Below are 144,179 nucleotides of genomic sequence, written 5' to 3' on the forward strand. Positions count from 1 at the left end.
TCTTGTACCAATAAATAGTTGTGTCCTTTACATATTTCACCATGTTATGACATTTGGAAGTCCCTAAATTGGTATATAGAGCTGATAGCTCTGCAAATTTATCCACACTTTTCAGAAGGTTGTCAGACTGCAGAAGGACTTCAATCTGTGAACTACAAAGAAAAAAACGTGTTCCAGATGTGTGCATGATATGTTCAATAGCACACATATTTATCACGTTTCAAGCATAATAGCTAATTCCTTTGATTTTCACTCTTTTTCAAACAAGTTAAGTTTATTACTAGTATTATAATTTACAACCTAGTTACCTTTTTTGGGGGTCTGTCTTCATGAACTAACTTATTTATTCTTTGTAAATAGAAATCAAAGATAGAAATATTCAGATACATTTTACCTTGTTGTGTCAACTTTTTTTACACACTGAAGGTATTTTGTTAACTGTTCAAGCTCAGATATTTCTGCCGACAAGGCACTGGTTTCCTTCACAACTGTACTCAAGTCTCTTGTCTGGTCTTGAATCTCATGGTACAGTCTGTCATTGCGGTCCCTCAGCTTTCTTACGTCACTTCGAGCTTTTTCTGCATTTTTAATGCCTTGCTCGAGCTCACTGGGTGCCTCACTGCTGGCCAAGGACAACTAAATAAACATGCATTTATTAGCAGAGATTTATCACCTTATATATAAGATACAGATTAAAAGCCTCTTTTCAGTAAAAGTTACTCTAAAATCATGTAGTTTTACCCTTAATCAAACTTACAACAGCTTTTTTTCATTTCTGAAATCAGCTATTCAAATTAATATTTTTTCCTTAAATTAATAGGCAATTGCATGCTCCCATTGAGAAATGAAAAAAAGCAGTGGTTGCAGGTAACGAGCTACAGAGCTTTTCTTTGGCTAATTGTATCATCACTATTCAGTGACGTCATAATCCCAATGGCAAAAAAACTTGTTTTCCTAAATCTGGTCCAAATAATTCCCAATTGCTCATTCGACTTATTGACGTTCAGTAATAGTCTAAGCAGTGCTCCAGATAACATGCATAAAGGCGTAAAAACGAATTAATTTTCTTAAATAACGATTTAGATTTAAAATCTTTGCGTAAAGTTATGCGTTGAAAAAAAACAACACGAATTTGAAATTTTCGAACATGCGTAAAAGTTCCAGTAGCAAATTATATACGGTAAACATTTCATCCCAATTCTGACTCGTTTAGGCGCTCAATAAAAACTTAAAGTCAACGTCACTCAAGCGTTTGCTGTGAGGAAAAGAGACACACCTAAGAACAGTCGAATGGCAAAACGGTCTGTTCTCCTAATATTGCAGGCGAGTCATTACTGCTATTGTACCTTTTTAATTACACTTATTGTAATTTTTATACACAAGTAATATACTGTATACCTATTCAAAATGTCATTAAAATTAAATGTTAAATATAGTCTTTGATATGACTTTAACGGCGACCAACAGGCCATTATGACCTAAGCCGAAGTGTCAGTAAGCGTTTTACATAAAAAATCAAAATGGCCGACCGAAGCGGTGTATCGAAGCGGGGAAGGCAAAAAAAGCCATTTCAGTGTCAAAAATCCACGCTACATGCATTCTTTCAATTAGATTCTCATGAACCAAATACCCAAAGCATGGTTTCGTCAATAATTGATCAATGTATAAGCTCTTGCATAAATGACTGAATCTAAAGCAGTTAAAAAACAAAAGGAAAGCCAGACTTTTCCAAGACTATAAACCAAAATTTTAAATTATTGATGTGTCAAAAACCATGAATACACAATTATTTGGTAATATATTTTTGAAGAATCATTACTTTTATAAATAGGGCGTAAAATAAGAATTCATTTTTAAAATAGGGAGTAAATAAGAATTTAACCAAATTTTTATCTGGAGCTCTGAGTCTAAGAGATGATAAGTGTAGAAATAAAGAATTTATAATTTGTGATTTCCATTTCACCCGGATATGTTAATGTTTTGAAATTACTTGTCTTTGTAAATCTTTTGCTGGAAGGTCAACTGAGTAGTTTTGGTCATGGTTAACAATCTATTTCCGAATAAGTTATCATCCGAATTTATATACAGTTAAAACATATAAATATCATTAACGAGCACCTGTTTTGTAAGGTTTGCTTGCTTTTCTTTGTGTGTTTGATAAACATTTACAACTAACTGCAACTTCTTAAGATCACTGCCAAATTGTTTATTCACAAAATCAATCGTGAACGTTTCAGACGAAGTTTTCGTGTCCATGGGCGCTGCCATGTTGGCAAATGAGTTTCTAAACACCGTACAAATATGTAGATAATCAAGAAATCGTTAACTGCTTCGGTTTCCAATTTTGATGCAGGCAATCAAACTAACAAAGTCAGATGTTTTACAAACGAAATACACATTGCATTGAGCAATCCTTACGGGAATAACATCTCCTATTGCATATTACAAATCTCTGCAATGCGCACGTTGCTGTTTCACGGCCCTTAATCACGGGCGCCACGTCTTTTTTTCAACTTAATTAATAAATGAGCCAGTGCTACTCCCGAGCTGGCGCTCAGGCCCGGATGTTTTGAAATTTAAAGGATAATTTTACAGGGTGGTTTAGGTTTTATATGGGTTTTTGGCAACATATTTCGCATTTGTTTAAAAAATCGGCCAATGTAGTGCGATTCAGCGAAGATAAATTCATCCAAAAATGTACAGACACATATAATCACAAACAATTTGGAAACGTGAGAACCTTTATAAGTTGTGGCATGGTAGAACTCGTAAAAGCAAATTGATGTTTTTTTGCCTTTGTGACGTGCACATTCCTAGCCAATTAAATCGCTCACTACATGAAACGATTACTTTAAACATGCACGATCGAGTTAATACATGCACTAATAATCGGCTTCTAGCCGATCTTATAGATACGTTTGCATTTTTCAAAACAAGAGGGCCTGAAAGGCCCAAAGTCGGTCACCTGAGATTCAAAGGAACTGACCTGTTCTGTGCAGCCCAAGATGTCATTAGAACAAAATGTTCTTACCAACTTTCATGACTAGTGAACACCCTGGCATCCACGTTTTTCAACAGACCAAAACCATTTTCATACACATCCAAGATATCATTTAAACAAATATACTGCCAAAGTTTCATGAAGATTCATAAGTCCGTATAAGGAAACATGCCGCGCCCACTAGTGGCCATGTTTTTCAAGCAACTGGAACCATTTTCAATCTTGTCCAAAATATCATTGGGACAAATCTTCTGACAAAGTTTCATGATGATCGTACTATAAATATGGCTTCTAAGTGTTAACAAGGTTTAACTAAAGCCATATAAGGAAAAATGCCCCGCCCCCTGGCAGCCAAGTTTTTCAATCAACCAGCATCATTTTTTTGAACTCGATATTATTGGGATGAATCTTCTGACCAAGTTTCATGACGATCGGACAATAAATGTGGGCTCTAGAGTGTTAACAAGATTTTACTATAGCCATATATAGCCATATTAGGAAAAATGCCCCGCCCCTTTCCAGCCATGTTTTTCAAGCAAACGTAACTATTTTCAAACTCATCCAAGATATCATTGAAACCAATCTTCCGACCAAATTTCATGAAGATTGGACAATAAATGTGGCTTCTAGAGTGTTAACAAAGTTTTACTATAGCCATATAAGGAAAACTGCCCCGCCCCCTGGCGGCCATGTTTTTTCACCGATCTGAACACTTTTCGAACTCATCCAAGATATCATTGAGACCAATCTTCCGACCAAATTTCATGAAGATTGGACAATAAATGTGGCTTCTAGAGTGTTCACAAGGTTTCTCTGTAGCCATATGAGAAGTACTGCCCCGCCCCCTGGCGGCCATGTAAACCAACATATCATTTAGACAAACATTTTGACAAAGTAACATGAAGATTTGGCATCAAATGTGACTTCTACAGTATTTACAAGGTTTTTCTTTTATTTGACCTAGTGACCTAGTTTTTGACCCAGCATGACCCAGTTTAGAACTCAGTTGAGGTATCAATAGGACAAATGTTCTGACCAAATTTCATGAAGATCAGACAATAAATGTGGCCTCTAGAGTGTTCACAAGGCAAAATGTTGACGACGGACGACGCACGACGGACAAAAGGCGATTACAAAAGCTCACCATGAGCACGTTGTGCTCAGGTGAGCTAAAAAGATGGAGCCAATGCCAAGAAGGTGGCGCTAAGAATAGGAGGTGGCGCAAATGCAAGTATTTTAAGTGACACATTTTATGAAATGGTTTCTATTATGTTTACAGGACATTTATTTTTGTAAGTTGACTACTTCAGCACAATTGAGTCGCGTGCGTTTTTAATTAGAAAAAAGTATTTTTCTAATAATGTCTTGATGGATTAAAACGTTCTTATTTGTAAGACAAGAACATTTAACATGTATAATACAAAAAAAAGTTAACAGAAAAAGACGGAGCTATCTTCATATTTTGGAGTCATAGTGGGGAAAAACAACATATATGAGGCTAATTAAGATTCGTTGACCATGGCCTTTTAGTAAATTAAGCAATTGGATTAAGGGACTCATATCATCGTTTCTAGATGAAGTATTATATTATATTATTTTGTAAATTATCATACTGTATACACAAATTGCTTTCGATGAACTATTTTGACAATGTTGAGAATTTAGTTATTGGTTATATTGAGTATTACAAATATTTGGTATATATCGTGCACTATGTTTAATTCATGTTGGCGACTTCTTAATTGAGTTGATAACTTATATATTGAAAAAAAAACTACATCTTATTTATTATAGAATTTGTGTATGTTCTGTAAAGACTCGGGCTTTCGTATACAAAAGGATATATAACAAATGTACAATATCTATCAAATGTACGTCATGTGATGATGCCATTGCAATACAACTGTTAATTGATACATCCTGCATTTGCACCACCTCCTACCATAAGCGCAATATCCTAAGCATTGGCTCCATCTCTTTTGGAAAAATGCAAAATTATCTATAACGTCGGCAAGAAGCCAATATTTGTTGTACGCAATCGTTTGATGTTGTTAGCGATTTAAATGGGTGGAAATTTGCTCCTCACACAGGAAAAACTCATCGACATGCTTTTTAAAACTCCACTATGCCGCAACTTATATAAGTTCTCACGTTTTTAAATGGGTTGAGAATGTATGTTTCTGTATATTATTGGATGAATTTATTTTCGCTGAATCGCACTAAATTGCCCGATTAAAAAAAAAAGAAATAATAATGCAATATATGCTGAAAGAACATATAAAACATAATGACCTTGTACAATTATCCTTGAAATTAAAAAATATCCGGACCTGTGCGCCACCTGGGAAATTGCATTGGTTCATTTATTAATACATCTCAAAATAGAGGTGGCGCCCATGATTAACGGCCGTGTATATCAGTCTGTCAATAATAACAGGGTGCAGGATCACGTGACTTTGTGAGGTTCCCCCTTTTAACTTTAATGGATGTTGATTAGAAGTTGAAGTTGTTGACTAAAGTTGTTGATAAGAAAAAACAAATCTTAATATAAAATGTACACATACAAAAGGGGCATTGTAATGTTGCTTATTTTAGGATAATCAATGTCTAGACCCTTAAAGGGATGGTTTAAAACACAAGACCCAAAGAGGGATAGATTTTACACACATTGATTTACTACAGCCATCAAAGCGCAACTAACTGAATGGACTCCGAGCATATAACATACCGCCAGCTTCTATTGGCTGAGGCGGGGTTGTCATGCATTGCTGACCATTACATCCCTCCGTTCTTTTTAGATTGAAGTTTAACAAAATGCACAAATATAGTGAAACATGATATACATTCTTAGTTTGCTTATGTTAAACATTATTTCAAATTTCAGATGATTTCATTATTTATCTACACGTGGAGTTATACGATTATTATGAGATGCGGGCCATGAATTGCTTTATTTTTGATAAATTAAATTGTAATTCGACGATCTTCAAATAACAAGAGTAAACATACAAACTATCATACAATCATGACAACAATAACAAACAAACTGTTCAAGCAAGCTAATTGTTCAAAATGTCATTTTCTCCCTAACTTCCTGGGAAAATGTTCATCTACCAGGTGTTCCTAATTCACAATTGTTTGTAAACGTGACAAATTTCTGATTGGAAATGCCGTGCAAATTCTCCCTCAATGAATGGGAAAATGTTATGCAAGTTTATGGGCGTGGTGTTACAACATGTCTGTGATGCAGACTGACTCATTGACCGGAGTGCGTGCGGTTGTTTTCTCTGGAAACGCGAGTCATTAAAGGGATCTTTTCACGCTTTGGTAAATTGACAAAATTGAAAAAAGTTGTTTCAGATTCGTAAGTTTTCGTTTTAGTTATGATATTTGTGAGGAAACAGTAATACTGAACATTAACCATGCTCTAATATAGCCATTATATGCATCTTTTTACGATTTTAAAACCTAAAAATTATAAAGCGTTGCAACGCGAAACGATTGAATAATTTGGAGAGTTCTGTTTTTGTCGTTAAATTTTGTGAAACTACGAAGATTGCTTATATAAGGTATAAAATACATCAATACTGTATACACGGCGGAATAGCTCAGTAGGCTAGAGCGTTTTTACTTCAGGACTCTGGCAGGACTCCAGGGGTCACTGGTTCGAAACCTGCTCCGGGCAATGTTCTTTCCCTTTTTTTAAATTTTTTCTTGATTTTTTACTGGAGCTTTTACGATCCAATGTTTACATTTATCAATATAAAGCATTTAATGAATAAGTTAAAAAAATGCCAAAATCTGTGAAAAGGCCCCTTTAATTTCAGGTTAACTTTGACATCATTACGGGGTTGATTTCCTCTGGAAACGCGATTAATTAATTTCATGTGAAATAACACTGTTTAACTTTGGCATTAATATGGCCTCAGTCAAACTGATTTTAAAGCACGTTTCACAAAATAATTATTTTAATCGTAACCAAATATAATGCATTCATTTATCACACACATGCACTGAAAGTTTTAGCAGTCACCCATCGTAACGTCGCGGCGGTCGCCGATTCTGCCGCTGAGACTGTCTTGGTCGGGAAGGTGTTGTACTGCGATAATTAACTGTTGCGGTCTGGACATCTGTTTGAACTGGCTTGAAATGTGATGCGTCCCGGCGAAACAGTTTTCCTTGATGTTCTACCGTTATTGTAGAACCGTTCTTTTTAATGACTTTGCCAGGCGTAGAATTAAATCGCGTATCCAGTTTATGGCAGGGTTTTTGCCTTACTAATACTTTATCGCCTATGTTGATTGGTGACGTTTTTGATTTGCGTTTGATATCTGCATTTCGTTTTTGATTGCTTTTTGCATCTGAGTCCCTTTTTTGGACATGTTCATCGTTTTCTGGTGCTCTGAATATCGGAATTTTAGTTTTAAGTTTCCTTCCGAACATGATTTCTGCTGGTGAGCGGCCTGTGCTAGGATGTGGTGTGCTACGGTAATTCATAAGGAAGTTGCTCAGACCTTGTCGCATCTGTATTCCTTTCGTACCGGCCGATTTCAAGGCTTTCACAAGAGGCTTCATGAACGCTTCAACTAGACCGTTGGCTTGTGGGTGCAACGGTGTTACTCTGCGATGTTGAAATCCGTATCTGTTCGCAAATTCTGTGAAATTTTGGCTGTTAAACGGTGCTCCGTTGTCCGACTTTACTATGCTTGGAATCCCCATCATAGCGAATATTGTCTCCAGTCGAGATATCACTGTATGCGCTGATACATTTCTGATAAGTTCGACGATTGGGAAACGGCAGTAATCACATATAACTACCATTGCGTAATCGCCATTCGGAAAAGGACCGCAAACATCAATTGATACTTCATCCCATGGTCCCTTGGGTAGCGGACTTGATTTTACTGGTTCAGACTTGTTATTGTGCGGAGACGCTAATTTCACATTTGCTTACTCAGAACTAGACATTGTGGTAACTGTTTTGAGTCCAAATACAACATCAAACCTGCGTCAGCGTCGGTATCACTTCCGGTATCGTTTTCGTGAAATTCGTGTACGCTGGATTTAGAGGTTTTTAGTTTTCTGCACACATCTTTGAAGTGATTAAGTTATGGCTATATTTGCACTCCTTTCCTTGAGCAGGGCATCGTGATTCATGAGGATAATTACCTCCGCAGTTTCTGCATACACTGTTGAATTTTGGTTTTCGATCCTGGCGTCCTGATTGTGACTTTGCTCTTGACATATGCCTGCTTTGAGTACTACGATTGCGAGGCGTAAATCTTAGTTTGTTGACGCCGTCGTGATTTGGCGATTCTTTGTTCCCCATTGCCTTTGACTGTCTCTCTGCAATTCCCATGGTTCGAGCCATTGTTAGGACATCACGCAACGGCTTGTCGGCTTCAAGACATTTTAGCCTTAATTTCTTTGATGTACAACCTTGTATTAGTTGACTTTTGATTTCCCCATCTTTTCTCCAAATTCACAATTTTCGGCTTTTTGCCTTAATCTTGTGACAAATTCATCGATGGATTCGTTTTGTGTCTGCCGAATGCTTCTAAATTCATATCGTTCAAATTCTTTGTTTTTCTTAGGATTAAAATAGTTTGTCAATTGCTGTTTGGTGTCATCGTTATTTGCTTCATCATCTGAAAGATCCAACGTTTTATAGATGTCATAAACGTCGTCGCCAGCGTAATGTAGAAGAAGAGCTTTTCTTCGCTTCTTGCTTTCGATGCTTAATCCGACGAATAAATTTTCAAGTTTAGATAAGTATTTTGTCCATCGTACACCGAGGGAACTTTCTTCCACGTACACGTCAAATTTTTGAAACGGAGTTAATCCAGTCATTTTTAAATTACACAAATGTATCCATATATCCTCGTCGCCAATGTAATGTTGCTTATTTAATGATAATCAATGTCTAGTACCTTAAAGGGATGGTTTAAAACACAAGACCCAAAGAGGGATAGATTTTACACACATTTATTTACTACAGCTATCAAAGCGCAACTAACTGAATCTGTAAAATTGCAGGTAAGAGTTACAATCCCTGATCAGTGACCTCACAAATTGATCCTGAAGAAACATGTGAAGTTTCCATTGAATAAGTTTATTAGTTACAGAGGTATGCACTTACTGCATGTAAACCTAATCAAGAACTAAATCTTGTACTCAAACCTTGACCTGATTGTATAAGAACCAAATGGGACATAAACCCGCTGAAAACTGGCAACAGTCATAGGTTTGGTCAGTTACGACAGATAAAAACCTGAAACATTCAATTTTAATATACACGTATGTTGTGGATAAGATGTATGGGGATGTTGCACGCAAAAATTTACTTGAATTTTTATGTACAAAAAGGTTGCAAAATTCTGATTAATCTCACGTCTGAGTTGAGGGCTTTCGTCTCTGACTACACATGATAATCACACAAAAACATAAGTGAAGTTTCAAGAGCATAATTTGATATGAACTTCTTGCACCTATTACCTACCTTTCATATTGCACACAAACCTCAACTTAACATGTTCAAAAAGGGCATAATCCTGCTACGAAGCTTATCACAGTTATGTATCTCGATCAGTTAATTTGCAGAGAGTCTCGGAACACATAAGCAATTTTTTATTTCAATATCGGTATTAGATATATAAATAGGGTGTAGTTTCACGTAATGCTTATGCTAAATAGCAGGTCAGAGTCAGTGTGAGGTACACAAGTACGGCCAACACATCTCGTTAAATTTTCAATTGAATATTTTTTATAGAAACAGTGCTATGGGGATTTTGCATGTTTACCTTAATCAATTTTCTTAGTCCAAAATAATAGAACTTGGTCAGTGACCTCACACAATAATTTCGAACAATTGCGTTTCCATTGAATACCTGTTGTAGTTTGAAACAGTAATATGGGGATTTTGCACGTTTACATGAAACTGAGCATTACGCAGGTCTACGCAAAGTTGCCAACAATGGCAGGGGTTTCACTGGCCCAAAAAAAGTTGTCGCCACCTTTTCGTGGCGTGAAAACTGTTGGTTATTCTAACCTTTTTAATAAGAACAATCATTTAAAGAAACCTTTCTACATTAATGTCATTGACTATATTATCACTTTAAAAAGTATGTTATTACATAAAAAACAATAAGTACCTTCATAAGTCATACCTTCATAAGTCTTAATAAGCTTTATTTGTATATAAATAACTTTTTTTTTCAACTTGATAAACAACACAGATAACCAAAATAATATACTAGTAATAATGTTAACATCAATGTATTAAACAGTATGCTGCATAAATTTTTAAAAATTAATTATTTAAACATAGAATCACACCAATGTACATCATTTGAAAGGGAAAACGAAATATAAAACATCAGAAAATAAAGCATCTCACTTCAAATTGTTAAACAGTTATATTTGGTCATTTGGACATGATATACATCAGCTTCTGTTGTTAAAACGTTTTCTATTAGTGGTGGATGATTTCCAGGTTCAATTAAATGAATGTTTTTCACGCCTATTTCCTGACAGAATGGCCCAGATACATGTAATTGCCACCATCCATTCTAGTTGCCTGAAATAACATAAAACATATTTTTACAAACTATCAACAACAAACCAAAACCTAAATGTCCCTATCTTTAAATGTCCGAGTTTTAACATATCCGAAATATAGTACATCGAGTGAATGATATACTGTCTATTTCAGAAATTGTTGGTATCTTAATCAAATTATATCCTTCCCAGAACATTATAATAATGAAACTATTAAACAGAAATGCTAACAAATACCTGTTGAAACAAATTTGTTTTTGTGGAGAAATTAAATGCTTTTGCCATCCCCATGGTTTTGATTAAAAAAATAGAGGCCCTAATAATCATTATAATTATTGATCGTCGTGACAGTTTGTCCCCGTATTACTTAATTTATTGCTCAATGTCATAAAGGAGCCGTTATGGCCCTATTCCACTGCGGAAACAAGCCCACGATTCGCTACGATTTCTCACATTTATTGAATCGGGAAGACTCGTGACAGTCTGCGATTCAGTTACGACAGTGATTCTTGTTATCAATGCACTCGTGCTCCGCATTCGTGATTTCATTCCTACGCATCTATACTCCTTACTGTGGGTTATTCGACAACAAAACATGATGGAAAAATATTATTTCTTTATCATTCTTTACAAAATCGTAACTGTTTCGTAACTAAATCGCGAGAATCTTAGCGGGCTCGCAACTAAATCGGGGTGAACTCTTGAGAGTCTTGACAAAGTCGTAAATGATTCGTAGACAGATCACGTGATCACCGATTCCCCGAGTGAGTCACGAATTACCTAAGATTCCATTACGACGCCCAAGAACGCACTACGACACTGTTACGAGTCAACTGCGATTAAATTCGGTCTTGGAGGTCTTGGTCAAATTTTAAACACGTTTCAAAACTGGCCGCGATTTTTTGGGAGCTCACGACTCGCCCGCGACTAGCTACGAATGAGTTAGAACCTTCGCCGATTGAGTTACGAATGTCCCCGACCTCAAAATATTGGAAATCGGGACAAATCGTGGGGAATCGGGTCGTAGTGGAATACTCCTAATAATCCGATAATAACCCCCATAAAACTTGACAATAGCAATAAAAACACCGTTTGTAACACACCACTGGCAGCAGTATCATAAATTTGCCCCCCCCCCCGAGCTTTCCCCAGGGGTTCCATATTGTTAAATGTACACCTATTGTGTATGGTTTTACTTTTCAACAACGAATATTGACAAAATACACAGTTTGAAAAAATAACCCTCGTATAGGTATTATATATATACAAGGTATGAAACGCACTATATGCCTATTGCTGAAAGATTGTGGAACACTGGACGCGACCTTTTTCATCGAAAACACACATGTTCCCATGCAGTTGCCGACAAAATGCAACTGGAATCGTTAAAAGACAGTAAAAGCAACGTGATAACACAACTAATCGATCTCCTGCTCGGCTAATAACTTTAATATTCAACTAAATTTGACTTTCTCGCTATGTGTCACTCGGTGTTTCATCTACACATGTACACCATTTTAATTTTATAACGCGTCATCTGGTTGGTTGTTCTCATTGTGTTTTCACCCACAATAATTCTAAATGTCAAAATCAGCCATTTGCCGGCCGCATCGCGCAGGTTTTGGAACGCCGTTATTTGGTTGGTTGAAATTTAAACAAGGGCTGTTTGTAAAACATGCATGCCCCCCTATATGGGCTATAAGTTGTAGTATCAGCCATTGTGTGAATACGTTTTTTGTCACTGTGAACAACGGTGGTGGTGGTGGTGGCGGCGGCGGCGGTGGTGGTGGTGGTTATTGATACAATGCATAACAAAAATGCAGTTAGCCTTACATTTGGTAAAATTTAAATATATTACAAGGGAGGCAAATGCTGTAACAAAAAGAACATGCATAAACGGTAGTTGTTTCCCTTGTTTGAATCATGCTAAATCCTTAAAATGCCTATTTCCAGTAACTGTGACCTTCACCTGTGACCTTGACCTTTGGGGTCATCTGCGAGTCATGATCAATGTACCTATGAAGTTTCATGATCCTAGGCCCAAGCGTTCTTGAGTTATCGTATGACAACCACCTGGTGGACGGACCGACCGACCGACAGACAGACCGACATGAGCAAAGCAATATACCCCCTCTTCTTCGAAGGGGGGCATAAAAAGTTCAAAGGTAAGGTAACAATTGACATTGACACCGGCAAATGGCTGCATTTGACGTTAAGAATTATTGTGTGTGAAAACGAGTTGATTTCTTGGCTAATATTTGGAGACCGAGCGAGTTATTGACGTGGATAGTGTTCCTTGGATGTGTTTTATATGGAGACATAGACAATTTATCGGGAAATCGCTTATTACGTGCCTAACAGGACTCCTCCAGTGTAAACACAAATGGACAGGCTTAGCTACATCGACCGAATTTTGGACCATTTCTCGTGTTTGAGGCCACGAGGACAGTTTAATACTGCATCGAATGGAATGACACAGGTACCGCTTGAAAGATAATTTATTTTGCTGTAAATCTGTGCAGCGTTTTTGGTGCTAAACATATGAATTGTGCAGCAGTGCCTTGGAATTCATGTCCGGTAGTAGGATTGCGTTGGTGCCCTTTTCATTTTTCTTGCATATACTTTTTTTTACTGGCCCCTGTGCATGTAGCGAAAAAGTCGAATTTAATTGAATATTAAAGTTATTAGCCGAGCAGGAGATAGGTTAGTAGTGTAATCGCGTTGCTTTTACTGTCTTTTAACGAATCCAGTTGCATTCTGTCGGCAACTGCATGGGAACATCACAGGTGGTTAGCGTGTGGCTATGATATTAATTAGTGAAAACATCATTTTGAATGATAAATAATCATATTATAACGAAAAATTAACTTTTCTGAAAAAAAAAAATTCACTATCAAATATATATATATTTGATAGTGAAATATTTTTTTTTTTCAGAAAAGTTAATTTTTCGTTATAATATGATTATTTATCATTCAAAATGATGTTTTCACTAATTAATATCATAGCCACACGCTAACCACCTGTGGGGAACATGCGTGTTTTCGATGAAAAAGGTCCAATTTGGATGAGAAGTATAGCTCAAAATATTGCACGAAAAGTTAAGCTAAAAATGACTTATCAGCTACAAGACAAAATGGTACATCGAATCTTGATGAATGACCTCACAGACAATGTAGACGTAGTTGGTCTCTTGGATTGGAATAGCAATCACAGGTCAGCGGAGCATCAATGCCGCATTGTTACATTCTTCCTTAAAAGCTCAATATTCAGTAGCATCGGTCAAAGGTAGGTATACTTAATCCCGTGCATATGATTGAAACAGACGGATGTTCGTTATTTTTTTTTTTCAAATTGCACAGGGGAGCTTGCCAGCAATTTTAAAACTACTGACAAAATCTCTCCTGTTTGTTAGAAGCACTGGACACAAGCTCATCTTCATTTTTTTCTTCCAGTCTACTAGTTTTTGAGGATGTATTCATTTTGCACCTGCCTACACATATACTTCTGACTTTCTTTTGACTTTTGTTTCATGTTATTCAGTTATTTTGTTTGATGATAAGAAATTAATAATTAAACATTTAATATTTAAGTTTTTGCGGTGAGGTCTAAGTTATCTTTTGTCCACAATGCAAAATCGACAAATATTGCAACGGTTGTGAGGTGATGCAGGAAAATGTTTATAAAGTTAAACTGGAAGAAATCAAAACACAGTTCAAAGATTTCATTTTTATGATAAAAAGTTTGTACATCTTTATTTACAAAAATGTCCACAAGATAAAACATGACAAAAATGACTGTGTAATGATATAAAGTCCAATGATCAGTGAGGATAATCAGCACATCGGGGTCGTTGCTGTGGTAACCATGAAATAAGGTCAACTGGTCGCGCTTGTGGCCTGATGAAGGAACCGCTCTCCCCAGAACTTGTCTAGATCAAAGGCCTTAAAATCTGTAGCAAATAGTAGCAATAATCAGATCCTTCATTTACATGCAACATTCATGTTCAGTGCTCGAGCTAGAATTTGTAAAGGGCAAGGTGATCTTTCGTCAAAAGGGCATTTAAGCGCATGCTGTTGTATAATACCCTGTGGCAAATTGTAAATATAACATGTGTCATATATTTCATACTATGTGTTTTTTTTCACTTTAATTTTTTTTCCATAATTAATAAAATAAGTTTGAATGGGTAAATTTAGATCACTAGAAAACTACTTTTAAAAGTTGTTGTGTAAAAATGTTATTTGTTCAAAAAGAGCATTGAGGGACGTCAAGAATGAAGGTCAAGACCTAAGAAAAACATGGTGCTGCGCCATTCCATTTAGGCCTCGCTGTAAATCAATAAGTCATCTCAGTGACTACTTTAAAGTACCCCGGTTAAGTATACTCCCAGGGTACAGAAAATGCGCTTTTAGGCACCGGGCTATATCACTATCAGGGGTACTTTTTAGTATCTTTTCCATACCCGGGTAGTTTCAAGTATACTTAAGAGTACCATGGGTATTTTTAAGTAGTACCTGAGCTGACAATGCCCAGTCAAGCCTAGCTGCAGCACTGCATGTATGTGAACATTTGTACAGTTTCATATTTCAACCTCATGTTCAAGTGCCACATCACTATTTAGGTAAAGGAATTATTTGTCCAATACATAAAACATGAGGGCCTGAAAGGCCCAAAGTCGCTCACCTGAGATAACAAGATATAATTGGAACAAATCTTTTGATCAAGTTTCATGAAGATCGGAATATAAATGTGGCCTCCAGAGTGTTAACAAAGTTTTACTATAGCCATATAAAAAAAAATGCCCCGCCCCGTTGGCCATGTTTTTCAAGCAAACATAATTATTTTCGAACTCATCCAAGATATCATTGAGACAAATCTTCTGACCAAATTTAATGAAGATGGACAATAAATGTGGCCTCTAGAGTGTTAACAATGTTTTACTATAGCCATATAAGGAAAAATGCCCCGCCCCTGGTGACCATGTTTTTAAAGCAAACAAAACCATTTTCGAACTCAGTGGTGTATGTTCCAGCTGGTAACAGTGGATTTATGAAGAAAGTAAGGACTTTGGTCGCCCAAGAAGAAAGTGGTTTTTAAAGTGAAAAAATGTGATTATTTAATCTTTTTGAAAGATTTCATTAGAACTGGTTCATGTATCACTGAAGTATATGCTATTTTAATTGTACATATTGTTCCAAACTTAATATAGAATGCTTATATAAGGAATTATTCTTTAACATTACCCCACCCACTTTTGACCATTTCAGAAAGTGATATGTCCCTAACAAGGCAAATGTTGACGACGCACGACGGACAAAAGGCGATCACAAAAGCTCACCATGAGCACGTTGTGCTTAGGTGAACTAACAATGTCCTAATATTTTGACTTTTTAAAAAACTTTTTTGGGTGGATTTTTTTTTCTACACTTGGGAATAGACACTTGACTTTGACTTCTGGAGTTATAAAGGTCATGCATTATTTTGTTATTCAGTTGTAATGTTTCATATACACAGTTTCATGACCATTTGCTGTTTCTGACAAGTATGTAACAAAACAGAGCTTAACACAAAGTATTCAAATCATTGTCAACATACCATTCAACTTAGGGTTGGGATTCTTTTCTCTGTATAAAGTCGGTCCTGATGAGGCTAAAATACATAGAATTATTCAAGCGAGATTATACGATTTTTATATGTGTTGAATTACAAATATGTTATAATAACACACAATATGCAAGAAAAATGATACATTTAAGATGAATTTCATAAAATGCAGCAAATACAAATTAGCGCCCCGAGCCGATTGTGACGAAGATAATTCATACATATTTTCCTACAATAACGATGCATTCGTCTTTTTAGTAAGTGGTCTTGTGTCGTATGAATCGATATCACTGCAAGAATTTTAAATGAACCATAAACTAAATTTAGATTCACATCGTACATGCATGATATACATGCTGGCGAATTTGGCTGTACAGCCGTTTTTGATTTCAGAATTAAAAATCTGGCTTATTTAGCATTTTTCGACACATGTTCTTCTAAACTTTTATTTTAGTTTATATTGAAATATATGTATAATAAGTGTTTTACACATTTTATATTAATGAATAAATATTTGACAAGATCTTTAATGGTAAAATAATACAATAAATATAACACATTTGAGAAATAGTAAGTTGAAGTCATATCATTGTACATACACATTAAGCTTTCTCAAAAAACAAATCTATTAAATACATTTAAATACCTTGACGATGCCTTAGAACATTATAATGGTATGCACCTACAACAAAGGCACTATATAGCATGACTATACTGATATATACATGTATAGTGTTAAATTCAATATTTGAAATGATATTGACAATGTTTATATACAAGTACAGAAAATAAATGTTATTTATTACCATCTCTGCCTGTGCGATTTTCTAGTTCCCTACTGACTCTGTTCCAGCCTGAAAAATCAGAGGCCCTATTACCACAGTACTTACGATGCATGCATTTACATAAAGATATTTTGGACTCAATCATTATATGGACTACCCAAAGCAATAGAAAATGAGTTATTTCTTTGTTCATGTTATAATTAAGTTATAAACAAAGTATACAGTTCTCAGGCCTTTCCCAATGGCAAGACAGCGTGGACAAGGATCGATGCTCAACGAGGCATGGACCATGATATGACCCTAAAGTGAAGCTATTTAATGCTTTTGTGTTATTTATATACACCACATGTTATACATCAAGTTAACAAGGGGTGTTTGTAAAACACGCATGCCCCCCAAATGGGCTGTCAGTTGTAGTGGCAGCCATTGTGTGAATACATTAGAAACCATTTTACTGCTTCCGGTCACTGTGACCTTGACCTTTGACATAGTGACCTGAAAATCAATAGGGGTCATCTGCCAGCCATGATCAATGTACCTATCCAGACACCATTTTGCTGTTTTGAGTCAGTGACCTTGACCTTTGACCTAGTGACCTAAAAATCAATAGGGGTCATCTGCCAGTCAAGATCAATGAACCTATGAAGTTTCATGATCCTAGGCCTAAGCATTTTTGAATAATCATATGGAAACTAGTTTACTATTTTGCGTCACTGTGACCTTGACCTTTGACCTAGTGACCTGAAAATCAACAGGGGTCATCTTCCAGTCATGATCAATATACCGTAATTACTCTATGTTTTCGGACACTTAAATATTTTTTTTTTTCGTGTCCGAAAACTTAGATACGAAAAATATTCACAAAATACAGATGTACGAAAACTTAGAGTCGAATATTGAAGTGTCCGAAAATACTTTAGATAGCGTAAATTGTATCAACGACTACCGGTAATAGCACGCGCTTGTAAAATACCATGCCGTATAGTATAAATAACAGTTATAAATGTTTGCACTGCATTTAAAGTAATTTTAAATGCTTAATTTATTTGACTGAAAGTTACTACAAGGCTGTACTTTGACCAACGAGTTCAAAGATGAGCATGTGATGTACTGATACTCGCTAGTATGAACCTGTAATTAACGCAATAAAAAAAAGCAAACTATGGATTCTTTGTTTGTTAATTTCCGATAGCTGTTGTCTAACACCTTCCATTGTTCGTAAAACATGCAATAGGGTGCATCACACTTTGAAGCGTTTGGTTTTTGTCACAGTTATTTAACTGAGAATGTGTAGTACCACTGCGGTAGATAATTGAATTGTTAATTGGCACTACCACTGGTAATTGTCATCACGCTTATTATATCGGGCGAAACCATTGTTTAATACCGGTTTACAAGGTTATTTACACCATAACGCAAATGTAATGGTCCGTTGCCCTCAGGCATGCACCTGCCATGTTTTATGATGTTAATCTGGTTGTAAAACACCATGATCGAAGTGTCATTAGATATCGAAAACAGGACCGAAATTTGGTAACATAGGGCTGTAAAATATATTGTCCGAAAACTTAGAGACATTAATTATGGACGAAAACTCGTGTGTCCGAAAATTAAGTCACGAAAAATAATTATTTTTGCTAAAAAATGGGGTTCCGAAAACTTAGAATGTCCAAAAACATAGAGTAATTACTAGGTATGGCATCTAATACCTATATCGGTATTCGAATATTCGCAAATCCATTCAATCGAATATTCGAATATTCGCGTGCAAACGGCTGGATTGATTTAACCTTTATTACTCAGTTCGTAACAACTAGGGATATTAAATATAAATTGACACAGAGATACATTTGAATATACAATTGTTGTGTTGAGAAATAGAAATAAACTGTATCTGAGTTTTATAAACAAACTTTGAAAAAGCCTATTTAGGCGATATATATTTTAGAAAAGAGTGAAACTTGTTCTGTGTTAACTTCCATTGTTGTGTAAGTTATATCCGTTTGCTAAATACAAGGCTGTTTATTAACGTTGCTATCGAATAATTGTATCGCTGACTGCTAATACTATGACAGATACTCTAATCGGGCCCAAATAGACAGAAAAATATCATGTAATAGAATTGTATTTTTATTTGAAATTTTAAAGTACCGATTGCATGTACGCTTATATAAAAACATATCAATAAGTACACCAAATATTTAAGAAAAAATATAAGGACAACCATCATGTCATAGAATTTTATTTTTATTTGAAATTTTTATAATAACGATATCCTGTATGTTTATTGAGTTTATATCAATTGTTAAATTTGAGTAATTCACATAGTTTTGTTTCTGTTCAAACTGTGATCACAGAAACTAAATTATTATTCGCCAGTCAATTGAAGCCCTTAATTGGCACCTAATTGACAAACAACAGTTCGGGCCCTTTCTGAGAGTGTTTATATTGCTTTGCGCATTTGGGTAATTCACACGTTTTAATGGCTGTTCATACTGTGATCACAAAAACTTAATTATTATTCGCCAGTCAATTGAAGCTGTTAAATGGCACCCCATTGACAAACAGTTCGGGGCCTTAGAGTGTGTATATTGCATTGCGCAATCAACGCTGACACGGGCCGCGTTATCAGTTTGACACGGAGAACGTCACATCACACATGTTAATCCCAAATGATTTCGGAAGCCAATTAGTAAGCGGATCGCAGGTCATTAAATATTATTGCAATTACGTTTGGAAAAAAATGCGAATATGCAAATATAAATTTTGTTATTCGAAATACTGACCATTCAATCGAATATTCGAATAATTTTGCCATCCCTAGTAATTACAGTACCTATGAAGTTTCATGATCCTAGGCGGCAATAAGGCCTAAGCGTTCTTGAGTTATCATTTGAAACCATTTTACTGTTTCGAGTCAGTATGACCTTTATCTTTGACCTAGGGAACTGAAAATCATAAGGGGTCATCTGCCAGTCATGATCAATGTACCTATGAAGTTTCATGATCCTAGGCCTAAGCTTATCATCCGGAAACCATTTGGTGGATGGATGGACCGACCGACGGACCGACATGAGCAAAACAATATACCCCCTCTTCTTTGAAGGAGGCATAATAAACAGTCAGCAAAGAAGATGTATTTATATACAAATTAAACATAATTGTTAATGAAATGCACACATACTGTCTGAGAGATATTTCACAAATTCTTCATGCTGCGGTGAAAACTGTGGCGGGGATGGGGTACTGTTTGACCTCACATTGTTGATATAGCGAGATCTCTGTCCATTTCCATTGAACACTGGCTTTGGAGAACTGAAAATATTAACATAAAGAAATAACTATTCTTTATACATTGTATTTTGTGAATTACAGTTATGGTGAATTACAATATTTACCTGTTTTTGTCGCCTTTTTGATTAGCAAAACAACGGTCACTGAGTCAATTTTTTTTGTAACATACGGGCTGGGTACGTAATCGTATCCCAACATTCTATCAAGTGATTTAACGCAATCTCTATACCAACGACTCAACAAGAACCTACCATATAGTATTATACTATATGCTATAAGCAAGTTGAGTCATGGCTAATTTTCATAAAGTTGTTACATCAATAACATTTTATAACAAGGGCTGTTTGTAAAACATGCATGCCCCCCTATATGGGCTATAAGTTGTAGTAGCAGCCATTGTGTGAATACGTTTTTTGTCACTGTGAATGGTGGTGGTGGTGGTGGTGGTGGAGGAGGAGGAGGGGAGTAGTAGTAGTAGTAGTAATAGTAGTATAGTAGTAGTAGTATCAGTAGTAGTAGTAAAGGGAAAAGGTAACCTAGCACTGGCAGTAAATATGGGGCTCATTTGCAGGTCAGATTTGGAATCTCTGCTGTAAAATGAGATTTTAAATGAATTAAAGGGAGGCAAATGCTGTAATAAAAAGGACATGCCTAAACAGTAGTTGTTTCCCTTGTTTGAACCATGCTAAAGGTGACCTTCACCTGTGACCTTGACCTTTGACCTAGTGACCTCAAAATCAATAGGGGTCATCTGCGAGTCATGATCAATGTACCTATGAAGTTTCATGATCCTAGCCCCAAGCGTTTTTGAGTTATCATCCGGAACCCACCTGGTGGACGGACCGACCGACCGACATGAGCAAAGCAATATACCCCCTCTTCTTCGAAGGGGGGCATACATATATGACTATGAATCATTCTAAACATAACTAAAGCTTTGTCACAGACGTGACGTATACCCCCACATGCTGCATTGACACAGACTATTTGGCATTTTGTCTTCACAAAACAAGAGAAGCTAATTTATGGCGATTTTTAAGAATTATTATGCCATTATCATTTATGGCCATTTTGACCTTCAAACTCTTGCCATCCAATGACTGTGAACAAAATAAATGTACAGGGTCATTTTAAAATCTCACAATGAATGACATAGTTATTGCTTAGACAAGATTCATTATGGCCATTTTTGACCTTGAACTCAAAGTGTGACCTTGACCTTATAGATATTGACATAATTCTTTCAAAATATCACAATGAACGACATAGTTATGGCCCAGACAAGCTCATTTATGACCATTGAACTCAGTGTGACCTTGACTTTGGAGATATCGACTTAATTTTTTCGCACGACACTCCGTCCAATGATGGTGAACAATTGCACAAAATGATTTAAAAATCTCACAATGAACGGCATAGTTATGGCCCGGACAAGCTCATTTATGGCCATATTTGACCTTTGAACTCAGTGTGACCTTGACCTTAGAGATATGGACATAATTCTTTCGCACGACAGACCGTCCAATTATGGTGAACAAATGTGCCAAATTATCTAAAAATCTCACAATGAACGACATAGTTATGGCCCGGACAAGCTTATTTATGGCCATTTTTGACCTTTGAACTCAAAGTGTGACCTTGACCTTGGAGATATCAATGTAATTCTTTCGCACAAAGCACCTTCCAATGATGGCGAACAAATGTACCAAATGATTTTTAAATCTCATAATGAACAACATAGTTTTTGCCCAGACAAGCTCATTTATGGCCATTTTTGATATTTGAACTTAAAGTGTGACCTTGACCTTGAAGATGTCGAAGTAAATCTTTCGCGCAAAACACCGTCCAATGATGGTGAACAAATGATTTTCAAATCTCACAATAAACGAATAAGTTATGGCCCGGACAAGTATTTTACCTTTGAACTCAAAGTGTGACCTTGACCTTTGAGATATTGACAAACTATTTTCACGCGACACACCGTCCCATGATGGTGAACAAATGTACCAAGTAATTTTAAAATCATTTTAACGATAAATGACATAGTTATGGTCCGGACAAACTTTTTGTTTAAAACGCACTGAGTGACCCCGTGACCTAGTTTTTGACACTGCATGACCCATATTAAAACTTGACCTAGACATCATCTAGATACATCTTCTGACCAAGTTTGGTGAAGATCGGATGACATTTTTTGGACAGACAAACGTGACCGACAGATAAAGTGACTCCTATATAGCCCCCATTACCAGTAATGGGGGTATAATTATTTACTATTAGTCTTTATATTTGTTTCTTTTTGGTCAAACATTTATTGTCTGTTAACTTATGATAATAAGTAATCGATTGTGTAGATAGTTTCAAACCACCATCTTGGAAAAAGTTTCTTCTTGAGTCGTGCATTCAGATTTCAATTTCAGGATTTGCCTACAACAAATAGCCTTAAAAATGACACAGCAGAGGACTATAAGAGGACTTACTGAGACTTGAAGGCTAGTAGCGGGACTGGGCTATGGAGTTCAACCCAGATAAGTGTGAGGTACTAAGGATCACACGCAAAAAGAACCCCCCTATCTTCAATTACACCCTACATGAGAAAATCCTAAAATCCGCCGATACTGCGAAGTACCTTGGAGTAACCATCTCAAAAGACCTAAACTGGACACATCACATAAACAACACAACCTCCAAGGAATAAAATTCCCTAAGATTTATTCAGAGAAACATCAAAACTCAAAATAAGAAAATCAAAACCACAGCCTACTTCACATATGTTAGACCCCAACTAGAATACTGCTCTGTAATTTGGCACCCTTGGCAGAAAAGTCTAACTTACAACATCGAAAGTGTCCAAAGAGCTGCGGCTAGATATGTTTGTAGCAACTATAGCTTCCAGAGTAGCGTAACTCATATGCAAATGAGCTTGGTTGGCCCACCCTAGAAAGCCACAGACTCCAAACCTCCCTCATCCTCCTCTATAAAATTCAGTACAACCTTGTTTACGTTGACCATGACCACCTCACCCCTACCCGTAACTTGAACTTCCTGATCCCCCATTCCCGTACACAGTACCACCTAAACTCCTTTTTCCCCGAGAACCCTAAGACTTTGGAATAGTCTCCCATACCAGGTCAAGTCCAGTCCCAGCCTAGATATCTTCAAAGATAGGCTGGTGACAGTTACAGTTTAGCCACCCTATTATGTTTTTAATCTTGCACACTTTTATATTTGAACTTTTATCTGTTAATCTGCACTAATATTTTATTCTTAACACAGTTTTCTTGACAGCGCCTCCCAATCATAGTCAGGATTGATTGTTCTGGAGTAACAAGTAGAAGTAGAAGTTAATTGCTTGTGAAGAAATTTCAACAGACTGCAGTAAGAAGAATACTCAAAAATGAATAATTTTGTGTTCCTTAGGAAAACTATATGAAAAATACATAAAAGAGGAAATATGACAAGTGCACCGCATAACAGGTGCCACGCTCTGCTATGGGGGCAGTTTAAAATAAATAAAAGCTTGTCATAAATTTTTTTTAGAGGTCAGAGTGACCTTGACCTTTGACCTAATGACCTAAATGGGTGTGGCGTGTAGAACTCATCAAGGTGCATCTACATATGAAGTTTCAAAGTTGTAGGTAGAAGCACTTCAGGGCTTCCCCTGGCTCAAAAATTTCTTTAGCCAAATTCACCTTGCTATTGCAAAATTCTTCTATTTTTGGCCATTTTAAGGTTTTAATGAAGAAAAAAGTTGTAGCCAAATAGAATTTTCTTTAGCCAAATAGGTCAATTTGTAGCCATTGGCTAATTTGGCGAATGGCAGAGTAAGCCCTGCACTTTGATTTTAGAGCAAATGTTATGCTTTTAGCACCACGGGGACGGTGGTCGTCAGACGAAAACGCCGTGCTAATAAGCACAAACTTAGAATATAATTATGAAAATAGTAATTATTTCTACAATCTTAAGGCTTGCCACAAGGCACAAATAATGAAATAGTTCAAATACAAAAACAAGAAAAGATCCATGTAGGATTTCAGTGCAAATCCTGAGACAACCTAACTTTTAATTATGTCGTCATATGTTTAAAACAGTTTTGAACACGCATCTAGTTTTAAATTGTTCCAGCGTACTTATGCATGCATGCTGCAGCAGTGATTTAACGACGTTGTTAATACCTCATAACCAAGGCTGGTTGTTGTTTGTCAGATTCCCTTGCAACTTCAAGGTTGTTCAATGTCTTTGAAGGCACTGAAATTAAAACAAACTAGATAATCTGATTCTAGAGTTTTTAAAGATTCAAACGGTACATGACACGTCCGAAACCGTGACAAATTAGTGCAAAAAAGTAAAAAATTACCCACCGATTCTCGCGTAAGCCGCAATTTTGCTGGGTTTACTCGGTAATGCGTACATTCCCCGACCCATTGGTGTTATTGCGCATGTGCGTTTCCGGTTGTAAACACAATTGGTACTCGGCGCATACGTTGAATATAGGTTGAACGCCGGGCACAATATGGAAACTAATTTTGATATTGTTTTGTGTTTGTTTTGTGTATATTCTTTTTTAGTTCTAAAATTTCAATAAACGGATGATGAATTATTACCCCATATAAAGAAAACTAATATTATTTGTATTATAAATCAAAAATATATTACATATATTTTGTTAATAATACGTTATTGCACAACTTTTGTAACTGCGCCGCTGGTGTAGTGGTATCATGCAAGATTCCCATTCTTGCGACCCGGGTTCGATTCCCGGGCGGCGCATGTGGTTTTGGTTTCGCTTAAGGTTCATGGGGGGGATGAAATTCATTAAAACTTCGCTTTGGTTTATCTTCATTCAAAGCGGTACAATATGGTCAAACAATATATCATTTTAAAGCTTAAGACTGAAGAATAACATAAACACATTTTTGACATTCAATATTTGTGTGCTTTATTCATATTTTGGTTTAAAACCAATACATTTTTACACTAATTTACAAAATCTCAATCTAAAGTTAGGACGGATATGCACTACCTAAAGTTGAATAAATACAAAGCTATATACATATACAAGGTCAAGTTAGCAACATTTCACAGAAAATTATTGTCATAAAACAACAAATGAGTTTTTATTCAACTGCCTTTTTTGGATAAATTTCCTAAACAAAGTTCTAAAAATAACTAAAACGTAACTACTTTTTAAAAATCCAGGTATGGTGGATAATAAGAGTCACACTTTTAATTCAAAGGCTTAAAGCGGGTATATACGATTTTAATATGTGCTGAATTGTTAAATATTGATACAAATATGTTATAATAACACACAATATGCAAGAAAAATGATACATTTAAGACGAATTTCATAAAATACAGCAAATACAAATTAGGGCCCTGAGCCGATTGTGACGAAGATAATTCGTAATTATTTTCCTACAATAACCGATGCATTCGTCTTTTTAGTAAGTGTTTGTGTGTCGTATGAATCGATATCGCTGCAGGAATTTCAAATGAACCGTTAAACTAAATTTAGATTCACATCGTACATGCATGATATACATGCTGGCGAATTCGGCTGTACAGCCTTTTTCGATTTCAGAATTAAATATCTGGCTTATTTAGCATTTTTCGACACATGTTCTTCTTAACTTTTATTTTAGTTCATATTGAAATATATGTATAATAAATTTTTACACATTTTATATTAATAAATAAATATTTGACAAGATCGTATATACCCGCTTTAACAATTTTGTTATTTACCTCTCAACCAAATTGCAAATTTTAAACCATCTCAAATTGAAATAGATTGCACTCATTGCAGACGACATATAAAATTGTAAAGGAATATAAAGAAATTGGCAAACCGATTGATTTTATATTTCGATTCCTTCTACCCATTTTTAAAGCGTGGCCATCGCTGTGCTCCGTAGAAAAGCATGCAAAACAAATCGGTCCAAACCACGTGCAGTGGTGAGAAAACCGGGTATGTGTATACACATACCTGAGGAAACATTCTTAATTTGACAGTTGGTTGGCAACTAGTAAAACAACTATTAACATTAATCAGCAAGAGATCGCACTAAATAACAGAAATGACCACGTAGAGATATCATCAGTTAGCCTATTTCAAATATTTTCCAGCTGAAAATTGTCCCCCACACGTCTTTTTTAGTTTATTTGTATTGTTTTTCTGGAGCCGAAGTGCATCTCACAGAATAGCCATCCAACTTCCGTTGTTTTCACTTTCGTTATCAAAAACTCCGTTTAAAAGAATTATTTCTACTTTTAGATTGTTAAAGCGATGTATTATTATATATTATCAATAGAACAGTATACCGTGATGAATTGTTCGGAGTTACGTATCGATCTTTCTGTCAGTCTGTAAGCGTACTATTTTATGCGCAATAATATTAGTACAGTGATTCGACAACGATTGTAAACATTGGTGAAATGCTTCTGACATAGTTTTTCTTTTGAGTGTTTATGAGGTCTGATCGTGCAGTTTGACAACATCAACTGAAAGATTACAATCCAGTGCATTTGTTATCGTCAACCGTTTGGAATGTCAATTAGGCGATGAGTGAGTTTTTAGCATGTTTCTTTCTATTTTATTTATTTAAAAATGGCTGCCCCCATGGTGATGAAATGACATGTGTTCGAGTTTTGATATTTCTAGATATGTAAACTTTTTTTTCTATTTAAGCGTAACTTGCCCTCGTCAATGTTGATATTAATCACTAGTTATATAATTTTCCGCCGAAATACATGGACTAAACATTATTCAGATTTTTGAAAATAATGTATATTTTATTGTTAAAATCGCTTTGTATTTTGATTGATTTTGTGGATGTTATGATACGTTGATGTACAAAATTGGTAGCAGTTTGAAGGAAAAACATCCTTTAAAGCATATATGTATACATTTTCAATGTGGCACTCTTCCTTTAGTCAAATTTGAGTTCAATGCTAGGGGTCCCACATTTTTCAAAATGAAGCCTCTACATGAACCTTAAAGAAATGTAAAGCAATCAAAAATGATTTAACAAAACAAAAAATAAGAAAAGAAACGGAAGGTCATTTGGGTTTGGACTTTACATCTCATCTGTTCGAAAATATTTACCGATGACTTAAACACCCAGTGCATTGTCCTTATATTGCGCTTTCAAGTTTTAAGGGATCAATTAATTATTCGGCTTAAAAATACATGCGCCGCCCGGGAATCGAACCCGGGTCGCAAGAATGGGAATCTTGCATGATACCACTACACCAGCGGCGCTGATGCCTCCATATACTTATAACTTAAAATTCGCAACATGTTTTATATAATAATTACAGTAATATGAACACGATTTGAACTCCGCCTAGAAAATGTAATTTTAAACATATAACCAAGTTTCATCCGTACTGAGTCATAAATATGGCCCCCATAGAGCAGTAAAAATGTTTATCTAAGATTCGGACAAGTGACAAACCTGTTAGTTTTGGTTGCATGTGACCCAAATTGAACTCTGCCTGGATATTGTCAAGATACACATTTCAACAAAGTTTCTAATATATGGAATAATACATGTGGCTTTAAGATGTGAAACAAGGTTAGTCTAAGATTAGTGACCTAGGTGTTGGATACAATTGACCCAGCTTCGAATTTGGCAATTATTTGTCAGGATAAATATTTTGACCAAGTTTCAACAAGATTGCATGAACAATGCGTTATCTAGAGTATTAACGAGCTAACAATTGGCAACAAACATAGCATTAATAGGATGACACAATAGCTGAGATAAAAACTTAATTGATATTAGAACATAATAAATCTTAATTCGTTAAGAAATTTTTAAGAACTAAAACAAAAGATATGGAACAATACAGAAGTAAGTTCTATATAAAGCCCGGCGGATTATTGTTGTTATTGCTATTCATATATTAGGATATAAAATAAAACACCAAGAGAAGTGCCCTTATATTGTTAGTTCAAGTTTTAAGATAACATATAATTATGCTGATGAAAAAGATATGCGCCGCCCGGGAATCGAACCCGGGTCGCAAGAATGGGAATCTTGCATGATACCACTACACCAGCGGCGCCGATATCACCAAATACTTCTAATTAAATAACAACAATATGTGTTGAAAAAATAATTTAAGTAATATTAACACGATTTGACTTCCGCATAGAAAATGTAATTTTAAACATATAGCGAAGTTTCATCCGGATTTAGTCATAAATGTGGCCTCTATAGAGTAGTTAAAATGTTTATCTAAGATTCGAACAAGTAACCAACCTGGTAGGTTTGGGTTGCATTTGACCCAAATTGAACTCTGCCTGGATATTGTCAAGATAGACATTTCAACCAAGTTTCTACTAGATGGATTAATAAATGTGGCTTTTAGATATGAAACAAGGTTTTGACCTGGTGACCCAGGTTTTTGGATACATATGGCCCAGCTTCGAATTTGGTCTTTATATGTCAAGATAGATATTTTGACCAAGTTTCAACAAGATTGCATGAAAAATGCGTTATCTAGAATATTAACGAGCTAACAATTGACAAAAACATAGCATTAATAGGATGACACAATCGCTAATATTGCGTTAGCTGAGATAAAAAACTTATCGATATTAGGACATAATAAATCTTAATTCGTTCAGAAAATTTTAAGAACTAAAACAAAAGATATGGAACAATACAGAAGTAAGTTTCTATATCAAGCCCGTTGGATTATTGTTGTTATTGCTATTGATATATTTGAATATAAAATTAAACACCAAGAGCATTGCCCTTATATTGCACGTTCAAGTTTTAAGATATCATTAAATTATGCTGACGAAAAAAATATGCGCCGCCCTGGAATCGAACCCGGGTCGCAAAAATGGGAATCTTGCATAATACCACTACACCAACGGCGCCGATGTCTCAAAATACTTATAATTAAAAAACAACAACATGTTTTTATAAAATAATTTTAGTAATATTAATAAGATTTGACCTTCGCATAAAAATGTAATTTGAAACATATAACCAAGTTTCATCCGGATTGAGTCATAAACGTGGCCTCTATAAAGTAGTTAAATGTTTATCTATGATTCGAACAATCGACCAACCTAGTAGGTTTTGGTTGCAAGTGACCCAAATTAAACTCTGCCTGGATATTGTCAAGATAGACATTTCAACCAAGTTTCTACTAGATGGAATAATACACGTGGCTTTCAGATGTGAGACAAGGTTAGTCTAAGATTTGATCTGGTGACCTAGGTTTTTGGATACATATGACCCAGCTTCGAATTTGGTCTTTATATGTCAGGATAGATATTTTGACAAAGTTTCAACAAGATTGCATGAAAAATGCGGTATCTAGAGTATTAACGAGCTAACAATTGACAACAAACATAGCATTAATAGGTTGACATAATAGCTGAGATAAAAAATATTGATATTGGGACATAATTAACCTTAATTCGTGCAGAAATGTTTAAGAAATTAACATAAGAAATGGAACAATATAGAAGTAAGTTTCTATATAAAGCCCTGCGGATTATTGTTGTTATTGCTTTTCATATATTTGAATATAAAATAAAACACCTAATGCATTTCCCTTATATTGCACGTTCAAATTTTATGGGATCATTTAATTATGCTGATGAAAAAGATATGCGCCGCCCGGGAATCGAACCCGGGTCGCAAGAATGGGAATCTTGCATGATACCACTACACCAGCGGCGCCGATAGTAGCGGATCCGTGGTCTAGTGGTAACACACTGGCTTCACAATCCAGAGATGGCTGGTTCGATGCCCCGCTGCACCTAACCTACTTACTCGTCTTTCGCATGAGACGTTAAACCGAGGTGCAGTGTACTAGGTGCTATACACCGGGCACTAAAAGACCCAGGGTCACCTCTGGAACGGGGTGTCTCCTGTATCTTGCACTATCCCCCGTAACCAACTAACACGTCTTTCTGGGGGCGATGGCCATATGGGAGACAATCCCGGTGCACTCGATAAAAATAATGAAGAAGAAGAAGAAGCGGCGCCGATATCTCCAAAAACTTATAATTAAAAAACAACAATATGTTTTTATAAAATAATTTAAGTAATATTAACACGATTTGACTTCCGCATAGATAATTGTAAATGACCTAGGTTTTTGGATACATATGGCCCAGCTTCGAATTTGGTCTTTATATGTCAAGATAGATATTTTGACCAAGTTTCAACAAGATTGCATGAAAATTCGTTATCTAGAGTGTTAACGAGCTAACAATTGACAACAAACATAGCATTAATAGGATGACACAATCGCTAATATTGCGTTAGCTGAGATAAAAAACTTATCGATATTAGGACATAATAAATCTTAATTCGTTCAGAAAATTTTAAGAACTAAAACAAAAGATATGGAACAATACAGAAGTAAGTTTCTATATCAAGCCCGTTGGATTATTGTTGTTATTGCTATTGATATATTTGAATATAAAATTAAACACCAAGAGCATTGCCCTTATATTGCACGTTCAAGTTTTAAGATATCATTTAATTATGCTGACGAAAAAAATATGCGCCGCCCTGGAATCGAACCCGGGTCGCAAGAATGGGAATCTTGCATAATACCACTACACCAGCGGCGGCGATGTCTCAAAATACTTATAATTAAAAAACAACATGTTTTTATAAAATAATTTTAGTAATATTAATACGATTTAACCTTCGCATAAAAATGTAATTTTAAACATATAACCAAGTTTCATCCGGATTGAGGCATAAATGTGGCCTCTATAAAGTAGTTAAATGTTTATCTATGATTCGAACAATCGACCAACCTGGTAGGTTTTGGTTGCAAGTGACCCAAATTAAACTCTGCCTGGATATTGTGAAGATAGACATTTCAACCAAGTTTCTACTAGATGGAATAATACACGTGGCTTTCAGATGTGAGACAAGGTTAGTCTAAGATTTGATCTGGTGACCTAGGTTTTTGGATACATATGACCCAGCTTCGAATTTGGTCTTTATATGTCAGGATAGATATTTTGACCAAGTTTCAACAAGATTGCATGAAAAATGCGGTATCTAGAGTATTAACGAGCTAACAATTGACAACAAACATAGCATTAATAGGTTGACATAATAGCTGAGATAAAAAATATTGATATTGGGACATAATAAACCTTAATTCGTGCAGAAATGTTTAAGAACTAAACAAAAGAAATGGAACAATATAGAAGTAAGTTTCTATATAAAGCCCTGCGGATTATTGTTGTTATTGCTTTTCATATATATTTGAATATAAAATAAAACACCTAGTGCATTTCCCTTATATTGCACGTTCAAATTGTATGGGATCATTTAATAATGCTGATGAAAAAGATATGCGCCGCCCGGGAATCGAACCCGGGTCGCAAGAATGGGCATCTTGCATGATACCACTACACCAGCGGCGCCGATGTCTTCAAATACTTGTAATTAAAGACACAACAACATGTTTTTATATAATTTTATTCGGCGTTAGCTGTATACGCCAGCTTTTCACCTTAGCCTGACCTTTGTTAGTGTCCAAAAGAATTCAAATAATACTTCCCGCGGCCAAGTACAGATGAATACACTTCATTGACTGCATTGGCTGATTTGAGAATACGACCAGAACATTGGAAACATGTCCGCTTCTTTGTAACACTGTTTTACTGCGTGTTCAGCATGAAACAATTATATATCTAATTAAAAGGCTTTTTTAATAGATAGAACAGTTTTACACTCAATCTCGACATCAATACAGTTTGTGCGCCCACCTTTTATTTTCAGAAGATTTTCAGAGCGAGAACTTTTGCACTTAAAGGCTATGTTCTCATATTTAGTACTAACTTCCATATTCCTGTCAACATGTTAACATGTTAAAGTATAGAGAGCAGTGGAAGCGAGGACTCACTTTAATGCATTGCATTTCAACTCGCGAGGTATATCGGGTCAATTTGCGGCCACTGTGTGTGAATGTCAGAGTTTACATACAGGTCATCGCTGCGTCTCTACCCTATGTGCTGATCGGAGTTCGCGGCCAGGAAAATAATCGTTACATAATAAAGACGCTATAGCGCGAACTAGGTGAACTGGAATTTTCTTTAGACCAGACAGATGTTAAATGAAGATATCCAGCGATATCATATGGTATGTCAATAATATATTCTTAATGTGTTTTACAACAATACCATGATAAATATTATTTTTAATTAATTTAACAAGAATTATGCCATCATATTGACTAATGAATTTGACTAATGAAGTAAGCATGAGCGCAATGATTCTCGATACTGTTAATAATCGAATCAAATAGCAACGCCAGACAAACCACTAAAACAAGTTTGTTCGAAGAACGCGCGTATAAATATTTAAAATATGTACGGATACTTCGCGTGTGGCCGATTGACTCATATGTTTTAATTTCACTTCCATTCTTCTTTTGGTTTTTTGTTTTGTTTCTATACGTTTATGACCAGCAATATGTAATAATGTAAAATAAGCCGCGAAAACTCCGCGTATCATTCCGTACTGCGTTTGCTGCAGCTAAGAACTGCACAGAAAAAGACATTCGCTATCTTTGATCTCATTCGTTGAAGTCTTTACCTTTCATTAACTGCAACCACAATCAACGCCGTATATCTTTTTTAAAGATATTTCTTGGTAATATTAACACGATTTGACCTCCGCATAGAAAATGTAATTTTTAACGTATAACAAAGTTTCATCCGGATTGATCCATAAATTTGGCCTCTATAGAGTAGTTAAAATGTTTATCTAAGATTCGAACAAGTAACCAACCTGGTAGGTTTTGGTTGCATGTGACCCAAATTAAACTCTGCCTGGATATTGTCAAGAAAGACATTTCAACCAAGTTTCTACTAGATGGATTAATAAATGTGGCTTTTAGATATGAAATAAGGTTAGTCTAAGATTTGACCTGGTGACCTAGGTTTTTGGATACATATGACCCAGCTTCGAATTTGGTCTTTATATGTCAAGATAGATATTTTGACCAAGTTTCAACAAGATTGCATGAAAAATGCGTTATCTAGAGTATTAACGAGCTAACAAGTGACACCAAACATAGCATTACTAGAATGACACAATAGCTAATATTGCGTTAGCTGAGATAAAAACTTATCGATATTGGGACATAATAAATCTTAATTCGTGCAGACATTTTTAAGAACTAAACAAAAGAAATGGAACAATATAGAAGTTAGTTTCTGTATAAAGCCCTGCGGATTATTGTTGTTATTGCTTTTCATATATTTGAATTTAAAATAAAACACCTAGTGCATTTCCCTTATATTGCACGTTCAAGTTTTAAGGGATCATTTAATTATGCGGATGAAAACGATATGCGTCGCCCGGGAATCGAACCCGGGTCGCAAGAATGGGAATCTTGCATGATACCACTACACCAGCGGCGCCGATGTCTCCAAATACTTATAATTAAAAAAACAACAACATGTTTTTATAAAATAATTTTAGTAATATTAACATGATTTGACCTCCGCATAGAAAATGTAATTTTAAACATATAACCAAGTTTCATCCGGATTGATCCATAAATGTGGCCCCTATAGAGTAGTTAAAATACTTATCTAAGATTCGAACAAGTGACCAACCTGGTAGGTTTTGGTTGCATGTGACCCAAATTAAACTCTGCCTGGATATTGTCAAGATAGACATTTCAACCAAGTTTCTACTAGATGGAATAATAAATGTGGCATTCAGATATGAAACAAGGTTAGTCTAAGATTAGACCTGGTGACTAGGTTTTTGGATACATATGATCCAGCTTCGAATAGGTCTTTACATGTTAGGATAGATATTTTGAACAAGTTTCAACAAGACTGCATGAAAAATGCGTTATCTAGAGTATTAACGAGCTAACAATTGACAACAAACATTGCATTCATAGGTTGACACAATAGCTGAGATAAAAACTTATTGATATTGGGACATAATAAATCTTAATTCGTGCAGAAATTTTTAAGAACTTAACAAAAGAAATGGAACAATATAGAAGTAAGTTTCTATATAAAGCACGGCGGATTATTGTTGTTATTGCATTTCATATATTTGAATATAAAATAAAGCACCTAATGCATTTCCCTTATATTGCACGTTCAAATTTTAAGAGATCATTTAATTATGCTGATGAAAACTATATGCGTCGCCCGGGAATCGAACCTGGGTCGCAAGACTGGGAATCTTGCATGATACCACTACACCAGCGGCGCCGATGTCGCCAGATGCCTATAATTAAAAAAAGAACAACATGTTTTTATAAAATAATTTTAGTAATATTAACACGATTTGACCTCCGCATAGAAAATGTTATTTTAAACATATAACCAAGTTTCATCCGGATTGAATCATAAATGTGGCCTCTATAGAGTACTTAAAATGTTTATCTTAGATTCGAACAAGTAACCAACCTGGTAGGTTTTGGTTGCATGTGACCCAAATTAAACTCTGCCTGGATATTGTCAAGATAGACATTTCAACCAAGTTTCCACTAGATGGAATAATAAATGTGGCTTTCAGATATGAAACAAGGTTAGTCAAAGATTTTAGGTTTTTGGATACATATGACCCAGCTTCGACTTTGGTCTTTATATGTCAGGATAGATATTTTGACCAAGTTTCAATAAGACTGCATGAAAAATCCGTTATCTAGAGTATTAAAGAGCTAACAATTGACAAAAACATAGCATTACTAGGATGACACAATAGCTAATATTGCGTTAGCTGAGATAAAAACTTATTGATATTAGGAAAAAATAAATCTTAATTCGTTCAGAAATGTTTTAGAAAGCAGGTGACGTCGTCGCGAATAGTCGAGTTAAGTAGACATCCATTGTTATTCATATATTTAAATATTAAATAAGTCAAACCTGAATTGCATATGTCTTCTTATTATCAAAATATTTACATATACAATACGATCACCGAGACCCTGACTGTCATATATAAATGTTTTCTGATTCAATTTTTTTGAATGTCGCTAGAAAAGAAAGGTATAGAGCACGGCGGATTAGTTTTGTTATTTCTATTCATATATTTGAATATAACATAAAACCCAGTGCATTACTCTTATATTGCGCGTTCAAGTTCATGCAATTATGCTGATGAAAAAGATATGCTCCGCACTGGAATCGAACCCGGGTCGCAACAATGTAGAAGTTAGTTTCTATATAGAGCACGACGGAATTGCAATTCAGTAACTCGAGTCTTATCTAGCGACGTTTCAAGATAGCAGGTGACGTCGCCGCGAATATTCACGTTCGATAGACGTCATTATAATTGTTGTTATTGTTATTCATATATTTTAATATGACATAAGTCAAACCTGCATTGCAAATCTCTTCCTATTATCAAAAGATTTACATCTACAATACGATCGCCGACACACTGACCGTCATTTTAAATGTTTTCTGATTCAATTTCTTTGAATGTCGCTAGAAAAGAAAGTAAGCGAGTTACTGAATCGCAATTCCGATGAACTCTATATGGATATCAACTTCGATATAGTTCAATATATTTTCTTGTTTGATCTAAAATTTTATGCACTAATTTAGAATTATTACTCAATCTAAGTATTACTCGTATTGTTTCAATTACTTGTTTTTGAAACGTGTATTTTTTTTAACTGTTAGGAGCCGATGCGTCAATAGCACCGCCGGGGTAATTTTATAATGCAAGATTCCCATTTTTGCGACCCGAGTTCGATACCCGGGCCGCGCATATGTTTTTCATGCGCACAATCAAAGATCGTACTTGTGTAGAACTAGCAAATTCGCCGAAATTATCATGGATAACACTTACGTTTTATCTTAAGCAATTGTTCCTCGGTTCAATTATTGGTTCCCGTTTGTGCCATTGAAATAGGCTTTTGTGGCGTATGTCATTAACATAGCGGAGTTTGGTGGCCTGAGACAATAAAGGTCAGATCAGATCCTGTGTTAATTACTAGGCTGAACAGTTTGTTTGTTCTGTTTAAGGCGATGTAAAACAAAGAAATTAAATCGAGGGATTTTAAGTGCCAAGTTTTTAATGCGTTTAGAGAGTGCGAAAGATTCGAGAGGTTGCCTTTACTAAAAGGAAGGTGCCTTCACAACATTTCACAACAAACCATTTTGTGGCGACATGTACATGATGGGTATGACCGTAGATACTATGAGTAATTTATTTATAACTGGTGGGCATGTCATAAAATCTGCTGTTTTACTGTTTATTGTGTCTTAACATCTAACCATGTAAATAATGTAGTGATACCTCTGACGTCCTGTTGGACATCGTGACCGCCAGACGTTCATTCTTTCCTGTAATCAGCCGCAGACTAGAGGATCATGCAGCTGACACTGCCTCTCATTATATTGCAGATGTCTCATTTGGTACATTCCTATACAATGCTATTAAAGGCTTTATGAATAAAATAATGGACCATGTACAAACCACATGCAATTACACAACTTACTTTTCTGCAGAAGTGCGTAATCCCGTGACCGTAATAATATATTTTTGTCTGATTCATGGTATTACTTAATGGTTCACCCGGAATCATCCAACGTCGCTTGAAAAGAAAAAGGCTCCGATATGAAACATCGGCAACACACGAACAATACGCGAATAAAAATCATCTGCACGACCTATACTGTTAAGTTAACACTTTAAATACGTCTTAACAAACGCATATTTTGCACATTTGTGTGCGTAACATGATCGACACGTCGGAAAGATATAAGAAGTATGTATGGTTTCATATGCGATACCGGTCCTATATACATTATTTGCCACCGATATGCATATACTACGCTGAGGAAATCATCCGAGATATAGAAATCATGTCGGATATCGAACGACTGTAAGCTTGCTTGTTATTTGACAGAATCGAAACGTTCTTGGTACACATGCTGAATACAAATAGACTCTTCATATAGTGTCTAAATAATTACACTAATTAAAGATTTATATGTACGTTAAACTACCAACAAACATTTGTTTCGTAAAATTTCAATTTCAAGAAATGGCACTCGACAGAATACATTAATTAATCATTTACATGATATAGAGGATTTTTGTTCATGTCAGTGTAAGATCGTTTGTTATTTCACGTGTGATCATAGAAAATATTATTTTTCTATGATCACGAGTTAAATCGATCTTTCACTTACACATTTTATGTTTCTTTTATTCCCTTTTTTCAAGAAAATAATTATCAGCTGTTTCCCTTTCGTTGAAAAGTTACCATTTCTCTCGTGGCGTGCCTCAATACATTTCAAAACACAAAATGACGTCATTAGTGTGATTAGCGAAATCCTCCAGTTAGGCCTAAACTCTTTTACAATGTATATAAACGGTGAAAAAGCATAAAATAAAAAGAAAATTCGTTGGATTCGGTGGAATGTCGATTTTAATTCACTCGTGATCATAAAAAAATATATATAATTATTTATGATAATCTAAAAATAGAAAAAGGTGTTTCGAAAATTTGTTATTTTCACCGCTGAAAATAACAATTTGTTTATTTTCACTGCTGTTATTTCACTGCAGAAATGTCATATTTTATAATTAGGTATGAGAACAACGACTTCTTTTTTAGGAACAAAAAGTAAATTGATTAAATGTCCGAAGGACAAGTATGTGCATTACATGTTTTTTAAATACAAGTGGCTGTCGTCAAAATTTAAATGTATGTTTAATATTTTCAGTGAAGCCATATAAGGTAAAATGTTCCGGCTCCTTGAATGCTACGTTTAACAACGAACCATTTACGTCTAAGCAAGTTGCCAGAGTATCACACAAGGAACGTTTCTATGCGATGATGCAATGTTGCCGAAATCCAAAAGTGGCTCTTGAGCAGTTTTCAAAATGTTCCGTATTTCCATAAAACGAAAACATGTTGTTGCTCACAAAGAACATTTGCTCGGTCGTATGAGTTGGAAACGCACTAACATTTCCGGTAGTATCCGTTTTGGTTAGGCGCCATGAAGTTGGTGAACGTGGACGATGCTGCAGTAGGTATGAAGTGTAATACATTTTATTTAATGCTTTCCGGTAGTTTATAGAGGAATATCAGTGAATTAAAACTGATAATTTCACTGTTTCAAACAGTGAAAATTATCAGTGAAAATTATCGATTATTTTCACTGTTTACTGTGAAATGGCGTCATTTTTTTGACGAAATGACGTCATTATCCCAGCGAAATTCTTTAGTTAAACTCTTTAAGAATGTATATAAACTGTGAAAAAGGCATAAAATAAAAAGAAAATTTGTTGGATTTGGTGGATTATCGATTTTAATTCACTCGTGATCATAGAAATAATATATTTTCACTCGTGGCTGCGCCACTCGTGAAAAGATTATTTTCTATGATCACTCGTGAATTAAAATCGATAATCCACCGAATCCAACAAATATCCTCTATATATTGGTCTTACTCTGCTTACTTAAGCTTTCATCGTAGAATTGACGGACGTGTACTAGTAATTAAACAAGAATATACTGAGAAGTCAGTTCCATTGTGGTATTTAATAAGCCTAACTCAATTATCGAGGTCTTCTTTAATGTTTTTAATTTGATCATTTTGCCAAGCTTAAATTTAACTCCATGTTAAATTATTGTATTTGAAACGCGGTAAAATGGACATGTTGAGCAAATGAAGCTCATAATACAATTCAATAAAAGGCATGTCAGGTTTCTATAGTTTGAGCTATTCCTAAAGATTCAGCCATCCCCATGTTTGCAAAAATAGTTATTATACTTGTTGAGGTAATACATTTATCTTTATATAGAAATTATATGACATATATGTTGTTTTTCTCAAAAACAATATTCGATTTTGCATTTAAACATAAAAATAATTTTGGTAGTTGTAATGCAAAAATTACATTATGGTTATGCAAAGAATTGTGTGAGGGGTTGATATGATGCCTTCCTATAGCCGACAAGTATTTTGTTATAAAGAAACATTTTCGCATTTGCTAAACCTATTTCTTAAGATATTCCTTTGTTAAAAGTTATATAGAGTTATTTTTTTTCATGTGTAATTCTCATGCTATATTTATATATATACGATCAGCCATAATCGGGCCAAAAATTAACAGAGATCTAAGAGAACACGTTAAAAAAATAACGTTTGGTCAAAAATAATTAAGAACATGTCATATTTTCATGTATATACCATAAAAACGATTGCTCGGTTGAGAGGTTCGTACCACCGTAATTCACTTCTTTCAAACACCTGATATATATTGATATTTTCCAAAATCAGTAGGGTGCTTATGTAAAGCGAACTATTACACTGTATTGTGTTAAATAAACAAATCAAGAATAATACATATTTTCTACTTAGGAAAATTGTATATTGATATAAAATTCCTCTTTGGCCACATCACAATATGTGTTATACGTAATGTTTTCATAAAAATATAAAACTAAAGGTGATGTAAGTAAATATTAAATTTGCAAACCAACGAGTTGACAATTACCATATCAACGTAATGGTCCAGGAATACCAATAATGATAAAACAACAATACAAAGCCACAAATTGTTTAATATATGGTTCGTATTGGCGTAGAAGTAATAGAAGTAGTAGCAGTACTAGTCGTGATAGTAGTAGTTCTAACAGTTGTTGTTGTTGTTGTTGATGTTGTAGTAGTAAAAGCAGTACTGTACATAATTGTTATAGTAGCCGTTGTTGGAGTGGTAACAGTAGTTAGGTTTAGCTTGCTAACGTGGTAGAACGTTGGACGACAAATCCGAGGAGAAATTGCTTCTGTTGCCATTTTCACTCTCATTCTGGGTCAAGTCATGCTTTGTCAGTTACTTAGTTTAGTAAATGCACTTAGAACTGGTAAATCAGCTTACCCTGGAAGATTCTAAGAACGTTTTCTGACCTCTGTGATTTGACTAAATTACTATTGAAAACTGCAAAAGATTAAAATATACAGGAAAGTAGTAGTTGCTGTTTTGGATGTAGACGTCGTAGTAAAAGTACTAAAACATTATAGGTAGCAGATGTGGTAGTAGTTGTTGTTATAGCAATAGAAGTAATTGTATCAGTAAGTAGTAGCTTAGTTGAAGTAATTATTTCCTTTGAAGTTTTAGATACACAAAATCACAATTTTTTTTAATAATGTACATAAGTAGATTTTTTTTTGTCGCAAACCCTTGCAAAGATTATATTTTTATTCGTTGGTCAAATAATATATTATTGAAAATATACTAAACATTTTATGAAAATGTTGTGGGTTTTCATAATAGTTCGTCAAATTGTCGTGAACAACATCTGGTCATCATAAAAAGGTATGAGCGGAAACATAATTGGAGTTTTTAAAGCTTATTATCAGGGCAGCATTTGAAAGCTGAAATCGCGCTTGGAAAGAAGTGCGTTTAAATACGCAAACGTTTCCTCTTCAAAAGGCTTACATGTAATTTAATAATATTTTGTTTAAGTTTGACATTAAGCATTTGGTCTTTGACAAAATCAGAGGGTTTCGGCGTATCAGAACGACGATCTGGGACTATGGCATGAATGATCGTAATTCGTCTGCAACCGTCTGGAGCCTTCCGCATCTTGATAATGAGCTTCTGATAAAAGCGCAAATAAAAAACGTCGGCATCTTAAATGTAAGCGTCTTTTATTTGGACATTGAATTTTAAACTCGTGACGATTTCGGGAACTTCAGCTAACCATTCCCAACCCTTATTAACGTTCTGGAACACTGAATCAGGAACTTTATGGTTTAGTCATTTTTAAAAATAGAAGCAGTACAAAATCTCCATAACTTCCTAGTATATCTGAGAAACAGTGCACTCGTCATCTTCTCGAAGCTTTCTGCTGTCATTCCGCATCATTCATGATCAGATAGGGTGGATTCAACAGTAAAAAGCATTGCTTCAAGTGTTTTAGAAGATTCCAAGTCAATAGCCAAAGGAGTTCATAACATTCCAAACGATTGCGAATATTTTTCCCGAACTCTCGAACCTGTCTCGACTAAACTATTCGGTATTTACATTTAATTATCTATAAAATGTTGATGCTGAATTGCTTTTAATGAGATTTTGCACAGTAGGTTGAAGAAGGTTGCGGAAGGTTGCAGAAGGTTGCAGAAGGCTTTTGTTAACCACTCGGGTTCCTAGCGGACTTCAGGTTTTAAAGGCCTTGTCTGTGTGGTAAAGATGGTTTCGATCCCCACTGTAGTAGCATTCTTTACATCTCCCTCAAAGACAAAACTGGTTCTGGGCCCAGGAAACGGACTCGAGAGCTTTAAAATACGCATGAGGGTTTCCATGTAATCGAGTTGAAATAGGTTTAAACTAAAGATGGGGGAGTTTTGTTCACTTTTTTGTCGCTAAAGCGGAACATTTTTCTTACCGAGTAGGTTTTTAAGTGTTCCATGGCCATTTTATTTCGTTGCATGATAACATCATTTTTGTTGACAGGTAAATAACGAACTTATACAAAAGTTACTGAAGGGGATAATCGCCGAAATATGGTTTGACCTTTAAACAAAGAAAAAGGTTACTTTCTGTGTACAAATATATTCAATATCGGACGCAGTATCCGAATGACTTTAATAGATTGGTGTTCTGTTATAGTACAACATACTTTATTTTGCGTAATCGTTAACAAAATGTTCACGCACATATTAATTTTAAGTCAAATTACTGTTTAATGAGGATTTCAGTAAACATTAATGAACACCAGTTAATCCAATTGTTTTGGTTTCACACACGTGTTTATTCAATGTTAATAACCCATACACAATTGATAATGTCCATGCATCAGTCTCTTCTACAGGTGGAGTCCTCCTCTATTAGATGTTTCGGCGCTATTTACGACATCTTCCGGAGGTGACCGGTCGAGGGTGACCAAACCTCGACCAGAGACTGATTAGCTGTCCACTGTTGTTCTCTCATCTGTCATAACCATTTTGAGGCTGATTCTGCTTGCCTAAAGACATCTGTTATCGCCCGTCTCCTTGCCATTCCAGTGATGCAAAGTACTCCGTAGGCCTTCCAGACTGACTGCCCGGCGAAGCCCCGACTGCCAACCTCGACAGGTAAGTCCCAGGTCCTCCATCCTTGTTGCCGGCACTCACCAAGTAGCGGCTGGTATTTGGCCTTCTTTCTCTCGTGTGCTTCCTCCATTCGCTCTTCCCATGACACTGTCAGTTCCAGAAGCAATAGCTTCTTCGTTGCTCTTGACAGCAACACCACATCAGGACGTAGAGTGGTTTCGGCGACGTCTGGTGGGAATTTCAGCTGCTTCTTCAGATCTACCATACGTTCCTGGTCACTCGTTGAAGCTAGGATGCCTGGATTTGTAGACCTGTTGTTGCTTGGTGCTGATCCACCGTTTTAACGACATTGATAAAGGTTGGCCTTCTCTGCATTGATGGCTTCTTTTTTTCGTGCAACATCAAGGCTTGCTGCAATCTGGCTGAGGATTTTGTCGTGCCGCCATCAGTGCCTCTCGTAAGTGCTGTTCTGCAAGAAGATAGGATGTGCTCTAGGTTTGCTGGCCTATTTGTTTCAACGGAACTCTGTATACAATAAATGTAGGCACATCATGGTTTATGTTCTATATTGTTGTCGGAGAGGGAATTAAAATAACAATATTTTATTTTGATATGAAATACTCATTTGAGTGAGTTTTAGTATTCGCAGTTGTTGTTGCAGTATTAGTAGTAGCAGTTGTCGTTAATGGTATAAGTGATAGTTGCCATGTCTTACACGCGCAAACACTTGTTTTATTTACTCTTCATTTCATTCAATCAAAACGTTTTAAAAAATGTTATTATTTCCGGTTTCGCTTAAACTTTCACAACATTTAATCATTTCCGTGTTTTTCTTTTTAAGAAGAACCTGTAATGTGAACTCATATCATCATACTTATTTACTTTAATTAAATGCTTGTTTTTTCACTCGTAAGATGTGCTCTATTATATTTTGTTCCTTTATATATGTTGCTTGTGCATTCACTTTCCCAACATATCATTACAAATGAACGCAAATTGAAAATAAACATCTCTCGCATAAATATATTACAAACGTACCACACAATTGAATAATTTTAAATTAAACATCTTATCAACTTTTGTTACACTTAATATGTACAAACATTGATATGGCAGACCGATATTTTGACAAATTTACTTAATACATAAAACATATTGTTATAGATGCACTAACATGTATCTGGTACTGACCTTTATGCATGAACAATTTTTAATACAATTACGCTGAATATATCAGATTACGTACTAGAAGCGATTTAAATCAATTGAAGCGTAAGTATACCGTTCTGATCTCATCTAACTCGTACAAAACTTTCACGAACGAAACCATATGCAAGTTTCGAAAAAGATCATGAATATTTTTAAGGTAATGGTTATTCAAGAGTGCCAGGTATGGTTCTCGGGCTAATATTGCATCTACAATTTGCAAACAACAACAACTACAACTCTTACCGTATGTGTTTTTTTTTCATCGTTAGAGCTGAATGAGTTCCACGTGGGGCGCAAATTGGGCATTCAATTTACGATTTAAATGGCTTACGATTTCAAGAGTTCTGTAAACTTTTTAAGATAAAGAAAACATTTGCTTTGAATCGAGTTTTCGCAATTTTTACAAATGCGCTGAATCACAAATACGCAAAATTCAAATTTTTTTTCCTAATGATGATACACATTGATTGGTACCCAGGTGCGCAGGTTTGATGTTAATCTTATTTCACTTAACATTCACTTCAATGTATTTTATTGGTTTACAGTCAACTCGTACCTAAGTCAACTCGCACGGTAGTCAACTCGCACGTTTTTGGTTAACTCGCACGGAAGTCAACGCGTACCAAAGTCAACTCGCACGGGTAGTCAAAATATTGATGTATTTGTGGATTCTAAATAAGTTATTTATGCATAAAACAAATGAGAAATACTTTCAGAGTTTAGTTCAATGCTTTTTAATGAAAAATATTCACAAAATAAAAAAATAAAAAAAATCACAAAATATTGTTTACACAATGGTAACGTTATCGGCACATAATAACAGACATTTTAAGTACTTTTATGTATTTTTTAACTATTATTTTAAGTTTTAGTTCATTATTAACACACATTATCAAAGCTTTATATATGTACACAAGTATAGACATACATCTATATACTTTTATTTTAATATTTATTTCAATATATTTACACACAGTATCATAGCTTTACAATATGTACACAAGTAGACATACATCAACATACTTTTCTTTTAATATTTATTTCAATATTGACATACATTTACAAAGCTTTACAATATGTACACAATGAGACATACATCTATATTTTTTTTTTAAATATTTACACACATAATCAAAGACCCCCTATCAGTAATAGCCTTATCTACTCCTCGATAATCAGTACCCTCATCAGCTCTGAATGACTGACAGATTATCTGTTTATTGTAATTTTAGTGGTGAGAAATAGGGTATTGTTACTGATTAGGTGACAGCTGTTTTCAATATCTTTCATAGCTCATTAAAAGAAAAAAATATAAGCTTATACAAAATTTATAACAATACAATAGAACTTAGAATACAAATAATTTAAAAACAAAAAACATGAACGCGGAAATAGAGCTCTACATAGACTTTCCACTATTATAAATCAACACGCGAACAATTAAACGTATTTGAATTAATAATTGCAAATTACATATATTCCGATATTGGTTAAAAATGCTTGGATCGAGTGATAACAGTATCACAAAAACAAACTTTCATCTACGATACAAATAAACAACGTTTATTAAATAACTTCAAGCAAAGCTGGTATATTGAGAAAAACTGGTATATTGAGATAACTACTTGACTTTAAGACAAATCAGAAATAAGAAATACAACACATCACAAACACGATTTCGATTATCGTCACATTAATTAGAAATCTAAAGAGATCGTTATAAAAATCATAATACGCGAAAATAGAAAATGTAAGTTTTGCAACGGACACGCTATAGAAAATGAGCATCACTTTCCACGTGTTTGACATTCTACTGCAGTCTGCAAATAGGCTTTTTCTTAAGTTATGAAATATTATAGTATACAATGATATGAATGGTACTTACCGGTTTCGCATGTGTTCGATGTTGTCATTTTGGCAACTATCGTATTCAATTGCTTGCTGCCTTGGACCCACATCCCTTGAACACAATAAACACGGATAATCCATCACAAAAACCGCATGAATTCACTATACGTATGTATTCCGTGGCACATATATGTTGATAATGAAAACCTATTCTTAATTTAGTCGAGTTATATACATAACTAAGATCTATTATGAAATAACCGCATGAAACAAACATCAACTTATTTTCGTTTTAATTTTCTTTAATTTAACTTACACCTGATTATAAAAGTAAAACTTTTTAATTACAAGCTAAATTAACTTTAATTGAATCGTGCGCGGTATACAACACCCTTTAAAACATTCTCCGTTTTGTGTCAAATATTTAAGTATCAATGATTAATTATCATACCAATTTAGTGTAATTGATTAATGCTTTGCCATTTTAATAATTGTTAGTTGTATATAAAACCTTTCACACCTATTACAAATATTCATATAACCCGTGAAAAACACCGACCACAATTTTAAAGAGCCATTAAATGTGACAACCTTATATTCAGATTATTGAAAAAGGACATAATTATTATTATTTTTACTTATAAACTTCTTATAAACTATTGATCATAGTACATCCTTCATCTATTTCTATAAATTTTTTCGAGGCGTGCGAGTTGACTTCGAAAAGTGCGAGTTGACCAGAATTGCCGTGCGAGTTGACCAAAAATCGTGCGAGTTGACTACCGTGCGAGTTGACTTAGGTACGAGTTGACCGGCACCCATTTTATTTCTTAACCATTGCGTGTTTATCGCAATAATATTGATAAACCATGTGATACAGACGAACACTGTCCCTTTTTGTTCCAAACCAAACATGTCATGGACCGTAAGAACTCAGAATGTGCAACATCGCTGCTACATTTAAAATGTCCGTTGGTGACCGATACAAAGAAGTAGTTTTTATAGGTAAGACATTTGTTTAAATACCTCTCATGGCATTTTCCGAGTGCTGCCTGTCTCGAAGATTTCCGACGTGGACGCTGATAAGGAAAGAGGCATGCTTCCAGAGTATTGTAAATAATAATTTTTAAATTACTAAGGTCCATTTTTAACGCGAGATTACCTTATGCAACTGTTGGCATGTGATGTTAACGAGATCATTGATACTTTGTAATTATAAGAATTTTGTATAGGTGAGTTGTTAAGTGTAAGGATTTGAAATCATAAACTGCGCATACATGTTTAAGTTACAAAACATCACATTAAAAAAGAGAACCTGGAACTATCCGTGCAGTGAACACAATTATGGTACCATTGTTAATATTGTGAACTAAAATAATGATAAAACAACAACAATATTTTCCTTTGTCACTTTGCCAAATAAATGTTAATGTTATTCAACTCATCAATTTTTAATACCGCAAGCGAAACAAAAATAAAGTAGTAAAAGCATTTATGAAACTCGATATAAGCGACGTTTATGCGAAACGTTATTTTGAACCAGTTTAAAGCGTTTTTCCTTAACACATTGTGTTGAATTGTTTGATAATATTATGATAAATGAAACCAAATAAACAAACGTGTATTTTATAATTTAAAGAAGCGCTAAGGTTCACACACTATTTGTTGAATTATTTAAGTATAATGTATTAGTATATTTTAGTATTATAAGTGTAAACACGGAAATAATAGGAATTATAAACAATATATATTAAAAAAGACCAATCCATATTTTTAGTTGCGTTTCTAATAGGGATAATACATTTTAATGAAATTACACGCAAATAAAGAAGTCAATAATATAGAGAAAAATGATCAAATGAATCCTTACACATGTGCCACTCACATTTTTTCCAATATCTAAGAGAGTGCATGTTTGTATTGTTTGAAGTGTTTAGAGTATAGATATAATATAAATGCATATTGGTCGTTTTACTTTTTCATGTTTCTTGTATGCAAATAATAATATGATAGATCACGTGATGTAATGTGACACACTTGTTCTGGTTTGTGTAAACGCTCGAAGAGATTGATGAAATCCGCTAAGAGACATCGATCAGAAGAGTGGAATTTCTGCTGTTGAATGGCTTTGCCTGTCATGATACAGTTATAATCGTCACAGTATGGTATTGGCTACAGATGCATGTTTGGATATACCATTTCAAGAACAGGAGGTGAGTTTTAATTAATACACTGTTGTAATTAAATGCTGTTGAATAATTTGGAATAATGGAACAATGCATGTTGACACACTGACATTTATGTTCAATTGGGATACAAAAGCCTTAAATGTACGTTCAGTTAAATGCAACTTAAAAACTTAAACCAACACTAATAATTGAAATAATAATATAATATAACAACAATTAAAATACATACAAATTGTGATAATAATATAGTTATTATAATAATAGTGCAGTTTTTGTCTATACATGAAATCGTAACATTTTTAGCGATTTATTGCCAAAACTTTGGGCACCTGTAGGCATAGGTTTTTCACGTATTTCAATTAACAAATCGACAATAAATTTGAATAAATTAAAAAGCAGTGACAATCACAAAGGAATTGAGCGGATAGCAGCATCATCATTAACAAACTCGTTGCTACAGCGTTTCTAAAGACACACATGTCATTAAAACATTTCTGCATATTACTGAACATGTCATCGCCTTCATATGTATACATGCACAGTATTTGGTCTGAAACGCCGGACGCGATTAATCAGTTGGCAATAACATTTAAAATCCCTCCAAAGGAAACAAGAGCTATCTATTGCAAGTGCCAACCATGGGAAAACAACAACATACACAATGCGATGGTATTGATGACAATATAATAGTTTACCCAAGTTGATTACCATTATGCTAAAATAAATAGTGTTCTCCAGAAATTTCATTTTTGAAACAAATGTCGATTTGTACACCTGTGTTGCAGTACCTGTGTATACCTTTTTATACATCAATGGCCAAAAGTTAGGAATTGATCAATTCTTAATTTTATTTTTTGACCGATTTTTTATTTGTGAAGTATATGTGTTAGACGAATTATCTTCAGCTGAATTCTTATACAATGGTGACAATATATAATATTCTGTACGTAAGGGCAAACATTGATTCAAAATGGCATTAACCAAACATGTAATACCATCTTCTTGACTCTGAACGAATCGTTATTACTTGTTTTTCGAAATACAGTGTACGAACAACCTCTCAGTCAGCATGACACATATCACACGTTGTACTTAACTAGTCATGTTGTTCATGATGCTGTAACGTTACAAAACATATGCAAATACAACTGCAAATAATATGTGATTACTATGATTTAAAATGAACTATATGTTAATATTTAACAAAAATGCAATATTTTGTCGCAGTAAATTAACCGAAGACGCTGCTGAATCTTATAAATCTAGTCGTTTATTTTTTTTAAATAAAATAATTTTGACAATTGTCTATTAGTAATAGAGGTTTGTCAGAACATCATTATAATTGACGTCTTTAAAAAAGAATGGTTATATTACAAAATCATCTCAAGTTACGAAATGCCTCATTTATTGAGAATAACCCGACCGACGGTCTTTTGTGATATAATCGTTCCATTCCGTGTCATTTGAATCACAGGACTAAAATAAACGGGTATAATTTCCGTTCTATGGAACAAAAATGCTTTCTGATGATTATAATTTCAGGATATGACGCGATCCACAATCGATTCCTTTAAAAAAAACTTTAGTAAGGTCTTTCTGCAATTGTCGCTGAAAAATAATATTTAAAGACAACGTAATTGCAAACGAATCGATATTCATCGATCCGAATTTCGCCACGAGAGAAATCTGAGCGTTCAACAGTCCTATGTAAAAGAAACGAAAACAAAATTTCCGACCTGAAAATGCTACGAAGCATGATGTGTTAGTGTCTTGTGTGCCTTGTCTCTATCAACTATTTCATGGACGTTTTGTTAAGTCTTTTATGAGTCCGGTTGCGAACGATTTGCCTTGTTGAGACGTGTTACTTCTTGATGTCCACGTCTGGCAGTCATGTTCAATCGATGTTTTGGTCAATACAAATCCTCGTAAAAAGCAAAACAGTTAAACCGATGCAAAATATAAGAGACCAACATGATTGTTCCGGATGTTTCTATGGTACTGGGCTAACAATTTGCATCCAAATATAAGAACAGGTATAATTTAGACTTTAATACATATAAATTTGTGCAGTTTTTGGGGCAAACGATAGCTAAACGTAAACGTATACATGTACACGTATAAGTCTCCACAGAATGTTAAATCTGTATCTTGGGAATTACGACTGTCGATAAATATTGTCAAGATAATTATTTCTAGTATTTGTTGTTTCCACGTGTATAGAACGACGAGTGTGAACGAGAAAAAAAGATAGGAAGAATGGTTGATTTCTAGTAAATGTTACCCTTTGAATCAATCACTGTTAACGTATTGGATAAATTAATTGAGCGGCGCTCTGTGAGAAAATGGGGTTTAATGCATGTGCTAAAGTGTCGTTCCAGATTAGCCTGTGATGTCCGCACATGCTAATCAGTGACGACACTTTCCGCCTAAACTGGATTTTTGCTAAGAAGATACTTTATTGAAACGAAAAATATCATAACAGCGAAAGTGTAGTCCCTGATTAACACAGCACAGGCTAATCTGGGACGTCATTTTACGCACATGCTTTGAACCCACTTTTCACAGAGCGCCTCTCAATTGCTTTCTTTCCGGCTTTCTTACCACGTGCAATGATGTTTGTGGCTCAGTATCCTTCACACATAATTGAGCCGGTCTTTTGTACACTTGGTCGAAATGCATGTAGGTTAAGTCCTGTCCCTGTTCAGTATGTGCAGTCCGCACAGACTAATCTAGGCTAACACGTTCCGTCTAAACTGCATGTTCGTTATGAGGGGGACCTTTTTTAACGAACATTCAATAAAAGCGGAAAGTGCACATATCTCGGACAATACATTACGCACATGCATAAAGCCCAGGTTTCTATGTGAACTCGGCTCAGTTATAATAGAAAACAAAACTGTAGTTTAATTGTATGTAATTACATGCATATTTCATACGTCAAACTGTATCAGAAAAAAGGGCATCAACTAATTGCTTTTATTAAATATCGCCAAAAACAAATACTTTATGCAGGGTATTTATTCAAGAAGACCGTCGCCGAACATATTACTTAGATCGCTTTGGGATGAACTTTCATTTTTGTTTCGATGGCCAGTTAATAATTTACCGAACCTCATTGCACATACATGTATTATGTTTTTATATTGCAATATCGTAAAAAGCCTGAAAATTTGCTTTAAATATCAGCTCTCGCAAATTGACCTTAATTTCAAAGAAAACACCAGCGCTAGATCTTAGAGAATTTATTGTTGCCACAATCGATATGCTACGGCATGTTGTTTTACTTTATTGGGAAGACGAACGAACCGTATTCTGAAAATGCGTTACCGGTACTTTTGTGCCATTTTATCATTGTCGGTGTAATTTATAACGGCATGAGCGAGAAACAACGCCTTACAAAATTAGAATTCTTTGATACAATTGACCGTATTAAGGAAGTATCTCGCGGAAGCATTGTTACAAATAACACGATACAATTGTGTAGAAAGATGTATAAACACCGTAAATAAACTACTAAAATCCATGTTGACATTTAATTAGACAATGTTACTTTTTAATTGGACTGTTGAATGTGTTTTACGTTACGGTGGTATTCATAATTTCTTTCAAAATTAAAGTATTTTATAAAATAACTGTTTTTAAATTTAAAAATGTGTACATTTGCAAGTGAAGTAAGTTTATTTTTGCACAATTTTTAAGATTTTGGAATCAATCAACTGAAGTTTTGAAGATACTCTGTAGCACTGGACTGACAAGAAGCAATGTTTAAATAAATTGTTTGATCTCTTCAAATATTACACAAACATCTTGACTTATATGATTGTTTTATTATAAATGTGAATATATATCTACATGGTTTGACAAATTTTATGCAATGATGCTGTTGATTTTGTTTAACCTGATGGGATTCAAGTTTCGACTTGCTGAATTAATTTTTAATGTAAACTATATCTGTATGACACTAACGCTTTTATTGAATCATAAACGTTGATTGTAGTAACATCATATGCAAGTTTGATGACATGGTGACATACCATTTTATCTACAGGAGAAGTTTTATGACGAAGCATGTTTTGTTCATACTATAGTCCGCTTCATATGATACGCGTCATGCAAAAATATGTCTTATGCCATATGCGGCTAGCGTGACTAAAGGCAAGCTCGCGCATCCGTGCAGTCTGGTTAGAAGTTACCTGAGCGTTCATTTGACCATCAAACCTAGCGTTATTTATTGGCGGAGGGCTTTGCTCCCGAACGCTCCTGATCGCGCAGTCTGAAAATTAAATTGCTCTATTGAAATGCGTCATTTGATTTCGCGGATTAGATACGAGTTTACTGATTAATTCATTATATATGTGTATATGTTTATTAACTATATAAGTAAAATGTGGACCCCGAATACTTAAATAACCTTGGAACACAACTGCAACATTCAAGGTAATCCGATTCAGAACGATTCAAACTCCGAATGTACACACTTCTGTGTCATATGTAAAGGATTTTGATGTTGACAAAATGGTGTGTAAACAAAGGAATGACATTAATTACCGGTACATGCAATTAGTCTTTGTTTTTCTTGCATCCATACATGTGTAGGAGGAAGATTTATATCTTCTTAAGATCTGGATAACTATCTGATCGATTTTGTTTGTCTGAGATATGGTCAAGATATTCATGTACGCATATACTCCATTAACGAAAGATACGAATGATCAATAATCACTTAACTACCGTAGCTCCAGACCCCGGCTTGGAGCAATTAAAATTTGTCATGGTTGTTTTGCCTAGAAACAAGACGATGGTTGGTTAAAGATATCGAAATCTACTTTTATTACCTAATCATAACAATTTTCAGTGATGCAGACATTTCAGATACGTACACCATGTAAGCAAGAAATAACAGCACGTTTGATAATAATTCTGAAACATAAAATTAACTTGTCAATTGTCATAAAACAGTATTCAGTGTGCATATGGTAAAATATGTGTACCAACAGCAAAGGCGTATGTTCTTTTTCTGACATATTTCTTCTTGAAAATCAATAATATTTACGAAGAAACAAAAACACAAAAACATCAACAATAAAAATATAAACATGTCATTATTGTTTGTTTCACCGATATATTAAGGCAACATACAACATAATGAACGATATCAAACGATATCAAAGCGATCTGAAAGGTAATCGATGTAACAAACATATCTCGTATCGAAACTGGGCGACCTGACTGACATTCCCGTCGCTACTGGTAACGAACGGTAGGCAGGTCGGAGATAACTTGGAGCGTTCTACCTGTTCAGATTATTTAGGACTCCATGGACAAAATAACCGATGTGTTTACATAGAACATAGGGCATCAGCTGTCATTAATGAATATTATTGACTCTGCTGTGTAAAAACAACAGCTGCAGCAACTTCATAAAAAAGTGCAATAGCATATATTCACAAACTGTCTTCTGAATTACGCATACAAGTCGAATGCTTTTGCAATATAAAGGTCTGATATCAGTGTTGAACATGCACTTTATTTGGCATTAATACCATATCAAGGTTCTTTAAGAATTTCATGATTTAAATGCTTTGAAGTAGATCATATTAATCACTATGTAACCAACATACATGTCTGTGCATATTACAATAATCGCGTGTGCAGTTACCTAAAGTAACTGTCCAGACATGTGTATGATGCCATGATTTGTGAATCGAACCCATTTCACTGATAAACAATACCTTAGCAATATAAATCAGCTTCTATTGTTTGCATTTGAGTGAATGAGAATAAAATAATTGACCAAGGATAAAGATTTGTCCATTTCGATCTTAATGTTACAACTAACGAAATTCTCATTGTGTTCGAGCTTTAAGTCATAAATATACTTGGTTTTAGCCATGTAATTTTACAAGTATTACCCGTCTAAAATAAATTTATTACTCGATTGAAAACATTTCCCTGCCTAGTGATAGATACCATAATTGGATTTATTATTTGATTACTAGCCCATTGCTACGTGTTGTATGGGTTTTGCATTACATTCGAACATTATTTATTTAATTATAAGCATATGCTGTTGACTTGTATTATAACCATAGTTATAGGGAAATTTATTCGAACAATATATTTGTTATGATAAGCATATTATATTTTTATCATCGTTATCCCTATGGAAATACTACGGATGTCAAATTTCCTGATAAATTGTGTAATTTGGTTCGTATTTTTTTTGCAAAGTTTAGTGAAACAATACTCGCGACGCTACCTCACAAAAATGTGTCAAAATTTTTCATAAATATGACATCGTCATTAATACGCTTATTTGGCGTGGCATCTATATATTTTGTAAGATAAACTGGCTTCTTCACAATATAAGATTCAATTGACATGATTCCAATTTAGTAGTTTGGTTCCTGATTCCGTCGTTATTAGCAACGTGCATGTCTGTCTGCATATTTATCAGAAAATCTAGTTCAATCTCGTCGAAAAAAAGAATGCATCGTTGACTTCGATAATTTCCTATACGTCATTTCTAATACAAATGTAAACACTTCCATATCACGATGAATGCAACGATGCTCAAAAGAAATTGGAAAATCGGTATGAGTAATATATCGTTAAAATATTAATATATATAAGCTGTACAAAACATCTGTATTTGAGCTACATATTTTGGACTAGTTTTTTTAAACAATACTATTTATGCGATTAAAAGATTATTATTATTATTATTATTATTATTATTATTATTATTAGTATTATTATTATTATTATTAGATGCGGTACATGTTTCATGGATGTAAACAAGTAAGCCATTTAAACATAGTAGCATATCATTTCTATGTCCCAGAGTGGTCATACGCCGTCTGAAAGATGAACATGTAAAATGCATGGTCTTACATTAAATTGCATATTTATATAAGGCATTATCGCATTTTCGTTCAAATCTTAAAATTCCTTTGTTTCGTGTTAGTATATTCGAATAATTGGTTTAACAGCCTAGTTCCACATCAGGAGCTACCCTGCCCCTTATGAGATCACGAACCTTTGCGTGACTTTATTGCTTCTGACCAGACAGGCTGGTCAAGAGCTATGCTTGTGGCATAAGGCAAATTTGCTCTCCCGGCACATATAACCAGATCAAAGTCCATAATGTGCATGTTTAACGCAATAAACATTCCTTCTTACTCATATTCAATGCGGTGGTTCTTTTCATGTACTCGAACTCCACTGCGATTATTATTATAAAACACATTTAAGGCATGAATTCGTGATATGCTATAAAATACTGCGTACGTTTGAAAGTACACAAATATTGACCTGTGTTTACATAATCATCGAGACTACATTATATGATCTATGTCATGCGAATACTGGTATTATCAGTCTAGTCAGCAGTTACCCTGTCGGTTTATGGGACCACTAATCATTTTGAACATTAAAACTATTTAAATCGATGTTTAGAAATCAAGATATGTTTTGTCTAAACTTATATGGCTTCGATGGATTCGGTAAATACACATTTATAAACAGGTAAATGATAAAAGTATTTAATTTTATGTTGTTTGCGGTTATGTAAAAACAACATTATCATATATAAAAATGAAAATAATATTTATGCATTAATTATATATAATTAGGTAACATTCATATGCACATATATAACTATTATTGGCATAAGATACGAGTGTATCACGCCAATTATGCATCTTATGAATTGCAAATTAATCTGATTTAACATGTTGAGTAGAAACTTTCTCGCCTTGGGAGGACGTGAGGGTCAACAATCCATCGGTTGTGTTATGCATATTTGGGCAAACAAATAAATGCTACGACCGATGGATGGCTCGTTTAATAACTAAATGAGAACGCCACACCAACGTGACATTCATCTAATTTTAATGATTACAAAGCATACGAAACGTAGAGACATAAGAGAAATTAGTACACAACGGCGGTAGTTACAAATCCAATTGCTGAATCGAAAATATATATGCATAGGTACCATTTATTCAAACCTAAGTTGCCAGTGGGACACAGAAACAACTTTGCAAATCCGTTTATTCGTTTTCCTAGGATACAGTGATGACAATAACAAACGTTTTGAACAATAACAGACATTTCGCGAAATAATATGTGTAAGTTGATTCCATAAGTGAAATGCTTTCATACACGATGGCGAATACAAGGCATGATGAACAATGACATTTACAATCAATTCAATTGCACCACATCATTTGTAGTAATCGTGCGTTACTTCTTAGTAACTATATTTTCTATAATATATACTGTGTATTATTAATTTCATCCACGGTATTACTGAAGCAGTAATATATATAATTTTTTATTTCGATGACGGGATCAGTAAACCTTTTACTACAATTATTGTTCTTATATTACTGTCTTATTTATCTGTAGGCTTTATGTCCTGTCTAAATTGAAGAACAAAGCTCACAGATAAATAAGACAGTAACACTAGATATTGTATTTTTTGCGGAAAATTGATCGATATATTGGTCAATATAAATCATCGTATGTTTTTTATATACAAATAAATTACAAAATAAAGGTAAGACATACGTTGTGTTTCAGGATGTTTCCAAGGTATTGTGCAAACAATTTATTGCACTTGATGCTGTTATGTTACCAAACTCCTGCATATAAGATATGAATACAATGACAACTATGAATACAAAATAATCGCCTGTTTACATTTAACAAGATTTAACACTTTGTCACAGTACATTGAACAAAGTAATTGCTCGACTTTTTAAAAATAGAATTCAACTTTGAAGTTCAAATTAACGGAAACTAATTTAAATATTTGTAGACATTATTTATTATTAAAAGAGGGTTGTCTTAACACCTTTATGCCTGACGTCTTTAATTTATTTGGTTATATCACAAAATTCTATTAGCCTTAGCTTTCTTTATGGATCGATCTTCCGGTATAACCCGAAGGTGTTTTGTTACTTAATCATTCCATGCATTTTCATTTGAATCACACGTCTACAATAAACGAGTATAATTTCCTCTCTAAAATATAAATGTAGTCTAATGATTATAATTTCAGGATATCACGCGATTCACAATCGTTTATAAAAAAACTTACGCCATGTCTCTCACCAAACGTCCCTTGAATATATTAGTTTAAGATAGCATAAGTACAAACGAATTGATATTTATCGATTGCCACGAGAGAAATCTGAACGTCCAACAGTCCTATATTAAAAATAGCAACGAACACAAAATTTCTGTTCTGTTAATGCTTCGAACCGTGATATGTCAGGGTCTTGGGTGGATTGTTTGTCAGGGTCTTGGGTGGATTGTTTCTTCTAATGTATGTCCTGTACGTGTGTTTAAGTATTGTATGATGCGCACGATTTGTTCCGTGTTATTGCTTGATGTCAACGTCTGCTGGTAGTCATGTCCAATCGATATAAATGTCAATATAAATCATCGTAAAAAACAAGATTGTTCAACAGTTGCAAACAAGAAGATAATACCTATAGGGTTGGTCAGGATGTTTCTGAGGTACCGGACAAACAATTTGTCTACACACATGGAACAATTTATAGTTTATACTATTATACATAGAAATTCGTTCAGTTGGTGAAGGCTTTGGTATGTAAACTGAGTATAACTTATAAAGGAACGACTTTGATTTATTGAATGCATTTTATTGAAAGATTTATGTTTGATTTGTTCGCATGATTCCTCTGTATAACAATTATCACAAGTGTATAATATAGCACACTATTGTAATCGTATAAATGTACACATATTAGTCTCTATATAATATTAAATCGGATCATTGAGAACTGGTGACTTGTCGATTAATATAATCGAGATTATTATTTCTAACAAAATGGTTTTGTGTTTCATATTTTCACGTTTACAGAAAGACGAAAGTACACCTGAATAAAACACATAACTGTTGTAAAGCAGGAAAAGTCGATTGTAAATAAAAGAAGCAAGACTTTTACCAATTAATTGCAAACTTGCTGTACTTTCCTTACCATGTGCAAGTATTTTGTGAAACAGAATGCTTCATACGTAATTGAGCAGGTTTCTGAGAAAACATAGATTAATGCAAGGGCCAAAAGTTTCGTTTCAGATTAGCCTGTGCCGTCCTAACAAGCTAATCTGGGCTGAAACTTTCCGCTTTGACTGCATTTGCGTAATGAAGAGACTTCTTTTTAAAACATAAAAATAAAAGGGCAGAGTTCACATGCGTATCAGGCCCGTTTTAGCCTTTTCTATGGGAACGTTAAACGGACCATTCCCCCTTCTTAATGGTTAACAAAATCCCACTTCAAACTCCCATTTTTTTAAAGAAGTGTCGAACGAGCATGTTATCAAAAAGTGAGTTTCAACATATTTTATTTCACGAACAAACATGGTATACATCTGCATAGCATATACCAGTACAACTGAGTCGCTTTGTTCCAAAAAGGATTAGAACGAAATTTCAAGATCTTATAGAGTTATTCTCCATACGCAGTAATTGTAAGCTAGAATGTAACATTTCTTTAGGTAGCAGGCATGTATTTTTACATTACAATATATTAACAATAGTTTAACAATTGGCGTTAATGTACGTTAAATATAAAGAAATAGTAGATTAATCAAGGTTTATGAGATAGATGTAAAGACAAATCAGACAGGAGAAAAAACAAAGCGAAACTTAAAAAAAAACACAATACAATGAAGTTGTATGCCTTGACAGACAGTTAGGTGTCAAATCGTTTACTGCATTTAATGTACAAATTATCTGCATCAAAGATAAGCGTGTTTTTCTCCAAATGAAGACTTTCATCGCCAAATAATACAGTTTGTATGGTTGGAGTTGTATAATAAGCAATTTTGCTGAAAATAACTTTTCTTTGGTGTGTAAATTGTTTACATTCTAAGAAATAATGAGAAACTGGCATTCAATTGCACCACAAGTGCATAAAGATGAAAGTGCAATATTGCACTTAAATAGATGTTGATTAAGTGAACTACAATCAATCCTGAGTCTTGAGTGAAGCATTTGTTGGCGCCTGTCACCATAATAATATAATACAATCGGTTTCGTAACATTTATATTTAGAAGATGCTTAACAGACGTAAGAGAATCAGCATTTCTAGAATCTAGAGGAAGTTTGTTCCATTCCGTAATGGTCGATGGTACAAATTAATTTAAGTATGTTGTGCGGGTCGTAACATTTCTGATATTGTCTCCATTTCATAATGGGTAGGGAATATTTGCTCCGACTGTTTCCAATACAATAGATTTTAGGTAAGCCAGCGTAAGATTTGTTGTTATTTTATACATGAGAACAAGTTTATGTTTTCGGCGCCGATTATCTTAATTTTCCCACCCAACCTCTTTGTAGAGCTCAGTAATCGAGACAAGTTTGGTACAACCCGATACAATTCGTACTGCTTCTATTTGAATTTGTCGAAGACGTCTTTTTTATAACTACAACAATTATAAAAAAAACTACGTCGGAATATTCCATAAATGGTCTTATAAGCGAACAATATATAATTTATATTGCTCTCCGATCGAGAGTATGTTTTAGGCATCGCATTGTATTTATTCGTTTCCAGACTTTGTCCTAAGTGTGTGTTATATGTTCGTGCCATCAACAGTTATTGGCTATGAATATTCCTAAATGTTTATGAACTATGATTTATGGAATGGGTGTGTTTTGCATACTCAAAGTTGGGTGGTTTGATTAATTTTGTTTTCGGGAAATTAATAACGATTCGAACTTTGCTGGATTAAATCGGACAAACCACTGTTCAGCCCAGAAATTTATTTGTTCAATATCAGCTTGCATAAGAGCCGCTGTGTCATCAGGAGAGTTTACAATCGAAAATACTGTACAAATTTGTATCAGAATTGACGGGCAAAAGTATAGAAGATAAAACGCCAAATGACATTCCAGAAAACAACCTTGCAGAAGCATTTGCTGATCACTTTATGAATAAAATTGATATAATTCGAAAATCTTTGAAAGATTTTGATGATAACAAAGCAGAAATTAAAGATGCACCGTTGTTTGAAACTTTTCAAGAACTGTCTGAAGACGAAGTTAAAACTCTTATTTCTCAATTGCAAACTAAATCTTGTGAACTTGATGTTTTACCAACAAATGTTCTTAAATCACATTAAAATGACATATTCCCTCTTTTGAACAGGTTAGTGACTCTTTCATTACAACAAGGAGTCTTTCCGCTGAAATGGAAGCAAGCGATAGTACGACCTTTGATCAAGAAAATTGGTCTCGAACTTGAACTCTCGAACTATAGACCAGTAAACAATCTCTCATTTTTATCCAAATTGATTGAAAATGCTGCTCTCTTCAGGCTTAATATCCACACCGATAGTTATAACCTTTTACCGAAAAACCAGTCGGCATATCGGCGACATCATTCATGTGAGTCAGCCCTGCTTCGACTTATCAATGACCTTCTGGATGGCATGGAGAAACAGGAAGTCACCGCCTTAATAGCCATCGATTTAAGCGCTGCATTCGACACAGTGGACCACAACATTCTACTGGACGTCCTTAACAGTCAATACGGCGTCTGTGTCACCGCATTAAACTGGTTAGACTCGTATATACGACCGCGAAGTTACCGTGTCAAAATCGAACCAACGATGTCAGCTCCACGCCAGCTACAGTGTTCTGTACCACAAGGAAGCTGTCTCGGGCCTTGGTTATAGTTAACATACGCAGGAACGCTCTTCGATGTCATTCCGCCGCATATTTCTGTGTATGGATTCGCTGATGACCACACTGCAAATATACGCTTTACTCCAACACCATCAATGGAACGCAAAGCAATACAAGACCTTCAAGATTGCGCAATAACCGTTAACACCTGGATGAATAGAAATAAGCTCAAAATGAATAACTCAAAAACGGTATTTATAATGTTTGGTAGTCGAAAACAACTTGACAAGTGTGTGACTGAATCGGTTGTCATTATAAATGATGCAATTCCAAAACAAAAGTTTATACGCTATCTTGGTGCCTTTTTAGATGAAACACTTAATTTTAAGTAGCATATAACTCGTAAATGTAGAACAGCCATGCTTAATTATTTTGGTTACCGGTAAAACCCCGAATTGAGTTCAAACTATTGACCTTTATGTACAATTGTTCCCGCGGAAACGCGCCGGCTTATCTAACGGATCTATTAACGCTCCAATTTCCGAAGCGGAACCTGAGATCTGCCGACAATAACGTGATGAGCTACACAGTCCCTGTAAACAAAAGACGAACATTCAGCGAAATGGCTTTCCGGACTGCTGGCCCAAGAATCTGGAACACTATTCCATTAGCGATCAGGCAGTCAGAGACATTGGATTTTTTTTAAAGAAACCTGAAGACATCTTATTTTAGGAAGTTTGACACACTGTTGTAAATTGTATAAACTTTATAATGTGCTTATTTAATGTGTGTTTTAAACCCCACAATCAATGCACTCACTCATTAATTCATTATTTATCTACTTATTTATGTTTTTTACTTAATTTAAGTAGTGTTTTGTTTTATTTATTTAGTTTGGTTATTTTAAAGTGTTTATCAGATTTTAGTTACTGCCTATATTTATATGGTGTCAGCTTTTTACCTGGTAACTTTTATGAATTTTATGTTATATTTACATGAACAACGCCATTGAATATGCTAGCATAAAAATAGGCGTTTAATCAAATAAATAAGTTTCAAGTTTCAATCATGTATAGGCTTCTATCATCTGCAAATAGGTTAACACGCGAACGTATGTTTGCGACAATGTCATTTATGTTAATTAGAATCATAAAGGGACCGAGAAAAGAACAATTGGGACTCCAGCCGATATATTAGACCAATTCGATTCGGTGTCTGGAAGTACATCATTCTGTTTTCTATTTGAAAGGTAGTTATTTATCCTATTCAGTAAGTTGCCTCTGATACCCGCAGAGTGGAGCGTATATATTAATCATTTATACCAGACTTTATCGATGGCCTTACTTATGTCAAAGAAAACGACTCTCACCTCGAGTCCGTTATTCAGGGCTTTGCACAATTTGACATATATATATATACGTTAGTTGATTGACGGCTAAATCACCTTGGATAAAGCCAGACTGATATTGTGTGAAAAACTAATTACTTCGAAGAAAATTAAACATACGTTTGTAAAGGATCCTTTCGAAAACCTTTTAAACAGTGTTTAGTAGAGATAATGGTCGGTAGTTAGATGCTAATGACAGGTCGCCCGTTTTAAATTCTGCATACATATAATTGCAATTATCCAAGCGTCTGGCATTTTACATTGAGTCAAACTTGCATTCAAGAGATTGCAAATTGGGATTTTTTACTGTTGCGCTGATTCACGTAACATTATCAATCGCATCAAGACCAGACGCTTTACCCAATTTTAGGTTTTTAAAGGAGTCAACTACTTTGTCGCGCGTTATGGAAATAGCTTGAATGATATTTTCACAAGATTTATTGCTTTCTGGCTCGTCTGCATTGGAGTCGTCAATATATGACTGCAAAGCGAAGTAAGCATTCAGTTTGTTTGCCTTGTCAGTATCATCTGTCACACGATCATCAGTTCTGTCGTCACGTAAGGGTTGTTTTGATCTACCGGTATGTTCTAAAGGTGAAATAAAATTACGCAAAGTTTTCCACCAGTCTTTTGAGTTAATATTTGACGATTTTAATTTATTTTAAGATTTGAAATGTGCTGCACTTTTGCATTGCGGATAAGTGAATCAACATGATTTCGAATAACGCGAAATTTGATCCAGTGAGATTTTGAACCTGACCATTTTGCTTTTTTTATTCATGCGTGTTTGCTTACGTATATTTATATCATCATGGATTAATTGGTTTCACTGTACATGTGAAAGAAGTGTTCGTAATTTTTCATAGTCACCTAATTCGTATTGCCATATGTGTCGGTAAAAACCTGTGCGAACAGGCTTGATATATTTTACTATGGCAAATACTGGGCAGTGATAGCGTATGTTTTGGGTTAAGGAATGGTTCGCCTGTTCCTGATATTAAAAATGCTTCTTGGTTACTAACAAAAATTTGGTCTATCACATATGTCGAGTGTTCCGTGTAATGCGTTGGCTCTTTAATGATTTGCGTTAAATTATTTTGTGTACATAGTCCGTCAACTTCCCTTGCGGAGGGTAGTGTTTGTGTATCACGATTGAATTTTCATAAATATCTGTGTCAGTAGCTAGTCCAAGTGAGGTTTCTATCAAATTCGTATGTGGTATCCGCATTTGGTGGGCGATACACTACTCCAAACAAAGTATTTTTTGCAAAACGTTTTATCTTAATTTTAATAGAATTACCTCTTGCACAGTATATAACTTATAGTTTATATTATGTGTTTCTATTATTTGAATCATTATGAAGAGTTATATAAAAAAATCCCCAAATCATTGTAAATTTCGTGCGTAGTAATTCCCAGTCCCGAAATAATTACTTTTTTCCCGAAATGGCATGAGAAAGCCTTTTTTATCCGGACAATACCTTACGCACATGCATCAAGGTTTTCCAGATTGCGGGTAATGTATAATAGGAATAAAATACTGTAGTTGAAACGCATTTCTTAATAAAAAACCGTTATGAAATGCGAATATATTCATAATTCATTTATCAAACCTTATTAGAAAATAATCGTCAGCAACTTTTTACCAATTTTTCGCCAGAAAAAAATTGTGAATGCATGGTATTCAATTCCAGAAAAGGGGCACCGAATGCTTAATAAAATTGCTTAGGAGTGAACTTTAAATGCTGTCTCGATGTACAGTTAATACATTTACTAACCTACTTGAACGTAGTATATAATTGTCATGCAATCTGTTTTAAGACTTGCTTCGAATGACAGCTTTGTCGCAAATTGTATTTGATTCGAAAGAAAAGACCAGCGATATGTCTAAGAGAATGTATCGCTGCCACAATCGATATGCTACGGCATGTTTTGTTTTCTTAATTGGCAAATCGAAGGTCATATTCTGGAAATTCATTAGTTGCATGGCATTTCATCAGTGTCGGTATAATTTATAACAAACGACATTAGCAAGAAACAATACCTTACGGAAGCAGACTTCTTTGCAATCATCGACCGTGTTGTAGAAGTATATGGAGTGTGTCATTTTTACAAATAATACAGTATATTATAGAAAATTATACTTACACGAACTCCGCAAACAACCTACTAAAACACACACTTTTATTAGACAATGTTTCTTTTCCATTCGAATTTGAACGTTTTTTTGTGTTATTGTGGTCTATATATTTACTTTCAAAATTAGAGTTTTTTTATGACAATAGCTGTTATTTAATCAAAACAAAATGTGTACATTTGAAATATCAAACTACAGTTGCTTAAATACAATAACGTATTATTTTACGATTGGATTTAACCATTTGATGAATTTAATTTTCAGTAGTTTTTACGGAATCATAAAATTAAAAGCATGTTCTTATTTGATGACACAAAATACTAACTATAGGAGACGTTTTTTAATCACAAAATAATGCAAGTCTTATGTTTATAGCATTGTATGTTTCATATAACTGTGTTGGTCGCTTCGGACCTCTTCAGCCGATTTTGTTTGTATAAAATCAATACGTCGTAAAAGGTTTTTTAATCAGGCCATATAACATTGTGTCATTTGAGTACACGAATAAATGCGAGTTTACGTTAAAGTGCTATTAACTTAATGAGCAAAATGTGGACCCCTAATTCATCAACAACTTTGGAATACGAATGACGCATTCAAGGTTATCATTGATTTACAACTATCCGAACTCCGTGCATCGTATTAGCACACGTTTAAGTACTATGTAAAGCATTTGTATGTTTACAATATATTGTTTAAATAAATGAATGGCATTAATTGCTGGTACATTTCGTTATTTTGTGTTTCGATCCATATATGTGCTGTAGATAAATTTATATTTAGTATAGGTCTAAATAATTATTTTCGATTTCATTTTTCTGTACTATACGCATGATATACATGTACACACGTATTCCTTTAAATATTATTAAAGACTTTGGCCAAAGACTGATATTTATCACGAAAAAAACGACCAATAATCACTTAACGACCGTAGCTCCTGAATATGGCTTGCAGCAATTTAACTGTATTTATCATGATTGAGTTGCCTAGAACCAAGACGATGTTTGGTTGAACATATCTTAGTCTATGATTATAATAAAATAATTACTTGGTTTAGAAATGGAAACACGACAACATATCAGACACGTGAAATGTATAAACGAGGAAAACATCATATTTTAAGTATTCTGTAATAGGAAATTCAACTGTCGATTGCAGTGACAAAGTATTTATATGCATATTTATATGCATATGCAAATATATGTATCAATATAATTTTGAAGGCACAAAACTATCAACAATATAAATACACACATGATATTTTGTTATGTTTTGGCGATAGTATGATACGATTGTACTGCGTAACTAAAGGGGCCTTTTCACAGATTTTGGCATGTATTGCCGCTTGTCTTTGAATGCTTTATATTCATAAATTAAAACATTAGACCTAAAAATCTCTCGTAAAAAACAATAATACAATTAAAAAAGGAAAAAACAAAAAAACTAAACTGGCCTCGAACCACTGACCCCTGGAGTCTTGGAGTTAAAAGTCTCCCGCTTAGACCACTAGACCATCCGTGCTCATGCTCTGAGCGGATGTATTTTTTACTGATATAAGCAATACTCGTGGTTTCGCAAAATAATACGACAACAACAAAACTTTCCAAATTATTCAATCGTTTCGCGTTGCAACGCTTTATATTTTTCAGGTTTTCAAATCGTCAAAAGATGCATATAATGGATATTTTAGAGCATGGTTAATGTTCAATATTACTACTTCTCCACAAATATCCTAACTTAATATGATATTATGGGCATTTTTCACTGTTGAATTGAGCTGAAAAGAATTAACAGATCAACAGAGTTAGTTAAAATGTGGTTACTGACCAAGTATCTGCAACTCATCTTGCTACCAGTTGTTTATAAAAAATATATTTTATATTCGATATCTTACATGACTCACCCAGTCCTCTAAGCCGAAATGATCCGTAAAACAAAACTGTGTCTTTGTGTCGTATGAACGAATCTGCACTAACTAATTTTAGGTTCACATCGTTCATGCATGATCAGTTGTCCAACGAAAGTACGGTTGATATTCAAATGCATTATTTTTCTCTTTCCGGGATATTGTTTTAGTATGTTGATGCTGCATAAACAAATATAAGTGTATATGAAGTAAAAACACCAAAAATAAACAACAGTTGCGATAGACACCTATATACTGTTAGATGCCCATAATATTACTTTAAACGAAAATTTGCTAATCTGAAACAACTTTTTTTAATTTTGTCAATTTACCAAACAGCGAAAAGCCCCTGTATTAACGAACCGGATAACGTATTTACGCGATATAAAACAGGCGACAGGGAAGGAAATCGATATATCAAACACACGTCGTATTATAAGAGGGCGACCAGACAGACACCTGTCCTGGCAGCTCGCAACGAACGCTGGCCAGGTCGAAGATAACTCGCGGCGCTTATCACCTCTGATTATGCAGCACTTTACGAACAAAATAGCTGTTGTTTGACAAACAACGTGGTGCACCACTGTTCATAATCTAATATTATTGACTAGATACTGTAACCACAACAAATGAATCTCCCAATTAAAGAGTTCCATATAGCATGTATACACAAACTGTCTTCTGAATTACGCATTACAGTCGAATGCTTTTGCAGGATATTATTCTGATATATGTATTGAACATGTATTATATTGCACATAAGTTACAGATATCGATGTTCATAATGACTTTTGTGCATTAACGTCTTTGAAGTACAACACATTAATCACTACGTCACCAACATTCAAACATTTGTGTATTTTCATCTACGCTTTTGCAGTTACATGCTATAACTTTCCAGACACGAATATATTGCCACGATTCGTGTATCGAATGAATCACTCTTGGTGAAATATAAATGCCATAACACTAATCAAAGTACTGACAGTACTGGTGTGACGATACTTTTGAAAATGATGGATATAAAAGCATCAATTTAAGTTTATCTACATCACCATAATTGTGTATGTGGGTACAAAATTTTTGGGTCAGAAAAAAAATGTGTACTTAAATTTTGGGTACAAAAATTATGCACAACAAAAAATTGGGTACGAACAAAAATTTGTTTAGGACAAAAATTTGGGTAGGAAAATAAATTTGGGTTGGAAAATAAATTTGGGTACGAAAAAACATTTGGGGGTACGGGGAAGTAGTACCCGTGGGGAACTTGACCCATTCAGCGAATCTGCGAGACGGGTTACATTCGTGATCAAATATAACAAGAAATATATTTAAAAAAAATATTCGACGTGTATTTTCTGTACCACTTATCTTAAAAAAAACTTTATGTTACAGATGTATTCACAACTTGATATGCTCTTTAATTACACCATGCTCTTTAATTTCACAAGTATATCATACCAAACTTTATATTTCGTTGTTTCCTTTCCTAAGTTAATGATATTTGTGTACGGATCTGATTTCACATGCCCATGTGTATGAATTTTTTCTCTAATTCTATAAGCTTAGGCATGTTTGTTCGTTAAGTACGACAATACTTTTATGATGATTCCCAAAAGTAGGTATGAGCACATAGTCGTAAGAGCACTTGAATACGTGAGTTCGCCCATGATCACATGGTAAGGTTAACTAAATCTCCGCGATATGACCTAATATGTGTTAAAAACAGCAAACAATATCCAACAAACGAATGAATTATCAAACATAGTTTGTGCACTGATGTGGCTCTGTAATTTATGTTTGAAAAGTTTATTAAATATTCAAAATGAGAAAGAACGCATAAAAGCGATTTTTGTAGATCGCACGGCTATTATGTTGTTTATATACCATATTCGCTATAACGTTTACAAATTGCAGGTTCGAAATTATTCATTTTCTTTACACTCATGATCGCGGTAAACGTTAATTATACACGTTTTCAAACGCAATTTATTTACAAAGTCACGACAAATGTCAAATACAATACAGAAAATGCATAGTTGTTTCATTGATCTATAAACATATAATGGGTTGAATATAACTGATTTAAAATTAATGTTCTCAAACTATTATTAAATCTTTTCCCCAGAATATGCTGTCCTATTTATAGCTGAGCTTCCTTTGCCTTTATCAATGAAAATCAGCGAGGTATTCTGATGAGAAAAATCGAGCTGTCTCAATCGGACTGGCTCGGTCTTTTACATAGGTCGCCATTGTGAAGAATTTTTTCATGGTATGATAACTTAGACGAGCTGCTTTGCAGCATCGTCAAAAATCAGCATTAATTGTTTTTACATTTGGGTGGATAAGAATTTGAGAATATTTCGAGGATCTATATGTATGTATTGTTCAAAATGTTATGTATTTGTTATTGTTTCAACTAACACAATTCAACATTTTGATTAATATGTTTTAGTTAAAACCAAATACATAATCGGGTTTAGCGTTTATATATTGTACAATTATTTTCTTTCTGAAATGACCATATTTCCCCATTAAAACTATTCCTTTTCTAGCCATAGATACGATGCTCAAAATTATTATCTGATTGCCTTCCCATTCATACATGTTTTATAGGTCTTGTATAGCATTTGAACATTATATATTTTATTTTAAGCACATAATATTTCCTTTCAGTACAGCCATAGTTATTAATAGGAAAAATTTCTTTCTTTTTATTTATAAATCTTTTTTTCATGGAAAATATCTTGAATACGTAACATTTTTAATGTTTCTGTAAAGTTGTGAAATTTCGATTAAATTTTTGCAAAGCCTTATTGAACAAAACTTACGCCGTTACCTAAGAAAAGATGTGTTCACATTAAAGTTTCCTTTATGTATGAATTCTTCATAAATACTATAATGTGTCATGGTATCTATTTATTCTGCAAGATTTACGTGCGTCGTATCTATGAAATATTAGATTCAATTTAATTATTCAAATCTAGTCGTTTGGTACCTGATTCCGTTGTTATTATCAACGTGCATGTCTATCTATACTTTATCCGAAAAGTTGTTTCACCTTCGTTGAAAAAGCTCCGTCTTTTCCTGCAATAATTTGCCTTATGTTATTTATAATACACATTTATACTATAAGAACTAATAATGCACGTAACATACTCAAACGTCTAAAGAAAAGGAAAAATCGACATGATCAACATCCGTATGTGCACAATTAATTTTGGATTAGCTTTTTACACAATGCTATATATTCTTTTAAAAGATAAGATATGATATTATGCGGTAAATGTGTCATGGATCAAAACAAGTCAGTCAATTACACACAGTAGCACATCACTTTAATATCCCAGAGTGGCAATTGGCCGTCTGAAAAATGTACATTAAAATTTATGGTTTTTAAATTGCATAATATGCAGCATTATTGTATTTTCGTTCAATTCTCAATATCCGTGTGTTTTGTGTAAGTATATTCGTATTTTTGGTTTATCAGCTTCGTAATTCGTAAATAGGTATTATGATATATAAGGCCAGAGTAGTTACAGAACTTACAGTCTAGCATGAGCATCCGCATCCACATCAGGAGCTACCCTGTACCTTTATGAGACCACGAACATTTGCGTGACTTTATTGCTCCTGACAAGACAGGCTGGCCAAGAGCTACCCTTATGGCATAAGGCCAATTTCTATCGCGGCAAATATAACCATATCAAAGTCCATAATTTACATGTTCAACGCAATGACCATTTCTTCTTACTAATATTCAATGCTGTGGGCCTGTTCATGTACACCAACGCCATTGTTATTATTTATAAAACACCTTTATGGCATGCATACGTGATATTGTATATTATAGTACTGTGTACGTAAGAAAGTAAACAAATATTGACCTGTTTTTCAGAAACATCGAGACTGCACCATAAGGCCCATGTCATGCGAATATTAGTCGTAGCAATCTAGTCAGCAGTTACACTGTCTGTTAATGAGACCAATAAACCTTTTGGAGATGTTTCTTGAACCTTTAAGTTATTTAAAACTGATTCTGAGACAACAAGACATATTGTTTGTACACTTGTATGAATTCGATGAATTCGTTTAATAAAAAAATATAAACTGATAAATGATTCAAAGAGTTTGATGCTATGAGGTTTTCGGTTATGTTATAAAAACAACATTTGCATATATTAAAGGGGCCTTTTCACAGATTTTGGCATTTTTTAACTTATTCATTAAATGCTTTATATTGATAAATGTAAACATTGGATCGTATAAGCTCCAGTAAAAAATCAAGAATAAAATTTAAAAAAGGAAAAGAACATTGCCCGGAGCAGGTTTCGAACCAGTGACCCCTGGAGTCCTGCCAGAGTACTGAAGTAAAAACGCTTTAGCCTACTGAGCTATTCCGCCGTGTACACATACTGGACGTATTTTATACCTTATATAAGCAATCTTCGTAGTTTCACAAAATTTAACGACAAAAACAGAACTCTCCAAATTATTCAATCGTTTCGCGTTGCAACGCTTTATAATTTTTAGGTTTTAAAATCTTCAAAAGATGCATATAATGGCTATATTAGACCATGGTAAATGTTCAGTATTACTGTTTCCTCACAAATATCATAACTAAAACGAAAATTTGCGAATCTGAAACAACTTTTTTTCAATTTTGTCAATTTACCAAAGCGTGAAAAGATCCCTTTAACCTATGCATAAACTTTATTAAATTAGGCAGGGTTGATATGCATATGTATAACTATTATTGGCTTAAGGAGCTAGTTTGTCATGTTCTTTGTATAGTTGATGACAATTGTGCAGCTTATGAAATGCAAATGGATTTAATGTTACTTATACAGTTGTAACTTTGTCGCAGCGGAAGGAAGTCATGGTCAAACACCCCTTGGTTCTGTTAAGAATTTCGTGGCACAGAAATAAATGCTACACGCAAGGATGTCTCTTTGTTTAAATAAATGAGAACGTCAAGATGTTTTAATTTGAAATAAGGCTATTTAAATATCAACATACTTTTAAATGGGAACTCGTATAACCAACTATATGAATTATTTTAACATAGATCAAATTTTGTCTCTTTGCTTAACGTTTCTATAGAGTTCCGGTAACTGTTTTCTGAACAGTTCGTTAATTGACCACTGTTTATTGTAGACTGCTGATTGACTTGACAGAGTCTTTTAATTCTTGTTTTGTGCTGTTTTGGCGATTGGTCACTTGCCTTGCCTTAAATAAAGGACCAACTAATTGTGTATAATGAGAATTCAATGCTGCTCCAGCAGCTGGAGTTTCACTTCTTAATATTAACAACATGAGGTATTATCAGAAAAAATATGTATGCATTGGTTAAATGAGAATTATAACTCAGTGTGTGTTCAAACATGTTATTGTATGTATGTATATTTGTCTTTAACAAATATGTATTAATTGGAATACTTAAAACAGTAAAGGAAACTGAATAATCTAAAAGCTAACATTCAGCGAAATACCTCATGGTTTGAGGTCAATTTGTTTCGCTTATTGTCTTTTCAGAATCTCCATTCCAGTCGTCAAAGCACAACATGCTTAATTACACCCTTCACATTAAAATACCCAAATATAAATTAAATTGCAAAAGTTACTGTATGAACAGTTTTGAATGGTTTTTAGTTCATATTATAAGTGAGTATTTCAACAGACAAGTCTGGTTTGACAGTTGACTTGTTGCAATTATTCTGTTTATTCAACTGGGGAATCAAGGAGAAATGAGATTCATCACTTAACCATATATGAGATCGACATTATCATTCGCTTATTTCGCAAGCACGGGGCTTGACGCGAACTGTTGAAGTGCAGGAATAAAATATTGAGCGAGATTCAAATCTTATCAAAATATTCGGAAGACACTAGAAACATTACAGTCATTAGAATTATCTGACATGACCCTTCTACCTGATATTTGATAACGTATTTTATCTCCTAAACATTTTCTGGGCTTCGTGATGTCAAGGAATGTCTCTGATTAGGGTGCGTTCGATCCAGTATTGTTCATGTTGGTTCAAATTTCTGCATTACTCTTTTGACATGTATTCTGATTATTGTTTGTTTTCCATTACATGTATTGTTATGCCCCCGGATCGAAAGATCGGGGGCATATTGTTTTTGGCCTGTCTGTCATTCATTCATTCATTCATTCATTCATTCATTCATTCATTCATTCATTCATTCATTCATTCATTCATTCATTGTATGTGTCCCAAAACTTTAACCTTGGTTAAAGTTTTGCAATAACTTTTGCATTATTGAAGATAGCAACTTGATATTTGGCATGCATGTGTATCTCATGGAGCTGCATATTTTGAGTCGTGAAAGGTCAAGGTCATCCTTCAGAGTCAAAGGTCAAATATCTTGCTTCAAAGCGGCGCAATAGGGGGCATTGTGTTTCTGACAAACACATTTCTTGTTTTTTTCTTATTAAACAAATATTACCGGCATCTTTCGAAGCATAATTTCTAATTTGCCTAACATATTTAAAACATCTTTATCTCAAATTTTATTTCGATGACGGGATCGGTACACCTTGCAATATCAATTGTTTTTGTACTTGTTTCTTTTTCATTTACTGTGTTTTTTGTTTGTTTTTCACTTCTGTCAGGACAAAAACTATAATGACAATCAGAACAAACAATCAATCCGCCAGTACACAGAAAAGATACCATTGTCTTTCATTTAAACATATCTTAAATCGATATTAATTGAATATATATCACCGATCTTTTATACTACTTATTTCTTTCTTTTCCCGGTTGTATGTATGCACATCCTTGACTTTGAGTAAAGTAATTAATCAGCTGCATGCGACTTGCCGCTTTTCTTCTGTGCACATGCATTGACTGTGTCTGCATAAGAACATTTGATAATCAATCATCATTGAAATGCCTGTGTGGATTGCTGTATGTCATCAAATCCTCCAGAGTTTATTCATTTACGTGTTATCCTTTTATGTATGGCATTGGACAATACGTATTGGCTTGAGCTCCATGCAAGAGACGACGAAGACACTTTTATGTTTTAAAATCTTCTTTGTGAGTAAATTTGTACGCATCGATGTACTTATGTGTGTTAGTTGTCATTCTTTGACAGAACTTTATCAAGACTATACTTGCATGTTTAATTTGTTGCATACTTTTCCAAAATTATCCCGGTAAAATATTTATGGGAAAAATGAAACGGTAAATACTTGATAAAGCAGCTGATTGTATTCCAAAAAAAGACATTACCTCCGCCCAGCCGAACCGCCATTGCTGTATTGGGAAATAAAAATACTAAAATACAAAAAACTAGCTAGACTAAGTGTCGTTGTCTTTGTAATGATGTAGTTTTTCTTTTCCACTTCGACAAATAACATGTTTACCACTATATTGCATGCTAACTTGTATCCAATCAAGTCCTTAAATATGTTCTAACAGTCAAGGTTAGTAAATCTTCATCCCCCCCCCCCCCCACACACACCCTTGTCAACTGCGCTGGCGAACTGTTTGTTTATTAACTTCAACAAGCTAAAGAACTAAATGATTTTTTCGCTCAACATACATATATATATATATGAGTTTTATCGTGTTCTACTGGAGTTGGCCTCTATTAAAAATCATCTACAGTAATAAACGCTAGCGATGTCAATGCCGTTCTAATTAATCTATCTATGGATAAAGCTTGTGGCGCTGATGGTATAAATAACAAATAACTTGTACCAGAATTTAATGAGCTAAGTCAATCAATTTGAGATCTTTTTAATCTTTCGTTGTTGTCGCCACAAGTACCATATGATTCGAAAACGTCAAACGTATGCGCAATATTAAAAAACGGACGTTTCCATTGCATCGAATTATTGTCTGATTTCACTGCTAAATACAATTGAAACAAATACAATAAAGTATTATTTTTGAACATGCATTTAACTTCTTTCGAGATTCTTATTATTTTTACAAGATTTAAATCTGGATTTATGTGACTTGACTGTAAACCAACTTACGTACCTTTAACAAACCTTTTGTAAAGCATTATATAATAAATTAAAAGTCAGGTTGATGTTTTCCGACATACGCAAACCCTTTAATAAAGTATGGCATCGTGGCCTTTGATTAAAACTGAGACATGCCAATATAACCTTCAAAACTTATTTTAACTATCTCTTTCAAAGGAATCAAAGGGTAGTGATTCCCGGGGCCTCATCTTCCAACGCGGAAATCAGGGCTGGAGTTCCACTGGGCTCCATTCTTGGTCTCCTATTATTAACGCCATTGTAAATGAAATTGAAGTTCATTTCAATTTATTTGTCGACGACACGTGTTTATTCGTAGTTGTTGGCACTCCAAATTCTGAAGCCGCCGTTTTATAACGCGATATAGAACACATTTGCGAGATGTTATAAGTAAAATTTAATCCATTAAAATCGGAATCACATTTTCTATCGCGTAAGACGGTACAACCGTCGCATTTGCCTATCAACACGTGTGTCAATTCCCTCGGTGAAATGTCACATAATATTGAAGCGTTATTCTATAACATGATGGAAGCTGGCATCAACCAATTGAGCGCAGTAAATTAATGGCCTAGACACGCGCAAACATTTTTAAAAAGCTTCGTTTTCGCCTTGATAGAAGGGCTCTTTAAATAATTTAACTGGGTCAAGCGAATTGTGTATCGCGTTATGTCTTAAAATTTGACCCAGCATGTGTAGAAATATTACAATATGTATACATTTCAGAAAGGAATTTCTTCGATGAATAAGACCGAGTTCACGAAAATCGCTGCAAAATTGATGAAGTAATGGCTGTTCAAAACGATGCACCCCGTTTTCGGATGATTTCGAGTTGGATACCTTTATATATATATATATATATATATATATATATATATATATATATATATATATATATATATATATATATATATATATATTTGATAGTAAAATTAGTTTTTCAAAAAGTTGATTTTTCGTTATAATATAGAATTTATCATTCAAAATGAAATTTTCACTAATTAATATCATAGCCACACGCTAACCACCTGTGGGCACAAGAAGGTCCAAACACAAACTCGTTCTATTCTTCGTCAAACGTTATAGTCCAGAATATTTGTCCTCACTGTCTCCACAATCAGTTGACGATCGATCTGCAACATCTTTGCGTAACTCACCCCCCTATTATGTTGCTCTGACTAAGACTTATCTGTACTAAAGTAACCTCTTGCCCTCAACACTCGCGGCCTGGATTTTTTTCCAGACGAAGCAAAGCTTGTTGATAACATATCTGATTTTCAAATGGTCATTGATCTCATTAAACATCTCAAGAAGTAATCCATTGGTTTTATTATGGTAAGCGGAGACAACAAATTTTGCGCATACTTCTAATAACTATCTATAATTCTCTTGATAAACATTTATATGAAAGAAATCTGGTTCTTTCGCCGCTTTGTCAATGCTTAAAAATATAAGATAATACTCAATTTTTACTTGTCTGTCTATCATATGCAACTTTATGATTAACTTTAGTGATATCTATAGAATAATACACGGATATATTACTGCGCACATGACTGTATGGATATGATGTGTTTGATGCAGGCCATAGTTTTATCGAAGGCATTCTTTTTCTATAAAGAAGGAATGTAGTTGACACTTGTTTGTAGTTTCATTTGATCGTTCGTCAAAAAGTTGTAACTCTGTTGCTCTGGTATCTTCAATACCATTGAGTAATTAAATTGTAATGAAATTGAATGCGTTTTAATTCCCTTTTATTATTGTTAAATTTAAGTTACAATGCTATGACGTTTAATTTTATTTACACTTAAATGTATTATGAATATTGCTTGGCCAAGTGTGAGGTTGAGCGCTCAATAACCGGTTTAAACCCCCAATGCTTTGCATTGACCGTTCCAAGGCGGTGACCCAGCTTTATGCATATTTTGTTTTTATGTTGGTTTGTATTGTGCTGTATTGTGCTGTTTTGTACTGTTTGGGCAATCGGTCACTTGCCTTAAATAAAGGACCAACTAATTGTTTATAATGAGAATTTAATACTGCTCCAGCAGCTGGAGTTTCACTTCTTTATATTGAAAGGTTTGGAATGGTATCACTATCTGTTCTCTATGTTTCAACTCTTGTCTTTTTATAAATAATTTCATTCACTCTAATTAGATCAACATTTATCAAAAACACTGTTTCAACATAAACTTTGATTCCAATTATACTAACAAATTTGGTTAACCTCGAATCATTTTTTATGGTTTAATGTTTAAAATGGAATTATCGTCAACATGTTAGTTCATATATTACTGGTGAAATGACGCCTACAAGCTTAGCTAACATACCAATCGTACAAACTTGAGATGTTTGTAACTGATCTAAAACACATTTTGGAATAAAATGTTAAACTTTGAACGAGTTGAAATAATAATTTACTTTATAATGCATTTGAAGGAAAATGGTTTCCACACTTATCAACCTCCGACTTTTCTTGGGTGTAACACATGAATCTAATCAGCCAGCAACAATAATAACTACATTTATTAATACATTAATAATTACATTTATATACGAATACAGAAATATTAAAACAATGTTAAAATATGCCAGTTTTATTTAAGAAAAAGTGAAAATGTTCATGATACTATATAAATCTATTAACAGCAACTGAATATCAATGACTTAAACAAAGAACTGACTAAATGAGGGATCGACAGATGGCAATAGCGGTGACAAGGAATAAATAAATATATTAGACAAACATAGATCTGCTTTGATATGGGATGTGCAAATGGTAATAATTACGTGCCAACATTTTCGATGTCTTATAGTTCAACTGCCACTAATCAGAAAAATTATATTTTAGTACAAACTCATCTTCTGGGGCATTCGTCACTTATTGTGACATTGCAAATGATCAATGTTTTTTATCAATGTTAACGAAAATGCACGTATGACATGCGGTCTAATTTGTGGCGCATTGGTCACTTACCATGAAACTGCAAGTGTTTCATGTTAACGTAATTTCACGTATTCTCTACATAGAGCTTTTGTGTTATTTGTCATTTTGAATTCCATATTGAAAGCATTAATTATCTAGATTATGAAATATTTACTTTATAATAATATTGAATATTGTTTCTATAGCAGAAAACATTACCCAACCCTTCATCATACATTTACAAATCTCTTACGAATAATTGTATGTTCATCGGCGTTAATGTTATTACTCTGAAATGCAAGGCATCACAACCATACAAATACATTTCTGAAGATAGTGTAATAAATGTAAACATGATAACATGATATCATTTTAACTGTGTGAACGATAGCGATAGCAAATATTTAATTTTCATAATACGAACGTATTTGGAAGCAATACGATCACTATTGAAACGGTGCACACAATTCAAGTTAAAGCGCAATACAGTGTTTAACTCATTTTCAACAACATATTTTTTTTTTGATAATTAATGTAGCTTGATATAAAAATGCATTTGATTCGTCATCAGACAGCGCAAGTAAGAATAAAATGAAATAATGACAAGAATTCCGCAGTCGGAGACATATGCCCCCCCCCCCCCCCAACAAAAAAGGTGATCTAAAGTAAAAGGCCAATGTACATGTGAAGTATCAAGCCAATCAGTCAATTCGTTGACGAGTTGAACAGAAACGATTTTTACACTTATTGTGACAGTGTCCTTAACCTTTTTACATAGTGACCCCAATTTCAATAGGGGTCAACTACAGTCCAATGTCAATGTACATTAGAAGTATCAAGCCAATCGGTCAATTTGTTGTCGAGTTACTAATCGGAAACGATTTTTCCACTTATTGTGACAGTGACCATGCCCTTTGACCTAGTGACCCCAATTTAAACATGGGTCACTGTCCAAGTCAAGTGCATAAGGAACGTATCAGGCCAATCGGTCAATTTTTTGACTTGTTATTATTCGGACACAATGTTAGCACTTATTGTGATAGTGGCCTTGGCCTTTGACCCCAATTTCAATAGAGGTCATCGAATGTCCAATGCCAATGGACGGAAGAAGTATCAAACCAACTGGTCAAAAATCGTTGAAGAGTTATTGATCGGATACGATTTTCACACTTATTGTGACAGTGACCTTTGATCTACCTACCCCAATTTCATTAGGGGTCATCTACTGTCCAAGGCCTATGTACATGAGGAGTATTAGCCCAAACGGTCAATTCGTTGACGAGTTAACGATCAGAAACGAACTGGTCTACCGACAGACCGACATTCAGCAAAACAATATACCATCTCTTCTTCAAAGGGGGTCATAAAATTACACTCTGAAACGGATTGACAATTTATGTTTCGATATGATGCAAAACATCTATCATTTTAAACGGAAAACAGGCATTCAGGATTTCAATCTAGGTTTTCTCCGCTTACATTCAAAAGAACAACTGTGGGGTAATGACGTACACGTACATTTATAACATTTGTTTCGATTAAATGTCTGCTGCTTCAACAATAATGTTTCAGTTTTTAGCAAACGTAACATGTGGAAAAGTGTATAAATTATTTTATCGTATGCGTGATATTTTAAATTTGGCTGCATCTCATTCATTAGGATTATGACTATTCTTTTCCCTGACCAGATATTCGGAAATGAGTTTGTTATTGCATACCATATTGTCAATGTTTTTCGTACTGTTTAAAATCGATATATTCGTAAATGTAAATCATCGTAAAAAGCAAGCTATTCAAATCATTTTTAAGCAAGATAGTCATTTCATACAAGCTAATCGAGGCCGATTCTTTCCGCCTAGACTGCATTTTCGTTATGAAAAAATCTTTAAACAAAAAGTTCGATAACAGCGAGCAGAAAATGCTCATGCTAATCTCGTGTAATTTACAAAAATACATTAAGCAAAGGTTTCGCAAAGCGGCTTCATTATTATCGAAAACGAAAACTGTATGTCTTAATACAAAATAGTATGGTATGACATGTTAATAATTAAATAATGCATAAATAGATATAATTTGAAAACAAGCATAAGCAACTTATTACTTATAATAACGGTTTGCAAGATACACAACGTGTACTGTATGTATGATCTCAAATCCAGAACAATTGCACCGAAAATATTACTAAGGTCACTCAGGAATGCACGTTAAGTTCTGTATCGATTGCCAGTTAACAATATCCAAATGTGAGTGCATATAGAATGTTATGATCATACATTCAAGTAAGAAGATTGTATACTTGCTTCCTCCAAAGACAGCTCTGTTGCACATTAAATTTGATTCAAATGGGAACACCAACGTCACAATCGATATGCTACGGCATTTTGTTTTCTTCATGTGCAAGACGAACGCCTATATTCTAGAAATTCATTACTTGAGTGGCATTTTAATAATGTCGGTATAATTTATAACGACACCAGCAAGAAACAATGTACAATTACATAGTAACATTTAATTAGACAAAGTTACTTTTTCATTTGACATCGATTGTTTAATATGTTTTGCGTGTTGGTGGTAGTTATATTAACTTGATTGTTTTAAGTATTTTACGAAAATGGCTGTTCTTGAATCAAACCAAAATATTACATTTGAAGTATCAAAAGAATGAATGCTCAATAAAATACAGGATGTATGTACAATTTGATTCAATTCTGATTATTGAATATACTCTGTATCACTGGATTAACAATTGGCTGTTGGACACTGTAGACAGTACATTTTGATGATGATATGGGGTTGCGTTATGTTTATGTTGTTGCACTTACTGAGATTAGTATTAGGGTTAACTCTATCTATCTATCTATCTATCTATCTATCTATCTATCTATCTATCTATCTAGCTATCATCTATCGATCTATCTATCTATCTATCTATCGATCTATCTATCTATCTCGATCTAGCGATCGATCGATCTATCTATCTAGCTATCTATCTATCGATCTATCTATCGATCTATCTATCTATCTATCTATCTAGCTATCTATCTATCGAGCTATCTATCGAGCGAGCTATCTAGCTAGACCTCTCTACTACTCTACTCTCTCTCTCTCTCTCTACTAGAGACCTCTCTCTACCTCTAGCGACCTACTCTATCTATCTACTAGACCTACCTCTACCTCTCTCTACTCTCGACCTCTACCTCTCTCTCTCTACCTACTACTACTACCTACCTAGACGCGAGCGACCGAGCGACTACTACCTCTAGCCGCGACGCGACCGACCGACCCGACCTACCTACCGACCGCGACCGACCGACCCTAGACCTACCTAGAGAGACGACCGCGCTACCTACCGACCGAGACCGACCTCGCGCTACCTAGCGACCTAGCGACCTACCTACCTACCTACCGACGCCTACCGCGACCTAGCGCGCGCGACCTACCTCTACCGACCTACCTACCGCGAGACGAGACCTAGACCTACTACCTACCTACCTACCTACCTCGACCTACCTACCGACCTACTACCTACCTACCTACCTACCTACCTACCTACCTACCTACTACCTACCTCTACCTACCTACCTACCTACCTCTACCTCTACCTACCTACCTACCTACCTATCTACCTACCTACTACCTACCTACCTACCTCTACCTCTACCTCTATCTACCTACCTACCTCTACCTACCTCTACCTACCTACCTATACCTATACCTACCTACCTATACCTATACCTATATACCTACCTACCTACCTATATATATATATATATATATATATATATATATATATATATATATATGTGTATATATATATATATATATATATATATATATATATATAGCTTGTTTGATAACTTCAAAACATTTTAACTCAGACATTTAGACATTTTATTACAAAATCATTCAAGCCCTACGTCTATAGCACCATAGTCGTCTTTGTATAGATTTACTTGTATACAATCAATACATGGTAAATGTATGTTTTATCAGGCCCTATTGCTTAAAGTCATTTGATAAAACGGGTCAGATCCGAGTTTATTGTATATTCGAACGTAAATGTGTCATTAACTAAATGAGAAAAATCTTGAACCCTAATGCATCAATAACTTTGGAACACGCAGGCAACATTCAAAGCTATTACTGATTTACAGCTATCCATCGTCGGTGCCTCATTGCATCCACTATTTGTGTTATATGTGAAGCATTTATATGTTAACAAAATAATGTCAAAACATATCAATGAAATAAATGACATATTGTTACATGTTTTTAGTGTTTTTATTTGTTTGTATCCATGTTCAGGAAGTAGATTTACATCGAGTATAGATCTAGAAAACTTTCTGATCGTTTGTGTTCGTTTAAAATGAATACAGAATATTAATGCACATGTATAACATTAACGAGTCTCAAATACATCTTTGCCAAATAATTTTATTTAGAAAGAAACAAGCGATCAATAATCACTTAAATACCGCAGCTTCAGAACATGGCTCGCAGCAATTTTTATTTGTCATAATTTTGTTGCCTAGAAACAAGACAATGGTTGGTTAACCATATCTTAATTTATTACTTAATGATTACATGGTTCAGTGATGGAAACATAAAATATAAGTATGTCACAAAACATTCGCAATAACAAAATATTTAGTTTGATTATTTTCAAAAATATGCAGCAAAATCAAACGCGTGTGTTTTTCATCCTACCAATATTTGCATACAAATCAATAATATCTACGAACAAACAATTACATTAAAACAAGTCAACAATTTAAATACAAACATGATAGCATTGTTGGTTTAACCGATCGATACCAGTTTACAGACTAAGTAAATTGACGCACCAGATAATATAATAAAGCGATATCAAACAAGCTACCGGAAAAAATCAATTTAACTATCCAACGTCGTATAAGAAACTAGGCGACCAGCCTGTCATCTCCCGTCGCAACCCGTAACAAACGCTAGACAGGTAGGATATAACTCGGAGAGCTTTATAACGTCAGATTATGCAGGACGGAAAAAATAACCGGTGTTCAACACACATCTTGGTGCGCTTGTTGTTTTTAACCCGTGACATTAAACAGACAATTTAAGAACAACAAGCTTATAAATACACACCCACTTTCTTTAGAATTACGCATAGCAGTAAAATGCCTATACAGGATACAAGTCTGCTATATGTGTTCAACATATATTTCATTGGACATATGTACCAAATATCAAGTTCCAATATGACTTTAATAAGTTAAATGCTTTAAAGTAGAAAATATTAATCACTATGTAACCAACATTCATGAATTTGTATATTGAATTGAACGCGTGAATCGAACCAATCTCACTTAAAAAAATATAAATCCCTTAATAACATAAATCAGAATGGTTTGCTTCTGGGTGAATAAAATTGAATAATTGTCTGAGGATTCAGGTCTGTAATCACAAATGCATTCTTAAACTTCACAATAAATAATACTAAGAACCAAGAATATTAAGCATTTAAATATAAACATTCTTCAAAAGCTAGCTATGTCGTGAATTGTTCTTCATGAAGAATTCTGTGCTATGAGGTATTGAATACCATGCAATAATGAACTGTATTATATAATACGAACATACTCAGAAATGTTAGGTTGCATGGGCAATATTCACATTTAGTCGTCTGGTTCTTGGTTCTTTTGTTATAAGACGCGTGCATGTCTTTCTGCAACGGTTTCATTAAATATATTTCAGCCTCTTGGCCTGCAATCATTTTCCTGATGTCGTTTCTAATGCAGATTTATACAATTTGAAATCTTGATGGATGTATTAATGCTCAAATGCTGTCAGAAAACGGGGAATAACAATGAGAAACATCTTCATAAAATAATGATAAATATAATCTGTACAAAAACGCATTTAAGCCAGACATTGTTTTTGTTTTTTTTAACACAATAATATAAATTCACTGCCGCATGGATCTAAAGAAGTAACTTGCCAATTACTCACATAAACGTTCGATGGTAATGTCCGAGAATAGTAATTGCCGACTAGATTACTTTAATGTAAATACATAGTCTTAAATAGACTTACAGACATGGCATTATTGTATTTTCGTTCAATTCCGTATGTACCTTCGTTTTGTGTTAGTAGACTGCAATCCTTGGTATATCAGCCGCTTGATTCGAAAATGGGTATCATGCAATATAAGGTCAGAGTTGATACAGATCAACCTTGCGTGACTTAATAGCGCGATTCTGGTATGGTCTGATATTGAGCTACGCTAATCGCATATGGCATAAGACGAATTGTTGCATGACGATGCTTATATTACCAAATCAATGCCCATACTGTACATGATTACCGATATATAAGTTCCGTATTACTAATATTCAATGTGGCGAGCAGTTTCTTCTACTTCAAACACACTGTCATTATTAAAAAACACTTAAAGGCATGCATACGTGATATGCATACTTAGAACGGTGTCCGTTTGCAAGCATACATATATTAACTTGTGTTTACTTTAATATCGACATTACAAAATACGAACCGCATCATGCGAAAATGGCTGTTATCAGTCGTGTTTGCTAGTGAGACCACTAAGCTTTTAGGATTTTTTTTTGATCATTTAATTAATTAATACCGATTTCGGGAGAAAATATATGTTTTCCGCAACTTTCATACATTCGATGATTTTTTGAAATACAAATGTATTAACTAGTAAATATTTCCAGGAAATAAATAATGTGATATTTTTTTCATACAAACAACCTTAATATATTATTAACATTAAACAAACAATAAAGCGCATTAATCTATTATATGATTAGTAATTAAGTTGATATGAATATTTACATATATTATTGGCTTAAAAAACAATTGCGTAATGTTAAGTGGAAATTTGGTGTCAATTATGCAGCTTATGCATTGCAAATTAAATGTTGTGGTAGTAATATAATAGTTTAGTTATCGCAGCAGGATGCCGTGATGGTCCAAGCATCCCTAGGTTGGTTCTGTTATGATGACTATAGGTCAATAACACAAGTTTTTAACAATTACATGCATTTCGCGATATTATATGTGTAAGTAGATGCAGTATGTGATATTAATTCAATTTTGAATGCAAAAATATTGCACGATGAACAATTTCATTTACAATTATTTCAAATATACCATATAATTTACGGTGTTCGTTTTCAATGCTTAGTAACTAAACATACTATATACTATATATAAAGTGCATTAATTTTCTCGACAGCGTTACTGAAACAAAAATAAAACATACATTATATCTCGATGACGGAATCGATAAACCATGCAATGCTAATCTTCTTATTTTTATCACATTTTTAATTCACCATGAAATTAGTTTTTTTACTTCTGTCAGGTCAAAATAAAAAATGTCAATCAGGATAAACATAAAATTCGTGAGTACATAGACAATAAATAGTTATATTTTTATACAAATAAAAGTTCAAGCCAGATTCATTGACAATATCTCACCGACCTTTTTTAACATATGTATTCTGTACCGCCTCTGTTGAAACTATGCAAACCTTGACTCTGAATTTAGTAATTATTCAGTCGCATGCAATTACACACTTATATATTCTGCACATGTATTAACTCTGTCTGCTAAATCATATCTTATAATCAACCATCAATGCAAAGCCAGTGTATTGATGTATGCACTGAAAGCTTTCATCTTTTAATTCATTAATGGTTTATCTTGTTATGTATGGGTTTGGATTCAATATAATGGCTTGAGCTCAACTCAAGGGACGAAGACGACACTTTCAGGCCTTATTTATGCATCAAATGTGAATTGCGTTATGGTCATTGTTCGACAGGACGTTGTCTTAACTATAACCGTATGCATAATTAATTGGCTGCGGCAAATACTACATATTTGTATGCCCCAGTAAGGAATGCGAGAGACATATATTCGTCAGCCCTCATAGCTCCGCGTCTGCCCCGCTTATTGAGTGGAGTATAGCTTAAAAAGTGCTGTTTAAGTAATTGCAATAATACAAGGACCGTAACGTTTTCTTCAATAGTATTTACGGAGTTATCGACCATGGTTTATTTGATCTTTTGCAGAACATAAGAACAAAGTGTGATTATCGTGGATCCTTACTTGTTCTTTGGTTAATTTTCTTCGGAGAAAGCATACTTTACAACGTAATTTATAGGACGGAGATCTTGTCCAACATGTATAAACTTTTCACTTTTCTTGGATGTAAGACAGCAAACAAATATCATTATCAACAACAGAACCTGAATACAATGTATATACACATACATTAATATAATAACAACGTTATTTTTTGTCAGTATTTGTGGTTACAAGACGAGAATATGTCGGTGTTTCAAAATAAATCTGCCAACAACAAAATAGTAATGACTTCAACAATAGTCAGGGATCGACCGATGGCATTGACAGTGACGAGGAAGCCATAGGTATATCAGAATTTGCATTAAGGTCGATATGTTATAAAGTTGTATATGCAAATCGTAAAATTAAGTTCGAAAATTGTCGAAATATTTTATATTAAAGTTTTCTTATATTGCAACTACTACTGGTCAGATGAATGAATTTAAAGCGTCTTCTGTGACACTCGTCACTTCTCTTGACAATGCCAGTGTCTCGTGATAACGATTATTGCGCTACGGACATTTACTCATGTTTGGAAAACGTGAATCCAACAAACGCTATTTAATCAAACTTATCCGTGCGAATAAACCTATAAAAAGGCACATGTGCTTTAGGTCATTCTGATTTCCATTGTGTAAGTAGTTAATTGTTTTAGTCGATCATTCACTTTGCGTTGACATTAATTATTGGTAAATAGAAAACAGTAAAAAAAAACACACTAATAAAAGCATTCATCACACCTACCAGTCAAAGATATTCTATAATCACATATACATAGGCCGCATACTGTAGTGTAGTGTACTAAAGTAACAACATTTTAATAGCCATCTACGTTTGTATTAAAACTTTGAAAATAATGCAAAGAATCACAATCACACAAACACCGTTACAAACATTTATGATAAATGTATATATGAGTATGTGATATAATGTAAAATGCATTAATGGTATGAAATATAGCGATAGCAAATATTTAATATTAAAAATAGCAACTTGTTACGAAACAGTGGTTTAACAATTGAAACGATGCTTACTTTCTGAGATAATGGGCTAGACATAGTATAACACCCACATTTTAAAAACAGAAACAATTTATTTGGATAATAAGTGTGGCCTAATATAAAAAAGCATTTGATTCGTCATCAGACAGCACAGGTAAGAATTTACTGACACGTTAACTGTAATAACTCGAAACGGATTGACAAAATAAATATGATGCAAATTATATATGAAAAGTTAAACGAAGAACAGTTTTTTGGGGTTTCCAGCAAAAAGTAACAGCCGTTCATATATAAAAGAACTACTGGGGAGTTATTACGTGCAATCTAATTTATATTAAATATGTGTTTGCATTGTGATTGTATGCTGATTCAGAAATTATTGATAAGAACTAAGCACATGTTACATCGAGAAAATATGTGAGGAAATTACGTTATTGAATGGGTGATATTTTCTCTTAGATTGTCTGCATCCCTGCCTCTGACGTTTTTTTCCCAGAGCATAGCCTTTGTTTAATTAATCAGGAATACAACTCTTATTGCATGTCACCAGATATTCTGAATTGTGTTTGTAATTGTATTGAGATACTGCCGATTTTTGCGGAATGTTTTACACTATAATTGCAGTCTGGACAGTGCATCGTCTACGTCTGACGTTAATTTCCTCTTTGAATCTTATTTTGTAATTCAATTTATAATGGGAATAATGTCGTTATTCTATGTTAAACTACATTTTAATGTTGTCAATCTTTAAATACGCTATGAATTTTTAACGGTACATGGGCATTAATGCTTCAAGAAATCCACACTTTCCCATTTGTTTTTAACCATTCAAATAATCTACAATAGATTTATTATAATGTGAGTAGCATATTATACATTATACCCTTGACCTATAAGTGATAATGCTTTCACACTTTGACCACTTTGACACACATGTTAACCTTTGGAAATCAGTGCATAATTTTGAATTATAATGAATCAGTGATGCACTTAATGAAATCAGTTCGATTATTGTGAGCGACAGCTAGTTAACATGTGTAACATGAATATTCAAATTATTTAATACATGGGGATGTTAAAGAATTGAACAAGTCGTTTAATAGGCCGTCTCGTTTAGGTTAATATGTTTGCTCCACGAGAGAGAGAGAGAGAGGGGGGGGGGGGGGGGGCAGTATATGGGTACGAATAAAACGTGGATTTTGTATGCACTTAATGTTCAAATAATTATATAATTAAGGTTTCTACTATCTGAGTTTAAGGTACTGGATTTATAAAATCGTAGCCATAAAGCTATTAGCTGAGACCCCAAGGAACGAAGCTGTTCTCGGCTCTTCGCCAAGTTTAACAGATGTGTAAGGACATTTGCCCTTTAAACTGGCAGTTATGTTTTTTTAACAAATCAAATAATGTATGTTCTGAGCAAGTTTCACGATGAATTGAATAATATTGTCATTTTTAGATTTGTTTTGAATTGCTTTACTTCATCCACATATGTTAAACGACGTGACGGCAATGATTTTCAAATTACCTGAACCAATCGTTCGTAGCGAGCTTCATAAAGATTGAAATGTGATTGTTGAGTGTTAAGCAGCTTCTTTTTTAATCTGACCTGGTTTGCTAGTTTTTGATCCCAAGTGCCTGAGCTTCAAACTTGACCCAGAATGTTCACAGGTATTGTCTAACACTTAAGTAGATATCATTGGGAACAATTTTCTGACCAAATTTCATGAAGATTGGGCTATCAACATTGTGTCCATAATGTTCACAAATGCAACCTTGCAACGACCACCTGAGCAATTTGTTGTGGTCGTAGCGTCATTAAGCACCGTCTATAAACATTTTGTGTTTCATTTCAGATTTAAAGAAATGGCAACCAATGAGATCGTCCATTATTCATATGTGATAAAAACAAAAAATAATAATTTCGAATAAAGATTTACGACAAAAATAAAATCCGTAGGGGATGCTCATATAGACCAAGCACTACTTAAACGTAACAATGCGACCTGCAGTGTACGCCAGCGTTATGCGTAACCGGAAGCCGGGTGCGCGACGGAGACCAAAGTCTGCGCCGCACGTGTTCTCTTGGCAACGGTTCTTCCTGATAGTGTTCCTAGGCACCGTGTCATTTATACCGGGCCTCATAGTGACAATCATTGGTATCCATGTACCGGGCGTGCCAGGGGATGAAGTGTAAGGAACTCGTCTTACCAAATTCGTCCACGTATTTGTTTACGAAAATGTCCGTTGATTTATAAAAAAAACATTGTCCGCAGCCTTGAACCCCCAAAATGGTAAAGAACATAAACCTTCAAGAAATTTAAATCACAAACGTTTGATCATTTCGATACTTTACACTGTAGTTTCTATGATCTTGGGATAAATTAGCATCACGGAGTCATTGCCAGTTGGTGCAAAATAACGCTAGTATTTAGAGAATTGTATTTAAATATTTATTATGTGTACACGAAACAAGAAACGCCATTAGAAAATTTTAGACGTATATGACGTGCATAATAATTGTTATAACTAAACGATGTCAATTTCCTGTAAATAATTAAACAATAAGTTTTCATTTTGCATGTATATGATATCAAACTTTTACTGTATTTCACGACGTTCGCTTTATAGGTGTAAACTTTTGATAAATGTCGGACATTGTTTAAATAGTTTTGTTTTATTTTACATTTGTTTCACTGTAATTGGATCCGCAATAGCTGTCCAATGTTTCGTTTTTAGAAGTAATACACGCACAATATGTCTTATTTGCTATTGTTCCAGATTCTTCAAGTACATCGGCCCAGCGAGTCTCGCTGTGGGGGTGGGTCTCATTGCTGCGGCCGGGCTCTACTATTGCTGCTGGGGTGTACAGAGCCCCGTGAGCGCTAAGAATTCAGCTGTAAGTACACATGCTGTCGCTCTATAAATGATAATAACGGGTCATTCGTGGAAAGCATGTTAAGGTGTTGCTTAGGCTTTGATTGGGCAGTTAGTCATCCGTACTTTTTGTGAGTATTCAAGCAGTCCTATTTATGCCCCGTTGGTGTAAGCTCTTGGTCTTATCTTTAAGTTTTGGGAGGCGGAAAACTACAACGGGCGAGGCATGGTCAGGGGTGATAAGGTTAAGGTAAGGGTTAGGGTTAGGGGTCGGGTTAGGGTTAGGGTTGGGTTTAGGCTAACCCAAACCCTAACCCGACCTCAAACACTAACCCAAACGCTAACCCTAACCCTCTAACCCCCCCCCCCCCTTGCGCAATACCATACCATGCCTCGCCCGTTGTAGTTTTCCGCCTCCCTCTTAAAGTACATAATGTTTCGCATCAAATCATCGCTATCGCTGTTGCAGCTATACTAATATGTAACATGTTCCCATACATAAATGTGTGACCGTAACGGAGTTATGTATTCTCCGGGTGTATAGTACTATTATAAATATAATTTTTAATGACTCCACAAAGGTGAAATATGTTGGAATAAAGATGACTTGAGAGTCATTTAAAATATGTTTTATGCCATATGCGGCCAGCGTAGACCAGAGTCACATGTTATCTTGTTTGCCATGTTAATTTTAATTTCAATGCTACGTGGCGATTGATTGTTTTACACTTTCTATAATGTTGTATAAAGTTGGGCTAAATGCAAGGTAGACTTAAATCTGCTTAAACTTAAATGATTTGGATTGATCGTTCCAATACGGAACTTCAGTTATAATACATTTCCATTTTTACAACATTGTTATACATTTATGTTTATTTTGTGTTGTATGTTTTGCCATAAAATTCCTTTAATTTGATTACTTACGGAAATTTGTAAGGATTTCTCAAATACAAATATCATCCAGTTGCATTATGTCTATATGTATTATACTCGCATTAGTTTATTGCATATTATATCCGTATTCCCTATGTTTTTAATATATTATGGAATTATTTCAGAAACACAAGAAATCAGTTGACAGGTCCGACAACTACGACCCTTTGCAGGTACAAACGCTCCCAATCAGTTGAACAATATATAAACCCCTATTATAATATGTAGATAATCTTTATCCTATTGATATTTAAGATTGCTGTCTCTGGAAATAATCGTAATATCACGCCTTGATTGCTTATTTTACACATATACTATACGTGTCTTAACCATTTTTTCATACCTGTGATTGTGCGCATGAGTGCTTTGGCGCTTTGTGTAATTTTCGCATATCTATTTAATTGATCTCATTTCACTTCGAAAATAGACGTTGATTATTGATCCCAATTGTTGTCATTTAGATGGGTTTGATTATTAATCGTCAAAGATAACCGTTGGAAATAACCCATTTCGCTGTCTGCATCCATCTTGTACAGCATATTGTATTCTCGTTTTGGAATGAATTGGGTCAGCGTTATTTCTACATTGGAAATTAAAAAATCTCATACTGCTCTACCATATTGTGACAGAACTCTGCTTTACAACTGCTCTTTTTTAAATATGGAATCATGCATTATAATTATTTCTACAATTCTAAAGATTGAAAATGTTTCCTTTTTAGAATCCTTCTGTTGCTGCAATTTCCGACAACGGAAACTGTCAATCGCCTCGTGCAAGTGTAAAAAGCAATCGTAACAGCAGGCCGACAACCCCAGATCAGAAATCAGGTCGCCCTAGTAACGGAGGCCAACGTTACCGCACCACGTCCAGAACATCGCTAGACTTACAGCGTAGTCAAGGTCATCAAAACTCGCGTCACAGACACAGTTCATATTCCCACAACAGTCGTTCCTATGTACCGACCCCTGCCGCACTCTCTGCAGCAGTAGCATCTGAAACACCGGCAGACATTATCGTGGCCTTTCTTCCGGAATGCGCACCACTGGCACAGAGTGAAACAGCGTAAGTCGTCAATACACTGTCATATTAGTTCAATTGTAATCACTTATTTTGAACTACCAGTATTATTCTTTCGTGTGATGGCATTTGATTAGGTTTTGTTTCCCTTGTAATAAGGTTATGTTTTAGTTGTTATTTAATTTCAGATCTGTTGACGTTACAATTGACATAGAACCAGACATTCATGGTGACAAGAATGTGTAAATCAAAGAAACCTACAGCTTTTCAATGCTCAAGGTGTCCACTCTACTGCGAAGTCTATTATATGAACTTGCAGATCCTGTAAGTTAATAAATAATTACTAATTCACCGACTAAACAGGTTTAAACGCAGTTGATTTTCATAAGAACCATTATATATTCATGTGAATTTTTTCTTTAAATTTTGTCAAGCCTGGAAAAATCGGTAAATTTTGCAGATGTTATTTTTCAAATCGAAACATGAAACAATGAACTAAATTACAAAGTTCCGGACGCAAAGATTGGGATGTTTCTGTTCGTTGCTTCAAATTGTGAGAGAACATGATTTAGATGCGTTTCGAACAATATCACATGAAAACTGAACTAATCGATTCGTCCTGTTATGCCCAGTGACACACATTTGTATGACCGGTGTATTGGTATTTGATATAACTATCTTATTTATGACTTCTGAGTGCAATTATTGCGACAGGGAATCTTCCAAAATGACTCGTTCTGTTAATCTGCGAGACCGTGTTCGTTTAATGAACCGATTCGCAAAATAAAGTTGTATCTGTCCGCTGGTTGTGACCAATTGTGTATGTTCAAACCAGTTGATTTCTACAATAATTAGTCAAACTGTAAACCGATTGCCTTGCAGACATCATGGCCAACAGTGCTTTGATTTCGAATGTCTTACATCAGAAACAAAAAAATATGTAACTACAAAGTAATTTTGAATTGTTTCGTAAGATATTCAATAGCACAAATTATGGTATAATCAGGAAAGTCATTAAAATAACATGTGTTAAATCATACATGAAACATGGCGACAGTCAGTAAGTATGTTGTCGTGTGAAGACAAATTTAGAAATGATTATTCTTTATATATAACTACATATTATTTATATACTATTTATTCCGTTTTATGCCACTTTTACAGCGAATAACGTTGGTTAAAGCCCCGTTTATTAAATTTCTGCTATAATCAACGGCACGTGCTACGTTGTTAGACAACGTTGAAAACAAATGTAGTTCCTTGCATATAACAACTAAATCTTCTATTGATGTTATAAAACTTTTAGATTTGCAATTCAATATGAATAAAATTGTAATCAATAACGTGCGACTCTTTGTCACAGAACGATATTCTGATTTAAAAAAAATGATTATTTGATCAACGGTTATTTTTGGAGTAATACACTGACCATGGTTACACTACAGTCGTTATCAAAGTACGACAAACACTCATGAAAAATAATTTTCTTTAAATAAAAAGGTTCACTGAATAAACAGTGGGATAAATATAGATAGGTTAGTGTTGATTATAGATCAGGTTTATCATGCTCGACACGAAAACGAAAAAGCACTCGCCAAGGCTCGTGCTTTTTGTTTTCTAAGCCTCGCATGATAAACCTGATCTATAATCAACACTAACCTATTGTTCTCTTTATAAGCTTGATAATGTAGGTTGTATTATAGAGTGATATAATACATTAATCGCATTAAAAGATATATCATCAACGTATCATGCATGGTTGTTGGTTAATCTGTTTTTGAGATTGAAATGAACGGTCCACAAAACGTTCGTTGTTTAAACGGAAGTAAATTTTTATTACATAGTGCATATTATTTCTATTTTGTCGTATTTATGTTTGCTTTTTTATTCGTACTTGTGGTACCCATATATTGTCTAGTTATATAACATATACGTGTTTTAACATGTGTTACGCTCCTTCCATATACAGTTTTCCAATAAATCTGTAACACAGTCTTATTCGTTATTTCATGATAATGTGTTATAAATCATAATCTTTTTAAAGTTATCAAAATGCAGAGTCGACGTTATTTCATGTGACAATTAACACATTAACGATTTAAATATTCTTTAGTGTTTTCATTAAACAAAATTCCAAACGTAGTCACACATATGGATACTTGTTTTTAATAAATACTCGTAATTCTAGACGGTAAGACATTTCCTCCGAAGAAGCACTATATCGGTGAGTTATTTACCAGACATGTATTTACCGTCGATCACACAGACACTTGCCTCAGACAAGTCTGGAATCTAACATGAGAAGTAGGTCGTGTTACAAGAAATCGTTTCCATGGTGACACACTTCTTTTCGGAAATAGCGACTGTTGATAAGATCATTTTGAGATGTGAGCATAGCAACAACAGCGTCGTTAATGAAGTTGATTTCAGCCCGTATAAAGAGTGTTCCTTGCGCGGAAAACTTGATTATTCTGCGGATACGAAGAATTCTCTAAAATAGCATTCAGTGATGCATCTGTGTAAATTTATCTGCGTCAATTAAACTTGTCAATATTTGCAAACGCTTGGATGAATTTGCAGTTGGTTACAGTGCAACAATTGGAGAATGTGTTATTATCTAACTTAATGGAACCGATTCCACTGCGTTGAATTGACGCGTAAACTGCATTTTGACACATTTTGTGAAATAGTAGCCCCAACGACTTGTCCCATAAGTGTTTCCAGTCTGCATTTGAAAAAATGTCGTATCAAACGTAACTGAATATAAATGTATGTCGGGTTTACAAATGTAAGGGAAACCTTCATCCGCTGCTCAGACATCTAATGTAGGAATTAAAACTGCAGAGATCTCGTGATTAATGTTCCTGGACTCAAAACGAAAAGTTATATCCATTTAATTGACAAGTTAAATGGAGTCTGGATCATTTTCATGTTTTGTCAGTAGTAATTTCCTGGTGTTATGAGAACCTAGGCAAACAGACATTTGCTGTGTTATTGCCTCACATGTAATGTTAAGGATATTGCACAGATAGGTATACAACTTCAACACAACAAATTGGACTCGTACTGGTAATATCGTAAAATTATGAGACATACAAATTATACGTGTATTTACATTTAATTTCTTAGCTATACTATGAACTCATAAATGAACCTAATGCAGTTGCAGGAAAATTCGATAATAAATAAATACAATAATATAGCAAGTCCTTAAATAGGATATGATATTCTCTGAGTTATATGGACCGTGACGCAGCTGATATGCTAATAACTTTGTATTATGTGTACAACATGACTACTTATGAAGTCATTAATCTGACACATGCTAATTGCACACATATCTGCTCTACTACTGTAATTGCTTATTGTGTAACGTGCGTACGTCTTATAATCAATGAAATGCGTTCACGGATAAAGACTTGAATATAACCTCGGAGTAATCAGGGTTTATTTATAAACTTTTGCGTCATTTCATGTATTTAATTCAAAGAAGGAAGACACATTTAAGTTTGATGGTCTACTTGACATGCACATTTGTATAAATGAACTTTAATTGGGGGACAGGAACATGTGCTTTCTCCGACAAAAAGTTTAACAGAAGGTACGTGTGTGCATAATAAAGCTTTATTTGGATAAATTTGGGATCATTTTGTACGAAAATATTTACAAAAAAAGTATTACAAGCTTGTAAAAGAAATATCTTTCAACAATCATCGATATTACTTTTAGCATTTAAGGTAAAAACATATTTAAAAATCACTATTCGAAATCGCAGGCACATAGTTCGAAGCCAACATTTCATAAACTAGAGAACGAGAATGGTAGTACATACTTGTGAAAATATATGTGATGTGAATATATTTTATATGTGCTAAAAGGAAACACATACATCGAGTTACACTTAGAAAGTTAGTTGAAAACATACAGCAGAATAACTCAATTGCACAATGCCGATTGAAAGTAAACACGAGCATAAAGGATCCACGCAAAACAAATAATAGTTAAATACTTAAACACCAAAAACTTATAAAGAAACTTTGCATTGCACGATTGTGTTAAATAAACAACGATATGTTCGTCCCACCATCTTATTGCACGGTTGCATCTATACGGATTTGCGTCGTTACGTTTATTTGCATCTCATTTTCTCTACATAGTTTGATATTGGATTGATAATGTGTGTTAGATATTTCAGAAAAATATAATTCGTTTGCGCCATGCAGCCTTTAACGTTTAACCACTGTGACATGTTTGTGAGTTTGTGACATAGAATAAAGATTCCCTTAATAATTCGGTCGTTGTGCTATGCTTATAGGGTATATGATTTATCTTAATACGTATGTTCATTTTTAAATTATTTATGAATTTATATAGTTTTAAAATATATATTAATGTTAAGAAGATTATATTGAACAATATATTCGGAGTAAATAGATTTGTACATTTGTGTGACATGTGTTTGTGCTGCTTGGTATAAATATGGAAATACTTAAACCCCAGTATCATTATCAGGACATATTGTTTTGTTATAATCTGCTTCAATTTTATTTAAGGTAAGTGATTAATCGCCTATGCAATACGGGTCAGAACATACAACACACAACTCAACATTGACTGAATGATGTTACCTGGGGTCAATACAAATCAGTGGGGGTTTAAACTGAAATAAAGCCATTTAGGCACGCAGAAAACCAAATATAGAATCACACACGTGTAAAACATTTTGTTAAATATTAACCTCATATGAATCTAATTCAAATAATATCAATTTATATTCACCCAGTAAGCCACTTGAACATCATAAGTTTAACCTTTTATTTTAACTCGCTTTCAGTGATCGCCTGAAGCCTATTATGATACTCTTGCTTTCGTCTCCATAATAGAATTGGTACAGGGTGTTTTAAATGTAAATCTTTAGAATATTCGAAAACTGGGAGCAAAACTGGGACCTCCTGATCGTTTAGAGGACACCATATTGGCAGCACCACCTAGATCTATGTATTACATATTTGCCGGGTATACAGTTTGTATAGCATCAATATAATACATGTGCTTATCTTAAAATACACAATATTTTTTTCTTGCCGAGTCGGATATAATACCAAACGATAAGACCGTAGACACTGTTCTGTTTGTTATCTGTTTATCATACATATACGCCAAAATTTTAAAGGAAATAAGAAACCAAAATCACTAAAAATAACTTTAGAGAGAAAGAAACACGTTGTAACGTTTGACGTGTTTTCATGACGTCGTCAGCACTTGCGCTTAATATTTGTAAATACTTTTTGGTTGACATTTGGGTCTAAATGTTAAACATATTGGTACCAAAGTGTGTTGTGTTCAATTGCCTTCATCACTAGAAAATAATGACTTCATAGTTGATTCCTATACCCGTTACGCACCAACTGACTTTATGTAAAAAAACCACTTTTTGTAACGTCGTCTCCGACGTGGTGGTACGATAAACGTCTATATTGATTCATAAGGTGTCCTCTTTGTCCTTTCTTAAAACAAAAAAAAAATAACAAGACAAACAAACCTAGTTGTATAGTAATTGAAGCTAGAGAAAGATTAGATGGTAATACTGTTGGTAAAGCTAGACAATTTTACAACGATATGAATCTTTATCTCTTATTATGGATCCGATAAATTGTTCATGCGATGAAACCACTTCGGCTTCAGCCTCATTGTTTAATTCCTTCAAATTGGAACACTGAACTGATCACACATTACCAGAATTACCAACGTTAGCGCCAAGTCGTCTATTTCTCAGTATACACGTACATGGCAGCTAATGCGTGGTATAACATATTGCGCCATGATGTATTAAAGATATACTAGTTTTGTTTTACTTGAAATTGATTGAAATGACAGTTTTCATTCATCAAAACCAGTCTCGCAAGTAAACCAGAGGTATAAACGAAACTCGGTGTGTTATACACATATATTTATTTATAATATGTTCGTTCAGATTTTGAGGAATTCATTCACATCGATTTATACTTACATAGCTTTGTATATATAGATTGCGTATTTAACAAGCATACTTTCAATTTATGTGGCATATCATATTATGTAATTGAGATGTATTTTAAACAATAACGGAATTGCTTAATATCATTAAGGAAGTTAAGAAAGAGCGATATCCAACACTTAACTAAATTAGGCATTTGCAATGTAACCACGCTCATTATTTAGTATTGTAACTGAAACTTCATTATCGCGATTGAGTCGCGGTGCCAATGTATTATGTCAATTAATATTGTTATTAACCAGGAAGTTGCATACACGATGTTATCAAATAACACTGACACGTAGGTTTGTAGGAGCAAACTGCTTGTAACCACGTTTCGTGCAAAAGACTTTTGGAAATGCACACGAATGTAGGTTATGTAATCTCGTTGACATTGTGTGTTAAAAGCGTGATTTAAATAAAACAAACATAAAGTACATCTCATTATTGACGTCACAACTCAGATTTAATGAAATACATATGCGTACATAGTCTATAAATCCTAACTTGTAAAGAAAATAAAGAAACAAGAAACATAACAATACCAGTGAAATACCTCAATCCAAACTTAGGTTCTACACCGGAAGCCATGTTTTGACTTTATAGTAAGATTGACAATCGCCTTAAACTGACCGACCCCAAATGCAATCCCGAGCTATGTTATCAAGTAAGCTTTATACACCCATAATCTCGGTGTGATACTTCTATTCAAACTGAAGTTATTGAGAATATGCCATTTTCCTACTTTTAGTAACAATGACATTGGTCTTTACCTGACATGCCAAAAATATAATCCAATTGTAGTTTTTGTTTCAAGCTTGCTTTATACTAATTTTCATTCATGCCAATTAAAAACTGAAGTTATTGACCGAAAACCATTTCTTTGCTGTTTTCCCTTTTTTATAACTGTGACCTTGATCGGACCAGCTACAAAAGCTTTTCCCTGTTTGGTGTTCATATCATCTACCTGCGCGCAGCATTAGATATCTATAATACCATCTAACCTCAAGTTACTGAGAGGAAATAATTTTTCTATTTTTTTAAGTAACAGCGACCTTGACACAGCATGCCTCTGATACATTACCAACGTAGAATATTTCACCAATATTTATTGTTGAAAACAAGACGAAACATCAGCGATTTTATACCGCCTGGCCACTCGCCTGGTCAATAAAGTGCATTGTCCGCCGAATAACGTCCTCATTCTCATCAAATCTATTAATACTGTGAAAAAAACTGTTACCAGATGCTATATGTCACCATATATCCAATCCTCCAGGGAGAATTCTGACAGGCGTAAGTTGGTTCAAATCATATCACAAACAACATCTGCTTATCATCTCAGAAAAGTTTTTGTACTCAAACAAATATAGATATATACCTTTATGATCATTGCAAAAGTCGTGCACATCGCAAATGGGGAAACGACGAAATATGGAACTAAAGCACACACGCCAGGAAGCAAAGATGTACATGTTGTCAGGTCGTTGTGTGTTTTGCTTCGAAATGCAAAGTGAGACCACAATTAAGCAGTAGTTTTAAACAATATTAAACGAGAAGTGAAACTTTCGGTATTCGAGGTGTCATGTTATGTCGATTGGACACGCAGCATTTGTATATGAAATTACTTTATTAATTATGATATTTGAGTACAATAATAATCGCACTTCCCATGCAACACGTTCTGGTAATCAGCATGCTTGCCTAATGAGCACGAGGCGCAAAATAAAGTGTTAACTGTGTATGTTCTAATCAGTTGTTTAATCTCTATAAATACACAAATAAGTCAAATTTTACAGCGACTGCGTTTTCCTGTGTCATGTGCAAAGGTGCTTTTAATGTCATTTGAAAAACATGTGTTTAACCATACATGTCGACTAACAGAAGTATTATAACTTGTGTAAGCAAATTTGATAATTCTTTATAAATTAATACATATTATTTATATATTTGTTTTTCCGTTATAAGTTGGATGGCGTAGGTTGCATTATTGAGTTTTAGAAAACATACATTGCATCAAACAGATATATCATCAACTAATCATGTATGGTTTATAGTCAACCTGTTCTTGAGACAGAAACTGTTTCTTTGAAAAATAGCGGTCCATAAAACGTTGTTTGGTTGAACGGACCTAGCTGTAGTCATACTCCTACATATTTATTGCATATTGTATATAATTTCTCTTTTTGTGTGTATTTGTTTGCTGTTTATTTTTCTTGTGGTAACCATCTGTTGTCTGGATATTATATATATATTATATATAATTTTTCTAACGCTCCTCTCATATACTAATTACCAATAAAACTGTAACAAAGTCTCATTCCGTATTTCATCATAATGTTGTATAACGCGTACTCTTAAAATTATCATAAAGAGTCGACGTTATGTCATATGAAAATTTAAACAATTTAAGCAACGTATCCATGATAACTTTAGCTTAACGATTTGCACATTTTAAATCGTTACATTTTTTATCTAACCAAATTATAAACGATGTCACAAATATGGATATTTGTTGTTAACTTAATAATCGTATTTATTGATGGTAAGACATTTTTTTTATCGTAGAATCATTTTTCGGTGTGTTTTCCCAGAATGTATATAACGTCGGCCACCCAGACACTTGCCACATACAGCTGTGGAATTTACATGAGAAGTTGCTCGTTTTACAAGAAACCGTTTCCATGGCGACAAACTTCTTTTCGGAAATAGCGACTGTTTATAGGCTCATTTTCAGATGTCAGCATAGCAACAACAAGCGTCGGTAAATCGTCGCATATAAATACAATATATTTCACCACTTGGATCAATTTGCACTTGATAACATTGTACAAATTGGAAAACGTGTTACTACCTGTATTAATGGAACCCACGTAACTTCAACCTGCATTTTAACACTTTTTGTGAAATAAAGCCCTTACGAGTTCCTCATTAGTGTTTCCAGTCTGCATTGGAGCACATATAACATCATACATAAGTTGATATAAATTAAATCTATGTCGGGTTGTCACGTTTATGACAAACCTACCAAAGTAGCTTTTAGACATCGAATAGAGGATATCTTACTGAACAGATGTCTTGATTTATGTTGCAGGACTCAAAACTAAAAGTTATATCCATCTTATTGACAAGTTAAATGTAGTCTGAAGCATGTCCCATGTTTTGTTAGTAGTAATTAACTGTTGTTAGGAGATCTTGTCAAACAGACATTTGCTTTTTTAATGTCTGACATGCAATATAGAACACACTGCTATAATGTGTATGCAGTAATTGAACATACGTGTCCATTTTCATTTTTCTTGAACTATAAAACAACAAATTGTACTCATATTGGTAATATTAAAATTTAATTAGACTTAAAATAATTAGAATATCAAAATCTTAGGTCTTCTTCGAATTCATTAAGCGGTTGCAGGATAGAAAATAGATAGATAGATAGATAGATAGATAGATAGATGGATGGATGGATGGATGGATGGATGGATGGATGGATGGATGGATGGATGGATGGATGGATGGATGGATGGATGGATGGATGGATGGATGGATGGATGGATGGATGGATGGATGGATGGATGGATGGATGGATGGATGGATGGATGGATGGATGGATGGATGGATGGATGGATGGATGGATGGATGGATGGATGGATGGATGGATGGATGGATGGATGGATGGATGGATGGATGGATGGATGGATGGATGGATGGATGGATGGATGGATAGATAGATAGATAGATAGATAGATAGATAGATAGATAGATAGATAGATAGATAGATAGATAGATAGATAGATAGATAGATAGATAGATAGATAGATAGATAGATTTATTTCAACATAAAATGCACAGATTTACATGGCAGCATGTTTTATACACACAATTAGAAATAAAAACAACCTGCATGTATAAACAAAGCCATGTCAATGAACATTATACGTTAAGTATTGCAAAATAAAGGGTTTGCAATTAATCCCTTATTTCCATTGTGGTCCTTTAGTTATCATATTGTATGACATAGGAGACAACGTTTTATATCACAGTATATAGTAATATCACAGTAAATAATAATGAAAGACATATGACATATTTAAGTTACACTAGCCTAAATGAATAGAATATATTCTGATAAGTTCTAGACTAGACATTATTAAGAAGTTATCACAATGTAAGTGTTTAAAAATTTACATAAAATTATTTGCCATGCTAAAGAATAATCATAAAGCAACTAGATAAAACACAATAAATTTATCTATATTAACATTCAAATTAAATCAACAGTAAGCAATCTTAAAGAGATGCATATTAAAAATCTATCTGGCTTAAAAAATGCTCCCTAACACTGTGTTTAAAAGATGAAATACTTTTGGTATCTTTGATATGCTGAGGAAGAGAGTTCTAGAGAGTACACCCATTGAAAGCAAATGTCTTTTTGCCAGAACCCTTGACCCTTGGAATAGCATACCTATTGCAATCATGCATGTTTAGATCGGTATTAGGTGAGTCTGACTGTGTTCTAACTCTGAACCTAGTATTCTTATTGTGAATATTACTGAGTAAAATTATCTCCCATATATAGCGGAGCCAACTTAGAGCCAATTTTAAAAAACATGACAAAGTGTGATCTGGTTTATCTCGACTTTCAATAGGAAACTAATTTAGTCTAGTAAAGTGTTCTTTACCTATGTGAGACATAGGATGTAAATTTAATATGAACCTGATAAGTTTATTTTGGGTGACCTGTAACTTGTTTTTTAACATTTGAGTTAAACCAGTGTACCAAACAGAGCAACTGAAGTCAAAGTGGTACTGAATTAAAGACATGACTAGTAGCCTTCTAGTATCTGTGGATAAAAATTCCTTTTTTCGATATAAAAACTTTAACCTTGCATTGGCCTTCTTGGTGACTGACCCTGCCATAGAAATAAAAGACAAATTTTGATCAATTGTAACCCCTAAATACTTGACTTATGATGTAGATGAAATGGGTGTTCCATCACATGAAATATTTAAAAAGGATTGTGACCTGAGTTTCTGCCGTGAACCAAACAGAATTGATTCGGTCTTACCTAGGTTCAATGACAGTTTGTTGTCAATTAACCATTCACTGACTTGCTTTTGATCATCACTAAGCATCTTCTCAACCGTAGATATACTTTTATCCGAAACTAAAATGGCAGAATCATCAGCATACAAGAGTAATTTATGTTTAACAACAGCTGACATATCATTTACGTAGATTAAAAATAACAAGGGACCAAGAATGGAGCCCTGGGGGACACCCTAGGAAATGTTTTCTGACGATGAAAAGGTGCCAGACACATCAACAAGCTGTTTCCAGTCAGACAAATATGACTGTAACCACATCGTTATATCATCTCCCAGACCAGAAGCACGGAGTTTCATTAAAAGTATCGAGTGATCCACGGTATCAAAATCCTTCTGTAAGTCTGAAAGAACCATGCCTTCAACATTACCTTTATCATTTTCACCTCTATTGAAGTCAGATAAGTGAATAAGACATGTGTCGGTGAAAAAACCTCTCCTAAACCCAGACTGATATTTATAAAATTAGTCTTGATCTTGAAAATACTTTTCACCTTGTCATAAACAACACGTTCAAGTATCTTGAAATGATATTTAAAATAGAGACATGTCTGTAATTACCAACACAAAGCTTATCATTCTTCTTATAAAGAGGGACAACTCTTGTAGACTTAAGATCATCAGGAACGACCCCTTGTATAAGTGACAAGTTAATGACATGAGCAAGGGGGGCAGCGATGATAGAAGACCCATCCTTTACAAACCTAGAAAGTATACCATCCAACTCAGTGGCCTTTTTAATACTAAGTGAATTTAAGTATTTCAAGACTGTACTCTCAGTCACAAGTGAAAGGAATAATTATTAGGATGAACCCCTTTACTACTGTAAAATGAATAAATAAAACTACAACCATATGTGTATACCTTTTTTGGAAGTTTTTTAACAAGTTCAGAAGCAACTGTTGTGTAGTAGCTGTTAAATGTCTCAGCAATACATTTCTTTTCAAAACAAATACTGTTATTTATTTTTAAGCATATATTTGCATTAGGAGTAGAAGAACATTTCTTTGAAGGCAAGCCAAGGGATTTAAGTATTTTCCATAGAGAATTAGAATTATTTTTGTTTTCTTCTAGGGTACTTTTGTAATAATTGTTCTTAGCACCAAGAACAAGACTTTGAACAGAATTTCTCAATTTATTAAAAGTGTTATAACTTATTTCAGACTTGTCAACTTGATATGTGTGGAAAGCTCTATCTCTTTCATTTATAGCCTGCAAAATATCTGAGTCCATCCAAGGTTCATTCCTTAGCTTTAATCTGACTTGCTTCACAGGAGCTATGCTATCAATAACAGAAATAAACAATTTCTTAAAAATATCCCAAGCTTCACTTGCACTGTCACTTGACAAAACAGGAGTCCAATCAGTTGATAACAAACTAGCTTGAAATTTCTCCTTATTGTATTTTTTCAAAGACCTTAAATTAACAGTATTATGAGTACCGATATATGACTTGGCAGATTTCCTGGTATAAAATATTACAAAATGGTCACTAAAAGAAGTATGCATTACACCAGACTGTGAAATTTTGTCCTTATCTGAAGTTAAGATCAGATCAATAATAGTAGAATTAGTGTTTCCAAATCTGGTTGGATTACAAATAAGCTGTTTAAAATGGAACATATCAACAAAAGATTTTAAACATTGTAAAAGAGGATAAGACTTTCTACATGATACATCCGTGTTAAAATCACCTAACAAAATTGTAAGATCATCTCGTATGCAATACTATACAATTATTGACTAGCGATTCTTTTAATATGATCTGATATTCAATGTTAAAATGTCATATTGACCGAGACGCAACCGGTATGCTAATAAACTGGTATTATACGAACAACATTGACTGCAGGACGAAATATTTGATCGGACGCATTAAATTACACAATATCTGCTGTACTCTTATAATTCCTTATCTGCTAGCGTATGCTTCATATGATCAGTAAATTGCGTTCATGGATAGAACGTGTATATCTCCTCGGAGCGTTAAGATTTTTTAGCTTTGCTTCGTTTTATGTATTGAAATCAATTGGAGAAGACACGTTTAGTCTGATGGTATGCTTAGCATGCACATTTGTATATATATATGTATACCTTGTACTTAATGAAATTGAAAGAAGCATATTTTGACAGAAAGTTGAGCCAACTATTATTTAATTAAGCAGGGACATAATTCGATAGAAAATTGAACAGACTATAATTTTGTGCATAAACCTTAGCACGGCTGTTAAAAATAATCACAATGTTCATGAAAACACACACTACGGCGTCATAAAGATATACTGGGATTAAATATTTGATCCATTTTTAACTAAAAAAGTTCAAAATTCTAAATTCTGGAACAATGTACATGCTCATAGCCAAATTTCATCTTGCATGCATTTACCTATGGAAAATCAATATAAACAAGGTTTTAATTTTAAAAAGTCTGTGCAAAATAGCATGGCTTTCCTGGTCTTGAGGTGGGTTTGTTTCTTTTTGTAATCAGTCTAGCTATTGTGTAGCGCAATACAATCTTAATAAGAAAATTATCTTTTTACAGTAATTGACGTTTTAATTGTGTGATAAAAAACACATTTAGTTATTTCCCAATTTCAATATGGTCGGCAATTATTACGATGCAACGATGTTATAAACAAAAAACAACAACACTTAATATGTGAAAATATTACCTATGCTTTGGAATGTTTGGAGGCAATTTGCGTTCTACTGAACGGAATCATATATCTAGATACAATTAGAAAGGAGGTTGAAAGTCTAAAGAAGAATCGGACTTGATGTTTTATCCTGCAAGTCCTTATACGAAATTATCTTCGTACAAGAATTCACACCGGTTTGAAAGTAAACATGAGCATCCCGATCTAATTTAAATTAATAAAGCAAATCGATAGTGTAAGCTTCGTAAAGAAACTATATATTGCACTATTGCGCTAAAACACGACATGGTCATTCTACCCACTTTTTGTAAAGTTATATCTATTGCAATTACTAGACGATTCGACGGTTCATCGTTGTTTCTAGAATTTATTTTTGACATTGGCTTGGAGATTTTGCATAAGAAATGTCAGAAAATAAAAATAAATTGCATCATATCATGCAAACGATAACAATATTAGAACGAGTTTATGTTACGAATTTTTTTATTTGTAAATGCATATCAGGATCTTTATCCTTGATCAAATCACGTTCATTCAAGGCTACATGCAACAAGAGCACCGCATAACGGGGGCCACGCTCGGCTGCTGGTGCATTTTTGAAGAAATGAAAGCTTGTCAGAATTTGTTTAAGAGGTCACAGTGACCTTGACCTTTGACCTAGTGACCCCAATATGGGTGGGGCGTGTAGAACTCATCAAAGTGCATATACATATGAAGTTTCAACGTTGTAGGTGGAAGCACTTTGATTTTAGAGCCAATGTTCAAAACCTTGACGAGCTGGCTATGACAATACCTCGGATTTTCTCCGAAAACAGCCGAGCTAAAAATAACATCTATTGAATATCATCAATTTGCCTGTAAATAAAATAATGCATCACGTTAACAGTTCAAAGCAAATCATTATTGACTATTCATTCAATGTGATATTGAGAAAATGTAGAGATGTAATGTGCTTCATAAATCGTTTCTTCTACATCGCCCATTAATGGCTGAGTACAGATTTGCATCTATTTATCCATCTTCACGATTTCATAGTCCACATACTGAGCAAATAGCAATTGTATGCTGAGTAAATAGATTTGTGTGACGGAGATTTGGGCTGTTTAGCATGAATAGAGGAACAGTGAGAGTCTAAAAGTAACCCATAACTTATATAATACAGGTAATAAAACCAAACTACAAAATTATAAAAAAAAACTGAATTATTAAGTCGGTGTCACCGCCTTTGTTAATTGTAGTCATTGGGGTATTAGACTGAAATTAAGTCTTTATACGAAGACTTCGAAGCTGTTAGTTGTAACTAATTGACAAAATGGAGTTTGTTGCGCGTTTTTACGAAGTTTCCACCAATTTATTTAATCTTGATTTCAATTAATGACAGTAGCTTATTTAGATATCCATTGATAGAACTAGTACTTTGTGTCTTTGTGTCAAAAGGTCTTTTGAATGCTCTGATAAACGCAGCAAACCTTGGACATCCTGATCGCTTCTCGAACTCCATATTGGTTGCAACACCAAGATCTATATTAATTACATTTTTGCAGTACATACCGTTTCTATTACATCAATATAATAATGGACTGACCTAGCAATATACATGAAAGCCAATTATTTCTTAGGTTTGAAGGACTTTTCACTATAATGGTTAAAACATGCTGCAAAAACATGTGTAAGTCATAGGCAACATACAGGTCACCTCTCTTCACGAACAAAAGTGTTTTGTGACATAAACCAGGTTTAGACTCAGCAAGATTGGTCCTTAAAATCTATCCAGGCAATCTTTTATAGAGTTAATTTATTGCGTAAAGATAATGTAAAAATATAGTATGAATTCAACATTTATTTTATATTTATTGATATCAAGATTAACAGAGTATGCAACTATTCTAAATAATGTTGAGCTAGTTGTCGTTTTGTTTTTAAATATGACAACATGGATAAAATATCCGACTGTTACGATAAAGAATTTCGATGAAAATGCGAAAAGCTTACCACCATGTCTATCTAGGTCGGCATCCGGAGAGCGATGTCAAAACGGATTCAAAGAATAAGCTATTTTAGATACAAATTTACCATATAAAATGTGTATGCGGTCGAATAGCATTGAGCTTTTGGAGAAAGGCCTCCAAGTAGAGCAAATATGTGAGAAAATCAAAACGACCCCCCTCCTTATGTTTCATTTTGATAGCTTTCCTGTCAATTTATGAATCTCCGGAAGTACAACTTATGATTTTAAGCGTATCCTTATTGGGTAGTCATACGTTGGTTTACCGGGCGTGTATATATAATCAAAGCACTCAAAGTACTGGTGGGGCGATTTTGCTAAAAAAAATTTGGTCGTTAAAATACTATACACCTTGATGCCATGCCAACCAATCACGTTTTCTTTGAAGAAAACAGATGGAAGAAAGGAAGGCTGTCAACATTATATGATGTAGCTATTGTTATTGTTATCCTCCATGATTTTCAGAAACATGTTTATATGTATTAAGATTCTGCTCAAGCATAATTATGCTTGTTCTTCTATGATGGTATTACAGGTAAGACACATTTCTCCAGTAAAAGATGCCACCAATAGGTTTCAAGGTGCACCTTAAACCAAGAAATATGAGGCTCCCTGCCATTTTACATGTTTGTGTGAGTCCTTTCCATCCATTTCGCTTGGTTTGTATATCATTGGATTACTTCTGCCTTGTACCGAGTCGGTTTTAAACGGTCATAAAGATCACAGCCACCACGCTAAGCACTAAATCTATTTGAATGACACTTTACTCAGATGTTCCTTGGATTAAGTTTGTAAAACACTATACCCCCAGTAGGTATCTGACCTTTTTAATTGACCTTTGACCTTGAATGATGACCTTAACCTTTTACCACTCAAAATGTGCAGCTCTATGAGATACACATGCATGCCAAATAAAAAGTTGCTATCTTCTATATTGCAAATATTATGAGCAAGGTTAACGTTTTGGGACACACAAATACAATGACAGACATACACATACAATGACAGACAGACAGGCCAAAAACAATATACCCCCGATTATTTGATTAAAAAGCATATTTACCTTTAATGTTGTCTTCATAGTTTTTCAAACAAACCAAAAGTTCCTCATTAGATGCATTGTCCATTTCAACTTCACCTAAGAAACAATAAAAATACATATTAAAATGATTATACTATTTAATCCTTTACTGTATTAAATCAATGTCCAGTAATTTTGTAATTGGTCAAAATTGAAAGCATGAGCTCGGTGACATAAATGACAAAATGTAAATATGCAAATGCAAGTTAAACTATTTGGTAGCTCATGACTTATTTCTTTTTAGCAAATCGCAAAAACAAGATGCACACGAGGACCTGGATAGCTCTTATGGCATCTGTTTGCAAAGTCTGTTGAAACATTGACAAATAAGAGCTGTCTCCATAGGATGACATATGCCCCCGATAAACGCTTTGATAGAAGTTATGAGCATTTTTCGAAACCTTAACGCATATTTCGAAACCTAAACGCGGACCCTAAGTAAAAGGTCAAAAGTGTCAAAATGAGTGTGCGTATGGAGAGGCCTTGTCCATATACACATGCATACCAAATATGAATGTTACATCTGAAGCGACATGGAAGTTATGAGTTTTTTTCGAATCTTAAATGCATAGTGTGGCGGACAGACTGACAGTGCGATCACTATATGCCCTCCTTTGGGGGCATAACAATTGTAAGATAATCTGTCAGAATATGTCTGCATGTTAAAGCTTGCATTTAGTTAGATAAGAGGATTTTTTTTTAAGTTGAAATAATTCTTAACCTTAGATTTTCTATAAAAAAAATCTATATGAAGGCTATATTGTATGCACAAGTTTATTTCAAAATCCCATTTTTAACATATTTACATTCCATTTGCCTTGAAAAACTTCTGCTTACCAAAAATTGCGAGTGGCTCGAGTTGAACCCGCCAAACTTAATTATTCCTTGCAATTTCCGAGCATTTGAGTGTCCATTTTGACCTGTGTTCCTGTACATGCATATTTGCGTTTTTCAGCCCACGACAATTGAAAACCTTGTGAGACAATGATAAAACTAACAATTTCCACATTCTCACCAAAGTTTTTAAGAGTTTTAATTTTTAGTACAGGATATCTTAAATGCAAATGATAATCTTAAAAGTATTAAACTTAATTTAATGTTGTCCAAGCCCGGGTTCGATATCAGGAGCCCTTGTTTAAAATGTTACCAACAGATACATGGGATTACAGAAACCTAGATTTATCATAGTTAATGTAAGTATACCAATGAATAAAAAAAACCCATCATCTTACCAAATATGACATCTCCTGAATTGCTTGTCTTCTTGATGGGCATTCCACTGTTTGCACATCAAACTGACATTCAGACATAAATCGATAAAAAGGACATCATAGTATTTTGTGGTATAGTATAATATTAGACAGTAACATGTTTAAGTATGTGTAATAACAAGGGTCATTTTCCTGACTTAATTGCGTGTTTTCATACAAATGCTCTAACCAGTCAATTGGGCGCTGTCCGATATCAATACGCGAATTTGTCAGAAAAGAAGACTCGCATTACAATTATCGATGATGATATCATGAAAAATTCTCAATGCAAATAAACACATATTCTTATTATTACATGCTTTAGTTAGAGCATTCCCCATTTCTTACGTTTTGAAGTGTCATTTCAACAAAGTCCTTTGGGTGTTTGCAATATGTTTCATATCAACATGCCAAGTTTCACCAGCCAAGATACAACATATGAAAGGGGTATCACAGGATCCAGGTTTTCGAAAAGCAAGATGGACTAATTGACATACAGATTGACCGATGTAAGGCAAAGTTTGGGTGTAATGTCATCAGAGATTTAATAATAAGAATATATTTGGTCAAAACATCACCTGCTTTGAGGTCCATTATCAGCAGTCCTTCAGGAAACATGGCTATATACTTGATGAAGGTCATCTTGTGGAGAAACAGATGGTCTGTTGGTGGTATGGTCCCCCGTTTCGTTTTGTTGACTATCCATCCACAATATTAAGGGGAGTTCGCCAAGATCCATCAGTGTGCTTCTCATCTAAAATATATTATGAAAAAATGATAAAAACTGCAAAAAGGCTCATTTTAAAATCCATGAACAAATAATAATTTACACAAGAGCTGTGTTAGTGAAACTCAATGCCCCTTACTGCACTTTGTAGACGCAAAGCAGCTTTTTAAATGTGAAATGCTTGGCACAAACCAAACATCAAAATCAATATCTGCTAGCGTTAAGGAAAAAAGTAATGAAAACTGTTACTTTAAAGAAAAAATGCAAGTCCAAGGGCTGTTACTCTGTCAAAAATCAATGGACCGGAACGAAACTTAAACATGATCTGTTAGTCATGCTGGTAGACTCACACACCAAATATCAGTTCAATATCTGCAAGCGTTCAGGTACAAAGCCCGGAAAACTTTTATTTTAGAGAAAATGTCTTAGTCCCAATCGGTACCCAACCTTGTCCCAGAATCGCCGACAGACATTTCCCAATTTAGAAAACAGTCATTTCCCAGGCAGGATACATTAAAAAAGCATTGGATCAATTCCAAAATCCCAAACATTTATTTTTTGTTTCAAAACAACTATAGAAGTTCTGTAAAACTGCACAAATGATAAAAAGGAATCGTTGTTGCTGATGATACTGTCGCAAATTCCGGTAGGAAGAGCCACCTAGTTACCAAGTTGACTGTTCCCCGGTTGAAATCTATATTGCGGCATTATTTAATGCAGACGGCGGACACAGTAATCTCCGCTAAACGTATAATTAAAAAAATCAAAGAATTTCCGATAGCTTTGAAAACTTCTGTTTGGTCATTTTTTGCAACAGAAAATACCGATGTACTTCGTCACAGTGTTTTTTGTGGCGCATTAATTATCCGATCGGAGCTATTTTGCTTGCAAATGCAGAATCTGGAGATGCAAAGTGGCTGGATGCAGTAACGGACTTCTTTCTTTGGTTTACGTATATAATGTTACCTCTGGGGCGAATTGCAGAAGGCAATAGCCCCATAAACAAAATAGTATTGTGTATACAGATGATATTGCAACTTTCTTAGATATTAAAGAATACTTCTTGATTGAAAACATAGTGTACTCAATATTCGAACACAAAACACACCTCTGTTGAAAACTTTTCGATGTTGGTACGTGTGATACAGCTCTAATGGTAACTTTTTTAAAACGAATGAAAGATGTATACATGTACATTGACAAATTTCTTCAAACAAAAAATTATTTAATGACACCTTGGTGTCAAATTGTTTGTTTTGTTGAATCAGATTCCATTCTATATTTACTTAAAATGACTTCCTTGTTGATTTCTAGACATTTGACGTATTGAAAATGATATATATATACTGACTTGATGTAAATAAATATACTAGACACGTTTTGTCACGTGCTAACCGTTGGTTTATGTGGTGTCCTTTCTTCTTTCTAGAAACAAAACAACCAGAGAAACACAAACCTAGTTGTGTAGTAATAGGAGCAATAGGCTTGAGTGATGAGTGGACTGATAACATCAGTAAAGCTAGATGGTGTTACAAGGATATGAATATTAATTTTCTGTGATGGTTCTTATACTTGTTAATGTGATGAAATCAGATGGGCAACAAGTCTCGTGGTTTAATTCATACGCATAGGAACACTTAACCGTAAGTTATTAACCGCAACAACCAACGTTTAGGCTAACCCGTCAATCGCTCGGTACACGTACGTAGCAGCTAATCAGAGGTACATCACTAAATGAAAGAGCATTAAAAAGACTTAAGTTACAGGTCCTCCGTCATGTAAGCCAGTCGCACAAGTATCACAGCGGTAAAAACGTAACAATATGTGTGTTATGTACACATTTTTATAATATATATATATATATATATATATATATATATATATATATATATATATATATATATATATAATAAATTCGTCCAGATGTTGAGAAATTCATTCGCATTGATAAATGTTCACATCGATTTGTGTATTTTTTGATTGCGAATTAAATTGAACAATAAGAGCATACTTGCAATGTCTGTAGCCTGTCGTATAACGTATTTTAGATGTATTCTAAACGATAACGTTATAACTTAAATGCTTTAAGGAAACTTAGAAGCCTCATAAAACACTTGATAACTCAATTCGGCATTCGAAATGTAACCGCACTCATTTGTATGGTAACTGAAACTCCGAAATCGCACTTGAGACGCGTTGCCAATGCATTATGTCAATCATGGTCGTTATTAACGAAGACGTTGCATAATGGATTAAAATACAACGAATTGCGATTGACACAATTGTTTGTGGGAGCAAATAGCTGATAATCACGTATTCTTGTAATATATTTGCGGACATGCACGCGAATGGCGGTATTGTAATAAATATTAAATATTATTTCTAAGTGAGGTTAACAATAATAAGAATAAATAATGCATCTAATTAATCACGTAAATAAATCAGATTTCATGTAATACGTATGCGTACATGGTCCATAAATCCTAAGTTCTTAGAAAATAAATAACAATGCCACAAAACCCGGTTTCCTGTTTTAAACGTTTCATTTTTTTTAATTTTAACAATTGTGCAATTCCTTATTATTTCAGAATGTAAGGTACTTAAAACGCAGTATGTCGATCCAAACTCCAGTTCTTGCACGAAAAACATTGTTTTTACTTAAAGTAACAGTGACCATGCCATTATTTCAACTGGTCCCAAACGCAATCCAAGGCTAGAACTGTATGTACGCTACCATCATACAACATTTCATAACGATATCCCTTAAAGGGGCCTTTTCACGTTTGGGTAAATTGACAAAATTGTAAAAAAAATGTTTCAGATTAGCAAATTTTCGCTTTTGTTATGATATTTGAAAGGAAACAGTAATACTGAACATTTACCATTCTCTAAAATAGCCATCATATGCATCTTTTGACGATTTAAAACCCGAAAATTATAAAGCGTTGCAACGCGAAACGAATTAATAATTTGTAGAGTTCTGTTGTTGTCGTCATATTCTTTTAAACTACGAGGATTGGTTATATGAAGTATAAAATACACCGTTTATTACATCCGGAAGGATGGCCGAGTGGTCTAGGAGGGAGATTGTTTACTCCAAGACTTCAGGGGTCAGTGGTTCGATCCCTGCTGGGGGTTGCCTTTTTTATCTTTAAAAAAAAATATTCTTGATTTTTTACTGGAGCTTTTTAAATCCAATGTTAACATTTATAAATATAAAGCATTTAATGACAAACTTCAAAACATGCCAAAATCTGTGAAAAGGCCCCTTTAAAAATCATAAGCTATTGCATTGAATTTTTCTACTTTTAGAAACAGTAGCTTTGATTTTCACCCAACCAATATGAAACCCTTAATAATGTAAACATGCGAGCTTACTGACGACAGATTTTCAGCGCATAGCAAACTCACTTTATTGAGCAGAAACATGTTCACTCGACTTCCCCCAGATAAACTCACAAGCTTGGTCTGCATATTAGAAACCTACTTACTAAATGTTAGTGCGAAACCTTCCTAAAATCTAACGTTATACACAGAAAACCATTTTTGTACGTTAAGTAACAGTGACATTAACCTTGATCTGGCTGGCCCGAAATGCTATCCCATGCTTCATGTACGTCACACATACTGAAAATTTGAGTGTGACACATTTTCAAAACTGGAGAATTTAAGCATATGTCATTTTCCGTACTTTAGAAACAATGATCTTGGCCTTTACCTGACATGCCCCAAATATTATCCCATTGTAGTTGTTCCAGAATATAACTTGCAAAATCATAAGTTTCATTAAGATATGTTAATTAAAACTGAAGTTATTGACCGGAAACCAATTATTTGCTTTCTTTTATTTCTTTGAAGGTGACATTGTCCGATTAGTACAAAAGCAATTCCAATCTAGTTCTTTGTGTTATCTACCTGCAAACGACATTTGAGTTAATAATGACATCCAACCAAACAATTATTGAGCGGGCTTTATTTTACTTTTTAAGTAACAGTGACATTGACCCGGTATGCCCCAGCTTGGTCTCAATGAACGCTTGCTATATCCAAAGTCCATCAAGATTGATTGATGAAAACAGTCATTGACAAGACATTCAACTTTGTTGAAAACCTGTTTATTAAAAACCATTGTCCTCCGGTTCACGTTCGCATCAAATTATGAGTAAATACTCTGAAAATAATGTCACCAAGAGCTTAGTGCTATAAGAATAAAAGGAATATAGAGAGAAAACTGGTAGATTGAACGATCATAGTAATTCTGCATTGGAGCGATCAATACCAATAAGTTCTTGATCATGCTGATGGTTTCGTGATGGGCTAAAGGAAGATAACGAAATAACTTGAGATGAGTTTACATAATAAACCAATCGGATTGATTGCCAAGTTTACCATAGCATAGATTTAATCAACCAGTAAGAGTTCTGATCGTCCTAATCTGCTTACTTTCTCAGTAAAGTGTTCGTATAAGAAAATCAAAATATATATATTCATAATTAGTGCAATTATCGTGCGTCATCTGGAATGGATGAAACATGGCATATGGAACTAAAATACAAAGACCCGGACGCAATGATATAAATGTGTCTATTCGTTGGGCTTCTTGCTTCGAAATAGATAGTGCGACCACCATTACGAAGTCGTTTTAAACAATAATTATAGAAAATTAAAACTTTCGGTAAACGATTCGTCCTGTTATATAGATTAGATACCCAGAGACACACAGTTTCATGGCTAACATATTTGGATGTGGAATATTTTGCTATAATTGCGACATGGGAGCGCACGTTCCAGCATTACATTGTGGTCGTCTTCACGAGAGACCGTATTCGTTTTAGTGGCGTATTTTGTGACACGGTGTTGACAATTATGAATTTTAAAAGCAGTTGATCTCTGTATAAATAAGTAAAACTGTATAGCGACGTCCGGGAATCGAGACCAACAATTCGTTTCTTTAGAATGTTGAATGTTTCCAGACTGCATTGCAAATCACATATCATATCGTACATGCAAATAACTTAATATAAGTAATCCTATACTAAGTCTGTCACGTGAATATCAAACCTACGACAGTAGCTTTCGGACATCGAATGAAGGAGTTCATATTGCACAGATGTGATTTATGTTTCTGGCCTAAAACGAACAGCTGTATCCCCTGACTGAAAACTAAAATAGAGTCTGGGGCATGTCTCATGCTTGATCAGTATTAATTTCATGTTGTTGGAAAACATATTCAAAGAGACATTTGCTTTTTAATGTATGGTCTATGATGTAAAGTTAACTGCACAAATGTTAAAACAACAATTAAATATATGTACCAGTTGTTCTTGAACTTTAAAACAACGAATAATGTACCCATAACTCTCATATTCCAAAGTAGTTAAGACATAAGTAATATATATCTAAATTAAAGCTCAACTTCAAATTCAAAACAGTATTTTATGGATATATTTATCGGATCACTGATAGGCGTCATATTAATCGAGACGCAGTCGATATGCTTATAACCTGGTATAATGTGCGCACTATTTACTACTGAAGGAAGCACCAATATGCTCTACTCTTGTAATTTCTTATCTGCTGACGTATATCTTATAATCAGTAAAATGCTTTCATGGATGACTTAGCGTATATGCCCTTGGAGTATTTAGACTTTATCTCATTAGTTTTACATCCATTAATGTATTGAATTCGAAGGCGGAAGGCACATTTATGTCTGATGGACTACTTGCCATGCAAATGTGCGCATACGAATTGTACTGACGGACGAAAATGGGCATTTTTCGACCGAACATTGAACGGAATCTTAATTTGTTAATAAGGGACATGCTTCGACAGAAAATTGAACTGACTATAGTTTTGTGCATAAACCTTTGCATAGCTGTCAGAAATAATGACAGTAAAATGTTCATTAGACTACATAAAATCAAACGTTATAAAGGTATGTTGGGATCATTTTTTTATCAATGTGTAACGAAATTAGTTCAAAATACACATGGAACATCGTACATGCCCAAAGCAAAATGTTTTCAGGCATGAACGTTTAACCAAACATTTAATTAAACAATCAGTAAGGTAAAAATGTATTATTTTTCTATTATATCTTTTATGTTTATAAAACAATTCTGCTTTTGTGTAGAGTAATGAAAGCTATTAAAAAAACATATCTTTAAATAATCATCGTCGTTATTTTTTTATTTAAAATAACACATATTTTTACATCATAATACTCCTATTTGTAAATCGTGTGCATATTTAGCACGATGCAAAATTTTCATACACGAAAATGGTAGTAAATACCATGTGAAAACCTTACTATTTTGCAAGTTCTTGTACGGCAATATCTTTGTATGTTCTAACCACACAACATGCTTATAAAACAGAATCATGCAAATATGCAAAAAAAGAATGCATATATTTTTTTTTAAAGAATCCATACCATGTTGAAAGTAAACCACGTGCATTCATTATCAATATCAAAAACTGGTCTCAATATATGTGATTACAAATGTCAGTATACACAAAGAGATATTATAGATAATACAGACTCAGGAAAATAGAAAATTAAAATTCTAGACTTTGATCATATTTTAATGTGTACATGCGCAAATACGGTGAAGCTTCTGTTTTGAAAGAAAATGATATTTGAACATCCAATTTCTTGTAGGTCGCGTAAAAAAACGAACTATTTCTGGCAGCTATTCCTTCAAACACTGTTTTATTCCGACGAGTATGATCTTCAAACAAAACAAAATGATGGAAGCACGAACATCGTAAAGCCGAATGTGCGCATTCATTAAAAATAAAGAAACTATATAAATTGGCTTACCGACTAATATTAGTCCTTTTTTACAAAACAAAACTAAACGGAATATACGTCATTTGTTCAGTCGTCTTCGACTGACCTCACCAAACGCAGTAGATTCCTTAAACGAATGACGGCACGATAAAGAGAATAAAAGCTAAATTGCCTAACGCTTTGTTATATAGCAAGGGAGGATTAAATTTAAATAAACCGTTTTTAATTATTGCCGAATCTAAAGTAACTTAAAATGACAGGACAATATTCGCTTACCTGTTGTTTTTATGTTTGTCATACTTTACGCCCAAATTTAATTTTAAAAGAAATTAGAAAATATAATCGCTACGATTTTGCACTTTAACAAGATTAAAGAAGTTGTTACCTTTGACGTGATTACATGACGTGATGAGCACTTGAATTGTATACTAGTAAAATACTTGTTGCTGATTGTTTGCTATTTGTGTCTTAAGTGTAATATGTCTTGGTATAAAATTGTTTAGTTATAAAATCGCATAAATAACTAGATTTACTGAAAATGAGGACCATAAAGTCGATTCATAGAGATTTGACGTATCTCCAAACATTAACTGATATAAGCACCTACAGACTTGATGTAAATAGAGAATATAAGGTTACTGCCTGATAGTTTTGTAAAATATCAGTCGAGGCTTAGAATAAAATTAATGGAGAGGATTGCCAAGCCGTTATTTTATTCGTGCCGAACCTGTTATATGTATGGAGTTGTGCTCCATCCATATACTGATCCTAATAAAACTGTAACAAACTCTTATTCGTTATTTCATGATAATGTTTTATAAATAGCTATCACATTAAAGATATCACATTGATGAGTCAACGTTATTTCATGTGACAAAATACACATTCCAACAGACGTTCCTATTGTAACTATTCTAACACAGAAAAGATATACACAATTCGAAATTAAGTTAATTTTCTTTCATACCCAACTATAAACGTTGTCACAAATATTGAAAGTTGTTTTAGTTTTTAAATGAATACACGCATTTTTAAATGGTTAGACATTGCCTTCGTAGAATCATTATGTTATTACAAGACATGAATTTAACGTCGGCCTCCCCGACACGTGGCTACGACAGCTCTGTAATTTACATGTGAAGCACATCGTGTTGCAAGAAGCCGTTTCCATAAAGACACACTTCTTTTCAGAAATAGTAATTGTTGATAGACTCAGTTTCATATGTCAACATAGCAGCAACAGGCGTTGAATTCGGTGCATGCGAAGAATGATTCTTAAGGGGAAAAAATGGTCAGTTTGCGGGTACGAAGCTGTGTGAATCGTGTAAAATGTCTATGCATGAATACAATTTGTCAATAGTTGCCACCGATATGCACGTAGAAAAATTGGAACAATTGGAAAATGTGTTACTATCTTATTTAATAACACCCCCGCAATGCATGACACGTAAACAGCATTTGTACACGTTTTGTGAAATAATAGCCCTTACAATTTATCCCATACGTGTTTCCAGTCTTCATTTGGAAAACACGTCATATCATACATAATTGCATATAAATTATATATATCTGTCACGTGTATGGCGAACCTAACGCAGCGTGTTCCAGGCTTAAAATTCAGGATTTTATACTGCAAAGATGTCCTGATTATTGTTTCAGGACTCAAAACGAAAAGTTATATCCAATCAATTGTCAACTTAAATGGGGTCTGGGACATTTCTCATGTTTTGTCAGCAGTCATTTCCTGTTGTTGGGAAACCTTGTCAAACAGACATTTGCTTTTGTAATGTCTGCCATATAATGTAAATTATACTGCACAAACATGTATCCCGTAAATGAATGTACGTGATTTTTTCCTGAGCTTCCTGAAGACAACAAATTGATTTATAGCTCCACTTAAAATTCCCAAATGTGTTTAAAGCATTTGTAGATAAAAACATAAAAATAAAAATTTACAATTATTGATCACAAAGTGACTAAATATGATTTTATATTCAACAGTAGAAGTTCGTATTGACGAACTCGCAGCCGGTATGCTAATATATTTGTATTATGTGCATTGACTACTGGACGAAATAATTAATATGAAACATGAATTTTTGTTTGCACACTTATCTGCTCCATTCTTGTAATTGCTTATCTATTAACCTATGTCTCATAATCAATGACACGCGTCCATGGATTACAACGTGTATACCTCCTCGGAGTATTCAATACCTCATTAGTTTTGCATCCTTTTATGTATTTAAATCAAAGGAGGACGACATGTTGAGATCTGATGGTCTACTTGGCATGCAAATTTGTATATATAAATTGAACTTACGAGCCAAGAAAGGAGCAATTTGACATAAAGTTGAACGAATTTTAGTTTAATTAAGTAGAGATATTTTTCGACAGAAATGTGAACGGACTATAATTTTGTGCATGCACCTAAGCTTGGCTGTCAAAAATGATCACCGTAAAATATTCATAAAAACACAAAATTCAAGCGTCATATAAGGTATACCCATGGTGCCTGTACCACGTGACTTTTTCGGCTATGTGTGGGACAATCGGATGTCAACAAACCATCGCTTCAGGTACGTTTCTGATATTTTCTTCATTAATTCAAAACCATTTTCAAAAAAAGAGGAAAGCCCGGTCATTGTCAAAATACACAACTGTGTTAAGTTTGCGCAAAATTAATTAAGCATTTTTTTCCAAAGAGTGCAACCGCGTGTTTGAAAACACACAAAGTGAAATGCTGTGTGGTACATTTTTTTTATTCAATCAACAAAAACGTTCATTATAATATTGTTGAAGGTTTAAAAAATAGGGCGGATATTGTAATTCTTCATAGAGAAGCTACACATATTGTATGTTTGCGCATATACATCTGATACGGAGTCTGTGTATAAAAATGAAATAATGCTATGTGTGGGACACATTTTTGAAATGCTATGTGTGGTATGCAAGAATTTTCCCGTCAGTTCTGCATTTAATCTGAACACAGTTTTGTAAGAATCTAAAACATATACTTCAGTCTGTAATGAAAATATATCAAATTAACCAAATGTTACATGATGGAATACTGAAGTAATTGTGTAATGTTTAAACAATTTATGTTAAATTGAACATAAATTTAAATTAAATACAATGCGTAATTGTTATCCAACCAATGGTCTTTTTAACGAACACGTTTTGTTGAACTATTATATTTCCTTTTTTTTTTTATTGATTGTCTTTAAATAAATATAATGATTGATATTTCTGCCTGATTATTAAATTCGGTCCTTTTTATAAATGAATGGCAAAGAAAGTAAAAGCACTTGCTTTAAAATCGGTTTTACTTTTGTTGTTTTTCAGACTTGACAAGGATTAGTCGAAGGATTTGTAACGCTTTAAGGCGCGAAGCTGTGTTAGAATAAGATGAACAACATCAAACCACAGGTGTTATGCGGCAAGTTAATTATCAAAGCAACAGTGACAAAGACGGACCCAGCTTCATTCTGTGATGATTACGGAAAGCTATTTCAACTAACTATGCAAACATGCCATTTAATATGTATTTTGGCATAATCAAAACAAAGTGAATGTATTGATATTTGTGTATATTTATGTGTTTTGTATCTATGTTATTAATGAAATTGATTAGATGAATATAAAATCTGAGTATATATGTTAATAAAACAATTGTTTCATTACAAATAACAATATAAATCCAATGATGATTGTTTGTGGTCTATTAAGTTCATTTAGTTTCCAATATCATCCCCATATGAATATCTTAAGTTTATCAAAATAAACACTTCATTAATAATAAGATTGCTTTATAACCAGCATGCACATGTTACAATAGAAATTAAAGCACCAAGTACATAAAGAAGTACATCAGTATTCGCAAAGTAACAAATCTTGCTATACAAACATATGAATGATCTAATTAACACGTAACAAATGATCATCGCAAAAAAGTCTTGGATTCGGGGGTTAATTATACCAACAAACATATTTAATTGTATTAATACTTCATGACCTCAATTTCAAATGAAATCTGAATAACTGAAAATAGTGTAAGATATTTAATGAAAATACTCATTCGACCCGGTCATGAAAGGGGCTGCAAGATCTTTTTACCACCGCACCAAGTAATAAACTATACATGTTTTTCAATTTGTTGAATTGTCAAATTTGTATTTAATGTTTACTTTGATTGTTTTCTTTCACTGCAATACTTGCACAATCTGGTAACATAACAAACAGTCTTTTAAACTTTTAAACATTAACTATATATGACAACTTTTCATTGATCAAGATATCAGTTCGTCTCTTGAAGGTGCTTCCAAAAATACTTTAATCACCCTGAAAAGAACAAAATACACATGATATAAACTGTAAAACTTAAAAAAATAAATAAATAATTTTCATGCGTGATATATAAAATAGCTCAATAGGATTTAGATATGAATACATGATTTTACAGAAAAATAAGTTATTGATCCTTTTGTCTATTTGTATAAATAATGCTGTATCATCTCTTTATGCTTATTTAATAACTCTTGTTACGGTCTAATATGTTGACACATTCCTGATAAAAAGCACACAACCATAAGTTCATTAACACGTTTTGTAATTTTGTTACAATTATATTCACATGACACCTTGCACAAACAATCCTTACGATTTTGTGTATTAAACAAGTGCCTTAGTTGGAAGTAACAATTCACTGAAAATTTAACATTTTGTAACAATCAATTTTATAGAAACTCACAAGAAAAGGTTTGCCCCAACAGAAATAGTTTCCTTCCCGTGCGTGGGTGGCTTTGTGTTTGGAGATTCCCGACTGTGTTTTAACCTCTCTACCACACTGTTCCCAAACAAATGGCATTCTACAAGTTAAAAATATGAATATAAATTATCGACAATCATGATAATTTTGAGTAACATGAACGTCGTGATTATCATATTTTAAGCACGCAAAACAGTACCAACAATGTTTTATTGACCAACTTTTGTTATTTAGACAGACTTGAAATATTATTGATGTTTATGCCAATCTTTCGATTCTCTAGTTAAGTTTGTATACCACACATAGCATTTCAAAAACGTGCCCCACACATAGCATTATTGCATTTTTAAGCACACACTCCGAATCAGAAGTATTTGTGCAAACATACAATGTATGTAGCTTCTCTGTGAAGAATTACAATGTCTGCCCTATATTTTTTAAACCTTTGGCAATATTATAATGAACGTTTTTGTTGATTGAATAAAAAATATACCACACATATCATTTCAATTCGTGTCTTTTCAAAGAAAAGAAAAAATACCAAATTAATTTTGCGCAAACTTAACACAGTTGTGTATTTTGACAATGGCCGGGCTCTCGTCTTTTTTTTAGAAAATGGTTTTGAATTAATGAAGAAATTATCAAAAACGTTACATGAGGCGATGGTTTGTTGACATCCGATTGTCCCACACATAGCCGAAAAAGTCACGTGGTACAGGCACCTTAATACTGGCCTCAATTTGTGATCCATTTGTAGCGTAAAACATTTATAAATACTTAAGAAACACTGAACATAAACATAGAATGACCTAAGTTCTAATAAAATAATCAGTCTTTTTAACATGGTATTGTTTCCTAGTGTTTAGATTTTGTTTTGTAAAAAGTTTTTCAGCTTTTGTGCAGAGTCATGAAGACAGGAGAAGAAAGAAGTTTTCAAGAATCATCGACGTTCATTTTGTAATAAGAATAACTTTTTTATTCGCCATTATGAAATTGGGTGCGAATAGTAACATGCAAGCATTTCGTGAACGAAAACAGGAGAATGGTAGTAAATAATTAACATGTGAACATATTGCATATGCTTTTGCAATTTGAGTTCAACTCGAACGAACAAAAACATATACACATAGAACGGAAGATGAAAGTCTGTAGAAGAATTTACTACATTGGACCTTATACTCTATCCTGAATGTCTTTGTACAACAATATCTTTGAGTGGTCTAATCATACAGCATATAGAACGGCGTATAGAACATTAGCACGATAGATATGACAAAAACGAATTTAAAAAAATCTCGTAAAGAATGCATACCGTGTTGAATATAAACGCGTGCAATCAGGATCCGTATACCGTGTTGAAAGTAAAAACTTTCATTCAGGATCCATATCCAAATTTATAGAATAAATCGACAGTTTAAAATTATTTAAGTGCACTTCACAAAATAATGCAAGTTTAATAAACATGTGTTGGATGTAATACCAACAGTTATCTTTCAGACGACAGAACTGTCATGTTATTATCGAAACAACGTGAGGGCATTTATATCAAGATCTATATCATTGATCCGAATATTTTCATTTAACGCTAAAAATACATTACAGTCTGTAAAATAGCGTTAGTTTCCTCGTAAATTGAACAATACATCAAGTTAAAATTCACAGAGAATAATAAATAACGGTTACTTCTATATTCATTAAACGAGCCTTTGCATATCCTTCATAAATCGTTTCTTCCACAACAAACATTAGTGGCTAGGTACAGCTTCACGTCTATTAAAACATCTACACGGTTCCATACTCCAAATACTGAAAAAATAACATATTAAATCATGGTGTGCTGAGTAAATAGCTTAAATACATGCGTTACGGATGTGTGTGCTGTTTGGTATGAATATAGGCAACCCATGCGAAATACAACAAAATCATACAGGACATCATTTCAGGCATTGTTTGAAAATAGGATGACCTCACCAGATTTTACAAGTCCTCGTTCTTCTTTTACGCAAACCAGGGAATATATATGTCATTCGATTTATTTATTTTATATTGACGTTAAAAATTCTTTAACAATTTAAAATACAGAAATAAACAGTAAAGAAATAACTGAATATTTAGACGTGTTCTTTTATTGCATATGGTAAAACTTAAAAGAGAAAATATTTAATTAGTTTTTATATAAATAACGCTCATTGGGTCATTGTCGACCTGTAATGGCTTGCAGTCACCCGTGTTGACTAGAAACCGATACATGTCACCCTGGGGTGACTTTAGGCCGATTCTAGTCACCCGGTCGGCTTGAAGCCAACCCAGGATGATATGAATCGGCTTGAAGTCACCCTAGGATGACAAGAATCGGCTTCTAGTTACCCCCGGGTGACTTCAAGCCATTTCAGGTCGACAATAACCCAATGCACTAAACTCATTGGGTCAGTGTCGACCTGAAATGGCTTGAAGTCACCCGGGGTGACAAGAAGCCGATTCATATCACCATGGGGTGACTTCAAGCCAATTCTAGTTACCCCAGGGTGTCATGAATTGGCTTGAAGTCACCCTAGAGTGACAAGAATCGACTTCTAGTCACCCCCGGGTGACTTGTGGGCCATTTTAGGTCGACAATGACCCAATGAGCATAAATAACTAATATATTTGAAAGCAATATAAAACCGTGCATCGGTAGTCATAGGCGAAACTACACATAAGTTCGCATCATATGTTGACAAGGATTGAAACCAGTAAATGTGATTTTAAACCATTTACAAACTGTTGTGTGTCGCTTACGTCACGAAAACCCGTGCATGGTTTGACTGGTTCTGAGAATAGCACTTATAGTTTGTTCTGATACCACAATAAATAGCCATTAGGCTAGACTGGTTGGTAATAAACGGTTCTATTTTATCGTAAAACCATCCATCAAAGAAACCCAAACCATATTTAATATTTGAACAGATTCGAAGTTTCGTTTTCATTTGCAAACAAACACAGTTTTACACATATATTTTTGTCGGACAAGAAGACCTCCAGTTTCGGACGCTGACTGTGATTTAGTGAGTCACAGTATATTACGTTTTATTGTAACGAAGAATATCTTCACACTATCAGACACTTGCATATCATATCCGAAAAACATATTGATTTTAACTTTATTTCAGCGAATGCATATAGCTCATGTAGATACTCTTGAGCCCGTTTGCGTGGGAGAACTAATACTTGCTTAACATACGATCTTAAGAATGCTATCAGAGAGGGAGAAAACATAGGAAAAAACATATCGCTTGGTCGACACCATATTTGCTGCACCATCAAGTGTTCTCTTTATTACATATATGTATTTCCCGGATATAACACTCACTAAAAGAAGTTCATATTGGAATGCACGCATGATTTAGATAACAGGTGATAATAAATCATGATAAACACTTGGGTTTTGTTGCCTTTTGTGTCTAAAATATCAAACATCTTGGTACTGAAATGTTTATTTCGTTGAATCAGATGCAAAATAGATGAACTGAAAATGACTTCCTTGTTGATTTCAAGACATTTGACGTATCTCAACTGAAGCAGCTACTGACTTGATGTAATAAAATATCATGCACATTGTATCAGGTCGTTATCAATGTGGTGATACAATTACCGTTTATATTGAATCATATGGTTTCCTCTTTGTCCTTTTTTAAATAACAGACATAAATAAACATAGGTGTATAGTGATGGAAGCCGGAGGCTTGAGTAAAGATTAGATGTTGATAACGTCAGTAAAGCCAGGCAATGTTGCAATTATATGAATTTCATATAAAGGTTCCAATACTTGTAAATCTGATTAAAGAACTTCTTATACCGGCCTCGTGTTTCAATTATACTCATTTGAGTATGTAACCGCTGGCTATTACCGTAATAACCAACGTTAAAGCTAACCCGTCAAGTTCTCCTTACGCGTACGTGACAGCTATTGTGGAGTCAATTACTTTGCACCAAGACTTATTGAATATACTAGGGTTGCTGTTGTTTGTTTGAAAGTGCATTGACAAGATTCTAATGACAGTCCATCAAAGCAGTCACTCTTACCGGTAAACCAGCAGTATACACGTAACATATGTGTTTATATACATATCCATTTATAATGCATACTTATAATATACCATAATTTTAGGAATGTATTCACGTCGATAAATGCTTACATAGATATGTATAATATTGACTGCGTATTTAGTTGAACATAACGAGCATACTTGCCATGTATGTGGCCTGTCCTATTATGTTATTGAGATGTTTTCCAACGATAGCAATATAACTTAATTCCAAAAGAAAGCTTACAAGAACCTACGTTCAAACCTCCATAACATAATTAGGCATTTGAAATGTAACTACACTCGTCGATAAAGATGGCAACTAATGCTTTGACATTGCATTCGAGAAGTGTTACCAAATGCATTGTCAATTATTGCTGTACTAAACAAGAAATTTACATAATGGATATTCTGAAATATGACAATGAAGAATTGTGGACACGAATGTTGTACGAGAAAACTGCTGCTAATGACGTATTCTGAACGGGAGATTTTCGGAAATGCACTCGAATTAATATACTGTAATAAGTATATGATTATGTTTTTAAAAAAGAGGTTTAAAATTAAAAAGATATATAGAACATCGAAACATCATCATCATCATCATCATCATCATCATCATCATCATCAGTCGGGTCTGTTGTGGGCTGCTGAGAGTAATTAATCCATGGGAAGTGATGTCCACCCTTTTATATTGTCCATCCAGCTTTTCTTCTGACGGCCTTGACCTCGACCTCACTTTAACGTACCCTGGAGAACACTCTTGCACAGAGATTCGTGCCTGGTTACGTACCCAAACCAAGCCAGCTTACGTCGTTTGACAGTCGCCAGTATGGGCTCTTGTTGATCAAAATGTGTTGCAGTCATGTTCCGGACGTACTCATTGGTCTTGTGCTCCGTGTAGGAGATGCGGAGCAGTCTTCCACAACCTGCTCAGTCTGACCATCGCTGTGGTCGCCATGGCAATTCTTTATCAGACCTCAGCGGTACTGGTGCCATCCTTGGACAGGGTTGTGCCTAAGTACTTGAATCTGGTCACTTCTAGCTTCTCGCCGTTCATGGTGATGTCTGTACAGGTGTTGGTCGTGCTGTTCACCGTGATCTTCGAATTCTCCTTGCTGAACTCCATCCCAAACGCTCTTGCTCCTTCATATAGTCTGTTGGTAAGATCTTTAAGTTCAGTGCTGGTGCCACCCATGAGGGCAATGTCACCAGCCAATCTAACGTTGGGGATGGGTGTTACACCGAAGGAGATATATGTGTGGTGGTCATGCAGAGTCTCCTGCATTATCTTCTCAAGGTAACGTTTGAACAGGATGGGAGAGAGCAGACATCCTTGCCGGACGCCCACTAGGGTCCCGAAGAAGTCCCCCTGCCGTCCGTTGAGAATCACTGTGCTGCTGGAGTTTCCGTCTAGTTATTGTATGGCTTGCATCAGCCCTTCGTCAATGTTGAATCCTTTCATCACATGCCATGGGCCATCATGCCACACGCGACTGAAAGTTTTCTTAAAGTAAATGAAGTTGTCGAAGAGATCACGTTGGTGTTACATGTGTTTCTCAATGATAATTCTGAAGTTGAAGTTGAAGATCTGTTCCACGGTGCTTCGTCCAGCTCCGAATCCAGTCTGCTCTTTGGCCAATATTTCCTCTGCCTTACTTTTAGATCGATTAAAAATTATGCGTAGCATGACTTTGCTGGGATGACTGAATAGGCTGATGGTGCGGTAATTATCGCACAACTTGAGGTTGCCCTTTTACGGTAGGGGTATGACCAGTGACTGGGTCCACTCCTTTGGTCGCTTCTTCTCTTCCCAGATCTTATGCCGTCATTGTTGCAGTCGTTGTCTCTCTCCCTTGCTTAATCAGCTTGGAAGGGACGTTATCACTGGTCAGATTTCATGCAATTTGTATCAATACATGGTCTATAAACCCCAACTTAATAAGACAAGAAAGATGCCGATGCAACGAAACCAGGTTTCCTCTTTTTTTAGCGTTTCATTTATTAGTTTAAATAAATGTGCAATCCATTATTAGTTCTGCACGTAAGCAACCTACAAACATAATTTCAGCGGAATAATCTAGTTTTAGAAATGTCACCATATGAATAACAGAAGAATGTATACATGTGAGCTATCTGAATATCATATACTACTAAAATTTGCTAAGGATCACTTTTTATAGTATGTGTAATTTGAATTTCACCTTAGGCTAGATTCAGCCAGTGTCATGCAACAATGATCAATCAATACATAAAGATAAAATCAAAAACATACATTCTGATATCAAAACCTGCAAAATAACAAATAACATTAAAAATAAAAAGTGATCTTAGCAAATTTTGAGTAGTATATAAAGAAGTGAAACTCGAGCTGCTGGAGCAGTATTCCATTCTCATTACAAGATAAGTATTGATGCAAAGCATCAAAGGGCGTCGGGAATTTCACTGTAAAAGGCATTCAATGAAGTTACATGGAACGATTTTTTTTCTACTGTAAATATTAATATATTGGCCGATTATTTTATACAAAATAGAAAAAGATACTGGTAAAACCATTATCTATGATTTTGTGATATAAATTTATGATGTTGTGTTATAACCCCCAAATAACCATTATCTATGATTTTGTGTTGTAACTTCCAAATATTTCATAGTTCATTTTATTCACATGGGTTTCTTTTTTTACTGGTATCCGTGTGCGGTTTTCACTAATGGAACAGAACTGTGCAGGTTTTAAAAAATCTGCTTCATCTTGTAAGCGTAATTTCATATTTTTCTCAACTTCAAGGGGAGATGATTCTGAACTTATTCTGGCGTTGCTCATTTACGATTGGGGTTTAGTACACATTGATATGAAAACCCTGTAAAAATTTGAAAAAATAAATAAATGAAAACTGTAAATTGTATAAAGAAGCTGCATTTCACAATAATTTGAAATTCAGTAAAATATCATAATAGATTTAATGCTCCGATATTCATCATTTTCAATAGGGTTCGAGTAATACTGATATAAAAACACTTAACAAGTTTGGAAAGATTCAGACGAAAGTTGTGAAATCTTTTAAACAAGTGGAAATTGTTTATTTTGTCAAATTGAAACAATTCTGGAATTATTGTCCCGATGTTTCTCATTTTAAATGAGGTTAAAATGCTCATTGATATGAAGACAATGTAAGTTTGGAAAGAATCTGATGAAAAATGTTGAATAATCACCTAACCAAGCAGTTTTTCACTCTTTTTTTTAAATTCAAAGAGACATAATTCTGGACTTATGGTCCGATATTGCTCATATAGAGTTTGGGCTGGGTCCTCATTGATAAAAAAAAAATCTGTGAAAGTTTGGGAACAATCGGATGAACATTTTGGACTTCGAACAAGGATTTTAAAATTTCTCAAATTCTAAGGAAGATAACTATGGGCGTAATGGTCGGATAATGCTAAAGAGCCCATACCACCTGGACAGTAATACGTGTCGCGCTCCGCGCTTTATATGTGGTTCTTAAAAATAAACTCCGAGGAGTGCTTGACTCTATGAAAACGGGTTGCTGGGACACAGCTCCTCCTTGATAAGCGGCTGCTTTCTTTATCACAACTCATTGTTACAATCAATAATACGTGTCGCGCTTCGCGCTCTATATGTGGTAGGCATAGGCCTATGATAGTCTAGACAACCATAAAAAACATGGATAATAGATGTGTTGTTTGCATTTATTTGTTAATATAAAAACACGTGTATTTTTTATAAGATATTTAAGTGATGTAAAAAAAATTAATAAACGTTGTCACCATGTTGCATCCATTAATTTTAATAAAAAAAATGTCCAAATGTAGTAAAATGGATTTTAAAATGTCTACATAAAATAAAGCTTTAGTATATTTATTAACCGGACTGAAAAAATTGTCAACCGCCAAACTGTTCCGTTCGTGCCGGAACCCGGGATTGAACCGGGGGCCTTTAGATGACTGTTGCGTAAACAACTTCAGTCTAACGCTCTCCCAACTGAGCTATTCCGGCTGACATTTACTTTTGTACTGCTATTTGGTGAAGTTGTGTATAGCGATCGTTATTATATGTCTATTCATAAACTAATACATTGTACGTTTTCGTACCACTACGCCTTCCAATAAACTTGCTTGCGCGATAGGTTGTCAAATATCGTACTACATTGATTCTCCACTAAATAAGCAAATTAGAACAAGGGCTGTTTGTAAAACATGCATGCCCCCCCATATGGGCTGTCCGTTGTAGTGGCAGCCATTGTGTGAATACGATTTTTGTCACTGTGACCTTGACCTTTGACCTAGTGACCTGAAAATCAATAGGGGTCATCTGCGAGTCACGATCAATGTACCTATGAAGTGTCATGATCCTAGGCAAAAGCGTTCTTGAGTTATCATCCGAAAATCATTTTACTATTTCGGGTCACCGTGACCTTGACCTTTGACCTTGTGACCTCAAAATCAATAGGGGTAATCTGCAAGTCATGATCAATCTACCTATGAAGTTTCATGATCCTAGGCGTATGCGTTCTTGAGTTATCATCCGAAAACCATTTTACTATTTCGGGTCACCGTGACCTTGACCTTTGACCTAGTGACCTCAAAATCAATAGGGGTCATCTGCGAGTCATGATCAGTCTACCAATGAAGTTTCATGATCCTAGGCGTATGCGTTCTTGAGTTATCGTCTGACAACCACCTGGTGGACGGACCGACCGACCGACATGAGCAAAGCAATATACCCCCTCTTCTTCGAAGGAGGGTATAAAAAAAACACAAAATAAATATATTTTGATTATGTTTTGTTTTTATACAAAACATAATTTTTTACACAAAACTAGAAAGTTTCGCGTATTTGCCCAGTCCCTGTGATCTTTCCCCTGTGATAAGTTGTGGATCAGTCATTAATTAAAACAATTAGCTTTGCATTATTGGCAAAAAAAATGTAATAAGTGTAATAGGCACAAATGCAGTACTTATTTTCACTAATTTACACAATAAATCACCACTATGCAAGATATTCTTAAAACAAAAATATATATATTGATCCGTAAAATAACTTCTCCTCCCATAAGCGAAAAAAAATGCATTACATACTACCGGTAGTCGCCGCCCTCCAGGTCCTTCATTTAAGGGAAGTGGCCAATGGCCAGAACCGTACGAAACAGCACAATACGAAACAACATACACACATAGAAGACACACTTAAAATTACATCCAAACTCAACTTTTTAGCGGAATTCTTGTTTCCATTTTAGGAACAGTGAACTTGGTCTCCACCCGACTGGCCCAAAATAAACTCGCACGCTAGGTTTGCATATGATCAACCTATTCACAAAATGTCATTGCAATACCTCCACCTACACCTTTACCCATTTTGTACTTATAGTTACAGTGACTTTGACCTTGACCTGGCCGGCCCAAAGTTAATCCCATGCGCATGCTAGGTCTTTATGTTAGCTACATACACCCATTTTTTGGAGTATGATACCTCTATCCAAACTTTAGTAATTAGCATATGCCATTTCCCTACATTTAGGTATATTGGAATTGGCTTTTACATGGCATGCGGCAAATGTAATCCCTGTCTATTTTAGTAATTAGCATATGCCATTGCCCTACATTTAGGTACTAGTATATTGGAATTGGCTTTTACATGGCATGCGGCAAATGTAATCCCTGTCTAGGTTTTCTCGTAAGCTTTTTGTATACTAAGTTTCAAATAGACGTCAGTGAAAAACTTAAGTAATCGATCGCAAACCACGTGTTTGTTGTTTTTCTATTTTGCAACAATGCCATTGACTTGAGTAGGTCTTTGTGTTATTTACCTGGAACAACATTTGGGTTCAATGTCGCAATCCAAAGTAGTTATTGAGCGGAAACTGTTTTCATTTTTTAGTTACAGTGGCCTTGACAAGTATGCCTCAAGTACTATTCAAAGCTGGGTATCTATTCAAGCTTGCTTTATGCATACTAGTATTTTCATCAAGATTGATTGATAAACACGTTTTTTGAGGCACACCGCCCGCCCGCCATACAACAGGTTGCATCTAATTCTGTAAATACAGTGACAATACTATTACCAAGTGCTATTTGCTGTAAAAATAACAGGACAGCAGAGTGGAAATTGGGAGATTAAGCAATCGTAATTCCGCTTTGGAGCGGTCAATACCAATAATTTCTTGCTCATTTTGATGGCTTCGTGATAGCATAGATTACGAAATCACTGGAGATCGCTTTACATAATAAACAAATCGGATTCCTGGCCAAGTTTAATATAGATCCAACTCTCCAGTGAGAATTTTGACATTCGCTATTTGTTGCAAATCATATCACAGAAAACATCAGCTTATCATATCCAGTATTCGTGCCCAAGAAGTTTATAAATATAACCATTCATAATAATAGCAATATGCTTGCAAAGAACCGTTCCCTTAGCTTGTATTACATGTAATGGATTATGACCATGTGTGCGACTGTGTTAGAATGCAATGGTTTGGTTACCCTCTGAATATTTGAAATATATTTAAAAAAAAATATAAATGAATGATGGAAATTAAAGAAACCAGTCGGAAATGTTACCGTTGCCAGAGAAAGCAGTACATATACACGATACAACAAAGAGATAAGTTAAATAAGTATAATGTGTTATGTTGCGTAACAAGTCCTCGCTTTTTCGTTATTCAACCGCAAATAAACAACAGTTTCACGTTATGATTCGTCGCTTTTTAACACCTCGTGCTAATACCTTCGAGGGAACATCAACCTCCTATTGTTGTCGATTGATCGATATACAGCGGTAAATCGAAAATAAAATGTTCATATAAAACTACCAAATAATACTGAAATATCAGTTAAAGGGGCCTTTTCACAGATTTTGGCATTTTTTTTTAACTTAATCATTAAATGCTTTATATTGATAAATGTAAACATTGGATCGTAAAAGCTCCAGTAAAAAATCAAGAAAAAAAATAAAAAAAGGAAAAGAACATTGCCCGGAGCAGGTTTCGAACCAGTGACCCCTGGAGTCCTGAAGTAAAAACGCTTAAGCCTACTGAGCTATTCCGCCGAGTACACATTCTTGACGTATTTTATACCTTATATAAGCAATCTTCGTAGTTTCACAAAATTTAACGACAAAAACAGAATTCTCCAAATTATTCAATCGTTTCGCGTTGCAACGCTTTATAATTTTTATGTTTTAAAATCGTCAAAAGATGCATATAATGGTTATATTAGATCATGGTTAATGTTCAGTATTACTGTTTCCTCACAAATATCATAACTAAAACGAAAACTTACGAATCTGAAACAACTTTTTTCAATTTTGTCAATTTACCAAAGCGTGAAAAGATCCCTTTAATCATTACTAAAGTGAATTAAAACGACAAAACGAGTTATTTTAAATAGTAAAAACCTGTGCTTACAAGTACAGTCAGTTTATCTATTCCGGCTCCTGTCCGATTCCGACATATTTCTAGATTGAATGGCTGGTACGGAGAGAGTATGTTTAGAAACTTAATTTTGTCTGTTGTTTCATGTAAAGTTATTATTTCTTTGTCTACTGAATGGATGTTTACAAAATGTATGAACTCTTGGTCTGCCAGCGCTTGGATTTCCAAAACGAGGCTTCAGATCGGTTGAATTTCCGGCGCGTTTTTTCGGACGTCTGAAAAGTCGGTGGACAACATTAATCTGTTCAATGACCGAGGTTACCAAAAGGTTCGTGTTATTTTCTTGAATTATATATATTTTACTCGTTACAGTCATCAATATGCATTTCCACCTTCATTTAAGAAAGATAAACACCATTATATAAAGGCCAGTCAGTGTATCTATTCCGTACCACCTGGATGCATAACTCGGGGGCCGTATAAACATTACCGTAACTTCGACAAACATTTTTGGTGCATGTTTTGCGGATTTGGTCTGTTGTTTAAGGCTATAGTTCGTCATTAAACTTGGTTGACATGCAAAGTATGCCTTGAAATAAAATGTTTGCAATATTTTCTCCCATTTGTAAATGTGTATTGAAAATAAATAAACTTTCAGTGCTCAGACAAACTGTCTCAACTGTCAGAATTACACCACAGGAGCTTGAAATTCTTTCACTACATAAAGTCTATGCATAAATTATTAAAAAAAAATACCCCACCCACCCCTCTTCTCTATATATAAAAAGACAGCTTGTCTTTTTATATATAGAGAAGAGGGGTGGGTGGGGTATTTTTTTAATAATTTATGCATAGACTTTATGTAGTGATAGAATTTCAAGCTCCTGTGATTACACACACACACACACATATACATGTATGAACACTATTATAAACAAAAGCTATGATGAATTATTTCAAATAATTGGTCTCATTATTCACAGTGTGTCACAATGTGTTCACTATATCCCTGCTGCAGGCTCATTAATGAGCAGTTTATAATTTTGTCACAATATTTACACAAATTATCCAATGCATTGAATAATATTCTTTGCATTAGGGAAATGCTAAATGTATGCTGTCTCAGAACAAATTTAAAGAGTATATGCTGACAGATATTATTATAAAGATAAAGTTATAATATTAATTCAAATAAATTGGCGGATTTCTAAATATTCATGAAACATTCTGTGTAGCCCACATTACCTTTATTTTTAGGTTTAGACCATCCCAAACTGAAAGAGGTTGCAGATAACACACTAAGTTGTAATGTAATAAGACAAAGTTGATTTAGAAGGTTATATATCATTTTGATAAAAAGGGAAATTGCTCAAATTTGAGCAATTTCTCCTTTTATCACAATTATATCTAGTGTCATCATCAAAATCTTGTAAAACCCTGTTATTGCATTGTAAAGGGTTAACACTTGTTATATCATTTACATTTGCAGATACAATTGCCATGGGAAAGCAGAAGACAAACAGATCATCAGTACATTGTAGTCCAGCTGTAGAGGCAGCAAAATCTGTAAAGCGGGTAATTAATTATCTTAATCAATTAAATAGTTATGCGGTAAAAAATATTTCAAAGTATAATGTGCATCTTATAATGGTACACATAACAATTTTGACTTAAATACCATTTTGATTGCTGTGTGTATCTTAGTTGTGAACTTCCTAAAGCCATTTTCAAATTCATTGAATACAGAGCACAGTTTCATACTTAACTTAGCTATAAATTAAAATGTATGTTATACTCACGCAGTACTGTATAAATAAACTATGATATCATAGGAAATATTTGCCTTTAATAAATGTAAACATATAAGGTTACATACAGTATGAACTGTAATAAAAATGAATACAGTATGGTACATGTGGTATTTTCTCACATGATCAGTTGATCACATTGTGCAACAAGGTGAACACAAAAGGATTTAGTTTTTTTTATTTTACCCCATGTACAAAGTATGGGGCTGAATTGGATTCACATCGGTGGGTTGGTCCAGTGTCTGTAAACAAAAGTTGAAAATCTTTGTGGCCATTCAACAGAGTCAAATGATATGTTATACTAATATGCAATACAGTACTCCACAATTGCCTGTAGGTTTGTTTAATGATTCACTTCAAAATATACTTGTGGCCATTTGAATATGCCTGTCATTTATGACAGGTTGTATAATGTGATCACTTGTAGCTGGTGTGTGGGTGGGCTTCAGAGTTTGATTTGCTAAATAACTTAAGTACCCTTGCATAATGAACACCAAACTTTGTGTATAGACAGCTGGTACTTACATGAAAATCCCATTAGAATTTAGTCAAGGTCATTGTGGATATAAATATAATTTGAGTGTCCGCTTAATTACTCAATAGTTTCTGCATGTATGGACAGCACATTTTTATGTCCACCAGTATATGCTGGGGGACATATTGATTTTTGCCCTGTCTGTTGGTCTGTTGGTTTGCGCCAACTTTAACATTTGCTATAACTTTTGCCATATTGCACATAGCTACTTGATATTTGGCATGCATGTCTCTCTCATGGATCTGCACATTTTGAGTGGTGAATGGTCAAGGTCAAGGTCATCCTTCAAGGTCGCACAGGTCAAATACATGGGTCAAACTCGCTCATTTCATTCACACTTTTGCACTAATTAACATACCGACTTGATATTTGGCATGCATGTCTCTCTCATGGATCTGCACATTTTGAGTGGTGAATGGTCAAGGTCATCATTCAAGGTCGCACAGGTCAAATACATGGGTCAAACTCGCTCATTTCATTCACACTTTTGCACTAATTAACATACCGACTTGATATTTGGCATGCATGTCTCTCTCATGGATCTGCACATTTTGAGTAGTGAATGGTCGTGGTCAAGGTCATCATTCAAGGTCGCACAGGTCAAATACATGGGTCAAGTGTTTGTTGCAGATGACATAGGACATCACTAGGATAAAAGTAATATTTACTCATTTTAGCAATTTCTCCTTTTATCATAATGATTTCTACCCTACCAAATCAATTTCTTCCTTCTCTATCAAAGTTCCATTTTTTTCTGCAACCTCATTGAATTTAGGACATTCCAAATGTATTGTTTGGTAACAAGTTGACACCGAACTTCATTTTTTCCCCCACAAAATATGTGATAATATACTCAATGAATATGCTAGTCCTTTATGTCTTGTTTGTTAATTATATATTTTTATATATTTTTATTTTGTTATTGATTTTAAACCTTTCAATGCTGCATTTCAAGATTTGGAATTAATGTGTCTATGGACTGGATTTAAGCACTTGCATCCAATTAGCTCAGCCTTCCAAAATAGCCAAAATGATTTGAGACAGTTTGTAACAAAGATTCAACTACACGAATGTGTGTGTTATCTTTGAAACACATTGTTGATAAGACACGCAAAAAATATCCAGCATTGAAAGTGTTATTTCAACAGGCAGTTGATTTGCTAGAAATAAAATTGTAAAAGTATTACTTAATCGTGTTTTTTATTTACACCCCATATTTTGTAACAATGTCTCGATACCTTTTTGTACAAAAATCTGCTCAAAGTGACAGTCAAAAATTTTTTTGAGATGACCCCCGAGAGCACACATCTAAAAATAGATATGCGATTCGGAATAGTTTCTCTGCTATCGCAAACGGACACGTCGGGTGCAGGTTTACACGCGTGGTTTTACCTACTTACACGTGCTCGATTTAATTCAAGTAAGTCTTAAATTATCGATAAAAAAAGTGTCTCTCATCATACGAAAACAGAGAAATGTGTCTATCGCACGTGAGAAATTTGCAGCGAAAAAGCGTAAGGTGTGACGGAATAGATACACTGACTGTAGCTTTAAGACCAAAATACCTGTAAATCCGTATTCAACTAAATATCCAACTAAAGCAACAAAGAAGCGCATGTGGTGTTCCTTTTTTTAATGACAAAATAACTTGAGCATTGCGCAATACGATGTTCTAAGTGTAACTAGAAATGTGCAAGTGTGATCAAAATTTCTGCTATGGTCCGAAAACTCCACGTACTTCTGGATAACTGAACTAAATTGTGGAGATGCGGAGTTTAAACGCTTTTGTTTATTCTTACAAGTTTAAAAGCACCCTTTTCGATATGCACAACTCTACTTGGCGGTCAACAGTTTATAAATGTCGAGACCTCTAGCAACCATACTTTTTGCGTTACGGGCGACAAATCAACATATGGAGGTGCGCAACTGAACACGATATTTAAAAGCACTCTTTTCGATATGCACAACTCTACTTGGCGGTCAACAGTTTATAAATGTCGAGGACTCTAGCAACCATATTTTTGCGTTACGGGCGACAAATCAACATATGGAGGTGCGCAACTGCACACGATATTTAATATGTCTGCAAGGTTTCCTCCATACAGTCGTTATACTTTTAGTTACGCATGACAAACTTAGTTTTCTTCTTAAGTGGGCCAGAATTCTGATTCTGTGGAAAATACCCGATTCTAAATATGAGTACAAGTTAGCAGGTTGGTTTATATGTTATCGTCTTCAATGTTGCAATTCCTTTCGAGCGATACTCACAAGTAGGGCAGGTGGAAGAACAAATCTATATGCCCCCCCCCCACACTTTGTAGAGTTCAACGCTACAACAATTACGTAACTTAGCCAAAATACAAACAATGCGGATGATGCTTCAAATACTGTCATAATAAAATTAGTAACTCGGATCTTCAAAAATAAAATTGAGGATATTCCCAATAATTCACTGATCCCAGAGACCTTCAAGTCGCATTAATTGAACCACCATGTTATAAATTGTTCCGCTGACTTGGCATAACAGTCAAATTAAACGCCATAATCCGTAGGCGCAAATACAATTATACCATACGGGCGGTGTTCAGTCTGTATTTGCTACAACGATCTGTCTTATATTAGTGTAAAATCTGTATTTGCTACTCTGATCCGTTGTTAAAAACACGCATACGTTTAATTCGCCGATTTAGACATTTATACGATTGTAGGCGGGGTAAATACGAAATGCTTAAAACTTGAACGTATGAAAATCTTATGACCAGCAATTCGATCTCCCGTTTAATAAAGCTGTATGCTGGTTATCATGATATACTAGATTCGAGAAATATTGCATGCATCCCTTGAAAACATTAAGTATAATAGGAAAGGTGGGCGGCTTAAAGGCCTGTTCGCAAGAAAGCCAGGCATGGATTGATTTCCCATTAACATCGCAGAAGTGCCCATCACAGTGATATGGAGTGCAGTACAATAGTTGTAGGTTTCTAGGAAGAATGTCAATCATGTATGTCCGAATTCGATATTTGAAGGTATATGTTCAATGGTTTCCCCGATTTATTGAGAACAAATAAATGTATACCGAATCAAATATATATATAGTCGGAATAGTCTCTAAAAATCACACGAAAACAGTTAAATAAATATTGCCCTCGAATATTGGATTCCAGCATGTGACCTAAATAAGAAAAATCGTTTGCGCTACCAGTATACCGTTCAGGATTTAGAACCTAACGGCTTGTTTTAAACGCTGTGTTACATTTAGGCGTATAATCCAAATCATAAATTTTGTTAGGCTATAAACAAACCGGTATCATAATTTACATTTTAATATCATTATGGTTATTTTGCTTGCTGAATTAAAATTAAACATTATTTGTAAATTGTATGAGCATTATTATGACGGGGGTAAGCTGTCTTTGTGCATTACAGTGAAGAAAACCCATTTTAGATCAAATGTAAGAAACCAACAACCCTTGCAACTAATATTAACAGCAGACGGATAAAAGGTGTGCCACAAAAGCTCACCACGAGAATGTTGTGTTCAACAAAGCTAGCCTAAAATACTAGTTTCTTTTGGAGCGTTACAATTTGTGTTAAACATTAGTGACGGGTCCATTAAAAGGACTTTTACGTAATTGGCAATATTAATCTATTTATTTATGTTCTCTATTTACAACATAATATGCACATGGACCTGAAATAAAGCACACTGGCTTGTAACCTTACAATCTACAATCATCTCAAATATCACAGTATCTGTCAGGACAGGCATGCGATTCACGAGATGTTCCGACAAGTGCATTATTGTAATGTTACGAGCCAAAATAATAAAATTATATAGATAACAAAACGCGTCACAAAAAAGAAGAAAGTTTTCCTAAATTGTTACGTAATTAATTAATGTGAAAAAAAGTGATCCGAGCACCGTGTTACCTTTAAAATTTCACAAGTAAGATATAACATATGCGATGACAAACTTTACGTATGCGCAGAAAAATTAAGCTCCTACGGAAATGTTAACTGTTCTATTTAAAAGAAAATGACGGTGATCCCTATTTAATTACTACTGGATGCTAAACTGTCGCCTTTTGAAAAACATCAGCCTTTGCTTATCTATTGGTTGTTTAAACAAATCTAAAAAAATCGGTACCTTCAGACAAATATACGTCAACTATTTAATTTAAAAGAAAGTTCGTCATGTTTGAATTACTGATAGATTTGAGAAACATCAAATGATTAGTACACGGCGCACCGATCTCACACATTTTAAATCAGCTCATTATGCGATAACGAAAACTCTATAAAGTACATTGACAAAAATTAGTTAACAATATCCGTCCATCTACTTCTGTTAAAACAATAGTGGAAAGACATCTGGCATTATTCAACAAAACATGTGAGAAATGATGTAAAGTACAAAAGCGGTTTAAATAACATATTGAAACCACGTTAGTTATTGCAGTTACTGCAATCCCATACGGTCTGCGCCGAAATGATTCACAGAACAGTTTTTTGAGCACATACAAGATGGATAAGCTGATTTATCACTACAAATGCTCATTGATATACATATCGGCATTTATGGAGAGGTAAGTCCCGATTTTCACCTAAGATTGATGTATGTGGGCATTAATGGCCCAGAAAGTTCCAGGATTCACCACAAATGCGCCTTGATGTATGTGGGCATTTATGGACTACAAAGTTCCACGTTTCACCACAAATGCGCCTTGATGTATGTGGGCATTTATGGACTTACAATCCCTTGTTTCACCATTCATTGGCCCGACTTTCTGGTAAACGAATGTATAGGTTGTGATGGCTACAAAAGAACTCTTGCAAACGGATTTGTAGGTCGTGATAGCTACAAAGAACAGACAGGAACTCTGAAAGAAAGCATATGTAGACAATATCTCGACCATAACATGAATCAATGATCAATTTAGCGACCGCCCATGCTTGCCGGTTGTCCCCGAGACGTTATGAAACCATGAAGGTCGTATTCCCAAGATGATTTCCCATGGATTTCAACATTCATTTCCACTTTTTATTAAGCATATACCTTCAAATATTTAGAAACTTGAAACATTTAGGAGTCCATCTCACTTGTATCCTTATAGCTTTAACCTGATAATATATCTGGAAATTTACTCTTCTGCTGTACCCCGGTTATTGACTTGACGCTGCTATTTCACCGACCAGATATTAGAACAGCAATCAAATTTAAAGGCCACTATTTTACTACCATTTTTAACTGTCATTCTCGCGATTTTCTTATGAGAAAAAACTTCTGGAAAGATTACACCTTCTTAACAATTTTCTAGCAAGTTCATTTGATGTGCATTCTTCTAATGATAGCTAAATAGAACAGACTGGAACTCTGAAAGAAAGCATATCTAGATAATATCTCGACCATCCCCGATTCAATTGACATTTTGCGGCCGCCCATACGTGCCGGTTGATCCACTAGGCGTAATGGAACCTTAATTCCCACGATGATTCCAACGTATTTCAAGATGTATTTCCTTTTTTCTTAAACCTGAACCTTTGAATCTTTTCAAAGTGGAAACACCTTCAAATCTAAAACTTATTAGAGTCCATCTCACTTGTTTCTTTCAGTGTTACTATAACCTATTAATAAATCTGGCAATTACTCTTCTGCTTTTATACCAGATTGATATTACAATAGCCATCTTATTTAATGGCCATGATTTTACTACCAGTTTTATCTGTCATTATCACGATTTTCTTAGAAGGCAACTCTTCTGGAAAGATTACACCTCATTAACAATTTTCTTGAAAGTCCATTTGATATACATTCTTCTTATATCTTAATGTAAGAACTTCCCCGATTATCTGAAGACGAGCAAATCTAGTAGAAATACTAATTTGAGAAATTCTTGCTGGAGATAATTATTTGCTTCAAAGAAAACATTTTCTGCTCAATTAACGTTTCTAGCTATAGCTCAGATCTAGAGTCTTTTGATTTTAGGTTAAGAGTCTTTCGCATAAATTTTTGAAAGCTGTAGAGGTATCCTCATTATCTGATTAAAACAAGATTGGCAACAAAAAATACTCAAAGCGGAATAGATCGTATTACATTAAGGACAAGAAGGCTTCCATAGAGGCATCCGGAAGTGAAGAGAATGCGTGCTCCGATTCATACTTAGGTATGGAAGGAGTGAAGGCATTGTAGAGAACATCTTTGGAAAAAATAACCTTAATCTTTAATAGCTCTGCTCATTGGACCCGCAATGGCATCATCGGCTTGCCAAGATTTCATCAGGATGATTAACAACCCGCTGTGTAACACATATCCAACGGTAGAGATGTGTTACCACATGGGACACAGGACAATAGAAGCAATGGAATGGAATCGCCATCTACAACAAAGCCCCCTTTGTATCCATCTCGAACTGCATAATTTAACAGGATGAGAGACGGAGACTTTACGATCTATTAACTCCCATACATCTTTTTCTCTCATAACCAATTAACAGCTGCCACACTTGCTTTGCAGTCGATCTTACTTCCTTCCTCTAACAAGGTGACGTTCATTTCTTTAAGGAATTCAAGACATTCATCCCGATCGGAGAAGCCTAACTCTGGGATTATGAAATCAATGGGCAGGGTTGGCCGATATCTATGTACATGAATGGGTGTGGTCGCGATCAAAAATCAGCCAATGAAAAAGAAGAGATACAAATATGTTAGCAAAATATCAGAACAATAAAATTTAAAACGCACCTGTCTTCTTAGTGGCACATTATAAGTTACTATCATAAATAATATCTATACTTACCAAATTCATCTCTATATAAGACTTACATAAATATTATATACTACCGTATACTATATACTAACTGCTGATGCGTTAAGAGAATATGAACACATACTTACCTATATATGAACAGAATATCTAATCTTACTACAATAAAATGCATAAGAAATTGTATTTTATTGTAATAATATAAGTTTACTAGTAAAATTAAAATGTTGGAACTTTATTCTCAAGTGTTTTATATTTGTAACATATTTGAAAAATTAATAAATAAAAGACAACACTATATACATACGCTTTGACAGCTGCTTTAAGAGCTGCTTTCCTTATTCTCCCCACAAACTTATCCATTAGGTAACCTGCCATTTTAGGCGCATTAAGATACAAGTGGAAAAACCTATGATGATTACTAAGCGCCCATGCTGACCGAACATCAAGGGCATGTTTTATACACTCATCCTGCCTATCTTTTGGCGTGAGATCAGTTAAAGCAGAATTAAGATCTGAATCCACAGTCAAGGAAAATGCTTACATACAAACACCACAAAATAAATTAAGGAAAATGTATTAAATCATTTTTACAAAATTAAATGTATGCCATGATTATCTTAGAATGTTTTCTGTATTGAACTTCGCACATTAAAATATGTAATTCAAGGTAAATATAACGCATAATGAAAAATGTATTTAGCCAATTTGAAACCCAACAAAAGCCATTTCATTGACCCACTTCAATTTCTTCAAAGGATACCGCCTAGATTGCTGGTGTAGATGTAGTACAGTATCCTGTAGGCTGTAAACTCCAGCCTGTTGCCCTGCAGGCCCTCCCCGTACAGATTTTTTAGCTGTGTCTGGCACTGATTGTATTCTTCATGGTCGCCCTATTAATTTGCAGCATACAAACGTAACACATACTTACGCTTCCAGAAAAACGATTATGAACAATGATTATCCAAACATATACAATAGTCTCTCCGGGCTTTTTATTCTGGACTTTTTATAGATATGTTAATTTTCCATATTAAACTCCATACTAATTCATGCTCCAAGGGCATACACATATTATAATAACCTGGAACTTTTACATCAGGATTGAACCATCAATATAAAGTTGATGAGTTCTTACTTAATTTTACCTTTAAGTTTCAGTTATGTTTGTGTTAAACATATTAAACATATTTTTTTTTAAATCACTATCATGTAAAAACTATGGCACAGGTAAGATTTATCATTTAACCATTTTACCTACTACCATCATTTTATTTGATGATTACCTTTTCCATAGCGATTCTTGCATGTGTCTCGTAGACGCACACAGTGAATTCATCACGCACACCTTGCACCTGCAGTAGACATGCAGGGTTTCTAATTATTCCCACGCTTTTTTATCCCCACGCTTTTTGAAAAAAAGGTGGGGATATTGTGGTGATCTCCGCCGTCCGTCCGTCTGTCCGTCCGTCTGTCCGTCCGTCCTGGCCACTATCTCCTCCTACACTAAAAGCACTAGAACCTTGAAATTTACACACATGGTAGCTATGAGCATATGTGCGACCCTGCACTATTTGGAATTTTGATCTGACCCCTGGGTCAAAAGTTATAGGGGTTGGGGTGGGGCCGCGTCAGAAATTATCACTCATTTTTTTAGGTTATTTTACATTTACTTCTTTATTTCTACACCGATTCACTTCAAATTGATACTGGACCTCACCTATGACAATACGGTCAATCTCAACCATGCATGGCCCCATTCCCAACCCTGGGGCGCCCCGCCCACATAGGCCACACCCACCAAAAATTTCCATTTACTATAATTTTTTCATTTCTACACGGATTCACTTCAAATTGATACTGAACTTTTGTTATGACATTAGGGTCAATCTCAACTATGCATGGCCCCAATCCCAACCCTGGGGCGCCCGCCCACATAGGCCACACCCACCAAAAAATTCCATTTACTATAATTTTTTCATTTCTACACGGATTCACTTCAGATTGATACTGAACTTCTCTTATGACATTAGGGTCAATCTCAACTATGCATGGCCCCATAACCAACCCTGGGGCCCCGCCCACATAGACCACACCCACCCAAAATTGCCTTTACTATAATTTCTTCATTTCTACACCGATTCACTTCAAATTGATATTGAACTTCTCTTATGACAATACAGTCAATCTCAACTATGCATGGCCCCATTACCAACCCTGGGGCGCCCCGCCCACATAGACCACACCCACCCAAAATTGCCTTTTACTATAATTTCTTCATTTCTACACCGATTCACTTCAAATTGATACTGAACCTCTCTTATGACAATACGGTCAATCTCAACTATGCATGGCCCCATTACCAACCCTGGGGCGCCCTGCCCACATATGTCACACCCACCCAAAATTGCCTTTTACTATAACTTCTTCATTTCTACACCAATTCACTTCTAATTGATGATGAACTTCTCTTATGACAATACGGTCAATCTCAGCTATGCATGGCCCCATTACCAACCCTGGGGCACACCTAGGTCAAACATTCGGCGTGGGGATACGCGTCGGCCTCTGCCGCGCCATTTCTAGTTGATATTGTGGTTATCTCTGCCGTCTGTCCGGTTGTCCGTCTGTCTGTCCGTCCTGGCCACTATCTCCTCCTACACTATTAGCACTA

At 34.5% G+C, this 144,179-nt stretch overlaps 4 protein-coding genes, 2 long non-coding RNA genes and 8 other non-coding genes across 16 annotated transcripts in view; 2 read left to right on the plus strand and 12 right to left on the minus strand.

Annotated features, from left to right (window-relative positions):
• Positions 1–2,280, minus strand: part of LOC127866631 (RAD50-interacting protein 1-like) — a 29,673-nt gene extending 27,393 nt beyond the window's left edge. Inside the window, exons 1-3 of the mRNA XM_052407332.1 lie at positions 2,119–2,280; positions 395–636; positions 1–152 (exon numbers count right to left, since the gene is read on the minus strand). The exon at positions 1–152 is cut by the window's left edge and continues 22 nt beyond it. Coding sequence (XP_052263292.1) covers positions 1–152; positions 395–636; positions 2,119–2,268 — 544 coding nt within the window. The 5' untranslated portion in view covers positions 2,269–2,280. The remainder of the gene's footprint in view (positions 153–394; positions 637–2,118) is intronic.
• An 11,992-nt stretch (positions 2,281–14,272) lies between these two features.
• On the minus strand, positions 14,273–24,739 carry LOC127866641 (MAPK regulated corepressor interacting protein 2-like). Of its 3 annotated transcripts, XM_052407347.1 has the most exons (7): positions 24,606–24,739; positions 24,420–24,492; positions 20,135–20,265; positions 16,972–17,019; positions 16,812–16,847; positions 16,157–16,210; positions 14,273–14,510 (listed from the first exon to the last, which is right to left on the minus strand). In XM_052407347.1, the coding sequence occupies exons 1-7, from the start codon at positions 24,667–24,669 to the stop codon at positions 14,437–14,439; spliced, it is 480 nt and encodes a 159-aa protein (XP_052263307.1). In that variant the 5' UTR covers positions 24,670–24,739; the 3' UTR covers positions 14,273–14,436. The 3 variants fall into 3 exon arrangements, with proteins under 3 accessions (XP_052263307.1, XP_052263308.1, XP_052263305.1); XM_052407348.1 differs by lacking the exon at positions 16,812–16,847; XM_052407345.1 differs by lacking the exon at positions 14,273–14,510 and having other exon boundaries at positions 16,157–16,455.
• Positions 24,740–24,943: 204 nt separating this feature from the next.
• Positions 24,944–25,014, plus strand: Trnag-ccc (transfer RNA glycine (anticodon CCC)). The gene has a single exon. It is a non-coding gene; the product is annotated as a tRNA-Gly (tRNA).
• Positions 25,015–27,437: 2,423 nt separating this feature from the next.
• On the minus strand, positions 27,438–27,508 carry Trnag-ccc (transfer RNA glycine (anticodon CCC)). The gene has a single exon. It is a non-coding gene; the product is annotated as a tRNA-Gly (tRNA).
• A 738-nt stretch (positions 27,509–28,246) lies between these two features.
• Positions 28,247–28,317, minus strand: Trnag-ccc (transfer RNA glycine (anticodon CCC)). Its single transcript has one exon. It is a non-coding gene; the product is annotated as a tRNA-Gly (tRNA).
• Positions 28,318–29,883: 1,566 nt separating this feature from the next.
• Trnag-ccc (transfer RNA glycine (anticodon CCC)) lies at positions 29,884–29,954 on the minus strand. The gene has a single exon. It is a non-coding gene; the product is annotated as a tRNA-Gly (tRNA).
• A 1,644-nt stretch (positions 29,955–31,598) lies between these two features.
• Positions 31,599–31,669, minus strand: Trnag-ccc (transfer RNA glycine (anticodon CCC)). The gene has a single exon. It is a non-coding gene; the product is annotated as a tRNA-Gly (tRNA).
• Positions 31,670–33,602: 1,933 nt separating this feature from the next.
• Positions 33,603–33,673, minus strand: Trnag-ccc (transfer RNA glycine (anticodon CCC)). Its single transcript has one exon. It is a non-coding gene; the product is annotated as a tRNA-Gly (tRNA).
• A 745-nt stretch (positions 33,674–34,418) lies between these two features.
• Trnag-ccc (transfer RNA glycine (anticodon CCC)) lies at positions 34,419–34,489 on the minus strand. Its single transcript has one exon. It is a non-coding gene; the product is annotated as a tRNA-Gly (tRNA).
• Positions 34,490–47,429: 12,940 nt separating this feature from the next.
• Positions 47,430–91,342, plus strand: LOC127866637 (uncharacterized). The gene is made up of 6 exons (XM_052407342.1): positions 47,430–47,550; positions 87,565–87,901; positions 88,490–88,607; positions 89,644–89,691; positions 90,240–90,580; positions 90,724–91,342. The coding sequence occupies exons 2-6, from the start codon at positions 87,708–87,710 to the stop codon at positions 90,779–90,781; spliced, it is 759 nt and encodes a 252-aa protein (XP_052263302.1). The 5' UTR covers positions 47,430–47,550; positions 87,565–87,707; the 3' UTR covers positions 90,782–91,342.
• An 11,479-nt stretch (positions 91,343–102,821) lies between these two features.
• Positions 102,822–109,364, minus strand: LOC127866644 (uncharacterized). Its single transcript, XR_008043060.1, has 4 exons — positions 109,229–109,364; positions 108,633–108,695; positions 107,383–107,457; positions 102,822–102,939 (listed from the first exon to the last, which is right to left on the minus strand). It is a non-coding gene; the product is annotated as an uncharacterized LOC127866644 (long non-coding RNA).
• Positions 109,365–119,877: 10,513 nt separating this feature from the next.
• LOC127866642 (uncharacterized) lies at positions 119,878–132,586 on the minus strand. The gene is made up of 4 exons (XR_008043058.1): positions 132,433–132,586; positions 122,625–122,747; positions 120,924–121,041; positions 119,878–120,514 (listed from the first exon to the last, which is right to left on the minus strand). It is a non-coding gene; the product is annotated as an uncharacterized LOC127866642 (long non-coding RNA).
• On the minus strand, positions 128,931–129,020 carry Trnaf-gaa (transfer RNA phenylalanine (anticodon GAA)). The gene is given in 2 exon segments: positions 128,931–128,966; positions 128,984–129,020. It is a non-coding gene; the product is annotated as a tRNA-Phe (tRNA).
• A 5,788-nt stretch (positions 132,587–138,374) lies between the features above and the next one.
• Positions 138,375–144,179, minus strand: part of LOC127869661 (leukocyte receptor cluster member 8 homolog) — a 33,468-nt gene continuing 27,663 nt past the window's right edge. Inside the window, exons 14-17 of the mRNA XM_052412319.1 lie at positions 142,792–142,860; positions 142,269–142,398; positions 141,813–142,020; positions 138,375–141,379 (exon numbers count right to left, since the gene is read on the minus strand). Of these exons, the coding sequence (XP_052268279.1) occupies positions 141,220–141,379; positions 141,813–142,020; positions 142,269–142,398; positions 142,792–142,860 (567 nt within the window). The 3' untranslated portion in view covers positions 138,375–141,219. The remainder of the gene's footprint in view (positions 141,380–141,812; positions 142,021–142,268; positions 142,399–142,791; positions 142,861–144,179) is intronic.

This window comes from Dreissena polymorpha, chromosome 2 (genome assembly GCF_020536995.1).
Source record: "Dreissena polymorpha isolate Duluth1 chromosome 2, UMN_Dpol_1.0, whole genome shotgun sequence".
NCBI classification, from domain to species: domain Eukaryota; kingdom Metazoa; phylum Mollusca; class Bivalvia; order Myida; family Dreissenidae; genus Dreissena; species Dreissena polymorpha.

What these genes read in the sequence shown, in the direction of transcription:
- LOC127866637 (XM_052407342.1), top strand. Translation starts at nt 87,708, where the DNA reads ATGCGACCTGCAGTGTACGCCAGCGTTATGCGTAACCGGAAGCCGGGT. An exon ending in GGCGTGCCAGGGGATGAAGT is followed by an intron (nt 87,902 to 88,489) that starts GTAAGGAACTCG and finishes CTATTGTTCCAG; the next exon opens with ATTCTTCAAGTACATCGGCC. An exon ending in ACAACTACGACCCTTTGCAG is followed by an intron (nt 89,692 to 90,239) that starts GTACAAACGCTC and finishes TTTCCTTTTTAG; the next exon opens with AATCCTTCTGTTGCTGCAAT.
- LOC127866641 (XM_052407345.1), bottom strand. Translation starts at nt 24,669, where the DNA reads ATGGGTCGGGGAATGTACGCATTACCGAGTAAACCCAGCAAAATTGCG. An exon ending in TGCGGCTTACGCGAGAATCG is followed by an intron (nt 24,493 to 24,605) that starts GTGGGTAATTTT and finishes TTTTAATTTCAG; the next exon opens with TGCCTTCAAAGACATTGAAC. An exon ending in TGTTCTAAGGCATCGTCAAG is followed by an intron (nt 16,456 to 16,811) that starts GTATTTAAATGT and finishes AAATTCTTGCAG; the next exon opens with TGATATCGATTCATACGACA.